We start from the raw sequence: 122493 nt of genomic DNA, 5'->3' as shown, positions 1-122493 counted from the left end.
AGGACAGAGGAGCCTCTTAAAGAAGAAGTTATAGGTCTGTGAGAGCCAGAAATCGTGCTTGTTTGTAGGTGACCAAATACTTATTTTCCACCATAATTTGCAAATAAATTCATTAAAAATCCTACAATGTGATTTTCTGGATTTTTTTTCTCATTTTGTCTGTCATAGTTGAAGTGTACTTATGATGAAAATTACAGGCCTCTCTCATCTTTTTAAGTGGGAGAACTTGCACAATTGGTGGCTGACTAAATACTTTTTTGCCCCACTGTACATGTGGACCTAACCTATTTCAGACTGACAAGGGGGAGTGGGGTTCAAAAATGGACTGGCTTATTGTTAATAGACAGGAATAAATCAAGCCTTTCAGAAATACATATTTCTACAAAGCAGTGAGCTGGCTGCTTGAACCACGATGTGAGACAGAAATTGCAAATGACAAAAGAGTGCGTGACAAAACAATTCAGAAGGTGGCGCCAATAGCACGGACTTCAATTATAACTCGCATCACTATAGTTTGAACAGGGAGGGTGAGGGTCAATGCAATCGAAAAAAAATTACATCAGTTAATTAAAATTAAAATATGGAAATGTAAGATTTGATGATGAACTGGAATCGTATTTAGGCCTTGGCTAATTGCACAGGAATTAAACATATCAAGCCTGTTAAATTTCAAATTGAGTCAGGTAACTGAATTTAACAAATTGATATGAAGAAGACTGCATTTGAGTGGAATTTGTTTAATGTATTAGTAATCGGTTGGATGGAATTTATCAAATGCTTTGTTTGGCCATGTCAAGGCTTTCATTGCGGCTGCGCTTCACGGGTACGCGCTTTCCACAACATCCAGCAAGGAGGAGGTGGCAAGGCACTCTATCAATTCTGAAGTTGGTTCGGTATGAAGGAATATTCCCTATTAAAACCAACCGGAAGAAAATGAAATGTTTAGAAATGGCCACACCATAAATGACTACCGTCTCGTGGAGCTTCAAGTCTGAGAAACTTAATTTCATTCTCGCGTTTATTTTTCCGTTCCTTGTGACGACAGAGGACTTGTATTAGATTGCGTGGTGGGCCGTAACTACGGGTTATAAGTATGTCTTTGAAGGGAGTTTTATGAAATCGCTACCGCTGAACTTCAAGAAGATGCTGCTAGTCTGTTGAGATCCATTTATTAAACCGGTTGTTACATAGTCTAAGAATGACCGTGTGTGTATTGGGGCAGTAACGTTAACCATCCCAAGACCACCCTTGTGAATTTGGTTGAGAATGATCAAATGTAGCCAACGTGTTATGTGAACTGTTTAATTTACAATAATAATAATGCGCGATTGATGTTTCAGCTCATGAGTAAATGCGGGTATTGAATTGTAGTTTATTATTATTGGGTTTATTTCAAGAATCGTCTGTCTACTTGTCTAGCGGCTAAATGGACACAGTGGCGCGAGCAAGCTGCCCTATTACAGCCTGATAGACACTTGGACGTTATTGGGAATTTTGGATTATTCTTCTTTCTTTGTGGGAATTTCTGGAAAGGCCACTCATACTAAACTCACAGAAGATGTCGTCGTTCTTCAATTTTCGTAAAATCTTCAAGTTGGGGTCTGATAAGAAGAAGAAACAGTATGAGCACGTACACAGAGACGAGAACCCGGAGGACATCTGGGAGATTATTGGGGAACTGGGAGATGGGGCCTTTGGGAAAGTATACAAGGTAAAACGAACGGATATATTATATTTCAATATAAAATCCATTAAGATCAAGTCTGTAACTCATGATACCTTCGTACAGGAAGTTCTACTGAGAGACATAACTCAACCCCTCCTATCATCAGCATGTCAAATATGCCTTTTTTGTCTCAAATTGAATTCATGGCCCATCTCATTTTGTCGTTTTTGTTCACCCTTGACATGTCAAATACTAGGCTACCTCAACATGAAATATTGCAGGACTCATTGCCTGCCTAAACAGTACTTTTTTTTTTTTACACAACCCAAGGGAACATGTCTCACAACTGTTCTATGAATGAATATTGAATATGGTAGTGGCATCCTTACTGAATTATATATTACTGGTAAACAATGACATTTTCAATACTTATCTGTGTCAAAAATTCAGTTTTCAAGGAGTGGCTCTCCTAGAAAGTCATGATATGGTGGGTGATAAGTGCAAATAAAAGGGTTCAAGTTCATACTCCCAGAACAGCAGTGCAGTGGTGTATGAAAGTCCTCATGGCCAGTTGGGAAGGGGAACTCTTTGGCTGCAAAACAAATCAGAATAGTTCACATTCAAGAAGAGCTTATTGTTGACTGTGAAGATGAGAGCAATATGGATTGCTTGAGGGTGTGAATTGCAGGCAGTAAACCTCATAGGAAACAGGATACAGTTGAATAGTTCCCTAGATAAGTGGGCCTTATCAGTCAGAAAGGTCCCAGCAGTGTAGACACATCATCATTAGTGAACAGGTACTTTGTTGGCATAGCTCATGGGGGAGCAGGATGTGCGTTAGTACCATATACTGTAGCAGGTTCTCATGTCGGAAGGTCTGTATGTGGGTGGAAATTTGTGATAATGTACATTGGCTATCTACAGGTAACTGCATAAATAATGGAAACATTTGAGTAATTTAGGAATACAAAGTATATTGAAAACAGGTGGCACCTGAGACAGCATTTTCCATCACCATCAACAAAACATAAAATTATGGAATTTATCGTAAAATAATGGTGTCACATCCCTCCAATAGAGTTCCAGACACTTGTAGAATCTATGCCAAGGTGCATTGAAGCTGTTCTCGCTCTTGGTCGCCCAATGCCCTATTACGACACTTTATGTTGATGTTTCCTTTATTTTGCCAATTAACAGTTGTATTAGTCTATTCTTGGTCTGCGGCTAGTAAGCTAAACCATTCAATAGTCGTCATGCTTAGTTATTAAGGCCTGAACATTACTCTGTCAGGGTTGAGACCAACACACTGAGAGATAGAACTGTTGATGATTTACCCCCTGCTGTACTTTCTTCTTTGTCATGTTTGGGACGGGTGTCATCTTTGACCGAGTCAGCAAGATGGAGCAGAGGGAATATCACTGTTTGTTGCTGACCTGTTCCTACATGGTATCTGCTAGCGGAGCTTTGATGACCAAAAGAAAAATATACATTTGAAATCGATTAGATTTTTTCCTCGTGTTTATTAATGTCTAATGTAAACAAATTGTTATCGCATGCACATGTTCATGTATTCTATAGGTCAGAAGTCTCTTATTCAGTCCTTGGAGCCTTCCGTGTCTGCTGATTCTCTCCTTTTCCTGGAACTTAACTGATCAAATAATGTCAGTGATTAGCCAGTGAGTCAATTTTCCCCAGTTACCCATGTCTTCATTAGCTGATTAGCAGGCAATGATGAAAGCCAGGACTGGAGACACTGCAGCCCTCAAACAGAGTTGGGGAAAACACCTACCTGTTGACAAGAAAAATAATTACAAAACAATGACATCTTCAGTCAAGCATTCTAATGTCTCTGTCAACATAAGAATATCTTTGGTGTGTCTAAACTGGATATCTTTTGTCTTTAGGAAACACATCATGTCAACTGTTTCAGTGAGCTCAGCTCTAATATTATCAGTCACAGATTGTACTTATAATTCCTATCCACTCCCAGTCATGGAATGTAGTAAGTTGAGTTTGCCCTAATTGGTAACAATATTTGGTATTTTATTAGGATCACCATTAGCTGTTGCAAAAGCAGCAGCTACTCTTCATGAGGTCCACATGAAACATGACATAATACAGAACATCAATAGACAAGAACAGCTCAAGGACAGAACTACATATATATTTTTTAAAGGCACACGGAGGCCTACATATCAATGCATACATACAAACTATCTAGGTCAAATAGGGGAGAGTCGTTGTGACACGAGGTGTTGCTTTATCTGTTTTTTGAACCCAGGTTTGCTGTTTATTTGAGCATTATGAGATGGAAGTTCCATGCAATAAGGGGTCTATATTATACTGTACGCTTTCTTGAATTTGTTCTGGATTTGGGGACTGTGAAAAGACCCCTGGTGGCATGTCTGGTGGGGTAAGTGTATGTGTCAGAGTAGTGTGCATAGCCGATCACTTGACCAAATCTGTTACCATGTAATAACAATATCATACCCTGTAGACTATTATCTTAGTCATCCCTTGTCCTACAGCCATTGTTCCACACTGCTGTACCTTAAAGGAGAATTTTGCTCTTTCACAAACAAATCTCTATTTTTGATGTAATTGCATGATATAAAAGGTTCCACACTCCTTTTTTCACTTGTTCACTTGTTTTTGAGAAACTTACCCCAACCAGCGATTTACTTCCTCATCCTCATTGTGTACTACAGGGGCTCTGAAAAAACATGGAACAAATGCTGCAAAAAACACCCAAATACGTCCTTTTAGAAACGCAAAAGCTCTTAGTATACTGGTGCATGTCTTTAGATGTTGTACACGTGAAATTGTCATTCTATACTTTATCCGCAACATTATATTCCATTTACTTGCAAATCAAGCTGTACTTGGGTGTTTTTGGACCATTTTTTCAGAGCCCCTGTACTGTACAACGAGGATGAGGAAGTGAATCACTGGTTTTGGTAAGTTTCTCAAAAACATGTGAAATCGACAAAAAAGTATCTGGACCTTTGTATATTACATGCCATGCCAATACGTGTATGTGACCAATAACATTTGATTTGATTTACATCAAATAGAGATTTGGTATAAATAAAAGTGATCCTTTTAATATCATATTCCATGTGTTATTTCACAGCCCTGTAGTGGGTGTGTCATGCTGAGGTGTGGTGGTGTTAGAGGTGGCAGCAGTGGGTGAATCAGCTGGCTGGGTCTGGGAGGAAGGGGATTCTTGGCATTCAGTCTGAGTCACAGCTCTGAGCTCACCCCATGACGGGCCGTGGAGCACAGCCGCTGAAGTGGGTGTGAGGACAAGCCAAAGCTCCCCGTCACAACGGCTAATAAAAACAACTGATAGCCCTCTATTCACATACTGTAGCTAGGTTACTTTCCCCTTCATCATTTGAGAGCGCATTACCTTCTCTTCTGTGTGCTTGGGGATGTGCCCATGCTTCTTTAATGTAAATCCCTGGACATGTTTTGATTTGGTGTTCTTGCCAGTTTCCTTGTTATGCTTTGCTAAAGGTCAGACTGTTTCTTGGATATGAACCATCAGAGTTCTTAATGGAATGTGAAGGCTCATGCCCAGTAGAACTGAGGTCATAGAGCCCTCTAAAATAGGAAGGCAAATATGCACAGTGTCACAGGTATGACCTCGTGTTGAATGTGTGACTGCTAAGGCTAGGGCAGGCGTTGCCTGGTACAGACAAAAGGGAGTGACTATGTGTAAATATAAATTCTGATGCAGTTCGCTACACTGACACACCCTCTTTCCCTCCTTAACTTTCCTTAACTCCACTAGGTTGGGTCTGTATCCATAAACATTACGGCCAAAGCTTAGCTCAAAATAGCAGCCCCGTCTGCATGAGCGAGAGGAAGGGGAGAATGGAACAACGTGTCATTCTCCCCTTTAAATGTCTTCATTTTCAACTAGGTCAAGCCTTTGCAAGTAGCCAAAGGAACATGCATGTATCTATATGCGTTTGACCATTACACATGGTTGCTTGTTTATGCTTCCTAAAGCCATAAGCTAATACCTTTTTCTATATATCTAATCAAACTTCCTCTTTTGTCAGACCTTGAGCTGGATCCTAAATCCCTTCTTTTTATTGTAATTTATTTGTCATGACAATTTTGTTGTTTTAAAAGCGGAAACATGCTTATATTGCTATAAAACAGTATATAAAATATGTTTCGGTAAATGTTTCTACTGTAGTTATCACCGAGGATAGATGGCATAGCTTGGGCATGTGGTATCCGTTGTTCCTGAAATGAAACACATAGGAACAGTTAACCTTGATAGACTAGTTAATACAGTTCAGCTAACAGATTATCAGTTTTCTCCAGAGACTCCACACTGTAATTGTGGCCTCTCCTCAAGCTGATTTTCCTGAAAATATAAAGACTCTTATGTTTTTGTGTCTGAATGATGAAATACATTTACAGAAAGATGTGACCTTTTTAGAAAATTGCCTTCAGCTGCTCTGCCATAAACCACTCCAATGCTAAATGCTCCAACTCCAAAATGGCAGTGGCCTTTTCATGTTATCGTTACCGTTCATAAATGTCTTTACATTAACCACTTTCCATTAGTACGGCTAATCTGTTGCTCTTTTTCTGCGGTATGAGTTTGATCGAATGGTGCTTGTTATCAGGGGAATATATTCACGAATTTCCTTTGTCGGTGTCTTTGTTTCAGGCCCAGAACAAGCAGACTGGGACCCTAGCTGCTGCCAAGGTGATCGATACCAAGACAGAGGAGGAGTTGGAGGATTACATGGTGGAGATAGACATTCTGGCCTCCTGTGATCACCGTTACATAGTCAAACTGCTGGATGCCTTCTATTATGAAAGCAAACTGTGGGTAAGTGGGCTCCCTCTGGAGGGATTGGGTTTCTCAGATGTGGAGAACAGGGCCACTGACGGTGTTCACAGTTCACACCACTCACACACTTGTGTGTATACTCATGATCCTGCTAAAGTGCGGGAGTTCACCGTCTAACACTTGAGAAACATCAATCTATATGCACCACACAAGTCAAACATGATGATATTCCTAATTTATTCACAAACCAGTGCTTGAGAGATAACCTTATGATTTAAATAAGGTCACCTCACCTTCTCTTATCAATGTCGCCCCTTATTCTCTCTCAAGCCCCAGACTTCACATGGGGATAGGGCTGAGCGACCATTTAGTTTTTATGCATTTTTTCGATAATTTTCGGTTCAATTACTTGAATTCCATTTAGTTTGTATTTCTGTGTGAGCCCATTGTGCTGTTTCTCTAGAGAGAAATCAGATAATTCACAAGAGGAGTCAAGAACTATGGGACACTGGGTTGAAGGGAGTTGAAGTTTTCACTAAGGAAATATTCAACCTAGTTCAGAGCAGAAACGTGGAAATTAACTACAATGACCAGAATCCACTGCGCTGATTCTTTCGGATACACTTTTACCCTGCTATGTAAGGTTAGATACACACAGAACGCATGAGAGAGGAATGTACACAACGACGAGAGGGATAGAGACAGTTTGTGAAAGTACCTTTTCTACTTTGAAGAACTAGTAAAAGGATTTTGTCAGAGAGCTCTGCAGCATCCTTAGGCAGTCTAGTGTATCTAAATAGGATGGCTAAAGACAGTACAGTATGGGGAGCACAGAGATAATGTTAGGTGGTCTGACTGGCTGGCTGCTACTGCCTTAGCAGAGATTAAATGATGATAAAGTCCTCAAATAAAATTAATATACTCAACATAAATTATTTCATAGTAATTTCCTATTTCTGTATTTTTTAAAATCTTTATTTAACTAGGCAAGTCAGTTAAGAACAAATTCTTATTTTCAATGACGGCCAAGGAACAGTGGGTTAACTGCTGTTCAGGGGCAGAATGACAGATTTGTACCTTTGTCAGCTCGGGGGTTTGAACTTGCAACCTTGCAGTTCCTAGTCCAACGCTATAACCACTAGGCTACCCTGTCGCCCCAGGTATTGATGTCTACCCAATGTGGACCTGACCTGAAATAATCATTGTCTTTATTTCATAATGCATTTACATTTTTGAAAAATAATCAAAACTGAATCAAAAACCGTGATTATTTTTTCATAAATGAACCAACCTCAAAAAGCACTAATCACCATTAACTGCTGTGTGAATGCTGTCAGAGGATCCTGTCACACTGTTGGTGTGTTTGGAGAGAACGACAGCGCATTTATGTCCAGGTGGTATCATGTGATCCCCCGCTGTGGGGCTGCAGCCATGGGAAGATAATGGACTGCTACTCTGGGCTTGAGAAAGTGCTAATGAATAATTTAGAGACATCAAACCTTGTAGTGTGTGCCACTGGTTGAGTCCTGAGAGAGATTAATGTGTAACGTATGCCTTTAAAACATGTCAGGCGTTTAGTTAATGTGTGTGAACATTCCATTCAGCCAAAAAAAGGACTCATTCATACCAAACCCTGTGCAACAGTAGGTGAATGTTGTGAAATATACATAAGGCAGGCACTGCCAGTAAAATGGTAGCTAGCGGCTGATGTCTTATGGCACTGTTAAGGCATAGTAATCAATGATGGAGATCTTTGCTGCTGTAAGGATAATTGTATCATATTTCATTCATGATAACATTAGTAAACCGTTTCAAATAGTTCATTATTGTAAAACGGTTAGCCCTCCATTGATGTGTATCATTACATAATGGATCACCAGTCTTTCCATCATCTTTGTTTAACTCACTGAATGGGCGTTGCTCAGCGAGGGTTTTTATTGATTTGTGCATCCGATACCTCAAGCTGCTGTTTGACACGTCCTGGCTATGCTCTCATAGATCAGGTGATATAGTATAGTTCACAATTGCTTTTATCACATCTCCAAAACTGCATTAGTTCATGACATCTGATAAACCAGACAGAACTTTACCAGTAGGTTAGTGCGCTTACCTAGTCCTGTGCAAGTCAAGAATTGCATTAGATCAGCTCGATGCGATGTCATTGAATTATCGCAATGCACACGATAGCGATGTTTAGCCATGTTGGGGATGTTCATTTCAACAGAGAAATAAGGGTTGCGTTCAGTAGGACTCGGTTGTGTTCAGCAGCAGCAAACGGACAAACTTTTTAAAATGGAAAATGAGTGTTCTTATGTGACATGTTCCTGTAGTACCTCCTCAAAGTATTTTTTCCATGGTGTGCCAACTGAACACACAGGTTTGAAGTTCTGTTCCTTCAATTTACAATTTGCTAAGCCCCACCCCCCTTGGTTACTGTTGCAACCTTGGACAACAAGCCCAATTCCCCATCCAACCACTGGCGAAATCCCCTCACAATGATCTCAAACTTTTAGCTAACAAATCAAATCAAATCAAACCAAATGTATTTATATAGCCCTTCGTACATCAGCTGATATCTCAAAGTGCTGTACAGAAACCCAGCCTAAAACCCCAAACAGCAAGCAATGCAGGTGTAGAAGCACGGTGGCTAGGAAAAACTCCCTAGAAAGGCCAATACCTAGGAAGAAACCTAGAGAGGAACCAGGCTATGTGGGGTGGCCAGTCCTCTTCTGGCTGTGCCGGGTGGAGATTATAACAGAACATGGCCAAGATGTTCAAATGTTCATAAATGACCAGCATGGTCGAATAATAATAAGGCAGAACAGTTGAAATTGGAGCAGCAGCATGGCCAGGTGGACTGGGGACAGCAAGGAGTCATCATGTCAGGTAGTCCTGGGGCATGGTCCTAGGGCTCAGGTCAGTTGAAACTGGAACAGCAGCATGGCCAGGTGGACTGGGGACAGCAAGGAGTCATCATGTCAGGTAGTCCTGGGGCATGGTCCTAGGGCTCAGGTCCTCCGAGAGAGAGAAAGAAAGAGAGAAGGAGAGAATTAGAGAACGCACACTTAGATTCACACAGGACACCGAATAGGACAGGAGAAGTACTCCAGATATAACAAACTGACCCCAGCCCCCCGACACATAAACTACTGCAGCATAAATACTGGAGGCTGAGACAGGAGGGGTCAGGAGACACTGTGGCCCCATCCGAGGACACCCCCGGACAGGGCCAAACAGGAAGGATATAACCACTGAAGGGCTCTGAATTCACTGTCAGCGCGCAGTCAAAGCTATATCCACTTTTGGAGATAACTAGTGCTCTCAAATCGTATCCTGATGTCGACAGCAGATTGGAGATGTATTCATAACGTTCCTAGCTTCGCTAGCTAACATATATTTTGAGGGGGAAAAAACGTTATATTAAGTGTCTAGCTAGCGTTAGAAACTTGGGGTGGTCAATAAGACAGAGCTAGCAAACAATATAACAAGTGTAATTTCAGATTTAAAAAAATTCTCCAACAGGTGCTGCATTTCAGGAACAACAAGTAGCAAGTACCTCTGGTGTACTGTTAAATTATTTAGCCATTTGAACATAAATTTTTTTAAACAGTTTTTGCCATATCCCTCACTGGCTTTCATGCAATACAAACGTGAGCTTGACAGAGTTGTCAGATTTTACACAGTTGCTATCTATTGGAGTGCTGCAATTGGTTGCCCAACATTCTGGGATGGGGCTTAGCAAAGTGTCAATTGATAAAGTTCTGTAATAGTTGTTGTAGAAAGTGTTGGAATGGTTCTAAGAGGTTATGTAGAGTAGACCTCTCATTCCTCTGCTGTGTGTGTGGACCATTGTATCTGAGGCAAGGGCTGCTACAATGACTCTTCCTCTTAGGAACAACACTGGAGCAGAGCTCAATAGAGTAGGCATTTGTTTTTCCTCACATCTTCCTGTAATACAAATAGTGTGGTCAGATTTGAATTGCTTGCAGTGACGTTGCTGTCTGAGGACTCCACACTTTCTTTGAAATAGAGCTGATGTAAAAACTTGATGTAGTTTCTGCTGCAGATTTATTGGCAGATTAACATCATCAAACATGTATGCCAAACTGAATCCCTTACAAAAAATGAGGAAGTCCCCTTCATGAAGTCTCACACTTGATAAATTATTGCACTGGTTAGCATTGATCACGAGAATTTGAAGATCTTTCACATGGTTGTTAAGAATTTCTGCTGTGAAGGATATCTGTAATTGAGTTGTCCCTTTTTTACATGTGAATTAAGCTCACAATTTACATAATAGAATGTGAATATATCCACTGTGAAACTCACTCATCTTATTAAATGACAAGTTTGTGCATGCAACAGAGTAGGTTGAATCAAACTGTCTCGCAAACGCCTTTTGCGAAGTGCTGTTTTCATCCAGCGCCAAAGAATTTGACCTCAAGGCTCCCTCAATTAAAACGTTGATGTCTCCTGCTTTGAGTGTTACTCTGAAACGCACATAACATTGGGGGGGACACATTGGTACAGTAACTGTGTATTTTTCTCTCCTCAGATTCTGATTGAGTTCTGTGCGGGAGGTGCTGTCGATGCAGTCATGTTGGGTGAGTATGGATTTTCAAAAAGAAATACATGGAAAATGTCACTCTGTCATGAGTCAGATCAAATGTTTTTTTCTATTTCAATACATTTCAGCCAGTGTAGAATGTTCCCTCCACTCAGTGGTGGAGTGTTGAAAGTGTATCATTATCATAGTTCCCATTTCTAGGAGTGGTTAGTCCAGTTTTAATGCCTCAGTACTTTCCTTTGTGTTCTTTGGAATTTAAGGAACCTCCCACCATTGGTTTAGAGTTGTATTTGGGACTTGCTGATTTGATATTTTAGTCATTTAGCAGACGCTAAGTCCAGAGTGACTTACAGGCGCATTTAGCTTTAAGTGCCTTGCTCAAGGGCACAGACAGATTTGACATAGTCTGCTCAAGGATTCAAACCAGCGGCCTTTTGGTTACTGGCCCAATGCTCTTAATAATCGCCAGGCTACAAAATTAAGCCTGCAGATGTAACTGGGTGTTACGAATCGCTTTGGCTCATAACTCATGCAAATTATAAACAGTGAAAAAGTGAGAATAACCACAGGCAACTTAAATCTACCGTCAAACACTCATGGTTTATTTGGTAAACACACGGTAAAGCAGGGCAGGAAAAGGGGCTGAGCTGGACCCAAGGAAAGAAACAAATCTCCCAAAAACACCCCTAAGTTAGTTAGCTGTATTGAAGTAGGCTAGTCTAACTAACCAAAAATACAGTGGGTGGTCCACCCAGTTCTAACTAGTGTTCTTAGACAAAGTATTCCTACGGGTAGTGTATGCCCATGGGCGACTTGTCTTGGTACCCCCTTTTCCCACCATCAAACAAACAGTCAAACACCATAACAAAACGATAATCACAGGATAACAGACAAAGTGACATGTAGTTGCTAAACCAAACAAGAGAGATCTACAGAGAGATTGAGCTCCAGAGAAAACAACTGAATGGGTTTTTAAACCAAGGGAAAGGGAATGTGATAGGGTAAGGGAAAAGGAGCAGGTGTCTTCTGATTGATGATTGATTGGTGACTGATTGGGGAATGATGATTGTCACCTGTGAGGGGAGAAGGAGAGAAAAGAAATACACACAGGATACCTGTATCTGTAACACTGGGTATCAGTCTTTACACTGTGATATGTAAGATATTAAATTAATCTGAGTCTTTGAGTTGAGACCACATGTCCTCCATTTTGTAACAACACCCTGTCATTATATTGTACCACACAGTTTATAGTGAGTAGATCACAATTTACCCAGGCTGGTAATGATAGCACAAATAGCCTGTTTTGTGTAATGAGTTGACATAGGCTGCTACCATTCTTCACTCTAAGCATGTAAGTCACAGGGGGTTGGTGGCACCTTAATTGGGGAGAACGGTCTCATTCTAATGACTGGAGCTGAATAAATGGAATGGTATCAAACACATGATTTCAGTTTGTAGGTGTGTCTCCTGACCGATTCCGCGTTTGGTTGATGATGTTTGTCCCCCGTGAGACATGGTCGACATTAAAGCCTATTTCACTTCTTCAAAATCCCCACAATGAATCTAAGATAAAACAAGACATCTGTAATTCATTTTTATGTTTTTGCTGAGAATGTTTGAGTTGCGCAATTTGACATCTTAAGGAGTTTGTTGCAGGATTTCGCAAGTAGAAAATGTGCGACATGTTCTACTATGTAGATAATGCCAGGCTGCTGGGCAGGTATGTCTCATCCTGTATGCTATTGGATAGAGCGCAATCACCACAGCTCTTCACCCCATGTTAGTGCGCAAATGGACATCATCAAATGAAATCATTTACCCGTTGTGACGCACGGATGGTCCAAACTCCGTTTTAGGTTAGACTGACTTAATCACCTAAATGATCCTATGTACACTTTGTAGTCAATTTTGACACTGGAATAACTGTTTCTGACTCATTGATGCCACAGGCTGTTTTTCAAAGGGATTTGTCACTCTTTAAACAGAGAGGAGATGTCATGGTTGAACCTCTTCTGTTGGATCAGGAGTGGTCCAGTGGTGTGACTCACTCTACCATGCTGTTGGTCCAGTTATGACTGCTGGCTGTGGGAAGAAGGGCATGGAACAGTGTTCTTTTTCAGTTGCTAAGGGTTTACAGCCCCATGTCTCCAAATTGTTATGTTTAGTGTGTGTTCACCATGTACTATGAAGGATACAGTACATAAAGCATTGGTAAAACCTTCATTAAATGTCAACATACGACACAGAAAGTTCCAGTGGATAGAGATTTTATGGTACACTAAATTCATGTGGATGCTTCCGTCTTTGCCTCTGCAGAGCTTGAGAGGCCTCTGACAGAGCCCCAGATCCGGGTGGTGTGTAGGCAGACGTTGGAGGCCCTGGCCTACCTTCATGAGATCAAGGTCATCCACAGAGACCTGAAGGCTGGGAACATCCTTTTCTCACAGGAGGGAGACATCAAATTGGGTAAGGCCTTGCCTCGCTGGACTTCTATTGGCTCTTTGTCTAAGAATATCTCCTACTGTATTTCATGAGTAATAGGCTGTCCTCTGTTGACTTGCGAATAGGTTTAACTGGTATCCTGAAAAGATATTGTTCAAACGTGACACTCCTAACAGGCTTTAGGCTGGAAAAGTGTAGTATTACTACCCCTTTGAGTGCTTTTGCATCCAGCCCAGTAGAGAATGTAGTGGACTGGACACTGGCCTGATATTTATTGTTAAAAATACAGGTTTCATGATGTGGGTGATTCATCATCATTATTGGCAACATGCAGGCTGCAAATGTATGCAAATGAAGCCTTGGATATGTAAATGATTGCAGTTGAGTTAAGTGATAGCATCCATAGCTACAGTTTCCATGATGATTCATATGATGTAGGCATACAGAGGGTCGTGACGGGGCTAGGCGTAGCCTTAATTAGCAGGCAGTCGCTAGCTACACAACGCTTCATTTGACCTCTCAGATGTACTCGAAGACTGCGTTGAGACGCACAGTAACATTCTGAAATAATCACAAGGTAGTGTAGCAATGACAGTAGAAGTAGTACTTTATTATTCATATAATGTGGATGTATATTAACCTATATTAACCTTTTCTTATAAAAACTGCATTAAGTCTCTGTCATTCTCCATCTCTACCCAACTGCCCAACTACTAAATTCTGAATCGATGTCTGTTTTCAGCTGACTTTGGCGTGTCCGCTAAGAATACCATGACGCTGCAGAGAAGAGATTCTTTCATTGGCACTCCATATTGGTGAGTCATGCTGTTCTGATTCTTCATGTATCCATTTTATAGAGCTTCTGATTTGAACTGAACAAAACTTGTGTGAGGGGTATTTCATTGCCACGGGGCAACCATTTGTTTCGCAGCGATGGTGTCAAGCTAATTACCAGTATATTACTGTAGGGGTGAATGAAAAAGCTCTTTCAGAGTGTCCAAAGCACTGACTCATGTTCCCAATAGTACATTATTTGAAACTAACACCAGAACGCACACTGGGTGTACACAAATGCACACCAGCTTTCACCACACACACACACACAAATAATGGTACTTGTGGGCACTCACTCACTCACTACACACACACACACACACACACACAGAGGGTTTCTGTTAGGAAAATGTGGTGCCGGACATTTGACCAGCAGCATTTTAATTTACTGGACATTTGATTCATTTACCAGACATGTATGTATTGGTGCGTAACCTGATTAGGGTGTCCACCCACGGTGCTCAGGATGACAGAAATCAATTTTAGATTATGGTCATTTATATTAACAGAAGATGCAACTCGAGAATGCAACGATGTGCGGTCTTTACATCATTCTGATGCGCACTTTGAAGGTGTTAGAATAACTGTCCACATTTACATTAGCCAGCAAGATGAGTAACGAACAGCAACATCACTAGCCTATGTCAATCTACTATTCCCCATTGTAGAAAAGTGTACCGAATCTATTGGTCAGTTTGTCGAGAAAGAAATTGCCTATTCCAAACAGACCCTGGCACAGTCGTGTGACAACAACCAGTAGACCTAAGCTACATTTAAAAAAATTGTCTGATGCCACAGATCAGAACATTCAGCTTAAAATGTTGATTAACTATTATTTCTTCACATTATAAGCTTAACAATGTGCACAAGTCAGTAGGCTACGGGTGAATGTTCGTTCCATAATGCAGTTATTGGGAAAACGCACTGCATATGCGAGCGGCGTCAATTGACAGAGATTCAAAATAGCTGTGCAGCGATGTTCCCCATCCAACCTGACAGAGCTTGAGAGGATCTGCAGAGCAAATTGGGAGAAACTCCCCAAATACAAGCTACAAGCTTGGCACACCAATAAGAATCGAGGCTGTAATTGCTGCCGAAGGTGCTTCAAGAAAGTACTGAGTAAAGGGTCTGAATACTTATGTAAATGTTATATTTCCTTTTTGCAAACATTTCTAATATCCTGTTTTTAATTTGTCATTATGGGGTATTTATTGTATGTAGATTGATCAGGGGGACAACGACAATTTAATCAATTTTAGAATTGTATTTATTTATTTATCCGTTATTTTACCAGGTAAGTTGACTGAGAACACGTTCTCATCTGCAGCAATGACCTGGGGAATAGTTACAGGGGATGAATTAGCCAATTGTAAACTGGGGATTATTAGGTGACCGTGATAGTTCAAGGGCCAGATTGAGAATTTAGCCAAGACACCGGGGTTAACACCCCTACGATAAGTGCCATGGGATCTTTAATGACCTCAGAGAGTCAGGACACCCTTTTAATGTCCCATCCGAAAGACTGCACCCTACACAGGGCAATCACTGCCCTGGGGCATTGGGATATTTCTTTCTTTTATTTTGACCAGGGGAAAGAGTGCCTCCTACTGGCCCTCCAGCACCACTTCCAGCAGCATCTGGTCTCCCATCCAGGTACTGACCAGGACCAACCCTGCTTAGCTTCAGAAGTAAACCAGCAGTGGTATGCAGGGTGGTATGCTGCTGGCGAGGCCTAACAAAATGTGTAAAAAGTTAAGGGGTCTGAATAATTTCCAAAGGCATTGTATTTACATTGACTGGTATTTCCATCAATGAATAGGCTAAAAAGTATGATTTCGCATTTGGGAATTGGTTTCTTCGTTTCCCGGACAACTGGCCGGAGCCAATTTTCTTCATCCTCTTTAAAAAAATTACAAAAATACTGTCCAAAAGCCAGCTATTACCGGCTAACTTAAACCCTGACACACACGTACACATACTAAAACAACCTCTCTTTCCTCTGGTTCTCCAGGATGGCTCCAGAGGTGGTGATGTGTGAGACATCTAAGGACCGTCCATACGACTACAAGGCTGACATCTGGTCCCTGGGGGTCACCCTGATTGAGCTGGCACAGATAGAACCTCCTAACCACGAGATGAACCCCATGAGAGTCCTGCTGAGAATAGCCAAGGCCGATCCGCCCACACTCATGCAGCCTTCACGCTGGTGAGAGTGTAGAATAATTTTGTAGGGGGAGCGGTGATGGAATGAGTCAGGACTAGTGTCGTAGAAACAGACCCTAGACCAGGTGACGAAAGAGTTTCATTGTATGGGGCGGCAGGTAGCCTAGTGGTTAGAGTGTTGGACTAGTAACCGAAAGGTTGCAAGATCGAATCCCCGAGCTGACAAGGTAAAAAAAAAAAAAATCTTCTGCCCCTGAACAAGGTAGTTGACCCACTGTTCCTAGGCTGTCATTGAAAATAAGAATTTGTTCTTAACTGACTTGCCTAGTTAAATAAAGGTAAAATAAAAAGTAGTCTTAAATATGTTTCCCCCTCTGTTTGGCAGGTCACCAGAGTTCAATGACTTTCTGAGGAAGGCACTGGATAAGAATGTGGACCGTAGGTGGTGCACAGCCCAGCTCTTGCAGGTGAACGACTCGGCATGTCCGTTAACCTGCATATGAAAAAAATTGTTTCCAAGCCTTCTTTCCCTCTATTGTCACATGCGAAGAACAAACATCTGGAATACCCCACCCTAACACCTAATTTAAATGATGTGCTGATGTCACACTCCTGTATTGACTACATATTGTGGGATAATTTACTACCTTGTATTGTTTCCCCACCACTCCATACAGCATCCCTTTGTTAGCAGTGTAGTTGACAACAAACCGCTGAGAGAACTGATTGCTGAGGCCAATGCTGACGTCTTAGAGGAGATAGAAGAAGGCAAAGAGGAAGATGAAGAAGAAGAGACGGATGCAACTCTGGTATGTAGTATAGCGCACTGTTTTCATAATCTGTTATGGAATAGTGTCGTACAATGTCATAAAAGGTCAAAAGGTCTCACAGCATTGATTGACCATGTGTTGTTTCTGTGAAGGTGGTGCCCGGACATAAGCGAGCGCCATCAGACACCAGCATGGCCAGCTCTGAGGATGAGAAGCTCTCTGAGATCACCTCTACACTGGACTCAGTCACAGAGAAGACAGAGCCTGAGACTGCAGAGGACAAGGCCAGTGATAAGCTGTCTGACGAGGGCCTTGGGACCAGCGTGGGCGACAGGGCAGAGGGTGAGAAACTGAACGAGGTGTCTGATGCCAGTAATGAGGACTTAGTCAATGGACATCTGAAGGCCATGGAGCCCAAACCAGAGGAAAGCCCTGCTGGAAGGCCTGAGGAGATTCCTGACCGTCAGATCACCATTGTGCCAGAAGCACCATCAGACACACAGGAGAGTGTGATTGTGAGTGAGGAGACAGGGGAAGAGGAGAAAGTAGAGGATGGACCTCCACAAGTATTCCTGAAGGAAAGAGTAGAAGTAGAGGAGAAGAAGACAGAGGAGGAGGTGAAGAAGGAACCAATCAAAGAGGAGCCAGAGGTGATTCTCCAGCCTCCCACCAAATTCGCAGATCCAGGGGACCAGCCTAGGAGTGCTTTAGAGGAGCCTGGCGCCGTATCGACCGAGGTCAATGCTAAACCAGAGGAGATTGAGAAGGAGACGCTCATTGAGGAGATGACAGAGGAGGTTAAACCAGAGGCTGATGGGGTCACAGACATAAACACAGACACCGACTTGAATGAAGACACAGACAACACAGAATCGGACGTCAACACAGACGCAGAGGTAGACGCAGCTGAGGGCTCCACAGAGGTCTCTGTAGACACAGAAGCCCAAAGAGACAATAATGTAATACCGGTGGTGATTCTTGAGGAGGGGACCACAGACGAGAGGGAGGAGAAGCCACCAGATGAGGAAGCTCCATCCCAGGATGCTGTTTCGGAGTCAAAGACCGACCAGGAAAGCACTCCTGTTAAGTCGGAGCCAGATGTGGAGAAGGATTCTGACTCGGGGAGCAGCTCTGCAGCAGATAGCAACAGCATGGACCTCAACCTATCCATCTCCAGTTTCCTGTCCAAAAAGGCTGAGGCGGGGTCTGTGTCCATACAGGTAACAAGGCATGACCAATGATGACAAATGTGTCCTATATACAGGATATACATAGTGTCATTCAAGTGAACATCCTATTTAAGGGGCCAACATATGCACTTCAATTCAGACATTACGTAAAACAAACTCCTTTTCTCCACAGGACACGAGACGGCAGAAGAAGACTCTGAAGAAGACCCGTAAGTTCATGGTAGACGGAGTGGAGGTCAGTGTGACCACGTCAAAGATAGTCACCGATAACGACACCAAGAACGAGGAGATGAGATTCCTGAGGTATTTCTCTCCTCTCTACCGTGACTAAATATGGCATGTGACCCATTTCGGAGCCCTGCCATAAATAGTTGTCATTCATTGCTCAGTTCCCTGGCTTTTACAACTCCAAGATTGATGAACAATGATGATGGGTAGACTTTTATGGTCTATTTTGGCCTCTGTATGTTTTAAAAAGCAGTGAAAAAAATACTCCATCTCAAATGTCGTCTGTTGTTCTTCTGTTGGTGTCTTGAGTTGAGAGCTGGTTTCATTCCATTTTGACTCCATTTCGAGTCAAATCAGGATATTAATCGGTCACCTTAATCACCTATGGACAGATTCCGTGCCCCTCCCGGGAGTGAAATATAATACGTTATTATTCATTAGTTGAAGGTGGAAATCTGTTGAGTCCAAATGTGAAGTGTTGTTGTTGTGTGCTGTCAGGCGCCAGGAGCTGAGAGAGCTGCGTCTGCTGCAGAAGGAGGAGCATAGAGCCCAGCAGGCACTCAGCGACAAGCTGCAGCAGCAGAGAGAACAGATCTACCGCCGCTTCGAGCAGGAGATGACTGTAAGTCACCCATCCTGGTACAGCTATCTGTGTATGCCGGTGTTGTTGTCTAGGGATGTCCCCTTGGAAACCAGATGATTCATATCAATGGGTTTTTATCCTGCACACGTATTTAGATAGAAATTAATAACAAAATGAGCAACTGTTATTCCTTTGGGACATGTTCGAATACTTTAATAATATACATCCCTCAGAGTCAGAATCTGTTGTGAATGTATTGTAATGTTTTAAAAATGGTATAAGAGCCTTCATTTTGCTGGACCCCTGCCTTGGCAGCAGCGAATGGGGATCCATAATAAATATAATCAAAAGAAGCATTTGCCATTCCACTAAGGATAGGCATTTGTCTTTGTGAAGGCCTGTTCTTACTAATCCCATGTGTGTTCCTTCAGGGTAAGAAGCGTCAGTACGACCAGGAGGTGGAGAATCTGGAGAAGAAACAGAAGCAGACCATCGAGCGACTGGAGCAGGACCATACCAACCGGCTGAGGGACGAGGCAAAACGCATCAAGGCCGAGCAGGACAAGGAGCTCTCCAAGTTCCAGAACATGCTCAAGAACCGCAAGAAGGAGGTAAGGGGCCGTGGGTCTGTGCATGTGCAATGCCTCAAACTCTTGTCATGAGTGGAAAGTGCATGAGACTGTTGGGGACTGGGGCTTACTTACCAGAGCTGGTGTGCTGATATCTAAATAAACTCCCATTTCCCTTGCTGTTGATACCTTCCTTACATTTGGGTATAATTTATAAAGGGTTTAAAAGTGGTTTATAAACTGTTTATTATAGTCTATAGCCATAATAAGCCCGTATCATGCCTTTTTCATGATTTTTGGGGATGCAACAGGGTGATTCTCTGCTCAACAGCTTTGGCATGCAACTCTTGCCTTATTTCTTCGTACTAGTCATGCATACAATGTGCTTTTAAAAAAATTCATGCCATACATCTGAAAATGATGTGGCTTCTTTTTCCAAGTTCTATAAATGATGCCTTCAGTACAGGCAATGTAGCTTAGCTTTACTGTGTCTCTAATTTATGCTGCTCTTATAGCTCCATTAGCTATCTGGGAAGCTTTAAGTATTCTGCCATGTTGGTTCTCAGGCAACTCTCATAGCCAAGCCTATCTAACTCTGTGATGGTGGTTATTTCATACATGCATGGCAATCCTACACACCTGATTAGACTGACCGTTCTCGCTGTTCAACTGAACATAGCAACTACTTCGAACCTATACAGGATCTGCACTGGCTCCTGGAATGAATCTTTAAAATCCATATTTCTTTCTGGCATAGTTGTTTTATATATTGTTAAATTTCATATTGTATTATATGGCTATTTATATTGTATTATAAGTTATATTAGTCCATAAATGTATTTGACTGTACTGTATTTATGTGTAAGTAACCATGTCGCTTGTGTGAGTGTGTGTGAGTTGGGCTTGGTGATGGGGTGGCAGGTTTTGGGAAACTCATTTTGTTAAAGGCTCATAGGATTACATCTTTGATGAAACACTTCAATGGCCTTGGGAAGTATTGTAGCAGTTTAGGCCTTTTCCTATTGGGGGTTTTCTTACTGACCAGTGATCCCAAGATTGATGCACATTCAAATACCAAGCTGTCTCAAGAGAATGTCTTGACAAAAGAATAACTGTGGTTAGGAGAAACCTCTGGAAATTATTTTGGTGCCATGTCTCAACAAAACTGCCTTAGCTGTCTGTGGTCAAAACTAAAAATTATATTTTACAGACTGGATTAGTAGTGTGCACCTTCTTTTGAGATCACTGTGGAAGCATTCTGTACTTAAGATTAAATCTCTCTAAAGGACTTGCATGGTGGGAAGGTAACACTAGGGAATTATTCCAGACAAGCTTGTTTTCCTATTTAACACTGCAAGCTGATTTAATCATGCAGGTATCAAGTCTGTCAACAGAAACTAATCAACTCTAATCCCTCAAACACTGGAAACATATCTTTGCGCTAAAGGTTTTGGACACTCTTCTAATCAAACAAAGCAAAACATTTCCTCATTAAATCGAACACCGACCCCTTGGAGATCTAGCGTGGAGACACTATCAATCAAACCAGGGTTTGTGAATATCTAAATTAATTCATCAGGTCCTTGCATGACTTTTCCCAAGTTATTATGGCTGCCGTACATAGCTGTCCAGGAAACTACAACTCCCAGTTTTCCCACACTATAGGTGAAACAGGAAGTTGAACAGTCACCCAAATTCATGAGGAGAGCGCTCATGAAACTCTTAAAGGAAGATCTATCTCTCATTCAGACTCCAAAGGTAAATGTTCACTCACTCACACACACACTTTCTCAAATCTTGTCCCACAAATACACCCCTCTTCAAATGTCTCTGACTATTGTTGAGGACAAGATCTCATCCCTCTTGTTCTTTTTCCCTCCATTTTTGAAATGATTGTTTTCAGGAGTTGGTTAGCTCTTTACCTGACCATCAAAGAAGGAGCTAATCAGAAAGGGAGCATGGAAGTTTAACACAGTTTTGTATTGATCGCTGGAATAGAAGTGTGACTAGTAGTTCCTACTGCACAGGCAACTCAATCTGACCACGCATGAATAGGACAACGACACTAACCCATCCTGTATTCTTTATGCATATGAATAACCTGAATTGAATTAACTTCGTCCTCCTACTGTGCCATGCGCCTCACTCCTGCTTTAGTCTACCCCTGAAGCAGAAAAAGGTTTAGAAACTCCGGGAGAGTGTGTCTGGTGTGTGCGTGTGGTTGTTCCTGTTGACTGGATTGTCTTTGTGTTTCTCGGCCTGTGTCGAGGCGAGTGTCTGTCTTTGGGTGTGCGGGTGTGTTTCTTAGCCTGTGTCTGTCGGTCTTTGTGTGTCTTTTGTGTGTGTTTTCCTCAGCCTGCTGTGTGTAGCGTGTGCTCTCCCTGATCTGGATGAGTGCGCTGTGTGCTCTCCTCCACAGGGTGTGGCCCAGATTATGATACAGTCTTTTCAGTTGTCCTCATGTGCTCTCTTCAACGCTCAGATGCAGGATGTAAGTTGTCACCCCCTCTCCGTCTCTACCGGGCCTCCTGCTCACATGTGTATGTCTTCGTCAAAGTGTAAACCTGATTGAGATGGAGACTGCACATGCGAGCATTGTGGTGTCAATGTATTGCAGTGTTGTCACTGTGTTGCCACACTGGTACTTCTCCTTCTGTTTGATATCTCTTCTGCCACGCACTGTAACTGTAAATGTGTCCTGTATGTTACGCCCCCACCTGTGACATCACACTCTGTTTGGGAGACTGCAACAGAGCTGAACCTTTTTTTGTGGTGTGATCCAATGGAGAGTATTTTATGGTAACTCTAGGTTATGCTAACACTCTTGGATTAAACCTAAGAAGTGAATAAGTATAATATTGTAAATGTTATAGTAGTGTAGCCTGCTGAGAAATATCAGAGAATTAATCATTGATAAATCTGCAATATGTCACTTTCTGGGCGACCCGAACAAATTCACACGGAAATGTCAGTTACAGATCTGTCATTCTCGTTGAAAGCTTGTCTAAGAAGCGGTAGATCGGTTCTATGTGCGTTATTTCTGTGCTTTCGGTTCTTAAGTTTAGTCTTACTTAAGTTGCGTCTTACTTTCGGTTTTGTACACCAGCTTCAAACAGCTCAAAATACTATTTTTTTTTGTTATGGAAAATATACTTCACTGTGGTTTAGATGGTACAATGATTCTCTACACTATACTGGCTTGTTTTGTCACAAACTGAAATGAGGTATTACTATTACATCCAGGAAATGGCAGAGCAATTTCTGCATAGTGAATCTTTAAACTTAATTTTCTATTGGAAAGCTTTTCCTCAATGATGGCTTCAAAAGGCATGACCAGGACAATAACGTTGGTTTCATGTTTAATAATCATGTAAAACATACCCCTCAGCAACAATAACCAGGCATATTATTTGACCGTAATGATGTTATGTATAATTTACTCTTTCTGTGAATGTCAATTTGGATGTCGTCATACATGGAAACTGTGGATCTCGACTGGGTTGTTAAATGTTTTTCTCTCTTTCCATCCATTCCTCAAATGTTGGATCATTCCCGTGACTTCTGACTGTCTCTTTGCCCCACTGACTGCAGTCAATGATGTGCTTCTTCTTTGGAGTGTAGTACTGTACTGTGTTGATCTATAGTAGTGGTTGGCATGGTATTTATAAGTTCCTTCATGTAGTCTGCACTGTTCTGGCTGTCCCTGGTGTGTGATGCACAATAAATAAAATCACTCATGTTTGCCTCTTTCCTTCTCTCTCCCCTCTCTGTCATCAACTCTTAACCCCCTGTCCTTTCTAAATGTTCCTTATCCCCATGCCTCATTTCTATACCTCACTCGCACCATTTGTCTGTTTTTTACCCCACCATCTCCTGCATCCCTCCTCCCCATGCCCATGTCTCATCCCTCCATCTTCTGTCAATGAACCCCCATCTACCCACGTATTGTCCTCTTATCACCCTCTGATACCTTTACCTTGCCCCACTTCCTCCCCTTATCCCTGCTCACTCCCTTTCTGTCCCCCATACCCCCTCTCTCTCTATCCCTTCTCTCCATCCTCAGGAGCAGGAGTTTCTGCAGAAGCAGCAGCAGGAGTTGGATGGAGCCCTGAAGAAGATCATCCAACAGCACAAACATGAGATCGCCACCATCGAGAGAGACTGCCTCAACCACAAGCAACAGCTTATGAGAGGTGAGAGAGAGATTTACAGTACCATAGAGCGCTATAATACAGCAAACTTAACCACATACAACAGCTCGTGAGAGAGAGATTTACAGTACCATAGAGAGCTATGAAATCAGTGGATTCAGAAAGTATTCAGACTTGTTGAATTTTTCCACATCTTGTTGCGTTACAGCCTTATTTTAAAATGGATTAAATTGTTTTTGCCCACATCAATCTACACACAATATCCCATAATGACAAAGAAAAAACAGAATTTTAGAAATTTTTGCACAACAAAAAAAAACAATCACATTTACAGAAGTATTCGGACCATTTACTCAGTACTTTTGTTGATGCACCTTTGGCAGAAATTACAACCTCAAGTATTTTTTGGTATGACGCTACAAGCTTGGCACACCTGTATTTTGGGAGTTTCTCCCATTCTTCTCTGCAGATCCTCTCATGCTCTGTCAGGTTGGATGGGGCAGCGTCGCTACCCAGATATTTTCAGGTCTCTCAAGAGGTGTTTGATTGGGTTCAGGTCCGGGCTCTGACTGGGCCACTCAAGGACATTCAGAGACTTGTCCCCGAAGCCACTTCTACGTTGTCTTGGCTGTGTGCTTAGAGTCGTTGTCCTGTTGGAAGGTGAACCGTTGCCCCAGTCTGAGGTCCTGAGTGCTCTGGAGCAGGATTTCATCAAGGATCTTTCTGTAATTTTCTCTGTTCGTCTTTCTCTCGATCCTGACTGAGTCCCAGCTGCTGAAAAACATCCCCACAGCATGATGCTTCCACCACCATGTTTCATCGTAGGGATGGTGCCAGGTTTCCTCCAGACAATACTTGGCATTTAGGCCAAAGAGCTCAATCTTGGTTTCATCTGACAAGAGAATCTTGTTTCTCATGGTCTTGAGAGTCCTTTAGGTGCCTTTTGGCAAACTCCAAGCGGTCTGTCATGTGCTTTTTACTGAGGAGTGTCTTTCATCTGGCCAGTCTACCATAAATGCCTGATTTGGTGGAGTGCTGCAGAGATGGTTGTGCTTCTGGAAGGTTCTCCCATCTCCACAGAGGAACTCTGGAGCTCTATCAGAGTGACCATTGGGTTCTTGGTCACCTCCCTGACCAAGGTCCTTCTCACCCGATTGCTCAGTTTGGCTGGGTGGCCAGCTCTAGGAAGAGTCTTGGTGGTTCCAAAGGTCTTCCATTTAAAAATGATGGAGGTCACTGTGTTCTTGGGTCCTTCAATGCTGCAGAAATGTTTTGGTACCCTTCCCCAGATCTGTGCCTCAACATTATCCTGTCTCGGAGCTCTACGGAGAATACCTTCAACCTCATGGCTTGGTTTTTGCTCTGACACAGTCAATTGTGGGACCTTATATAGACAGGTGTGTGCCTTTCCAAATCATGTCCAATCAATTGAATTTACCACAGGTGGACTCCAATCATCCCAGGGATGGTCAATGAAAACAGGATGCACCTTAGCTCAGTTTCGAGTCTCATAGCAAAGGGTCTGAATACTTATGTAAAGGGATTTCTTTTTTTAAATTAGCAAAAATGTCTAAAACCAGTTTTCAGGTTGTCGTTATGGTAGATTTGAAAAAATATATATATATTTTATGTAAAAGGAAATCGGGAATGAATTATTTCCGAATGCACTTTTCAAACTTAACCAGATACAACAGCTCATGAGAGGTGAGGGAGAAATGTACAGTACCACAGAGTCTTATGAACACAGCAAACCTAGCCACATACAACAGCTTTGTGAAAAAATACATATACTTACCACAGACTACCATAAAGAGACTGCCTAAGAGAGAGATCTCAATCATTTAACATGACTTCACGGGTAGCCAAGGATTTGATAGTGAAATAATACTATTGTAAATGGTGAAGTTCTCAGTGGAGTTTTGTGTTATAACTTTCCCACCACAGTGATGCAATTTCCTGAATGACTTATTTGTGACCAGCCTGTCTTGCCAGATGGTGCTCTTTACCGGAAATGCTGCTTGTGTGTGTGTGTGTTGCGTTACCACCCCGCCTGACGTGTCTCTGGCCTCCTCCCTCAGCTCGAGAGGCAGCCATGTGGGAGCTGGAAGAGCGCCACCTGCAGGAGAAGCACCAGCTGCTCAAGCAGCAGCTCAAAGACCAGTACTTCATGCAGAGACACCAGCTGCTCAAGAGACACGAGAAGGTAAGGGCTCTGGGACCTACTGAACAGCTCTGGTGAAGTACAATCCAGTATTGGTATTATCTACATCAGGTAATCTGGACTGAGGGTAGACTGTGAGGTGCATTACATTTTGACATTAATGGGTGATTTGAAAGTGTGCTGAAAGGTTAGAGCTCTCATTCCAATGCATTTTATTGTGGATCCGGATAAAGTATTGAATGGACACTCTTACTGACATTTGTGGCTGCTTCGCGTGATGTATTGTTGTCTCTAACTTCTTGCTGTTGTCTGTGCCCAATAATGTTTGTACCAGGTTTTGTGCTGCTACCATATTGTGCTGTTGTCATGTGGTGTTTCTGCCATGCTATGTTGTTGTCTTATGTCTCTCTTTATGTAGTGTTGTGGTGTCTCGTGTCGTGATGTGTGTTTTGTCCAATTGATTTATTTTTTTATCCTCGCAGGAGGCCTTTTGCCTTTTGGTAGGCCGCCATTGGATATAAGAATTTGTTCTTAACTGACTTCCCTAGTCAAATAAAGGTTAATAATTGAAATGTGTCGTGTAGGAAATGGAGCAGATGCAGCGCTACAACCAGCGTCTGATTGAGGAGATGAAGAACAGACAGGCCCAGGAGAGAGGTCGTCTGCCGAAGATCCAGCGGGGTGATGCCAAGACACGCATGGCCATGTTCAAGAAGAGCCTCCGCATAACCTCTGCACCTGGCACCCCGGAGCAGGAAAGGGAGAAGATCAAACAGGTATTTTATAGTGTGTACACACACAGTTATATATTTTTTTCAACAGAATAATGTGAGGTGTGTGTTTTTGTTCCAGTTTGCAGCCCAGGAGGAGAAGAGGCAGAAGAACGAGAGACTCCATCAACATCAGAAACATGAGAACCAGATGAGAGACCTGCAGCTGCAGTGTGACTCCAACATCAGAGAGCTGCAGCAGCTTCAGGTACACACACACACTTACCCCTAGCCCAGAATGTTCTTAGCATTATTACATACAGTGAAACGGAAACTCAACATCATTTTGACCAGGTATCACGACTTTCCTGAATTGGATCCTTTGTTCATACCTTCTAAGGCGATTGAACTTATCCCAGAGGCTAATCCAAGACGCCGCCGGTGAAGACGTTTTCGGAGGGGACTTTTAGTCCAACTCAGGAGGCGTACACACCTTCCACCGCTTCCGAGTATATTACTCGCTAATGTTCTGTCCCTGGACAATAAAGTTGACGAGCTCAGGGCGAGGGTCTCCTTCCAGAGAGACGTACTCTGTTTCATGGAATGATGGCTCTCTCCGGATGTACTGTCCCCATCCATACAGCCAGCTGGGTTTTCAATACATTTAGGATAGGAATAAAGAACTCTCAGGGAAGAAAAAAGGCAGAGGTGTATGTTTCATGATTAACTACTCATGGTGTGATTGAGGTAACGTGCAGGAACTCAGGTCCATTTGTTCAATCGACCTAGAATACCTCACAATCAGATGCAGACGGCATTACCTCTCTAGATAATTTTCTTCGATTATCGTCACAGCTATGTGTATTCCCCCTCAAGCCGATACCACGACAGCTCTCAAGGAACTACACTGGACCTTGTGCAAACTAGAAACTGCATATCTGAGGAAAACGCTACCGAAGTTCTATCAACACATCGCCTGTAGTACTCGCTCTTCAAAAACTCTCAACCATTGTTTCTCCCCCTTCCAGGATGGCTACAAGGCCCTCCCCCGACCCCCCTTCGGCAAATCCGATCACGACTCCATTTTGCTCCCCCCTCCCAGAAAATAAAACAGGAAGTTCCTGTGCTGAGGTATATTCAATGCTGGTCTGATCAAAACAGTCTTGAAGCATGGATCCATGCTTCAAGACTGTTTTGATCACGCGGACTGGGACATGTTCCGGGTTGCCTCTGAGAATAACATTGATGTATACACTGACACGGTGACTGAGTTCATCAGGAAGTGTACAGGCTATGTTGTTCCCATTGTGATGATTAAAACCTATCCAAACCAAAAAACGTGGATAGATGGCAGCAATCGCGCAAAACCTAAAGCGGGACCACCGCATTTCACCACAGCAAGGTGACTGGGAATATGATTGCATACAAACAGTCCTGATAGTCATTTAGTTCAGTTACCTTCGCTTTCTTGGGTACAGGAAATCAAACAGTTAGTACAGAAACAAAGTGGAATCGCAATTAAATGGCTCAGACACGATGTATGTGGCAGGGACTCCAGACAATCACGAGTTATAAAGGGAAAACCAGCCACGACACTGACGTCTTTATCCCTGACAAGCCAAACACCTTTGCCCGCTTCGAGGATAAAACAGTGCTGCTCACACTGGCCGTTACAGAGGACTGTGAGCTCTCGTTCTCCGTGGCCGATGTGAGTACAGGCCCAGACAGCACCCCGAGCCGGGACCTCCCGAGTGCGCAGACCGACCAGCTGGCTGGAGTGTTTACGAACATATTCAATCTCTCCCTATCCAAGTCTGCTGTCCTCACTTGATTCAAGATGTACACCATTGTTCCTGTACCCAAGAAAGCGAAGGTAACTGAACTAAATGACTATCACTTCTGTCATCGGTGCTTTGAGAGGCTAGTTAAGGATCATATCACGTCCACCTTACTCGACACCCTAGAACCACTGCAATTTGCATACCACCCCAATAGATCCATGGATGATGCCATCGCACTGCACACTGCCCTATCCTATCAGGACAAGAGGAATATTTATGTAAGGATTCTGTTCATTGACTATAGCTCAGCTTTCAACACCGTAATCACCTCCATTCTCATCATTAGGCTTGGGGCCCTCAGTCTGAACCTCAATCATGTGCAACTGGGTCCTGGACTTCCTGACTGGCCACCCCCAGGTGGTGAAGGTATGCAACAATACCTGCACTATGCTGATCCTCAAAACAGGGGCAACACAATGGCGCATGCTCAGCCCCCTCCTGTCCTCCCTGTTTACCCATGACTGCGTGGCCATGCATGCTTCCAAATCAAGTTTGCAGATAACTTTGTAGTCCACAATTATCTCCTTGGTCTTGATCACGTTGAGGGAGAGGTTGTAGTCCTGGCACCACACGGCCAGGTCTCTGACCTCCTCCCTATAGGCTGTCTCGTTGTTGTCAGCGATCAGGCCTTCCCACTCTTGTGTCATCGGCAAACTTATTGAAGGTGTTGAAGTCGTGCCTGGCTGTGCAGTCATGAGTGAACAGGGAGTATAGGAGGGGACTGAGCATACACCTCTGACGTGCCCCTGTTTTGAGGATCAGTGTGGCGGATGTGTTGTTACCTACTCTTACCACCTGGGGACGGCCCATCAGGAAGTCCAGGATCCAGTTGCAGAGGGAGGTGTTTAGTCCCAGGGTCTTTAGCTTAGTGATGAGCTTTGAGGGCACTATGGTGTTGAATGCTGAGCTGTAGTCAATGAATAGCGTTCTCACATAGGTGTTCCTTTTGTCCAGGAGGGCAGTGTGGAGTGCAATAGAGACTGCATCATCTGTGGATCTGTTAGGACTGTATGCAGATTGGAGTGGGTCTAGGGTTTCTGGGATAATGGTGTTTATGTGAGCCATGACCAGCCTTTCAAAGCACTTCATGGCTACAGATGTGAGTGCTACTGGCCGGAGTCATTTAGGCAGGTTACCTTAGTGTTCTTGGGCACAAGGACTATAGTGGTCTGCTTGAAACATGTTGAAAATGTCAGTGAAGACGCTTGCTAGTTGGTCAGCGCGTGCTTTGAGTACACGTCCTGGTAATCCGTCTGGCCCTGTGGCCTTGTGAATATTGACTTGTTTAAAGGCTGTGGAGAGCTTGATCACACAGCCGCCCAGGTCAGCTGATGCTCTAATGCATGTTTCAGTGTTACTTGCCTCGAAGCGAGCATAGAAGTCATTTAGCGTCACTGGGCAGCTCTCGGCTGTGCTTCCCTTTGTAGTCTGTAATAGTTTGCAAGCCCTGCCACATCCGACGAGCATCGGAGCCGGTGTGGTTCGTCAGAGGGCATAGCAGAATTTCCCTCTCCTTGAAAACGGCAGCTCTACCCTTTAGCTCAGTGCTGTAATCCGTAGCTTCTGGTTGGAGTATGTACGTACAGTCACTGTGGGGACGACGTCATCGATGCACTTATTGATGAAGACTGATGTGGTGTACTCCTCAATGCCATCAGAAGAATCCCGGAACATATTCCAGTCTGTGCTAGCAAAACCATCCTGTAGTTTAGCATCTGCGTCATCTGACTATTTTGTTTGTATTGACCAAGTCACTGGTGCTTCCTACTTTAATTTTTGCTTGTATGCAGGAATCAGGAGGATAGCGTTATGGTCAGATTTGCCAAATGGAGGGCGAGGGAGAGCTTTGTATGCGTCTCTGTGTGTGGAGTAAAGGTGGTCTCGAGTTCTTTTCCCCTCTGGTTGCACATTTAACATGCTGGTGGAAATTTGGTAAAATGGATTTAAGTTTCCCTGCATTAAAATCCCCAGCCACTAGGAAAGGTACAAATCCCCTAAGTTCTAGACCTCAACTGAATCTGGTAATGAATGGTGTGGCTGTTGAACAAGTTGAGGAGACTAAATTACTTGGTGTTACTTTAGATTGTAAACTGTCATGGTCAAAACATATAGATTCAATGGTTGTAAAGATGGGGAGAGGTCTGTCCGTAATAAAGACATGTTCTGCTTTTTTGACACCACACTCCACTAAGCAAGTCCTGCAGGCTCTAGTTTTATCTTATCTTGATTATTGTCCAGTTGTGTGGTCCAGTGCTGCAACGAAAAACCTAGTTAAGCTGCAGCTGGCCCAGAACAGAGCGGCACGTTTTGCTCTTAATTGTAATCAGAGGGCTGATATTAATACTATGCATGCCAGTCTCTCTTGGCTGATTTGAGGAAAGACTGACTGCATCACTTCTTGTTTTTATAAGAAATGTGTTGGAAATGCCATATTGTTTGCATAGTCAACTTACACACAGCTGTCTTGGTGTGTTTTGACCATGTTAGTTCGTTGGTGATGTGGACACCAAGGAACTTCAAGCTCTCAACCTGCTCCACTGCAGCCCCGTCGATGAGAAAGGGGGCGTGCTCGGTCGTCTTTTTCCTGTAGTCCACAATCATCTCCTTTGTCTTGATCACGTTGAGGGAGATGTTGTCATCATGAGCATCCATCAAATTGCTGCATCAAACCAACCTTTGCCCATCCACTCTGTTGCCTCAGCTCTTGTATCATGGACTATTCAGTCAGAAGAGAAATTGGTGAAAATATATATTATGACACTAACACGTTTTAATCAGTTTTAGAATAAAGCTGTAAGGTAACAAAATGTGGAAAAAGTCAAGGGGTCTCAATACTTTCTGAACGCACTGTTAAAATAAAGGAGCTTGTGATAACTCCAAAGTGTCATGCACTGGCGCACACACAAGCAATGTTTTAGCACCATGGACACCTACCACGGTCAAACGCTAGGTAAAACGGATAGCTGATCGTCGGTTTCAGCACCATGGCTGCTGAACAGCGCAGCTCACAGCTCAGAATGGGGCGAATCTTACATTCCACCAATGATGAAGGCCTGCGGATAGACATTCTGGCATGTTTTGCTATTGTCCTTTCCTTAAAACACGGATTGTGATACAATTCCTTTTAAGGTAGCCTAGCGGTTAAGAGCATTGGGTCGGTAACTGAAAGGTCGCAGGTTCGAATCCCTGAGCTAGCAAGGAGGAAAAATCTGCTGTTCTGCCCTTCAGCAGGGCAGGGAACCCCCAACAACTACTACTCCCCGGGCGCCGATGATGTTGATTAAGGCAGCTCCCCGCACTTCTCTGATTCAGAAGGGTTGGGTTAAATGCAGAAGACCCATTTCGGTTGAATGCATTGTTTTTTAACTGACTAGGCATCCCCATTATGTATGTAGGTAGCTCCAGTAGGTCACCCTGTTCCTGCTGTTGTGTGTTTCAGAATGAGAAGTGCCATCTCCTGATTGAACACGAGACTCAGAAGCTGAAGGAGCTCGATGAAGAGCACAGCCAGGAGCTGCAGGAGTGGAGGGAGAAACTACGGCCCAGGAAGAAGGTGAAACAAAGACCTATCCATGTGTTGCGATTCTCCTAAAATGCACTTGCATGGATGTAACAATGGTGGAAACTTCCTCTAGCCATTCATTACACCAATCCATTGCTTTTGACTCCATGACTGGGAGTTTGTAAGTGCACAGTGTGAAGAATCATGACATAGCCTCAGTGTAAGTTGTTGTTTTGGATGTTTGAGTCTGTTGTCTTTCTTCTTCTGGCACATGTAGGCCTTGGAGGAGGAATTCACACGCAAGCTACAGGAGCAGGAGGTCTTTTTCAAGATGAGCGGGGAGTCGGAATGCCTTAACCCCACGACCCAGAGCCGAGTGTCCAAGTTCTACGCCATCCCTAGTGTGCACAACTCTGGTTTATAGCCCTCCCCAGCACAGGAACATACTGGCTGGGCTCATAGACTGTGTCCCCGTGGTGGTGGGGAGGACCTCAGCCCTGTTGTTATCTGGAAACTAGCGTTGGTCTGTTGTGGATCATAGGCTAGTGTGATGTCTTCACACAAGCATGGACATACACTAATGTTCAAAAGTTTGGGGTCACTTAGAAATGTCCTTGTTTTTGAAAGAAAATATATAAAAAAATATCCATTAAAATAACATCAAATTGATCAGAAATACAGTGTAGACATTAATGTTTTAAATGACTGTTGTAGCTGGAAACTGCAGATTTTTTGGGGAATGGAATATCTACATAGTCATACATTGCCCATTATCAGCAACCATCAATCACTCCTGTGTTCCAATGGCACATTGTATTAGTTAATCCAAGTATATCATTTTAAAAGACGAATTGATAATAATGTTAGCACAGCTAAAAACTGTTGTACTGATTAAAGAATAAATAAAACTGGCCTTCTTTAGACTAGTTGAGTATCTTCAGCATCAGCATTTGTGGGTTCGATTACAGGCTCAAAATTGCCAGAAATTAACAATAATTACAAAGGGGTTTTCTAATGATCAATTAGCCTTTCAAAATGATAAACTTGGATTAGCTAACACAATGTGCCATTGGAACACTGGAGTGATGGTTGCTGATAATGGACCTCTGTACGACTATGTAGATACGTTTCCTGCTACAATAGTAATTTACAACATTAACAATGTCTACACTGTATTTCTGATCAATTTGATGTTATTTTAAAGGACAGAAAATGTGCTTTTCTTGAAAAAAACATGGACATTTCTAAGTGACCCCAAACTTTTGAACAGTAGTGTACATATGCAAGACCACACACTTATGTCTACACACACACACACACACACACACAGCAGTGTCAGCTGTCATATAGAGGGATGCAATCACAAAACTTTCTTTTTCAAGCCTTTATTTTCTCCTTCCCCCTTACAATTTCACCCTTCTCAGCTCCAAGGAAAATGTTGTCAAAAGTGACAATTGCACTTTTCTGAGCATGGTTATGTTTTACCACTTTTAAAATAGCTCAGGCAAATTTCAAACCAATTGCAAGTACCAAGTTTATAAAGAACCCAGTGCCTAAATGAATTGACATAATGATCGTGCTTTTCTCCAGACTTGCTCTCTTACCTGCAGCCCAGTGCTCCCCTGAGGCCTTTTGCACTAAAATGGCTGGAAATTTGTACAAACCATGAAATATCATCAAACCTTTATTTTTTAGTGATCCTTATAAGCTGGTGGTTGAGTTCATTCTAAGGTCGTTGATTGATGGATAACAAATAAAAGTAATTTTTTGGTAAATCGTGAAGTGCTCATTCATGTGATGTACTATGTATGGAGTTGTGATTTATTTTAGATACTGTGCTGTTGAATCAATCAAATCAAACTGTCCTGTATATTAGAACAAATGTTCCCACTTTCTCCCTATTGTAATCAGTAGATAGTTTTTGTTAGACTTCTGGGTTGTCGTCATGTCAGTCACCTTTCCTGTTAAAAATCGACACAGCTTATTGTCTTTTGGTTATACTTTGAACACATTATTTTGGATGTGGCAGACATACATATTATTACGCTGAAAGGAATGTAAGCCGCTGATCATAATTTTTCACTGTTTTATGTGAACTGAGAATATGCAGTAATGGACTGTTATGTATGTACAGTGAGCTCCAAAAGTATTGGGACAGTGACACATTTGTATTTTTTTGCTCTGTACTCCAGCACTTTGGATTTTAAATGATACTTTAACCTTATAGTCATTGTACTCTGTATTTGAAATGATACAGAGCTAAAACAACAAAACGTGTGTCACTGTCCCAATACTTTTGGAGCTCACTGTGTCTTACAGTCAGTAAAAAAACGAGGGTCCACTTGGATTAGTTCTATTTTCAAATGACTTTTTGCCGCCTCTACCCAAATCTATTTTATTTTCAAATGAACTGAATCATTCAAAGCTGTGGCGCCTTGCATTTTGTTCTGTATTTATACTTTTATTTTCTATTTGAAATATGTCCTTACTATTTTACTGGGTTGGGGTCAATTCTAATTTAATTTAAAATTCCAATAAATTGTTTGAATTCACTCATGAAGTGGAGACTTTAATTAAATTCTCATTTTTCTCAAAAGTCTTCAAGCTATGGAATTGAACTGGAATTAGATTGTTTGGACTTTTTGAATTGGAATTGTAAAACCAGTTAATAAAGTGAATGCACATAGCATCAAACATTGACTGTATGATTTGATTTGAATCATTTCAACTTGTATTTCTATATTTCAGGTATAGCTAGGCTGTCTGAACAGTGATATGGTCAGCCTCAAAGCCTGAGGGAACTGAATTAGAATTGGAATTTGTTGAATTGTTGCGATAATATTGAGTTGAATGGAATTATCTCTGAAATTAAAGATTGATCCGGAACTTGAATTTAATTAAATGGGATTTACAGGGAGAGCGATTTGAATTGAATTTCTGGAATTGATCTCATCCCTGCTATTTTATGATTACCAGTTTTCTAAATATGTATACATGTTGTATCAATGTACATCTCAATATAGTCTTTGGACATCTGTAAATGGAAGTCATTATACTGTCCTAATTAGTTGATTCAAATAAGAATGTATGTACTGTATGTATTTAGAATATGGACAAAGTACTGCTGACCCCTTCAAGTGAGTCCCCTTGACATGATGGCAAGCGCTCTATAACAAACATATTCTTATAGCATGTCATGGTTTGTGTATGACATCCTAATAAAACATAGATGGCATGCAAAGGTTGAATGCTGTTATTTTATTTCAATGACATCACGTCTTGAATTCTGGATTTGTATTGGGATTGTGGGTAATATTACCCATAATGCACATTAGGTTCAGGCCATAGCGCTAGATGGGGGTTTCATCTTTGTATCTGGACCATTATAGCATCTGTGACAGCATGGGCAGTGCCATTGAGGCAATCTCCATTTTGAAGTAGTCAATTTTCTTCTTGACCCGGGTTAGACATGACTCGAACAAGGCCACCAAGAGGGTTCAGCCACCCAGTTGACTACATTAAAATGGTGGAAGCCCTCAATGGCGCTGCACATGCTAATACAGCATTTTGACCACTAGAGGACTCTGTAATTCTATATGGTTCAGGCATTATCATATTTCTATTTTCTTTGTTTCACAAGCAGTTACTTTTTCAAATAGCTACAGGCACAAAACTATTGCAAGTAATTGGATATTGAAAATCAACAGGGGTTGATTTAATATATAGCACGTCATGAGCCTATTGTTGTTGCATTTAGATATAATGTGGGACATCTTATCATCCTGAATAAACATATGCATTTTTGAGGTCAGGTAAAGTGTATATAAGATGTTTGTTAATGGACATTTGTGCTGTAAATAAAAGAATAATTATGTTAAACTGTGTTCTTGTTTGTTCTTACTAATAGTATTTATTGTTATTTGTAGAATTTACTTCAAGGTACAAAAAGCTGGTCAACATCAACATGACAAGAGTCCATTTCAGTGCAGTTTTTTTTTCTCCACACAAAATACATTGCAATAATTTTCAATACATGGCTTGACAAGGAATAAACATTTATTGAAAATTAAGTTTTCTGAAGTTTTAATGAAAATAAAGAATAAATGACAATTGTTGTTTTGAGTGGTTCAAAAGTGCCCAAGTAACACTTAAATGTTTTGGGTGAAAAATACTTTAATGTTATCAATAAAGCTAAGATCCATAACTATCATTATCTTTTTGAAAAGTACATTTTCCCATGAGTTCCCTTGAGAAAAAGAACTAGAGCTTTATTAAGAAAGGTAAACACGATACACCCACATACTAACTAGAATATCAAAGAGTGCAACCACAACCATGACCAGCAGCCAATGTATCACTCTACTTCAGACTGTTAAACACATTCTTTAGTGCAGGGGTCTCCAACCTTTTCTAGCATGAGAGCTACTGTACTTCAAAACTATTTTTTACTTTCAAATAGGCACATTCTTCTCTTCCCCGGGTCCTTGTTGTACAATATATGTGTTTTCTAGTAGAATAATGGTTAATAAACAACTAAGGGGCCCCATAAAATTACTGTATTTTTGTATAATGTTTTTTACTCTTAATATTAGAATTATTCATAGAAAAATAACTAAAATTGATGTTTTGAGTCCATGTCAATGCTTAAATCACATCAGACGACCAATTTTGAGGTCTGGAAAAAAACCATACATTTAGATTTTTGAGTGTAATTACCCTTTAATTGCGCATTTAGAAAGAGAGGAATGTCTGAGTCTATCAATGTCTATGTTAGGCCTACTTCTGCAGCACCTCATGGCAGAGTAAAAAAAAAGGACACCCAATTGATACGAATAATCATTATATATTTCTGTCAGGTAGGCAGAAGGTTTTTGGGGAAAGTCTCTGTGTACCCACAAGACGGTTATCATTACTAGCATCGCTAACAGGTTACATACAAAGTGAGACACATTTGTGAACCATACAGACAGAAGTGCAATATTGCTTGAAATTAATTGCCAGATATTGTGTTATATTTGGCTTTTTAAGCCAATAGTGGCTAACCAGGGGTGGGATAATGTCAATGTGGCTTTGATTGGATGTTTGCCAGGAGCTTTATGTTTATGACAGTTTGCAATGGAACACATTTTTTAAAATCCATGTACTTTCAGAATTACTTGGCGACCTACTCATAGGTGGGCTGCGAGCTACTGCTAGCTCGCGACCTATAGTACCTGTCGGAGACCTCTGCTTTACTGCCATTATAACATTTCCATATCATCCATTGTATTCACACTCAAAAAAGAAACTGTAATTGAATAGGCAAGCAGGCATATTCTAACGTAATGTATGATTTTGACTATGCACAGGACAGAAGAGCTGAATAGAAATAAAGCTTTATCTGATAGATTTGGTTAAGCTTAAAACACCTTAAACACCGATGCTCCGACGCCGACGACCAACCCTAACTTCACCTGCACCTGGAAAGAAAACAAGGGAATGAAAAACAGTTGCTGAGCTGCACGTGATTTTGTTTCACAAAAATCCCAAATGGTGCAAGCAAAGTGAAATGTTTACCTTTCTCTCCCTTCTCTCCTCTGTATCCATCCTGACCATGCAGTCCCTGCAGTCCTGGAGGGCCTGGGCGACCTATCTCGCCTGCAGATAGATATACCATAGTCATGTTATGTCCTAGTGTCAATCCCTGCTGGAAATGTAATTCAACAGTATGACCCTGTAGTATGACTACCATACCTCTGTCTCCTTTGGGTCCGAGGTACCCCCTGTCTCCTTTCGGGCCAGTATTCCCTGGGGGGCCAACAATGGTGCCGTGGGCTAGAGCAGAGAGTACACGCCATGTCAGAGGACAGGAGGCAAGGCCACAAATATTTTCAGCAAGCATTTGCTTAGCAATTCTTCTGGGTACCACAATTCAATTCACAACTGTGGATTAGTTTAGTATTTAGAAAAAACTGAGAGTTTGCCCCAAATCTTACTTCTAAAGAAGTCCATGAGGTCAGCAGTCACGTTGCCGTAAGCGCCAATGACACGGCTATACCCGGGAGGTCCAGGAGGCCCAGGGGGTCCTGGGAGGCCTTGGGACTCCCAGGAGCCTCCTCGCTGGTGACTCTCAGACAGGATGTCCTGCAGTAAGCCCTGGTCTGGAGGATCAGAGGATAGACTGTTTATATACTGTCTGTTTTTACCTAAAAGGTCACAGCAGCGTCTAAGCCACTGTGCAAAGTCAATCAAAGCCTCAAACCCAATCAGGTCTCAGCACTTATACTGTAGAAGCACACAGTTACAGAGACACGCTATTGCTAGTCATTCACTCACTCTTGATGTAGTCTGTCACTCTCAAGGCAACGTTGGAGTAGTCTAGTGGCTCTGTCAATCTCCCAATGTCACTCTGGCGCCGCTCAAGGTCAGAAGAGTAACGTGGGTCACTCTGGGCATAACTCTGACGGTTAGTCTCAACCCCACCAGGTTCTCCAGGGTCTCCTTTGTGACCACGGGGACCCTGAGACCCAGGAGGACCTGGTTGGCCAATAAAGGAGTGCCGTATACTGTCACCTGGGAAATAACACAACAATAGTTAATGTGATGTAGAGTGTCAGGTTAATATCTATTCCAATGGATAGGGAAGAGGTCAACACACTGCTGAGGTACGCCTGGAGTTCTGTGCGGATGCTTTCTCGCTGGTAGTTTCCGATGTTTCTACTATCTCCATAGGAGACTACTCCGTGAGAGTTCCCTGGGGGCCCCTGAGGTCCTGGGGGGCCGGGTGGGCCTGGAGGACCACTGTACCCAGAACCTGAGATGAGACAGAGACAGATGTCAAGCCTTCATGGTCTTTGTCGAGTGAGCGCAGAAGGATGGAGAACCTCTTAACTGAACCAGACTCACTTTGTAGGTAATGCTGGACGTCCTCTATCCTTAAACCCCCTGAGGCTGAGCTCCTGTAAGATGGCCCTCCTGGGGTACCAGGGGTGCCTGGGGATCCCGGGATACCTGGAGTACCAGGAGGACCAGGGGCTCCAGCAGAGCGCCCAACCATCGCACGGAATTGTGAATCTTAGAAAGCGGGAAAGTAGGAAGAAGACAAAGAGTAAGCAGTAAATCAAACGTGTTTAGATGATCATAAACACAAGATACCTCTGTAAACCCCAGAAGGTGAGGTCTTACTTTGCAGGAGTGCGGAGATGTCACTAACACCGCTGAAGGAGCCAGGTAGCCCTGGAGGCCCGGTTGCACCCGGAGGTCCAGGCTGCCCACCACCGATCCCGCGTTCTATAATAATCATTTTAAAAATGCCATCCACAAGGTGAGAGATTGAAGCCTGGTCCATAAGAAACCCAAAGACATTCATGTTACCCATCCTGTGCGTGTGTTTTGCTCCAGTAGCCCCTACTTACCGTTCATGATTCTGAAGACGTAGGTAGCCACTTCCTGTGGGTCGTAGTTTGCCGTACTGCCTCCTCTGGCTAATGGTCCTGCTGGGCCTGGAGGTCCGGGTGGGCCCATTACATATCGCCGTACGTCATCCCCTGAACCAATCAGTCAATCAATCAATTGTAAGTATTTATACTTTTTTTTTATTTGCCCAAACAGCCCAAACATAGTTTTTACAAGTTTTTCTTTTTGTACATTCTAGACACATATTACATACATGGCACTTTTTTTCACAGTAGTTACAAAGTAGAAATTACATAGTATACATTATATATTGTGTTTTCAGTCATAACTATCAACAGTAAGTTGCTATGGATAAGAGTCTGCTGAATGTAAGTACTCACTCTGTAGCATAACAATGAGGTCATTGACAGACATTGAGCCAGAACCAGAGCCAGAGGACCCAGGAAGTCCTGGGGGGCCTGGAGGACCCTGAGCACCACCGCCGAAGCCTGATCCTGAACCTGAGACAAGACAGTACAATCATTAGGCTGCTTCCACTCTTCCACAGAACTACAAAATTGGACAGGAAAGGAACTTACGCTGCAGATAAGCAATGACACGAGAAGATATGTCCTCCACAGAACTAGAGGATCCAGAGGATCCAGGGGCTCCTGGGGGTCCAGGGAGGCCACGTGGGCCAGGAAGACCAGAGGACATACTCCTAGCATTAACTACAAAGGACAACCAGCACAGGTTAATCTAAGTAGAGTAAAAGGCAGCTCGTCACGATATTTAATGTGGGAATTATTACTTCATGACTTAGTGTTCAATGTGCCTTAGAAGAAGACTCTTACTTCGGAGATAGTCGTTGACATACTGACGCAGATCAGGAGGAGCAGAGGCTATGCCTGGAATGCCTGGGTGTCCGGGAGGACCCGGTGGACCAGGAGGACCTGGGAACCCTGTGCTGGCCGCCACAGTGCCTGTCAGAAATCAGATAATTAGATACAATAGTCTTTATTTAATGAGAAGTATCTGCATTCATGATATGGTCAGCTATTTAAAGTTGTGCACATTGCTTCAAAAATGGTTGTTAAACACAGTCGTGGCGAAAATTCCCATTAACTCCTCATGTCTAGTTTTAACCCAGCCTTAGTTGAACAAGTGGATGTTCGGCGTAATCAACGGACTTCCCTACTAACGGGCCTTTCGGAACGCTCCGAATCGGTGACGGAAAACGGGGTAAATTGGTACTTCAAGGGGTCCCTTGACCCAGCCGGTACTCCTTGGAGCTCACCGTGTTTGAAAATGATGTAAGGCGGCCAGTGGCAAAAACTAGTCGGGCCCAGCGGAGAAACCCTGGGAGGACCCTGGGAGGACCCAGCTCCTTGGAGTGGCCCTTCCTCTGAGGCTGTACTGGGTCAAGATAAGAAGATTTCACCAGTGGTACCCAACCCACTAGCGGCACCTTTTTTCGGCTATCAGGAGGTGCATCCTGCATTACTTAGCTCACTTCGCAACCTTTTTTCCCTGTGGTGTCCGCACGAGGTCGCGCCTGGTTTGGCATGTCCAGGTTTTTGATTTGTTCTCACTGCATTCGTCACCATTATTAGGTGTTGGGGTCCTGTCTACAGGCCCCTTTGTAAACACATTTGTACTCATCACCTTTATTAGGTGTTGATTAATTTATAGATTTCTTGCCCGCTATATATACATTTTTATTGCTTGCACGGGCCCCATAGCTTGGGCCTTAGACTTCTTTTTGCTCCTCACCACAATTGGGTGTTGGGGTCCTGTCCAAAGGCCCCTTTGTTCATAAATTTCTTGCCCGCTATATATGCATTTTAGTAGCTATATTATGTTGTGGCTCTCTGGTTGTCTGCCGATTTTATTTAGGTTTTTAGTTCCCATTTCTTGTGTAGTATTGTGTTCGCTTGCCCACGCTTCACTATTTTCTGGGGCTTTTCATTTTAAACAGTCGGATTCCCCTGGTCGGCACCAGTTCTAAGTCAGGCCGAGGCAACCCGCCAGAGACCCCACGTAAACGAGGCCAACGAGTACCGTAGCTGGGGAGATCCGCGAGAAGGGCCCAGCACGCGTCCAGAGTCGCCGCTGCCACAAACGAGAGCCCACAAGTTGGACCGCACAACGAACTTCCAGCAGTGGCGAGAGAAGGGAGGCGGAGCAACTGCTCCCCCAGCCACGGCTCGAGCGCAGCCCCGCTTCGCACCCCAGCCCCGACCGACCCAGCCCTTAGAGCCAATCCTTATCCTGACGTTACGGATCTGACTTGCCTACTTCCCTTACATACATTGTTCTAACATGCCAGAGGCTGTTCACCTTGGAGACCTTGATGATCTAAGTGTATCTAATGTTGTGGGTGGAATATTGACAGCAGGTCAAAGATGAGTGTTTACCTCTTGCAGAGCCAGGAAGACCAGGAGAACCGGGAATTCCAGGTTCGCCTTGGAAATGTGGAGAATAAGACAACTAGTTATTTCAAAGACTGAGTCTAGACCTGTTACTTTTACAGGCACCACAACCTTCAGAAGCTAAGTGTATTTGTTTCTAATTAAGATTCCCAAGTTTTGGTAGTTTACCTTTCCGTCCCTCTGGTCCAGGAATCCCTGGAGTCCCTGGGGGCCCAGGTGGCCCATGTGTTCCACCGTATGGTGATGCTGTGTGGAACAAAAGAGCAAAGCAATTAATCAGAAATATTTTGTCCTACTATACATACTTCTAGACTTCTGCCCGTTAACAATGTTTTGACTATGGTCTATAGCAGTGGTTATCAAACCTCTCCTCTGGGCCCCCCAGCCGTTCCATGTATTTGATCTATTCCAGAGCTAGCACACCCTGATTCAACTTGTCCACTTATTATCAAGCCCATGACTAGGTGAATTAGTTGAGCTAATTTAGAGATGAGCTAGTCTGTGGGTCCCAGAGGAGAGGTTTGAGAACCACTAGACCAGTGGTAGACTATGGTGGGCCACAATAAATTCTCATTACTGGGTCAATAACCTCCTGTATCAGAGTTGGTCATGTTTTTTTTCAATCGCTGTTGGTTTAGCCTTGAGTTTGACCAAGATAAGTTCACCTCTTTCAGAGCCTACTCCTGGTCTTCCTGGGCTCCCTGGTAGACCAGGCTGGCCTGAATCTCCTACAAGGGAACATGGGACACAGGGATGAAGGACAGAGGATTAGTGTTTCCAATGGGAACAACCAATGTGGATCTAGATAAGTAGTTCATTCTGTTATATGAATTGATTTCCACCAAATGTAGCTTTTTAGACCACATACCTTGGTTTCCTCTTGGTCCTGGTGTACCTGAAGTAAGAATATTTTTTAAATACTTTTAGATGAAGATCATAGGATTAGGAGATTACGTTTGTGATGATAAACAGAGCCAGTTTAGAGTATGCTGTCAGTACGCATCTGCAATGCCTCTGAAAGGCAGGTGAAAGGTTTCTGAAAGGCCTACCAGGTGATCCTTTTGGCCCAGATGGCCCGGGAGGTCCAGGGGGTCCAGAGAAGAATGTTCCTGAAAGAATTATAGTGACAAGCACAGCATTACAATGCAGCCAAAAAAAGATCTACAGAAATGTAGGGTCACTTCTTGAACTCGATTGCGTTATGGGTTTGGTCATGTAAGTCATGTTGTTACGCACCTGAATTGGGTACAAAGCTTCCTGACTCTCCTTTCTCTCCTCTAGGACCAGGTCTGCCATATCCTGAGAGGCAGAAGCAACAGGAAAATCATACGATGACATCAAGACTCAACATTTAGCCTAATCAACAAACAAAAAAAATCAGTAACTTGTGAATTGTTGATATTCATTCTTAACATGGACACTTCTCGCAGGCTTACCTGGCTCTCCTGGGGGACCAGCTGGTCCTGGGAGTCCTGATCTTGAGTCACCTGCACGTCCAGGGGCTCCAGGGGGTCCAGGGGGACCAGGGGGACCTGGTTGTGCAGGAAGACTGAACTGTCCTGGATGAGGATATCAAGAAGAACCATGAGGTTACACAAGCATCTGACTGTTTTATCCGCAACGTTATGTTTCACTGTGTTGGACTCGAGTGATACTTTTCAATGTGTGCATGCTTGGGCAATAAGGCATTAAGCATTGCTCGAGTCCACAGTGTCTTCTATAACATGCCATTTACATCAAAAATTTTGATTTGGTTGAAAAAATATGAACTTATCCTTTAATTAAATTATAAGCATCATTGTAATGAGTACTCACTCTCAGCTCTGGATGAGCTGACGGTTTCACTGGTTTTCACTGAGATACCTGCCTCTCCCTGGAGTCCCTGAATACCCATCTCACCCTTCAGCCCTCTCTCACCTTTAGGACCTGGGGAAATAAGCATACATACAGTACATACAGGACTCTTGGCCAGAAAATAGATAGCATGTATAAGACCAATACTTTAGCTATCCACAGATCCATAGGTTATCTGACTTACCAGACTGGCCAGGAAGACCAGCAGGGCCAATGGGGCCTGAGGAGAATGAAAAGTTCTATTAGAAAACACTGTTGTGTTATACATGTCATTCATATTGACCAAACCAACATAGGTTCACAGCTAGGTCAACTACGTACCGTAGAAACTACATGGTATCGCTATTACAACTTTGTTATGTTGTAGTTGTAACAAACCACAGTGCTACAAAGCTAAACAGGAAGTCTATGTCTGACCTGATAACCCTGGGGGTCCGGCTTGACCGGGTGCTCCGGGGCTTCCTGGGGGGCCGGGGATGGCCACAGAACTAGATCCCCCTGAGGAATCACCACAAGCAGTTTTAGGTACACACTGACAGTCATACAGATGTATAGCTACTGTAAACACATCGCCGCTGTTATGCAATAGTCAACCGGTTACCTGCATTGATGATTCTTCCTGGTTCTCCTGCCTCACCTAAAAGAAAGTTACACAGTCATCACAATATCAAAGTTTAGAGCCCTCCATTTTCTAAAAACAATGTCAGCTGTTTTACCCTTGGCTCCTGGTTGTCCAGGGTTCCCTGGTATTCCTACAGAGGGAAGAACACTTTAGAGGAAAACTGATGACAAGAGTGATGAAAAGACTTCACTTGAGCTTGTCGTCATAATTCTGTTATTACACTAAATCCCAACTGCAACAACATACCTGGTGGCCCTTGAAGCCCGGGTGTTCCTAAAGAGAGAAAGATCAATTAAGATGCATTTCAATCTTCTCTTTCAAGTGGATACAATGTGATCATTTTCTGTAGAAAAGCCAAGTCAGGATGAACAGGAGTGTAAATAATAGAGGTGTTCAGGGAATATTGAGCGTGACACAGTAGCTTACCTGGTAGGCCTGAGTCCCCTGCAGGCCCAGATGGACCTCTGATCCCTGGTAACCCAGTAGGACCGTGATCACCTGAGAATGACATCATCATTATATAGGCCTATTGTACATAACACTTGATGTATTGTTTCCTGTCTTTTTACATAGAACATATTATTCCCTCTACCTCTTTGGCCTTTGTCACCATCAATTCCAGGAGTTCCTGTTTAAGAATTAAATAAATGTATTAAACCACGTTAAGCTCTAGAATGAGTTTGGGGAGAATGGTAGAGATTCAAAGCGCAGCCAGCCACTCACCTGCAGATCCTTTGGGTCCTTTCTCTCCGGCTGGTCCTGGCAAGCCTGATAGTCCTGGGTCACCTGAGGGAAAAGACAGTTGATTGGAATACAGTACCTTCAATGCCAGATGCTGCATCATGGGTCATTTAAATACTGAATATGTTGCTTGGGATGAAAGTGCCTTTCGTATATCTATATCACGCCAGCTACGCACCTGCGGCACCACGAGGTCCTTTCTCACCATGGTCACCTATTATAAAAAATAAAGGTTACTACTTAGCTACTGTATATCATATGGGAAAAACACAGGCATGTTACTGACTCTCTTAGTGGCAGTGGAGGCTGGTGGGAGGAGCTATACGAGGACAGGCTCATTGTAATGGCTGAAATGGAGTGAATGGAATGGAGTCAAACATGTGGTTTCCATATGTTTGATGAAGTTGAAGTTTTTATTGAAGACTCATCAATTCAGTAGGTCCTATGATTGAGTGTAGTCTGGCCAAGGGGTGTGAAGGTGAACGGAAAGGCACTGGAGCAACGAACCATACTTGCTGTCTCTGCCTGGCCAGTTCCCCTCTCTCCACCGGGATTCTCTGCCTCTAACCCTATCACGGGGGCTGAGTCACTGGCGTACTGGTGCTCTTCCATGCCGTCCCTAGGAGGGGTGCATCACTTGAGTGGGTTGAGTCTTTGACGTGATCTTCCTGTCCGGGTTGACGCCCCCCTTGGGTTCGTGCCGTGGGGGAGATCTTCATGGGCTATACTCGGCCTTGTCTCAGGGTAGTAGGTTGGTGGTTGAAAATATCCCTCTAGTGGTGTGGGGACTGTGCTTTGGAAGATTGGGTGGGGTTATATCCTGCCTGGTTGGCCTTGTCCGGGGGTATTGTCGGACGGGGCCATAGTGTCTCCCAACCCCTTCTGTCTCAGCCTCCAGTAATTATGCCTTAATGGTTTATGTGTCGGGGGGCTAGGGTCAGTCTGTTATATTTTGAGTACTTCTCCTGTCTTATCCGGTGTCCTGTGTGAATTTAAGTATGCTCCCTCTAATTCTCTCTCTCTTTCTCTATCTCTTTCTTTCTCTTCTCTGAGGACCTGAGCCCTAGGACCATGCCTCAGGACTACCTGGCCTGATGACTCCTTGCTGTCCCCAGTCCACCTGGTCGTGCTGCTGCTCCAGTTTCAACTGTTCTGCCTGCAGATATGGAACCCTGACCTGTTCACCGGACGTGCTACCTTGTCCCGGTCCTGCTGTTTTCAACTCTCTCTCTACCGCAACTGCTGTCTCTAACTCTGAATGATCAGCATTGCTTGATGTTTGGGGTTTTAGGCTAGGTTTTAGGCTATAGCACTTCGTGACATCGGCTGATGTAAAAAAAGGCTTAATAAATACATTTGATTGATTGAAAATTTGATTGATTTGACACACCCTTTGACACGGTTTAATTTATCCCATTCCAGCCATTACAATGAGCCCGTCCACCTATAGCTCCTCCCAATAGCCTACACTGCTTAGCGGTCAATGAATAGATCAATGTTTTCCACTGCCAAAAGTAAAACCACACAATAGATTGTGTCTCTATGTTAACACATAATTCCTAAGACATACCTTTGATTCCCTGAAATCCAGCAGGACCCCTCTCCCCTGTAGCAGAGAAAATACATTATTGAACAGTTCAATACTAGTATTCATTAATTCAATCAATGATCTCTGGATCAATTAGCCCCACATAATGTAAGGTCATACTGTACCCTTCGGACCAGGTAGTCCTGATTCTCCACGGAAGCCTTGAGATCCTGGTTGGCCTAGAAGCATATACACAATAACAAGGTTTTAACCTTTCACTGAATGTGCTGTGGAATAATTCCAAAAGGTCAACGCACACTTAATTCAAACTTTTATGTAGGCTACTCAGAGTTTATATCTCAAGTTAGGATTTAGCCCTAAGTGAATGAAGGAGACTGACCTGGCGTACCAGGAGTACCCGGAGCACCCCCTGAGCCTGGAACAGACATTTAGAAAGGAGATTAGAAACCTGATGGAGTGTATGCAATACCCTTCACTTCAGAAGCACAATTTTTTATGGCCACCCTCAGTTTGACATTGGTAGTATACTGTAAAAAAGCCAACTTAACCAATTGCTTAATCAGAGTTATTCTGTGAGTTGAGGGGGACTTAAAAACAGTGGAGGTTGCTGAGGGGAGCGCGGCTCATAATAATGGCTGGAACGGAGCAAATGGAATGGCATTAAACACCTGGAAACCATGTGTTTGAAGTATTGGATACCATTCCACCTATTTCGCTCCAGTCATTACCACCAGCCTGTTCACCCCAATTAAGGTGCCACCAACCTCTTGTGCTTCAAAAGGACAAGAATCAAGCTAATGTGTTCAAGTTTGTTTACTCAAAAAACTCTGCTCGAAGTGAGCTGAATATGAAAAAGCTGATTGAGTAAAATGACAAATTCATGTTTGCCTTTGGAAGGGAACGCTGTAAAAAAGCCATTATTGACCCATGGCTTAATCAAGTTTATTATGTGAGTTGAGTGGACATCAAAAGGACAAGAATTTGAGCTAATATGTTAAAGTTTGTTTACTCATAAACAGATCGACGTGAGCTGAATTTGAACAAATTACAGGAATTACTAATTCATTTTTGCTCAAAACCACAAAAAAACATGCCCATCATTATCTTATTTCCCAGCATACTCTATTGCAGGTTGGTTTTCAGAATTGCTTGTTTCAATATCTGTGTTTTTGTATGTACATTGATTGGTTGATTAATCTTATGCTACAGAAACATACATTTTTCTAAACTAATCCAATCTGTTAGTAGTTGCAGTTTATATGAATCTTCTCAATGCAGGTTGAGGGTGATTAAAAGTTCCAGTTGTTGGATATCCTCACGCTGACTGGATTCCAATAGGAATAACCCATCACTTTGTAAACCAGCATAATGTGACTTGCAGGTTTGATGTGGACTGTAAAAGAGTTTCAGACCATTGTGTTAGGTGGGTCAATTCAACGTCTATTCCACGTTGGTTCAACGTAATTTCATTGAAATGATGTGGAAACAATGTTGATTCAACCAGTGTGTGCCCAGTGGATAGGATCTCAAAGAAAGACCTTATGATATACACTTACTATACCAAACATTAGGAACACCTTCCTAATATTAAGTGGCACCCCCCTACCCCACCTTTTGCCCTCAGAACAGCCTCCATTCGTCGGGGCAAGGACTCTACAAGGTGTTGAAAGTGTTCCACAGGGATGCTGGCCCATGTTGACTCAAATTCTTTCCACAGTTGTGTTAAGTTGGCTGGATGTCTTTTGGGTGGTGGACCATTCTTGATACACACAGGAAACTGTTGAGCATGAAAAACCCAGCATAGTTGCAGTTGACACAAACTGGTGCGTCTGGCAACTGCTACCATACCCCGTTCAAAGCCCCTTGCATGTTGTCTCTTGCCCATTCACCCTCTGAATGGCACACATACACATTCCATGTTTCAATTGTCTCAAGGCTGTAAAATCCTTCTTTAACCTGTCTCCTCCTCTTCATCTACACTGATTGAAGTGGATTTAACAAGTGACAACAATACGGGATCATAGCTTTCACCTGGATTCAACTGGTCATCTATGTCATGGACAGAGCAGGTGTTCTTAATGTTTTGTATAGTCAGTGTATGTAATGTATTGTCATAGATTTTGCACCGGGAAATATGCAAATAAGTTTGAATAAATTCTCAAGTTGAAATGTATGTTCACTCAACCTAAAATTTTAGGTTGTACTTGATTGATGAATTAAGGTCACAAATGACTAAAGAACTCCCATCACCTAGTTGTCTAGGTCTTAAATGAAAGTAAAAAGCAAAAACTCACAGACCCTACTGTAGGTCCTCCATGGAATGAGTTTGACACCCCTGGTCTAGAGTGAAGCGCTACTGTGTTTATGATCCTCTCTGAGACACACAGTCCCACTCATAGCCCTACCTTTGGGCCCAGCCGGGCCGACTGGACCAGCAGGACCAAGAGATCCTGATTCACCAGGAGAACCTGTGAGAACAAACCCAAATTGATGATCATTTAACTATTTTTTACCTGGAAAGTGAACCATGTGAGTATGCAGTCTATATAAATTAGGAAAATCTAAATTCACAACCTACCTTTCTCCCCCTTCTCTCCAAACCCTGAGGGTCCTGGCTCCCCTCTGGGCCCTCCAGGCCCCTCTCGGCCCCTGAGCCCTTGTGGCCCCTCAGCTCCATGGTCACCTACACACACATGCACACACACATGCACATGTATAAGCATACACATAGTTTGACTTGTAACCCACTTGTTTAAATGGGTCCACATTAGCTTTTTGATAAAAGCTGGTTACAATATGAATCAACACAAGTAATAATAAAAAAAAGGGTTAACATTATTGTACCTTGACTTCCTTTTTGTCCTTTGGGTCCTTCGTGTCCTGGGTGACCAATGGCACCTGGAGGACCTGAAGTCAAAGGTGAGAGGTCAAAAATGTGTGACATAAGTACCAAGTTATTCTTAAAAGTCATACTGTACTGTCAATTAAACTAGTACTGAACCAGCATAATGGTAACTTCCACATCATACCCATTGTCCTTACCTGGCAGTCCTGGGAAACCATTGTCACCTGAAACAAAGAAAATGACGGTAACACACTTGGTGAGAGCGAACTTCAAATTAAAGTACAATAAATACATTTATTTTTTAAGTCTTAAAAAAACAAACCTTTAGTTCCATGATTCCCTGCATCGCCTGAAGCAAAGTAAACAGAATACATGAAACATAGCAGAAAGAGCATTGAGACAGAATAACTCCTTAACCTCTTGAACCTCTGGGGGCAGTATTTCATTTTTGGATGAAAAACGTTCCCGTTTTAAACAAGATATTTTGTCACGAAAAGATGCTCGACTATGCAAATAATTGACAGCTTTGGAAAAACACTCTGACGTTTCTAAAACTGCAAAGATATTGTCTGTGAGTGCCACAGAACTAATGCTACAGGCGAAACCAAGATGAAATTTCATACAGGAAGTGAGACAGATTTTTGAGGCGCTGTGTTCCAATGTCTCCTTATATGGCTGTGAATGCGCAAGGAGAGAGCCTACACTTTCTGTCGTTTCCCCAAGGTGTTTGCAGCATTGTGACGTATTTGTAGGCATATCATTGGAAAATTGACCATAAGAGACTACATTTACCAGGTGTCCGCTCGGTGTCCTCCGTCGAAACTATTGCGTAATCTCCAGGTGCGTGCATGTTTCCATTTTGAACAGAGGAGAAACCAAACTGCCACCAGTGACTTATCATCGAATAGATATGTGAAAAACACCTTGAGGATTGATTCTAAACAACGTTTGCCATGTTTCTGTCGATATTATGGAGTTAATTTGGAAAAAAGTTTGCGTTGTAATGACTGAATTTTCGTTTTTTTTTCTCAGCTAAACGTGATGAACAAAACGGAGCGATTTCTCCTACCGAAATAATCTTTTTGGAAAAACTGAACATTTGCTATCTAACTGAGAGTCTCCTCATTGAAAACATCCGAAGTTCTTCAAAGGTAAATTATTTTATTTGAATGCTTTTCTTGTTTTTGTGAAAATGTTGCCTGCTGAATGCTAGGCTTAATGCTATGCTAGCTATCAATACTCTTACACAAATGCTTGTGTAGCTATGGTTGAAAAGCATTTTTTTTTTAATCTGAGATGACAGTGTTGTTAACAAAAGGCTAAGCTTGTGAGCCAATATATTTATTTCATTTCATTTACGATTTTCATGAATAGTTAACGTTGCGTTATGGTAATGAGCTTGAGGCTATAATTACGCTCCCGGATACGGGATTGCTCGTCGCAACAGGTTAAAGTATCGGTATAGAGACATAATTCTTTGAATATCCTTGGATTACACAATTGTCTCCATTGTTTGTACTCACAAAATACACAAACTGACAATATTTTCACAAGAGATCTTACCTTTAGTTCCCGGCTCTCCTCTGTCCCCTTTCATTGAAGAGGTAAGTAGGGCTATGAAACAAAATAACAAAATAAGCACAAATTTGGGAAAAGAAATTATGCTCAGTGAATTCAATAAATGTTTAATGTACATATACCATAAATGGTGAATGTATTTCTTATGTTCGAGTTCTAGTCATGTTCATGTGTGTACAATACCTTTGAATGACTTAGACTGCATTTCAGCTACTAGTAGTTCCTGGATGGTCCTCTGGAGGGCAGCATTGTCTGTGTGCCCGGCGATGCCAGTGCCCGTGCCAGTGCCCATCCCCATGCCCAGGCTGGTATCCTGGTTCAGGGTGTTGTCGGAGCGGGCCGCGCCTCCAGTGTCCATGTAGGGGCCAGACTGGGGGTTGCGGATGTCGTTCTTGGAGACTGACTGGCGGCTGGCATGAGCAGCGGTGGAGGTGGACTCCAGAGCTGCCACTTGAGACTTCAGATTCCTCACGTCCTCCGCTGTGGAGGGACACAGAATGTGTTTTGACTATATTGTGTGCATTGGTCCTAGTTAACTATACAGATGTAGGATCTTAATTTAATCCCTCTTTTGTTGCAGAGAGCTTCGTGATTTACATAAATTCACTGAAAACCCACACAAACACACGGTTTTATTACAGTTTCTTTCAATTTCTAATATGCGTTGGTCAAAACTGAAGTCACATTGTCAAAACTCATCACACAGTCAGCGAAAAAGAAGTGCATGTGGACCAAACTGTGAATCATTTTTCATTGCTTTCACACAAAATGCATTCAATGACCACATTCTCCGAAATCCATGAATCCATCCTCTTTTCACATTCATACTTTTCACATTCATTGCAGCACGTTTTCAAATGCTAACACACTGTTTCCAAAACTGTTAAAAACACATTCAAAACAGAATGATGGCAAATGTTGCGTAGTTCTGCAGTAAACATATAAACACATAGAAAATCTCAGCAGAATAGCTGATCATTCCAAACACAGCTGATTGTAATTTTAGCTGAAAGCCTACCCAAGTGTCCTGTTTTTAGACGCGTTACCAAACAGACAAAAGAGGACGGCTTCAAAATAATTTAATTTGTAAACATGGAGGAAGACAGGTTGATGGGGAAAGAAGAGTGGCAGGGAGAGGGAGAATATGTGGAGGACAAAGGAGAGGAAGACCAAGAGCGGTGGTCTCTGATGAGATAAGGGCCACAATTATTGACCATGTTGTAAACCATGGTCTCTCTTTGAGAGAGGCCGGTTTAAGGATGCAACCAAATCTGCAGCGTTCAACAGTTGCATCAATAGTATTAATTTTCCAGCAAAACAACAGGTGAGATGTGCATGCTTCAATGATAATTGAACTACATACTACAGTACAATACAGTATGTTCACATTTTTACATGTACTTACATTTAGAAATATATTGATTGTTTTGTGTTTTTCAGTAGGATCCAATGGTTGCCTCCCATTAGATGGGCAGGAAATTTTCATTGTTGACATGGTAATTGGCAACAATACAATAAAATTGCAGGAAATTCGGGACAGAGTGCTGGCAGACTAGATCATTTTTGGCAATGTGACTACGGTCAGCAAAATGACAATTGCCAGAGTCCTAGAGAAACAGAAAATAAGGATGAAGCAGTTGTTCACTGTACCCTTTGAGAGAAACGGTGAACCTGTGAAAGAACTCCGGTATCAATATATCCAGGTAAGATGTTGGTTCAATAACCAAACAGGGTACACAGCTATTCATAATGTCAAGTACTGTAAAACTGTGGATTTACTGTATTTTAGAGATTAATGGAGATGGAAGTCAGGCAAACTGCATATACATTCATCTTTGTGGATGAAGCTGGATTCAACCTGGCAAAAACACGCCGCAGGGAAAGAAGTTTGATTGCACTTAGAGAAACAGCGGATGTCCCAGGCCAGAGAGGCGCTAACATCACAATGTGTGCAGCACTGTCCAATGATGGTTTGTTTTTACACAAACCACTCATTGGCCCTTACGATACAGAGGCTCATGTGGTCTGGATGACCTGCATAATCGACTTGTGCCGGTGAAGGAGAGAGGGGCAAGAAACTCCCCTACCTTCGTTGTTGTGTGGGATAATGTGGCATTCCACCACTCTGCTGCACTACCTTCATTGTTGTGTGGGATAATGTGGCATTCCACCACTCTGCTGCACTACCTTCGTTGTTGTGTGGGATAATGTGGCACTCCACCACTCTGCTCCACTACCTTCGTTGTTGTGTGGGATAATGTGGCATTCCACCACTCTGCTCCACTACCTTCGTTGTTGTGTGGGATAATGTGGCATTCCACCACTCTGCTGCACTACCTTTGTTGTTGTGTGGGATAATGTGGCATTCCACCACTCTGCTCCACTACCTTCGTTGTTGTGTGGGATAATGTGGCATTCCACCACTCTGCTGCAGTCACAGACTGGTTTGCTGCACATCCCAGGATGTCAGTACTATTCCTGCCTCCATACTCCCCCTTCCTAAACCCCATAGAGGAGCTTTTCTCTGCTTGGAGGTGGAAGGTTTATGACCACCATCCACATGACCAGATGTCCTTACTGGATGCCATGAATGCAGGGTGTGGAGACACTTCTCCTGAAGTCTGCCAGGGTTGGATTAGACATTCCAGAAGATACCCAAGATGCATCGCCAGAGAAGACATAAGATGTGATGTTGATGAGAACTTGTGACCAAATGTAGGAGAGAGGGAGAACTAGAACCCTCACAGTACTGTACAGTATGAGTGATTATACTATACATGTTGTTCTTGTTTGTAATTATTATTGCAGCCCTGGAATTTCAAGAATTATTTTTTTGTATCAACTTTTTATTTTTCACCAGTAAATTACTATGTGCAAAGATATAGAAAAATAAAGGCTACTGAAGCAAATTGCTGCATTTCTGATTAATTCTTGTTACATATACTTTAGTACAGTCAATAAAGTGAAAAGATGCTATTCTTATTACATAATCAAATACTGATTTATGTGACAAATCATTCAAACTTCAAAGAGAAAAGTTCATAATTTACGCAATGGTCCCTGTTAGTGTTTTTAGGTCAGTGTGTTATGAGTGACAATGTATGCTTTCTGAGTGAGAATTGTTTTGAAAAAGTGGTTTCAGTATTGACAGATGCTTGTTAACAATTGAAAAAACTATAACAGTATTGCACTTTTAATGTAGCCTACTTTTGTTCTGCTAATAGCCTAACCAAACGTTCAAATCCTGTTGCTGCAGGATTATTTTACTATGACCATACTGGTCAAATTAGGATCCTACATCTATAGGTCATAAGGTCAGGGGAAACTCTTGTCCCTAAACATGACTGACCCAGGGCAATGAGCCCGAAGAGCAGGCCCAGGAGCAGCAGGGAGAGCAGGAGCAGTCCTAGCAGCCACTTCCACCAGGAACAGCAGGAGTCCTCACACCCACAGCAGCCCCCACCTCGTCCTCCGCTGCTGTAGTAGTCCCCCTCTTTTTGGATCTCTGACAGGGAGGGGGAACAGAGAATATGATGGGTGGGTTATGGATGAAGTGTGAGATACAAATGGCCAACTACTGATATATTTAAATCACAAATACCTGCATATGTTGCTTTGTCTTTTGTTGACACTAGGGGTGATCCATCTACGGGATAAAATGGTGATGTATCAGCAGCATTCTCTTCACTGTGTGCATGTGTGGACGTGTTTAACGAGCTATACTTGTGGGGACCAGAAGTTCCTACAAGAATAGTAAAGAAACAATTTGACCAACTGGGGACGTTTTTAAATTTCTAGGTGGTTTAGGGTTAAGGTTAGAATTAGTGTTAGGGTTAGAATTAGGTTGAAGGTTAAGAGCTAGAGTTAGTTTTAGGATTAGGGTTAGGAGCTTGGGTTAGGTTTAGGGTTAACGTTTTCAGGTGTGTGTGTGTGTGTGCGTGCCTGTGTGTGAGTGAGTGCACATATAAACATGGTGCTTACAGTATGAATTGGACTCAGACTTCAGAAGGACTGGTGCAGTCTCACTGTAGCTGGACACCATCTTCTCCTTCTTTAGAGAATCACCAGACAGTGAACCTGTGATAACATACACAGAAGTTAAAATCACATCAACATTAAAAAGCAGTGAATACTCTGATATTGAAGGAGCTGTCTTACCCCCAACACTGCGAACACTGCTAGTGAAGTGTTTTCCACTGTCTTTTGTGAGGGTGAGCACCTCAGTATCTCTCTTGACTGGAACATTCTCCTTCTGCAGCACAAGGTACTTTAAGTCTTTCCTGTATGCGTCATCAGTGTGAGACCTCAAAGCGGACACTATGGAGAAACACAAATAGTCCTTTAAAAACATAAGTTGCCATAAACATGGTTCTCTAATTCAGTATCACGAAATCTATACATTAAGTTCAGCAATCCTCTAAACTCTAGACTTACTTGCAGAGGTTGACACTCCGGTGCTGACGAGACCACCACCATTCGATATGTTCTTCTGCACTCCATATCCTGCTTGCACACACGCACGTACGCACGCACACGTACACGCACACACACACACACACACACACACACACACACACACACACACACACACACACACACACACACACACACACACACACACACACACACACACACACACACACACACACACACACACAGACACACACAGACAGACACACAGTGTTAATTTCATGAGTGTCTAAGTCTATTAAAATGTATACTCTCTGTAGGATGAGGAGGTTCTACTACCTGTCAAAGTGCCTGAATGTGCGTTAACTCCACTGGTGGTGAGGACACTACTGGACATGGGCGCCAAGTTATTCTGGAATCCATACACTGCAGCAGTCACAGACAACACACAGAATTGTACTCAAAGCTGTGAGCCTTTATGTCGAAACAGAACATTTGCTTTACATTTTCTGAAACATGAGAGAATGCACTAGAAGAGCACTTGCTAAACTGTGAGGTGAAGATATACACCCAAAACAATTTACTGAGTTCAGACGAACCAATAAGAATCATGAAAAACATACAGTATGTAGTACCCAATATAGCTAAGTGGGGGGTGCTTTTCTGAATGCAGCATCTGCCGTCTTATTGGATATAATTGAACTGGATCCAAATTTGGTTGCCCTAACATCATCGAGAGTGCTGCTCAGTGCTCTCATTGGTTGTCTCACCTGACAAGGAGGAGGGTGAGGTGGTGTTGAGCAGGGAGGACCCCAAGCCTGGAGACATGTTGTTTGTGTTACTATGGTAACCGTATGCGCTGCTGCTGTTGCAAGTGGCAGAGGAGATGGGCAGCGTAGAGCTAGTCCAGCAGTAGGAAGAAGGTAGGCCAGAGTCCAGGGTAGTGGTCTCATACTGCCCAGAGACTAGAGGGACCAGGGAAGAAAGAGTCTGTAAATTGAGGCTTTTTATATGCCCCAATAGGAGGAGGTAGGGGGACAGCAACAGCAAAAACCATCTCCAGCCATAAATCTATGGTAAACCATAAATAAATATAACCTAACCATCTCTTGACCGACTCTTGATCCTGCAGGTGTGTGTTCTTGTTTAGCATGCTGCAGGTGTGTACATGGTCTGTGTGTGAACTGCGTAGCTTACCTGACTGGGAGGCCTGGGTGACGATCTTGGCCTCGACGGTGGCCTTCCTGGGGACAGGCAGGGTGGAGGAAGCGGAGGAGCGGGTGGGGCTGACACTGTTGGAGCGTCCTCCCTTCACCAGCCTCTTCACATCATCCAGCTCAGTCCCTGTGTGGAAGTCAACTGAGTCAGTAATGCTATTACTGAAATGGTAACCTCACATCACATGGTGTCCAAATAGCTCTGTCAGATAAAAATAAAACTCCCCATGCTGCTATTCACTGCCACACAATATCTCAAAAACAACAGCATGACATATATTTGATGAATTGTGTCTAGAAACAATTTCCCTGAAGACATATCAACTCACATCTGCCAGCACTGGGAGAGGCACTCTGCAGTCTGGCTCTGATTTCACTCTCTGGAATATCAAACACATTATTATTATTAATAATGGTGTTTTATAGTCACCTTGTCATTATCAGTATGACAGGTAAGGGAGGAATAGAGGTGAGAAAGTAGAAATAAATTGAAGTATTGGTATACCTCTGCTCTGGCTCCTCCCTATTCTAGTGGCACCTGACCCTGCTGAAAAGAAATACATATATTGATATTATGTAGATTTTGACTAAATTGGATTTTATTGAAATGTCAGTATGATCTCTATAGTTACAATGTAGCTACAATAAATACTCCTATACATAATTCTAAAATGTATTGATATAAAACAGTTACCATAGTCTTTCCGTGTAAACTCGGGGGAGGAGTTGCCACTTGAGCTTCCTGAATGAAAACAGGTCAAGACAGATTAGTCATTTACACTAACACACATTTAGAAGCTGCACATACACGCACACACACACACACACACACACACACATACATATCAAAGGAGTCTGGTTGGAGGAGATATAGGAGAACGGGCTCATTTTAATGGCTGGAATGGAATCAATGGAACGGAGTCAAACACGTGTTTTATGTGTTCGGTGTCATTCCATGTCATTGATCATTGATCATTGATTTTATTCCAGTCATTACAATGAGCCCGCTCTCCTATAGCTCCTCCCACCAGCCTTCTCTGACACACACACACACACACAATCAACAGTGTGATTGGCTGGATCCTCCCTTACCGTCGTAGCCTCCTGAGCGACTGGCCATACTCTTCCTTTCCAGGAAGCCAGGGGAGAGACCCCCAGGCGAGGCAGAGCTCTGGGCCCTCCTGGAGCACCCTGACGAGCTGCTCTTTACTTTTGACCCGGGGCTTCCTCCATACACTCCTCCATAGCCTGAGCCACCCCCACCTCCGCCGCCTCCTCCACCTCCCCCACCTCCACCACCTCCCCCTCCACCACCTCCCCCTCCACAATCTCCACCACCCTCAGAGTAGTCCCCCATGTAGAACCCTGATGAGGAGCTGGATCCTCCGGCATTGACACCCACAGAAGCTGGAGGGGCAGAGAGCATGGGTTAATCCTCCTAAGTATTTATAGTCATAGCCTAATGTCCATGTTCCAGATTAAAAATGTACAAATTAACATTTTAACAGATCTATTCTCACATGAGGAAAAGTTAGTTCCACTGCTGTTCTGGGTTAAAATGTTCTTTTCCAACCACAGGCCTCCAGCATTGCTAGACATAGTCCTGTGGGTACTACTTTTTGATCCACTGCCACCCTCTGGTAGATAAAGAGATACATGGCCACATTCTTCAACAGTTCTTTCAATGTGTTAGAGCAGTCCAACTCTCAGAATATTCACAAAAACATAGTGTGAAATGATAATCAAATTATTACAAAACTGCATTACCAATACCTTTAATCAAACAATTTAACAGTTTGAGGGGAATTTTAAGAGTACAGAAAACTTACTTGGAGGTAAAGATACCAATCTACTTGTCGAGGTTGTAGTTTCTGTCACAACTGGAGACAAAGAGAAGAAAATCACTTACAAATATTATTCAATTTCTAAGATCCTATATCTGTGTTTGGTTATCACATTTTACAGTCACAAATAGACACTTGAAAAGGGTCGATTTGGGATTCAGCAGAGGATTTGCAATAACTTTAAGAAGCCACTGGGTGGCACCCTGTATCTACAATATCGACTGTCCAATTCAATCAATTCAAACAAGAACATTGCACTACACCTCCCTGGGCTACACCCTTCCCCTAGCAACAACCCCCTCTGTGTTCAGGATCTACCAAATAGGTGCAAGGAACATAGTGATGATGACTTCACCCAGCCCACTAATAGCCTGACTGGAGATAATTGCTTTCATCCAGACATTTCACATCTGTGTATTAAAGGTGGAATTAGAATGGTTTATTCAGACAGGAATGGAAATGGATATGCAACTGGAAACACAGTAAATCACATGACTAGCAGTTAATGACTATCATAGATCTCTACTATACAATAGACGTAATAATAAATATCTCAACAAGGTCGACATTAGAACTGCAAGAAGGCAATTCTCACCCTTTCCCCCGGAGCTTCCTCCTGAGTGGTTTCTCTTTCTTGTTGTTAAATCATCCATCCCATGTTATCTGGTGAAGTGAGACCACATTTAGGGAAAATAATATGTCAATAGCATTAGTGTATTAACTTGACTTCAACAACTGAACTAAAAAGCTTTTAGTTGTGTGGTCTAGCATTTTTTTTGTTACCATTGTATTTTTTTGCTAAAATTAAAGGTTAACAATGAGAATAAACAGCTTAATTTCTTAAACCAGTAACACTCTTAAAAATACAGCACACAAGCCAAGTATATGTCTGAACACATACTGTACTCATTCATTTCATTTTTATATTCCTGAGGGCAGAAAATCACCTCCCGCAGTCACTCCTTTCATGAAAGCACTTATAGATACAGCTCATTATAAACTAGATAACCTCAATTGATCTCAAATAACAACATCAGTGATAGTTTACCAGAGTATTAAGTGCAGATTAAACACAGACTGATAACATTTGTTTTGCTTTTCAAATAGTTATCAGCTAGCAACTGCAACTGATCATTTTACAGTAGATACTGAAAATTGGCCTATTTAAAGTTTCCTCTTAGTTTAGTTAACATGCACAGCACAGCATTATCTGTTGCTACAGTAGGTGTTGGGTTAAGGTCCCTACATTGTAGAGGACCTGGATTTTCAGATAGGCCTTCTCGTGCAGGCATTACATGTTACACAGAGATCATCCATAATTATTGTAGGGAGTAGCCTAGTTTGGTGTTTTACAAGCAGATTCATTAAGCTTTTTGAGATTCTACTATTATTTTGTTTGCTGTGTTCGTTAGAGGCATTTACACACTTACAGCCAGTGCATGAAATTGAATAGCATAACTACTTCGCCGACCCCAGGAAAAGCCCTCAATTCCCAAAAGGAGATTATGTACGCCTGAGCAAGCAGCTTTTGAATTGGCCTGAGGCCTGGGGTAAAATAACTTTGCAGTCTTCTTTGAAGATCCCATGGTAATCAAAGAACAAAAAACCCTGGTGCATTGTACTGTTCTGAGGACACAAAGGATCATCCTTTCTAACTGTGGCTCGTCTCTCTACCACACCCAGATCTATAGAATGCATCGGAGACTTTGGGCATTTTGAAAATCAGTTTCAGACCCCTATCTACAGACCTCCTATGATTGAATATAATTTCCATTTCATTAGGTTAGGCGTAGCTTCAGTTTCTGTGTCCGCACGCTCAACTCCACTTTCCATGGTCAAAACTGAACGTGCTAAAACAGGGACTAGAATACCTGCTATCATTCTAAAATAGGACATAAACACCACACAAACGGCACATCTCAGAACAAGTTTTTGGTCATTGAATAACTTAGCTACATCCCTGTTAGACTGTTAATAAAGCAATAGCATTCATTCTGTATGACTGCTTATTATTAGCCTATGCCCGTGAGATAAAAAGGCTTAGCCTATGTAAAAAAAAAGAATTTAAAAAAGAAAGAAATACAAAGCATTTGTTTAATTAAGCGAGTCTGTCACAATTTTTTAGCTCTTCAATTTCTTCAATAGAAAAGGTCCTAAGCCTCCCATAAATGTAGTTGCAACAATCAAAATACAGCAAACCCAGAATTGAGAAAACCTGCAGGTGCGGTCAAACAACAAAAACATTGATCATCATGAAGTGGACGTATACCTTTACATAGTGTCTCAACCAAGGAACTAGACAACAGACAAAATAGTCCTACAGAAGAAAGTGATACACCAATCTCTAAAATTATAGGTGTCCTAATGCCAAGGTATTTCAAGTTAGTGACGCCTAAAGCCACACAACCATAATTAACCTGCTGTCTTTGTGTCTTGGGGAACTAACTAGCCTACCACCTACCTTACAGTAATTTACAGCAACAAACAACAGCTAAATCAAAATTTTTCTCCCAAAAAGTATTTTTGAATTATCAGTGCAATATGCACTTTTAAAACCTGCAAGTTCATCAAACAATCAAACAACAAAAATATATCATCATCAAGTGGACCCGTGGCATACCTTTAGTGTGTGTCAATAGGAGAATCTTCAGTCAACTTCTGAAGAAGATAAATAAAAATCCACTAAGATAGTCCAACTGATATCCGTCAGGTAGTGAATGTTGTTGATGTTACTGTTGCAGGGTAGTGAAGTGGTTTGTCCTTATACCTGCCTCTTTTTTTATTTTCTCTCAACTTTCTCAGGCAAGTCATAACAGGGCAAAGGGCTTTTGTCCCAATCCAACCACACCCATCACCGTTGCTTGTCAGGTAACAGGTAGGCTACCCAGCACGGCTTGAAAGAAACAGTGCCCTCGGGAATGACCAATTAACTTTTCACACTCAAAACATGTGCATACTCGGAGATAGGAGTTTGAGTAGTGTCTAGATATTCTAGAGCCTTTAACTGTTAAAAAGAAAACCAATAATCTGCTTTTGGATAGTTATTCTCTTTTCTGGACTGACATTCTACCTATTTTACTTTATAATTCTAAATTAACTTTTTCAGATTTATATACATTTCACACGCACGTACGCACAAACACACACACACACACACACACACACACACACACACACACACACACACACACACACACACACACACACACACACACACACACACACACACACACACACACACACACACACACACACACACACACTAACCTCCCATGCCTGGACAAGACCTACTTTAATACTGATTTCTAAGTTACGGAAACATGCAGTTGAATTGAATGGTGCCGATTTATGATGGTGAAGTTGTTTCCCTACAGGGTCTTATAAATTGCCTTATATAGACCTACTGTGTGTATAAAGTTCCACAACCTAGATAGCTATGCTTTGTTGATGATTGAGAATAGGAAAAGGAACATTTGATAGCAACGGCTCATTGAATTGTGTGTTCTTCCAATGTCCATTGAGTCCAATATAACAAGATGGAGCATGTGCAAAATACTTTTAATTGATTCCTTATTGCTGTGAGGGGGAGGATGGAACAAATGAGGATGTTTCATTAGGAGGGCTGCCCAGGATCCCGGCAGTCACAAGTCTTCTCCTCTGCTGTCCTGAGGGGTTGGTTGGCTGCCACCCTGCTCTCGTCGGGTGGGTACCAGTCTCCACCCACCACACCCTCCAGAAACAACCACCCACCCTGCATGACTCACTCTGGGATACACCTCATAATATGCAATTATCACTGAAAACTCATTGTGCTATTCAGCTTTTGAATGATGAATGATTCACAGGCTTGAATGATGCATTGCTGAGAAATCTGTGTTTGCTCCGAATCGGCTATGTCAGAAAAAAAGTGTGGTAGAGGTTTTTAAGTGGTTATTCACATGCATTAGGTATTTGGATGCCATCAGCTTCTTCACTGATAGTTACCATAAAATGACACCGGTATTTTTATTATATTATACACAAAGAGGAACTAGTGATTGTGGATTCATCTTGCTTACACAGCATCTTAATCAATGAATTATAGAAAAAGATACAGGAGAAAGTGATAAACCCATCCCTAAAATTATAGGTGCCCTAATTCCAAGGTATTTTAAAGTTAGTGATGCCTAAAGTCACACAAACATAATACGCCTGCTGTCAACACCACCACTTACGTTACAGTAATTAAATGTTGCCTACCAGACTACTGTAACATGAGTGTCAGAAAATGTGTATGGGTAAATCCATTTGAATACATTACATTTTGTACAGCGTCCCTTTTGATTTAAAAAAAACTTTCCATACATGTTTGCCCATGTTGGTCAGAAAGTGACCTTTTGAACCTGAATGACAAAACATGTAGGAGATAAATGCGGTCAAAGTTGACCAATATTGCATACACCAACATACCATGAGACATGTATCTTCATGGAAAAGATAAATGGTTGAGTTTGATATATTTGAAAAGCTTACAAACAGGGTTGTCAAACTACTCCATAATTTAGTTTATAAAAATGTATTTAACCTTTAATGTCAATTACCTAAAAATGTGTGAACTCATTTTTTGTTTCATATTCGAATACAGTACCAGTCAAAAGTTTGGATACACCTACTCATTAAAAGGTTTTTCTTTATTTTTCCTATTATCTACTAGGGAAGACATCAGCACTATGAAATAACACATATGGAATCATGTAGTAACCAAAAAAGTGTTAAACAAATCAAAATATATTTTATATTTGAGATTCTTTAAAGTAGCCACCTTTGCCTTGATGACAGCTTTGCACACTTTTGACATTCCCTCAACTATTTTTTTGTGAAGAATCAACAACAAGTGGGACACAATCATGAAGTGGAACGACATATATTGGATATTTCAAACTTTTTTAACAAATCAAAAACTGAACAATTGGGCGTGCAAAATGATTCAGCCCCCTTAAGTTAATACTTTGTAGCGCCACCTTTTGCTGCGATTACAGCTGTAAGTCGCTTGGGGTATGTCTCTATCAGTTTTGCACATCGAGAGGCTGACATTTTTTCCCATTCCTCCTTGCAAAACAGCTCGAGCTCAGTGAGGTTGGATGGAGAGCATTTGTGAACAGCAGTTTTCAGTTCTTTCCACAGATTCTCGATTGGATTCAGGTCTGGACTTTGACTTGGCCATTCTAACACCTGGATATGTTTATTTTTGAACCATTCCATTGTAGATTTTGCTTTATGTTTTGGATCATTGTCTTGTTGGAAGACAAATCTCCGTCCCAGTCTCAGGTCTTTTGCAGACTCCATCAGGTTTTCTTCCAGAATGGTCCTGTATTTGGCTCCATCCATCTTCCCATCAATTTTAACCATCTTCCCTGTCCCTGCTGAAGAAAAGCAGGCCCAAACCATGATGCGGCCACCACCATGTTTGACAGTGGGGATGGTGTGTTCAGGGTGATGAGCTGTGTTGCTTTTACGCCAAACATAATGTTTTGCATTGTTGCCAAAAAGTTCAATTTTGGTTTCATCTGACCAGAGCACCTTCTTCCACATGTTTGGTGTGTCTCCCAGGTGGCTTGTGGCAAACTTTAAACAACACTTTTTATGGATATCTGTAAGAAATGGCTTTCTTCTTGCCACTCTTCCATAAAGGCCAGATTTGTGCAATATACGACTGATTGTTGTCCTATGGACAGAGTCTCCCACCTCAGCTGTAGATCTCTGCAGTTAATCCAGAGTGATCATGGGCCTCTTGGCTGCATCTCTGATCAGTCTTCTCCTTGTATGAGCTGAAAGTTTAGAGGGACGGCCAGGTCTTGGTAGATTTGCAGTGGTCTGATACTCCTTCCATTTCAATATTATCGCTTGCACAATGCTCCTTGGGATGTTTAAAGCTTGGGAAATCTTTTTGTATCCAAATCCGGCTTTAAACTTCTTTACAGCAGTATCTCGGACCTGCCTGGTGTGTTCCTTGTTCTTCATGATGCTCTCTGCGCTTTTAACGGACCTCTGAGACTATCACAGTGCAGGTGCATTTATACGGAGACTTGATTACACACAGGTGGATTGTATTTATCATCATTAGTCATTTAGGTCAACATTGGATCATTCAGAGATCCTCACTGAACTTCTGGAGAGAGTTTGCTGCACTGAAAGTAAAGGGGCTGAATAATTTTGCTCGCCCAATTTTTCAGTTTTTGATTTGTTAAAAAAGTTTGAAATATCCAATAAATGTCGTTCCACTTCATGATTGTGTCCCACTTGTTGTTGATTCTTCACAAAAAAATACAGTTTTATATCTATATGTGTGAAGCCTGAAATGTGGCAAAAAGTCGCAAAGTTCAAGGGGGCCGAATACTTTCGCAAGGCACTGTATGTCCCCTTTATTTATCCTACGGTTCTGACTTGGTGTACAGGGAAAACACTGTAAGAACAGCCAGTGTTCTGAATTATGTCGCTGTACATTTCAAAAGTGCTAAACAAATAGTTATATTGACCAACTGTTCTAGCTCGCTCATTAATGTGATCGAAATTATGGATTGCCTCTTATACGCTAGTCGTCTTCTTATGCCATAGTTTGTACATCTAAGGTGTCATTAGAAACCACATTTGTTTAAGCAAGTCAGTCATATCAGCTATGTTTCTTTAAAAGGCAGTAAATGAGACTGAATTAACTGTTTTGCTGCCAGATAAGTCTCCGATGATAGCCAGGTGTAGCAGTGGTAAGATGTTGGGACTGCTGTTGGGACAGCTTTATGTAGGCTCTAACAGTTTGTGGGCACCGTTTGTCACCGTTATAGCGCAATCAATGTATTATTTAGTGTTGTGTTGTGTAGTGGCTTTGCTGGCTGGCATGCATTACACTTTTATTTTACGCCACTGATTAAGAGTGACTTTTAATGCCCTTAAAGCATGAATAGAATGATGATTCACCACTCAATTAAATCATATGATTATGTAGGTGTTGCCAGGAGGATATCGCAAAGTTACCTCAGATACACCAGAAAACATCAGGGATGGTACACTGGTTAACTGACAGCAAAAAGGCTGGGTAGATTGGTTTAACATCACAGCCCATAGCAACAAAGACATCCCACCAGAGATACTGTTTGGCCTAAACACCCTATTTACATTCATTAATTATGTAAGGAACTTTGCCATTTGTTTTCTTAAATTATTGTGTGTTTTATCTATCAATCTCTCTTGGAAAGGGTCTAAAAGCAAATGTCCTATTTACAGATAAAATGCTAAATGTCCTTTATCATTAGCCATTTGGTTCCCCCCCAGAATCTTCTAGATCTTTCCTCTCCCTGACATTTCCATTCTTACAGAACCTCTGACAGAATGAATGCTACCATTTGAAATATATGCAGACCTGAAAGATGGACTTGGTCATACTGTTTTTTTATGCCCATGTCTGCAAATCCTTGACTAATAACAAGAGTATTCATATAGGTCGTTCCATGAAAATGAGTGCTTTTGCATCCCTTTGATATTTTAATGAAAAACTATGCACCAATAATGAATTTTAAAAGCATGATATATGAATAAGGACTTGCTAAAGTTGACAAAATTGTGCATTTTGACATGTTCCTCCGCACACCCTCAATCACTTCTAGGAAGATTTTAACCCACTTCACATCAACATTTCTCCAAATATTCACCATCATTGTAAAGCCCTAGTTATTTTGTTGCTTTGACAAAGTAATTTATGAAGATGATTATTTATTTCATGTGATTAGTGATTCATTTACGTCTGTCCCTCATTTTAAGCTCAACCCTGTTACATGAAATGAGCTCTCATTTTAATTATGGTGAACTTATTCCTTTTAAAATATTTTTTTCAAAAGAAACATTGAACAACTAATAGTCAAATCATAGTGTAAAGGCAGGTGAGCTGGTTATACTCGTTTTGGCCATTTTCTGAAGTTTTGTGGTGTAAAACTGAGCAGATTCAAGCATAACACGTCAACCCTGTTACCCATAGATAGACAGGCTAGAAATGTTTTAACAATTGTTATTTGTTTTTTAAGCTTGCATTCAATTTCCCATCCCTATTGTACGCAACAAGCTTTCATTCCCCCTGGCACAAGGATTTAGGGCTGATTTAAGATGAAATCGTCAACCCTGTTACGGTCAACCCTGTCACGGTCAACCCTGTTACAGTCAGCCCTGTTACTTTATTTGACACATAATAGGCACTTACTATGGTATTTTTATTTTATTTAAGCTCTTAAAATGGGAAGATGTGTTTTTTATGAAGTTGAACATGTGCTCTTTATGACAGAATGTTTAAATTATTAAAACAATTGTTTTACCAAGTAACCATGCTCAAAACTGCACGAATTGGTGGATGACCCATATACTGTAGAAACATGTTTATTTATCTAGCCCCACTTTGGAATGTCTGATGGTCTCTGAATGTCTATATTCTCTCAACAGTCCACAAAAAAATGAGTCATGCTCTTCTGTCAACAACTTCCAACGGTTTAATTCCCGAAGAAAAAATGTTCTGTCTGCTTACTCATTCAGACAGAGTAATCATCATCAACCTTCATCTCTAGGAGAATCAACCGCAGTATAAAAAGTAAAAAATTCCCTCCCCTAAGGTGTGTAATATAAGACAGCCAGATGCTGATGTGCAAGTCAAGACAGGATATAATTTCAATCCACACCTCTCTCCCCAAGGCTATACAGACCAGTAGTAATGGTGTCTTTTCATAAACACTAACTCCGCCATTTTTTTTTCCACCTTTATTTAACCAGGTAGGCTAGTTGAGAACAAGTTCTCATTTGCAACTGCGACCTGGCCAAGATAAAGCATAGCAGTGTGAACAGACAACACAGAGTTACACATGGAGTAAACAATTAACAAGTCAATAACACAGTAAAAAAAAGAGAGTCTATATACATTGTGTGCAAAACGCATGAGGAGGTAGGCGAATAATTACAATTTAGCAGATTAACACTGGAGTGATAAATGATCAGATGGTCATGTACAGGTAGAGATATTGGTGTGCAAAAGAGCAGAAAAGTAAATAAATAAAAACAGTATGGGGATGAGGTAGGTAGAAATGGGTGGGCTATTTACCGATAGACTATGTACAGCTGCAGCGATCGGTTAGCTGCTCAGATAGCAGATGTTTGAAGTTGGTGAGGGAGATAAAAGTCTCCAACTTCAGCGATTTTTGCAATTCGTTCCAGTCACAGGCAGCGGAGAACTGGAACGAAAGGCGGCCAAATGAGGTGTTGGCTTTAGGGATGATCAGTGAGATACACCTGCTGGAGCGCGTGCTACAGGTGGGTGTTGCCATCGTGACCAGTGAACTGAGATAAGGCGGAGCTTTACCTAGCATGGACTTGTAGATGACCTGGAGCCAGTGGGTCTGGCGACGAATATGTAGCGAGGGCCAGCCGGCTAGAGCATACAGGTCGCAGTGGTGGGTGGTATAAGGTGCTTTAGTGACAAAACGGATGGCACTGTGATAAACTGCATCCAGTTTGCTGAGTAGAGTGTTGGAAGCTATTTTGTAGATGACATCGCCGAAGTCGAGGATCGGTAGGATAGTCAGTTTTACTAGGGTAAGTTTGGCGGCGTGAGTGAAGGAGGCTTTGTTGCGGAATTGAAAGCCGACTCTAGATTTGATTTTCGATTGGAGATGTTTGATATGAGTCTGGAAGGAGAGTTTACAGTCTAGCCAGACACCTAGGTACTTATAGATGTCCACATATTCAAGGTCGGAACCATCCAGGGTGGTGATGCAGGTCAGGCGTGCGGGTGCATGCAGCGAACGGTTGAAAAGCATGCATTTGGTTTTACTAGCGTTTAAGAGCAGTTGGAGGCCACGGAAGGAGTGTTGTATGGCATTGAAGCTCGTTTGGAGGTTAGATAGCACAGTGTCCAAGGACGGGCCGGAAGTATATAGAATGGTGTCATCTGCGTAGAGGTGGATCAGGGAATCGCCCGCAGCAAGAGCAACATCATTGATATATACAGAGAAAAGAGTCGGCCTGAGAATTGAACCCTGTGGCACCCCCATAGAGACTGCCAGAGGACCGGACAGCATGCTCTCCGATTTGACACACTGAACTCTGTCTGCAAAGTAGTTGGTGAACCAGGCACAGCAGTCATCAGAAAAACCGAGGCTACTGAGTCTGTCGATAAGAATATGGTGATTGACAGAGTCGAAAGCTTTGGCAAGGTCGATGAAGACGGCTGCACAGTACTGTCTTTTATCGATGGCGGTTATGATATCGTTTAGTACCGTGGAGCGTGGCTGAGGTGCACCCGTGACCGGCTCGGAAACCAGATTGCACAGCGGAGAAGGTATGGTGGGATTCGAGATGGTCAGTGACCTGTTTGTTGACTTGGCTTTCAAAGACCTTAGATAGGCAGGGCAGGATTTGTTGGACAAAGCCTATGGGGAAATGTATTTTCTTTTTGTAGGGTTTTTGGATCAACTCCGAAAATAAGGTCTGTGGTAAACACAGGCTTAGGAGATCTTGTACGTTTTGTTCTTTGAGATAATTTTCATCACTTTTTATGGATTTTGAAGCATTTATGTAATCAGAAAAAGCACATAAAGTCTTCATAATCCATAAAGGTCATGTTAACTGACTGATATTATTTCATACAATAAAACATATAAGATCTCCAAAGCCTGTGTTAATAACCTCAGACCTAATTTCTTTCCAATTATGTGCATAAACCCTGGATGACTGGGTTCTGTATTGAAGCCAATGAGCGGCCATCTTGGTACTCATCCTCCGTTGTAAAAACAACTTTAGAAGCTATAAAAATGCATTTAGTATTTGACACGGTTATTTTATTATAAACACTTTAATGCATACTTTTAAACTACATTACATGAGCTAAACATAAAAAGTATGAAAAAATATATGAAAACATTTTCTTCAAGTATTTTTTTATATAGAGTACTAATGTTACTTAAATACATGTAATTTTGTCTTTGAAACATTTAATTGAAATACTGTAGAATTCCTATGGAGTACGAACGGTGGCTTCAAATACTTTCAATGGCCAACACATAGCATGAGCAATCCAGGGATTATACACATTGATTCTTTCACCATTTATTTTCCCCATATGAATGGTTGAACAAAGCAGTTAGCTCATTTCCGTTTTTAGGACTACAGACTGGCTAACTCTATTGAAAGACAATTAATACAATAAGGCATCGCAAAACTGTCACGAATTGAAAACCATATGTGGCCATATTTGAGATTAGGGAATAAATCCTTTAATAGGAAATTAAAATGTTTTTTGTTGAGTTTAACATAATTGCAACAAAATATTGAAGGCCTAGGCAACTAAAATAATCCGGGGAAAAAACAGACATGTTTTCAATTATTTTACTTCTTCAACACCACTGATTAAATAAAATAACGCAATATGGGTTGTTGATTTCTGTACTAAAACAAAATAGATTTTCCAGTTGAAATATTCATAAATACATTGCCCTGAAACGAATTAAATCTGCTTTAGGATTGATATACTACAACTCCCAGTTATTTTCTGTAAACAGGAAATATAGTCTAACTTTCAACCAATCAAAAGGTATCCCATTAGTTACCACAGCCACAAAGTCTAAATTGGCTATATCGTAAAAAATCATGGAAACAACAAGTGGCTTTTTGATGTTAATGTAAGGTTAGTGTTGTGTATAAATTAGCAGTGTGGTTAACGTTAGTTTTAAAATCAGATTTTAAGAAAATAAATTGTAGAAATGGGCGGGGTTTATGACTTTGTGACTGTAATAATGACCAATAAAAGCTTGGAGGTTTGCATGAGCTTGTTGTTAGCACGCTAACCCAGTGAAAAACTTTCGTGAGGCCAATTTGTAACCTACGCGTTGTGTTTATATGGATGTAGCTTGTTGTAATTAAAGAAATGGAGACCACACCGAAGACAACCAAATCAAAACCTGTGTACGGCACACCCTGTTATTTAAAATCAAGCCCAAGTGAATCCAGTAGTGTGCAAAAGGTAAGGTAAGGACGGTCTACAGTACCAGAACCAGGCATGTTGCAATGTAATTTACAGTGAAATCTAGCTAGCTAAGTAGCTAAAATTACCTAACTAATATATGTAGCAGCCAGTAGCTAATCTAATTTGTTTCAAACCCATCTAATTGTGCTGAATACACACACAAAGATAGCTACAGTATAGTTAGATACCATTTCTTAACTTTTGTCAAACCCCTCTAACATGCATATTTAACGTACTGATGTTTTTCTACATGGATTTTCGTATTAAATAATGGGCCTCTGGCATGATTCTAGCTGTTCATTGTCATTCACAAGTGTCAAACGTTTTCTCAGCCAAAACAGCAGATGAGTTCTTCTCTGAAGGAACGACTGAAAAGATCAAAACGTTCCTTCACCTCTCCTGTTTCCGTGGCCAAACGTCTTAACATCGATGATGACCAACTTCCCTCAACAGCAGACAAAGAGACCGAGCATGGTGCCGAAACAGACAGACCGAAGAATATTGACATCAACAGAAATGAGATCACGCCCAGTGAATGTCCAGAGACTAGAAGGGCTGGGATCCCTGGCCCCATACCTGAATTTGCTCAACCCACTCCTATAGACTTGTTACAACTACGAGACCAATTGAAGAGAGAGGTTAAAGAAAGGACCGAGAGACTACGGCGACTGAAGATGGTTAAAATGTACAGAAGCAAGGTAACCGCTCAATGAAAATGCTAAATGACATGGCTGTAAAAAAAAAAAAAGTGGTATAATTATTTGAATATTCAACCAGTTTATTGTATTCCCCATCTCTCACTTCTCTCTAGAATGACCTGACACAGTTGAGAGTTTTGATTGACAAGTGGCGAAGTTGTAGTCAGGCTGCATTGTATGAGCTCCAGTCAGATCTCCCCATAGATGGCAGGAAAGCCAGCATCTCCCAGCTAATTGACCTCTTTGGTGTAGAGGACAGCATACTGCACTTTAACCGCACAGAAGAGGACTTCACCAATGCATAGACCCACATGCCTTCTGTTCATATTGTCACAAATAATATTAATTGTTCATATCAGATTTATCATGCAGATTTCCTGCCTTTGTTGAATAATCTAGATTCAATCTTATGTACTGGATGTTTTTCACCCTAAATTTACTATGATCCACAAGTAATGAGTGAAAAAATAACATTAATTTGCCACTTCATCAGTTTAATTTCATACTGTTACCTACCATAGTAATTTATATTAGTTCTATATTTAAACATGAAAATCAGTTTGACGTTTTGTTAATTTTTAAAAAATAAAGTTTTTCCTAAATGTGTCAGTTATGTTTAAGCTGAGCGAGAGCGGGGAAGGACTTCATCCTCATGCGTTCCACCTCTGCCCTGAGGGTAGCCACCTCCTCAGCCTGGGCCCTGGCTAGCTCCACCAGCTTCTTCCTCTGGATGATCTCCTGGTACCTCTCCTCTGCATCACTCTCATGGTTCTCCTCCATGGCTGAGCAGAGCAGCAAATAGCATCACAGTTCATTAGATGATTCAGTGGAAGTGTTATAGGAAATGAGGCATCAAGGGGCAAGTTAGGGGTTAAAAACAACATCCACCACATGTACACAGTGATGCCAATAAAGATCCTGATAACATCACAGTTGAAGTAATGATGTACCTAAAATTGTGTAAACCTATACTGCAATGAAATGTGTAATTATTACAGTACCTATGGCTTCACAGATGTGTCTCCTCTCAGCCACAGTCACTTGCATGTTGGTCAGCTGCTCATCCAGAGCAGAATTCTTCGATGCCTTCATTGCTGACTGTCTGTTCAGCTGCTTGATCAACTTCTTACAGGTCAGCACATTCTTTTGGTGAGTCTGAAATACACAAGCATTTACAGCTTATATTTTAAGCACTTGAATAAATGTAATTGATATGAAATTATATTAACTCTGTTCACATTACCTTTTCCTGTAATGTTATGGTTTTCTCCAGAGTTGAAACCTGCTTTGATATGCGGTTGTCATGATCCGTCTCACTGAGATACTTGGGGCAAAAAAGCTTTGTTTAAAATAATGATCTCTTAGTTTGTGTGGAAAAACATGCATATTTCATTTGACAGATTGATTCTACATCCCCCGAATGATACAAGCTCTCACTGTCAAATGTCAGAACAAAAAAAGCAGGTTGATCATTTTATAGCTCAAAAATAGGTGGTGGTTCAGGGTATTTTTGATATGTCAATGGTTTTTGGCCATGTGGAAGAGGCAATGCAGGTATTTTACATTGTTACAGTGCAGACACTTTTTCAGCATAACCTATATTACAGCCAATGAGATGTCTTGTGGCCTATAGAGGGTTCATACTTGTACCTGCAACTTTGGTGTTGCTAGCATTTTGCTCAAACCAGCTGAGCTAACCAGACCACAGGCTTCTATCACATGTACACTACTGTTCAAAAGTTGGGTCACTTAAAAAAAGTTTGAAAGAAAAGTACTCTGTCCGTTTTGAGATAACATTGCTCAGAAATACAGTGTAGACATGGTTAATGTTGTAAATGACTATTGTAGCTGGAAACGGCAGATTTTTATTTATTTTTGTACGCATATGTAGATATTCCATGGAGGCCCATTATCAGCAACCATCACCCCTGTGTTCCAATGGTATGTTGTAAAAATGCTAAACCTGGATTAGCTAACACAAGGCTAATTGATCATTAGAAAATCCTTTTGCAATTGTTAGCACAGCTGAAAACTGTTGTACTGATTTTAAAGGCCCAATAAACTGGCCTCCTTTAGACTAGTTGAGTATCTTCAGCATCAGCATTTGGGGTTTTGATTACAGGCTGAAAATGGTCAGAAACAAAGACCTTCTGAAACTCGTCAGCCTATTCTTGTTCTGAGAAATGAGGGCTATTCCATGTGAGGAATTGCCAAGAAACTGAAGATCTCATACAACACTGTGTACTACTCCCTTCACCAAACAAAGCAAACTGGCCCTAACCAGAATAGAAAGAGTGGGAGGCCCTGGTGCACAAGAGGACAAGTAAATTAGTGTATAGTTTGAGAAACGGATGCCTCACAAGTCATCAACTGGCAGCTTCATTAAATAGTACCCACAAAACACCAGTCTCAACGTCAACAATGAAGAGGTGACTCCAGGATGCTGGCCTTCTAGGCAGAGTTCCTCTGGTCCAGTGTCTGTGTTATTTTGCCCATTTCCTTCATCTTTATTTTATTGGCCAGTCTGAGCTATGGCTTTTTATTTGCAACTCTGCCTAGAAGGCCAGCATTCCGGAGTCACCTCTTCATTGTTGACACTGGTGTTTTGCGGGTACTATTTAATGAAGCTGACAGTTGAGGACTTGTGAGGCATCTTTATCAAGTAGTACACAGCGTTGTATGATATCTTCAGTTTCTTGGCAATTTCTTGCATGGAATAGCCTTCATTCCTCAGAACAAGAATAGACTGACGAGTTTCAGAAGAAAGTTATTTGTTTCTGGCCATTTTGAGCCTGTATTCGAACCCACAAATGCTGATGCTCAACTAGTCTAAGCCCAATTTTATTGCTTTAATCAGAACAGTTTTCAGCTGTTCCAACAATTTCAAAAGTGTTTTCTGATGATCAATTAGCCTTTTTAAAATTATAAACTTGGATTAGCTAACACAATGTGCTATTGGAACACAGGAGTGATGGTTGCTGATAATGTAGATATTCCATAAATCTGTTTCCAGCTACAATAGTCATTTACAACATTAACAATGTTTACACTAATTCTGATCAATTTGATTGTTTTCATGGACAAAAAAAAAGAGCTTTTCTTAAAATAAAAATATATTTCTGTGGCAACTTTTGAACGGTAGTGTACTGTATGCCTTTGCAATTAACTATTGTCCCATGGTAAGCTTTAGTGTACCTCCTGCAGCTCCTGAGAGACGCGCAGCATCTGGATGTCCCTGGCTTTGTTGTTCAGGTCCTCCTTCTGCATCCTCATCCTCCTGTGCTCCCACTCCTGCTGGATGATGCCTTTACGGAAGTCCTTGCACTCCACCATGCTGGCTATCTTCTGCTCTCCCAGAGCCTGACAGAAGAGCACAGGTCAATACATAGCCTATGCATCTCATCGGTGGGAGTTCCTCATGACCCATTTTTGCCCTGTTTGTCCCCATATACAAATGTTTAACTTATGCTACAATGTTAGCATGATTCTGCTCACGTAAATGAATAAAGAATGTCTATGGGTCTCACTCTGATGGTCCCGTTGAGGTCCTCCACCACACTCTTATGGAGCAGCAGAGAGTCAGAGTAGTCCGCAATGAAGTCTCCGTTCTCCACCTCCACCTGGCCCTGCTTGATCAGGATCTGAACCATGATGTCCAGGCGGAAGCGCATCTTCTCCTCTCGTAGCCTGGAGACATCAAGAGTTTAAAGACCATGCGCTATCAATGAGTCACTCCTGAATTAGCCTTGCGTGCCAAGCTTATTCGTGCTCAGACAACTGTTAAGAAAGACTACACCTGTATAAAGTGTTCAAAAGAATCATGGGGTGGAAACATTTGTGTTTAGTGAAAAATGTACTGCGCTTTTAAGAATATAATTGATGTACTCTCACGGTATGACACTCTTACCCATTGATGTCATCCATGAGACTTTTCATTTCCAGTCTTGCACTCTCATCCTCATCGGTCCTCTTCTGCAGAAAGGCTTGCATTTCAGCCAGAGTCAAAGCCTTAACTTTCACCTGAGTAGGACAAGACACAAAAGATGACATTGAAATAACAAAGGGAAATGAACTAGAACTACTACAATGTTTAACAAAATGGGATAATTAACTGGATCCAATCTCTCATTCTCTGTTCCACATTCTTTGTGTCCTGTGTTACATAAAACTTTAATAAGGCAGACTTACCCTGTAAGTAAAGTAAGTTTATATATTCTATGAAATATACTGTAGGTTTCAAGGTGCTGGAGAACATCAATGACAAGGAAATGCATGTACTGCCACTAACATTTCCTCAGACTACCTCACTTGTTCCGTGGCTGGTTTTCCATTACCTGCTGCTCACTCTCAACTTTGGCTCTGCGGGCCAGGCAGAACCTCTCCCACACAGACACGTCTAGGCTTTCAGGTATGTTCTCTGGAGCGTCCAGCTCCTCCATGGCCTTCATCATCTGACAGAGACCCTCTGCTGCCACTGGGCCCGGTAGGGGCCGCTCTTTAAAGGGGCTGGTACTGTTGTCTGCCTGGGTCCTCATCCTCTGGACCCTGGGCAAGAGAGTACTGGGATGTTGCACCCTATTCTAAAAATCTGAATGGCAAAAACTATGTACAGTATGTATTGAAGATACTATGACCTCTTTCTCTTTTTTTATGCAGTACCTGGGTCTGCGCTTGTATAGCTTGTACAGCTGATCAACAACATGGCCTGGGACATCAAAGAACTCCTTCCTGAATCCCCTGTCGAGAAGCTAGGGATACACAATATGTCAGATAGTCCCCAGGAACAATAAGTGTCGGACAGTATCTGACATGAGATAGTAGACGTGCTACTGCCAGTCGTACTTTGTCCTCGGCCACAACATTGTCGTAGGTCTCCCGGAACATTTCTACATCCTCTTTGTGCTTCTTAAGCTCTTCTCCAATCTCATTCTGTCAGGAGAATAAGGCATGTTAAGTGATGGGAACGCAAAGTACAGGAAGTAACAAGAACAGTGTTGAAGGCAAACCAATTAAGATCCCACACATGTTGAAGCTTGTAAAACACAGTCTAAGACAGAGAAACAGGATAATATCTGACTGGAATGTGTAATAATATGGTTGTATATAATAGAGATAGGATAGCTAACATAAAATTATCTCTAACACAACCACAGGAGGATGCTGAGGGGAGGACGGCTCATTATATTGTCTGGAATGGAATGGCATCCAACACATGGAAACTCACTCCACTCCAGCCATTACCACAAACACCAACCTCCTGTGGACTCAACCATTGTAAATCCCTTCCCCATGAGAAAGATAGCCAATAGAGCATGAAGGCTGGTAGGAGGAGGTATAGGAGGATGTGCTCATTGTAAAGGCTGGATTACAATGAGCCCGTCCTCCTAAAGCTCCTCCCGCCAGCCTCCATTGGCATTAATATAACGACATCTCACCTTATAGACCCTGTTTTTTTCTAGCTTGAGGCTGAGTTCTCGCTCTCTATTGAGAACCTCCTCCTCTATCAGAATGGAGTGAACTAGATTTGTAATCTTCAGCTCTTCCTACAAAAGAACATAGCAAGAAAACAACAATGGCACATGGAATGTACTGTATATTTCTTTAATTAAATCTTGATCTGTGTGTGTGTGTGTGCTCTGTCTTACCTGGTATATAACCATCTCAGATTTCACCTTCCTCTCAAAGAGCTTGGTCAAGGTTTCATCAAACCCCTGAGTGGAGTCCATGATGGACGTCTGTAGTTTATTCATTTCAGCTTCCAGAGTCTGGAACAAGACAATGGCAACTGAACTTGTGAAGTAAATCAAGTCTGGGTCCTATTATGATGGTGTATTTATTTTGAATACAACATTGAAAAGCAGATGTTTTCACACAACAATCACACCTTTCTGTACTTCTCCTGTTCCTCGCTCAGTTCTTTGGCTTTCTTCTCATACTCTTTATAGATCTTTTTCTCTTCCTCTGTCCACTGAATGTCCGGTTTGGATACAATGAACTCAGGCTGAGGCACCTCCTGCATGTAGAAAAGTACAGGGTCAGAAAATACATTCAAACACATTCTCTACATTCTGTCATTCAAATACTTTTCTTCAGGACAATCACGTTTAATAAATGTTTATCATGTTAACGGTAGATGTATTAAATGTTAATTCATATTGGATATTAAATTCATATCCATATTTCAGATTTTTCATTTTTTGACCACCACCATACCACTCTCAAGATGTCCTCTTTTTTTAGCTCGAGTACTCCACCCATCATTTCATCCAGAGCTCGCTCTCTGATATTGTCACTCTAAGGAAAAGGAGAACCAGAATGTCTGTTTAAATGGGTACCCAAGCCAATAACATCAATTCACACTATTTTTACTAAGAAAACAGCTCAGTTTTCACAATTTATCAGTTAGTGATTAAGACCTTGCTTGGGTTAGTAATGGTTTATCGGCTGTTAGAATGACCCCTAAGAGTAAACATTTAATAAGTGGGAGATGGGAAAGTGATACAGTACCTTGGCCGTCTGCCGTCTTTGTTCCTCCTCTTTCTTCTTCTCCTCCTCTTTTTTTCTCTGCTCTGGGGTGAGGTACTTTTCAAAATGAATCTGGAGACGGAGTCATAAGTCATAAATTATCATTTGATGTGTAGTAACTTGTGTTTTGGTGGAAATCTAAACCATTAAAGTAGGTCAATAACAAAAAAAAAACAGCTTCAAGTCTAACCTCAGAGTCCTCCACAGACAGTGCCCTCTCTGGCCGCTCGTTGTCAGACAGACTGGGCTCCCACAGCTTCATCTTGTGGTCCAGCTCTGACATGATCTCCATGATGCGACGATTCTTATCTTTCACTCGGTTGATCTCCTGCTCCTTCTGCTTGTGCACCCCCTTAAAGTCTGTGTTAAAGGCTGTCTTCACTTTGTAGATGACATCCTAGTGTGTGAGTGAAGGTGAGAAGTCAAATGGAGAAGGAGGCTGTTATAGGCAATTAGGTGAAATACTTAGCTAAACTCAATTTGGTTATTTAATGCTAAACACTAATACTTTAATCATTAAAGGGCAATTCCACCACTTTTCAACCTCATATTCAGTATCTCAAGCACAATACCAGTGTCTACATATGTGAAAACGGTGTGTTTATGTTTTGTAGTAAAAAAATATATTAAATGATTTTCAAACACTGAGATTCACGGTGACACGAGGAGCAAGAAAATACCCTGTCTTTGGCAAAAACAACTTGTTACAGGTTTTGCAATTCATGGATTTTTTTATTATTTCAACCACAGATCATAGAAATGTGCTGTGTTCGCATATGTAGACACTTGTTATCGTGCTGGAGATAATGAATAAGAGGTTGAAAAGTGGTGGAATTGCCCTTTAAATGCTGAATATGTATACATTGGTTATTAAAATCCTAGTACATATTGTCAAACTGTTTGTTTACCTGTAGCAAAGTGATCTGGTTGATCTTCTGCTCTCTGATGTGCAGGTTGAACTGATTGTAGAGGTAGGGGTTTGAGCCTCCATACTGGGCACTGAGGCTACCTGTGAGGGAAGCACTCTCCATCTCACGGCCTTCCTCCTCCTCCTCTTCTTCCGTCGTGGTCTTGGTCTTCTTCTCTAGAATCTCCTGCTGGAGCTAGAGTGTTTTGGAAGAGGATGAGTGGTATGTAAAACAAAAAAAACATCGCTTGGCACTATTGCCAATGAAGGTGTATAAAATTGGCAAAATCTCTAGCAATTGCACTGTGACTTAAGGGACATACAGCACGTTCTAACTCACATTACTGTCAGCCCGTTCAATCTTCCTCATACTCTCCACTCTATGAAGTTCATCCAGCTCCTGCTGTGTCCGCTCCTTCATGGGGTAGTTCTTCACCTCGTGTTCAGTGTGGAAGGCCTAAGGTAAAGCCAACAAAACACACAGTCTCAAAACATATCTGTTGCTGCACCTTTGAAAACCAACTCCATTTTGGTTGTGACTCAACTTACCTTGATAGCTTGCCCTTTGACCTTCATGGAATCCCAGCATTCTCTCTTAAGGACGTCACGCAGGTAGCACTTGGCTAGGTTCTCCAACTCAATCTCATTTCGGACCTGTAAGGGAGTCAATAAGAATACTATCACACTGTGTGTGTGTGTGTGTGTGTGTGTGTGTGTGTGTGTGTTTTACCCTGGTGACCTCCTGCTCCCCCTCGGCTTGCAGTCTCTTTTGCTCATCTACATCCAGGTTGAACTCCTGCTGCTCCAGCTTCTCCATGTCAGGCAGCGTCTCGTTCTCACGCATCATTGCCTGGATCTGGGGCCGACGACATGGTCACATTAGCCATTAGCATTTTGATGATATTGTGTCTAATTTTACACTCACGCATTATTCATTAAGCAAAGTAAATAAAAAGAGGATTAGAGCTCTGCTTACTGTGTCACGCAATTGTTTGACATTTTTCCTCAGGCTTTTCTTTGTCTGTGAAAACTGCTGGATCTCCTCATTGATAACCTGTGGACAGTATAATGGTAGTAGCAGGATGTGTGTATTGTCTGATGACAATTTGTTGTTCTGTTTTGTATCCCCATACTCAAAGCACGTCAGTGGATACATTTATCTGGACTACCTGAAAAACAGTACATTGTTTTGCCAGCATATCTTTCAACACTGACTTTCACCAGAACTGTTGTCATATACAGTGCCTTGCGAAAGTATTCGGCCCCCTTGAACTTTGCAACCTTTTGCCACATTTCAGGCTTCAAACATAAAGATATAAAACTGTATTCTTTTGTGAAGAATCAACAACAAGTGGGACACAATCATGAAGTGGAACGACATTTATTGGATATTTCAAACTTTTTTAACAAATCAAAAACTGAAAAATTGGGCGTGCAAAATTATTATTATTGTAGCGCCACCTTTTGCTGCGATTACAGCTGTAAGTCGCTTGGGGTATGTCTCTATCAGTTTTGCACATCGAGAGACTGAAATTGTTTCCCATTCCTCCTTGCAAAACAGCTCGAGCTCAGTGAGGTTGGATGGAGAGCATTTGTGAACAGCAGTTTTCAGTTCTTTCCACAGATTCTCGATTGGATTCAGGTCTGGACTTTGACTTGGCCATTCTAACACCTGGATATGTTTATTTTTGAACCATTCCATTGTAGATGTTGCTTTATGTTTTGGATCATTGTCTTGTTGGAAGACAAATCTCCGTCCCAGTCTCAGGTCTTTTGCAGACTCCATCAGGTTTTCTTCCAGAATGGTCCTGTATTTGGCTCCATCCATCTTCCCATCAATTTTAACCATCTTCCCTGTCCCTGCTGAAGAAAAGCAGGCCCAAACCATGATGCTGCCACCACCATGTTTGACAGTGGGGATGGTGTGTTCAGGGTGATGGGCTGTGTTGCTTTTACGCCAAACATAACGTTTTGCATTGTTGCCAAAAAGTTCAATTTTGGTTTCATCTGACCAGAGCACCTTCTTCCACATGTTTGGTGTGTCTCCCAGGTGGCTTGTGGCAAACTTTAAACAACACTTTTTATGGATATCTTTAAGAAATGGCTTTCTTCTTGCCACTCTTCCATAAAGGCCAGATTTGTGCAATATACGACTGATTGTTGTCCTATGGACAGAGTCTCCCACCTCAGCTGTAGATCTCTGCAGTTCATCCAGAGTGATCATGGGCCTCTTGGCTGCATCTCTGATCAGTCTTCTCCTTGTATGAGCTGAAAGTTTAGAGGGACGGCCAGGTCTTGGTAGATTTGCAGTGGTCTGATACTCCTTCCATTTCAATATTATCGCTTGCACAGTGCTCCTTGGGATGTTTAAAGCTTGGGAAATCTTTTTGTATCCAAATCCGGCTTTAAACTTCTTCACACTGAAAGTAAAGGGGCTGAATAATTTTGCATGCCCAATTTTTCAGTTTTTGATTTGTTAAAAAAGTTTGAAATATCCAATAAATGTCGTTCCACTTCATGATTGTGTCCCACTTGTTGTTGATTCTTCACAAAAAAATACAGTTTTATATCTTTATGTTTGAAGCCTGAAATGTGGCAAAAGGTTGCAAAGTTCAAGGGGGCCGAATACTTTCGCAAAGGCACTGTATTTCACAATACATCAGCTATAACATTACACCCTACTAAATTCTTCTATACTCAACATGATGGGACTTGAATGGAATCAAACACATCACCACACAAATAATAAAGCAGGTAATGGCACAGTGGCTTAACGTTACCCAACTATGGCTGTTTCATGTTATCTAACTGTTATCTAACTGTGATCTACAATGTGCAAACCCACAACACAATGAATGCCACAGCTTTGATATCAGTTCAGTGTTGTTTACAATCTCTGAAATGTTTATCTGCCTTTCTCCCAATCTGCGCCTGATCTTTTCACCCAGGAAGAATGTGCCAACAGCAACACAGCTGTTTTGTGAATCAGGTATTGAAGTATTTGTCACGGGCAACATCAATATTTCTCCTATCAGTACTGGAGTGAAACTGAGTACCAAATCTATATTTAAATATGCAAGTCAGTAAAGAACAAATTCTTCTTGACAATGACGGCCTACAATGACGGACTAAAGCTCTTGTGCTGAAGTGACATCAGCAGTGTTACTGACCGCTTCCAGCTTGTTGTCCAGCCAGGTGGAGTCTGAGGCTGTGGCTGAGGGCAGGTTGGTGGAGCTCTCATCCTGTTCCGTCACATCAACTATCTGTCGCTTATCAATGGCCTAAAGACAGGAGGTGAGGACAAACAAATGAACTACATTTCATGTGTAAATATGAAACATCACATATCTGACTCCATAAGATTTGATGGATCTGAAATGATCTTCATTACACTGATGCAAAGGACAAACCCTGTGTGAATAGCGTCAACTAGGATGTATTTAGCTGGCGCAGTGAGGCGTAAGTTAAGATTGAGGATGTAAAATCTATATGAATCACAGGAGGCTGCTGTGGGGAGAATGACTCATAATAATGGCCGGAACGGTGCAAATAGAATGGCATCAAACACCTGGAAACCATGTGTTTGATGTATTTAACACCATTCCACTAACTCCGCTCCAGTTATTACCACCAGCCTGTTCTCCCCAATTAAGGTGCCAGCAACTTCCTGTGATGTGAATGGTAACCGTGGCTACCTCTTCTCTGTGTAGATCTGTTGACCCAGGAGGGGACAGGGCCTCTGGGTCCAAGTCAGCCATCCTACTGAGAATAGGGTTCTCTGATGTTATCACACTCTCCTGGTATTTGGCTATAGACTGGCTGTACTGTGTAGCTGCATTCGCTTTGCCAACACCTGCCATTTTCAGCCTTCATGGAAAACAGAAAAATACATAGACAGAATACAATGTCTTACAAATAAAAGTAGTCCAATGCATTATAATGAGAGAAAGGTTCTCCTTGTTATAGTAGAAATTGTGAAATGTTTTAGAATGATCTAATAATCTTTGAAATTCCACATCTACATGAACTACAGTGCTCTCTGGTGTTCAATGCTGCATTGCCTTCAGACTTGTCCCCGTTGACTTACCTTAGTCTTGTACAGACCATAGAGCCGTCTTTCAGGCCTGTAGTGATCATTGTCTGACTGTCTGAGGTAAAGGACACTGTCCTCACCCCTCCCAGCCAACACGAGTGGCACTGCATCTGAACATACCGGTCCTGTACATGACAATGACAACATACTCAGGTTAATAGCATTACGAGTGGTCATAACACAAAGATGATGTGTTTTCATCAATATTTTTTCTCACAGATTTCCTCTTTTGAGATTCACTCTTAAAAATGTTTTTTTTTTAAAGAACAATACTACATTTATAATACAATACAGTTTTTTTTCTTCAGTATATTTCAAATGAGCTCTATAAAGCTGCATGTTATGTTCAATGTAACATGCAAAGCCTGAAGTGAAACAAGGTCATACCAGACTGGAGATCTCCCGGATGCGCAGCAGTCCGTCTTGGCCCACTGAGGCCAGCCAAGACTGGTGGGGCGACAGGAGGACGGAGGCGGGGCCCATAGGGTGACCCTCCACCTCCTTCTCTGGGGTCAACTGGACCACGTCCTGGTCAGAGGACCTTTCTGTGCTCTAGGAGACAGACATGGATGGCTCAGTGGTCACGTGTATTGTGTTGTGTTTATGCAAATGTTATTGGTATTGTGTCAAATTTGGTCATACGTCATGACCAAATAAAAACTAAACAGCAAACCACCCATCATCAACAAATATTCAGATGTTAGATATAAGATTTTTGGGGTTGTCACGAGTCCGACCGAGGGTGGCTTCCCTTCCCGGTCGGATGGCGCTCGGCGGTCGTCGTCACCGGCCTATTAGCTGCCACTGATTGTCTTTCCTCCCCCTCCTTGTATGTTTATTGGTAGCACCTGTTCGTGAATCATTAGTTGGGCTTTATTAGACAGCCGGCCCGGCCAGCCTGTTTCTTTGTGCAGGATTAATTATTGTGACCTTCGGTTATGTAGTAGAGGAAAGTGTTTGTTCCTGGTCGTGTATTCTGTTGTACTATTTTCGTCCCCCGTGTTTGGGGCAGTTTGGTTTCGAGCACCCAGTGTTGCGTTAGTGCATTAAAGAGCACAGTATTGCACTCTCTGTTTCCTGCGTCTGACTCCACACCCACGACACCCGGAGCGTTACAGGGGTTTTAAACATAAGTCAGACTCGTAATGCATGGGACCTTACCTCAGGTAGCTGGAATCTCTGGAGAGCTTTCCTCTTTTGACAGTAGCCAAAGATCTTATTGGCTCCCAGGGCAGAGGAGCTGAGTGCGTGAGGGACCTCATATGTGCACCGCTGTAGGACATTATTGGAAAGACATCCTCTCAGGTCTGCACACACTCCTGCCCCTGCAAAGCAACAGCAGTACACAAATTCCATTCTATCTCAGTTCCAGCGTGTCAATATAGGAATTAAACAGAGACAGATGTGAAATAAAATGGAACAAATCCAAAGTCAGGCAGGATGATTAACAACAGCTTTTTTCTGTGGACACACACACACACACACACACACACACACACACACACACACACACACACACACACACACACAGCCCAGTCAGTACCCGTAAGCTCCTGCACAGGCAGAGTGAGCAGTGTAAGCAGACTTCCCTCCCCTCGGCCTATGTCCTTCTCTCCAGCACACAGAGCCAGCAGTTTGACCTGCTTAATGTCCCGGCTGTACTGGGTAGACAGGGACACGATGGCTCCTTTAGCACCTGGAGAGAACAACACTGCTTAAATCAAACATAATGGGTTGAAATGAGTTAAAGAAATACCAGGAGAAACATATATGGACTTTTGTGGAGCATTAATGTACCTGTGTATCCGATTACCTCAAATACTCTGGAAGCCCTTGCATTCAACACATATATATTTGCATCCGAGGCACCAGTGATAAGGAAGTTTCCTCCTTGATCAAAACTGTAAACCAAAAACAATATGAAATCCTATATTACTATTGAACATTGATAACTTTAAAAGGCTCCTTTTACAATAAGAACAACCAAAACGCAAATAACAACAGTAAACCCATTGGAGATACTTGCAGTAGGTGGTCCACAGGAGTGTAGTAGAGGTGAACCCTGTGCACCAGACGAGGCTGCTGCTCCCTGGTCAGCTCAATGAACAGGACATGCCCCGACACTGTTCCCACGGCAACGTATTGAGCAATCGGACAGCAGGCCAAACTGGTCACCTAGACACAATAGTAGTTGATTTATTATTTTTTTTTAATTATTGTTCTATTGTCCATGAAGTTTACATGAGACTTTCACTTAAATACTGTAACAAGCACAATTCACAATTGACTATGCCTACTGACTGTATTATTTAGCATAGCTGCCCTAATACTATAGTAATTGAATGACTATTAACCTTTACTTGAAGAGATATAGAGCCGATGCAGAAGCCAGCATCTAGAGACCACAGCTGCAACTCTCCCGAGTCTCTCACTGACTGCAACGAGTAGAGAAACGCCAACATCATTATGAATGAGGATCCATTACAAAACATTTACATCAGTTAAACATGACATCAATGATCTCTTACCACACATAAGTTATTATCAGTATACAGTGAAGCTGCTGCCACAAAGTCTCCACTGAGAACGTCCAGGACTTTCACCACCTTCTCGCACTGGGATTGTTTATACCTGTAGATGCGCCCCTGGAAAAAAGCAAAAGCATACTATAACAAGAGCCTAGAAATAATTAAAATATGTATCCATAATACAGTACAATGTATGCACTCACTGTACTGGAAGTTAAGAGCAGTGTTTCATAGTCTGGCGAATATATTATAGTTGTGGCTGGTTCCTCCAATGTCCAAGTTTGTGTAACCTCCACTTGGTTCCCCTTAATTTTTAAGCAGCGTAGCAAATTCTCCTGTAGAATAGAAAAGCCTATTTTAAACAATATAAATCTGGAATATGTTGTTGTTGGCTCTAAATAGGTGGATTAACAGACCAAATGGGAATGCATCTGGGTAAGTTGAACTCTAAGACCCAGACTTCATACTGCTGAATTCGCTGGATATCATGTATCCATCCTCCAATCAATGTGAAGAGCAGTTTGTTACCTTTCCTGACACAAATAGTCCATCCTTGTGCAGGGCTAAGCTCTGGAAGCTACCCTGCTGGAACCCAGGAATGTCATCTGCAGCTGAACAATAGTATAGTAAGCACACATACAAGCACACACTCATATTGATATGAACATGCAATATAACACTACACATATAATTGTGATCATTGACGTGATATGTCAGTGCACAATTTTTCTAACCAAGTAGATTCTTTTCGGCAATGTTTCTCAAATTGGTGACTGTCAGTACATTTTTGTTCCCCATGAACCTCAATATGAGTGTCTGACTGATACTCATCTGGAGTGAGAGCCAGTGCACAGCAGGTCCCCTAGGCCAGAGTAAAGAACGCTATGAGACAGCAGGGTGTACCTGAGGGGTTGAAGAGGACAGAGACAGCCAGAGAGTCTGGGTCAACCTGTAGCAGGTGGCCTTCCTGACAGCCCACATAGAGCTCTGATGAGGCTGTCCAGCAGATGGTGCTAGGTCTTAGCCTGGTCTTGATGCGCTCTTTGGGCTTTCAAAACAGGGATAGTGAACTTGTTTTGAGATTGAGAAGAGTACAATTGCACATTTTTTTACATTTTTTTTTACATAAGCTACTCACTACAGAGTGAGACAAAACCTGTGCAATTAGTTCCTGCAGTTGAGAGGTGTTAAGAAGACAGTACCACAAAGGTTTCTGCCTTGTCTTCTGCAAGCCCTGCGATGGCTGAGTTGGGCATCTGAGGTCCGAAGTAGGTGAGTATTCCAGTGGGGATATGAGAGGGGTTAATCTCCCTCTCAACCAGAGAGCCATCAGTCGCAGGGAGATCTATCACACTGACAATTGACAATGTAATGAATAATACATTAATAACACATGAAATGTACCCATGAAATGTAATTTATAGTGAAGACATGGATAACCTTTATTGTCGGTATCAATTGTGATTATTGAAATAACCAGCAACATGTATGTAGTTACAATTAACCTCAATTACCCTGGTTTCATTATATGAAAGCTGTCACTCTTCTCAATGGTCCAAACTGTAAGGGATGATGATGCACTCAAAGAGCAAATCTGGAGCCAGTTCATTGGGTTAAACACCAAAGAGGTGATGTCTTTTCCAGCTTGTGGTTGGTTACAAATTGGATCCCCAGTTTCCCAGTTCCTACAAAAAAGCATTGGTATTACCACAAATAGTGAGTGTACAAAACAGAGGTCATTTAAATGAATGTGGAAGGAGGATATCAAGTGGAGTGGTTTCAGTTACCATACTGTTATGGTGTGGTCTGGTATTGATGAGCAGCAGGCCAAATAAGGACCAGCATCACATAGTGCCAGAGATGTGTAGTCTACATGGGCTGTTCCTGTAAATGAGAAAACACTTTAGTAATATTGCTAACTGGAGGAAGTATCTGAATAGCTAAAGCAATGTATATAACTCTTTAATCATGTTAATAATGTCAGTGTTTCAGATAAAGACTTACCCTTCAGTTCATTCTTCAGAATAAGTTCAGGGTAGTTGTACACAAATATGGAGGGATTTAGTTTATGGTTGGAGAATGCAAGTGTCCTGCAATGTCCATTTGCTGTGAAGGCACCAATACCTCGACCAGGACACTGCAGCACACTTCTAATTTTCGTCTCTATATTCAGGAAAACGATGTAATTCCCACAAATGTAGCAGGCTGTTTTCTTGTCAACAAATTCAACATTTTGGCTTGTCAAACCCTGAGCCCACCTAAGAAACAAAACACACAGACGAAGAACCATTTTTTCTAAGAGTGCATTATAGTAGCTAACGTTAGCTAGTAACGTTAGTTACTGTAACGTTAACGTGAATATAGATACATAATTTATATAGTTTGCTAACTTACCATTTCGCTAACACACATCATTTTAGATGAACTAAGATACACCACGCATCACCAAATGAACAAACCAATGCATTTGAACTTACCTGACTTCTAAATTTCCCAATACATCCATTTCTGGAAATGTACTGAATAAACTGAGCTGTGCAAGACAACTAACAGCTAGCATGTAACACAGGAGCAAATGTTTGGTTTTGTTGTCTTGACAACTACAATGTCCCTTCCACACCCTCCACCTACATGCGTTTGAACCATTTGTTGATTTCCTAATCCGTCACACCCAGGAAAGTAGAATACATACAAATATTTTACCACTTGTTCTTTGAATGTAAATTCGTGTCAGAATTTGGGGAAAAGCTTGCAGAATACTTATTTACCATTATGAACACTACCCATGTTTTTTTACATGAAGGATATAATATGTTGCTCTTGCAATGATAACAAGACCACTGAAATTATTGTGATTTTTTAAAATTCTTGTTGCCAAATACTTTATACACAAACAAAAATCCCCAAATTCTATACCAAAATTACACATATTTTTGATTGAATTGAACTATCTTCTTAAAAGATTAACCCTAGTGAATAACAACAGGAATAACATTTTCCTGTATCATTATAATGATATTGTTTCAGAGGGATTACAATTGCACTATAATTGTTTATGTTTTTTATTATTTCATTGATCTTTTTTGTGTTTTAGTATTTTCTGGTTAATACTCTTTTTGTTTGATGTAGCAATGTAAGTTGTTGATCTGCATTATGACATTTTTTTAAAGACAAAAGAAAAGAAAATTACCAAAATACCGCGGCTATGGGCAGTTCTTAGTCACGACTCAACGCCTGGATACAGCTCTTATATTGGCCATATACCACAAACCCCAGAGGTGCCTTATTACTATTTGAAACTGGTTACCAATGTCATTAGAGCAGTAAAAAGAAAAGTGGTGTCATACCCATTGTATGTCAGCCAAGCAGTATTCAGGGCTCAAACCACCCAGTTTTAACTTTTTGTTAATATTTTTTTTAAATAAATAAATAAAATAAACAAATCTTTGACCATACCACAAAAAACATATTTGTCCATACTCTTGTTAAGACAGTAACTCTGTGTTAAATCCACAGACCTCGGAAACACGGTCAAAACAAAGAGGAGAATGTATCATTGCCAAGTATATTTATAATAACTAACACTATAACTAGCTCCTTGTTCTATCTGTGACTTTAGTAAAGAAAATAATGCTACCTTGGTATTAATTTAATTTACCAAAACATGTGCACAAGGAGTGTTTGCATTGTAATGTTTCTATACAAGTGTGCAACGTGTTCGTTTGTCACTTAGAGACTCGGAGTAACCACAACTGCTCATCTTCCATGACCTCTGAATTTCTTTTGCCAAAGGTAAGAAAGACAACTTCTAAAATGAATTTAACCCTTGTGTGGTGTTCGGGCCTGTGGGACCCATTTTCAATGTTTACTAAATTAAAAATTATACAATTAATTATTTTTTCAACCTAAGAATGGCTAATTTTCTGTGAAGAACATGTCAAATAACACATTTTCATTGAGTGCACACTGTGAACCCCCCTACACATTTATATTACATATGTGGTGTTCAGGTCTTCCTGGACCCGAGGGTAATAAAAGTGTGGAAAAGTGTGTGTGTCTTCCTCCTCCCTGGGCTGGCTGTTTCAACATAGCACCAAGCACCTGTCTGTCTCGCTGCCAGTCTGCCTGTCTCCCGCTTTTCTCATACTCTTTACCCTTTGTAGTGTGTGAAACTACACAATATCCTGCGGGAACTTGCACAATGGTATTACAATACATTATTTTGAAACATTGAAAAAAATGCAGTATTTTCCCACACTCTACCCCAGCCAGAGCTCCCACCTCAGCTGTTGAATACACGGAACAGGCCTATCAATTCCTCTAAGTTTGTGTTAACGACCGACACGTCCCTAGTGTCCTACGTGCCAAAGAATGGCAAAAATGTGGTACTCATGAGTACGCTGAATAGGGATGACCAGAAAAAACAGAAATCATAATGAATTATTACAATGCCATAAAAGGAGCGGTGGACAATTTTTAGATAAGCTGGTGACTGGCTACAGCTGCAAAAGAAGAACCCTACGCTGGCCACTTGGACATTTTGGCGTACAACGTGTTTGTCATCTTGACGAATCCATCGTGAAGAGGATTCAGGAGGAGGATGCTGGTGCCCCATCCGCATGACCCACAGAACTGACAATTCACACAAGTAAGTGTGAGTGATGTTGCATGTGTGTGTGTCTGACTCTCCTACCTTGGCCTGCTGCAGCTATATATGTGACTGAGTGAGTGAGATGTTCATAAAATTCCTGAACTAAGTGTTTTCATCATACTAGATTGCAGCCAGTAGCAACAAGAAGAAGCGCTGCGATGTGTGTGGACCCAAGAAAGACACAGTACACATGCATCAAGTGCAAGAAATGCTTTGCAACACACACACAGTAAAACTCTGTCCCTCATGTGGTGTATAGACCGGCCTTAATTTGTGTTCAATGGGGCTCATTTTATAATTTCCCTAAAATACTGTACAGTGGGGCAAAAAATGTATTTGGTCAGCCACCAATTGTGCAAGTTCTCCTACTTAAAAATATGAGAGAGGCCTGTAATTTTCATCAAAGTCCGTGTTGCCCAGCAACAGCCCCAAAACATCACTGCTCTAGAGGAGATCTGCATGGAAGAATGGGCCAAAATACCAGCAACAGTGTGTGAAAACCTTGTGAAGACTTACAGAAAACGTTTGACCTCTGTCATTGCCAACAAAGAGTATATCACAAAGTATTGAGATAAACTTTTGTTATTGACCAAATACCTATTTTCCGCCATAATTTGCAAATAAATTAATTTTAAATCCTACAATGTGATTTTCTGGATTTTATTTCTCATTTTGTCTGTCATAGTTGAAGTGTACCTATGATGAAAATTACAGGCCTCTCTCATCTTTTTAAGTGGGAGAACTTGCACAATTGGTGGCTGACTAAGTACTTTTTTGCCCCTCTGTATGTACCATTTGTTCTTCCAATTTGTTCAGTTCGAAGCAACAAACATCAATAGTTATGAAAACCTTATTTAATTTATATTTGTTCCAGATCAACATGATTTATTCTACCCATGTCTTGATTACAATAGATTTTTGTTGACAAAATCTTTTAATTTTATGAATAGAGCTTTTCTTGATAAATGTGATCTAGCAGAGGTAAATGGCAAATATTAACCATGTATGCTGTCTATATTGCTTATAATTGATATAAGTCAACATTTAAGTATTAAATATTTTAAGTAAATTGTTATTGCTGTATTGTTTTTAAAACACAATAATGTTGTGGGTCCATCAGACCCGCGAACATTGGGTTAATAACAAAAACATGAACACCACACAAGGGTTATGTAATGTGTTGGTTCGGGCCCATAGCTAGCTATAGTTCTTAAGCTGTATTTCCTCCAGCAGTATTTTCTACCTTGTCCTTGCCTCATTATATGTTTCAATTGTGGCGACAGGTAGCGTAGTGATTAGAGTGTTGGACCATTAACCAAAAGGTTGCTGGATCGAATCCTTGAGCTGACAAAGTAAAAATCTGTCGTTCTGCCCCATAACAAGGCAATTAACCCACTGTTCCCTGGTAGGCTGTCATTGTAAATAAGAATGTGTTCTTAACTGACTTGCCTAGTTAAATAAAGGTGGGGGGAAAAAAAGAAAAAAAATGGGACAATGGGATGTTTGTTATGAAGTTGAACGTATGCGCTATGACAGAATGTGCAACGATTGTCATTGGTGGAAGGAGAGGAGGACCAAAATGTAGCGTGGTAAGTGTTCGTCATACTTTATTTGACTGAACGCACAAAACAAAATAAGAAAGTGAAATGAAAGAAACGAACCCGTTCTGTAAGGTGACATACACTAAACAGAAAACAACCACCCACAACCAAAATGGGGAAAACAGGCTACTTAAGTATGATTCTCAATCAGAAACAACGAACGACACCTGCCTCTGATTGAGTACCATACTAGCCCAAAAACATAGAAATATAACAAAGAAAAAAGAACATGGACTACCCACCCCAACTCACGCCCTGACCAACCTAACACAAAGACATAAAAAAGGAACTAAGGTCAGAATGTGACAGAATGTTAAAAATGAAAATAAAAAGTTAGTTATTTTGGACAAAAAGAATACACTGCCAGACATTATATTCATATATTTCAAACCTTTATTTAACCAGGTAAGCTAGTTAAGAACAAGTTCTCATTTATGACTGTGACCTGGCCAAGATAAAGCAAAGCAGTGCGACACAACAACAACACAGAGTTACACATGGAATAAACAAGCGTAGAGTCAATTACACAATAGAAAAAAAAGAAAGTCTATATACAGTGTGTGCAAATGACGTGAGGAGGTAAGGCAATAAATAGGCCACCGTAGCGAAGTAATTACAGTTTAGCAAATTAACACTGGAGTGACAAATAGCAGATGATGATGTGCAAGTAGAAATACTGGTGTGCAAAAGAGCAAAAAGTAAATAAAAACACTATGGGGATGAGGTAGGTAGATTGGATGGGCAATTTACAGATGGGCTATGTACAGCTGCAGCGATCGGTTAGCTGCTCAGATAGCTGATGTTTAATGTTAGTGAGGGAAATATAAGTTTCCAGCTTCAGCGATTTTTGCAATTCGTTCCAGTCATTGGCAGCAGAGAACTGGAAGGAAAGGCAGCCAAAGGAGGTGTTGGCTTTGGGGATGACCAGTGAGATATACCTGCTGGAGCGTGTGCTACCGGTGGGTGTTGATATCGTGACCAGTGAGCTGAGATAAGGCAGAGCTTTACCTATCATAGACTTATAGATGACCCGGAGCCAGTGGGTCTGGCGACGAATATGTAACGAGGGCCAGCAGACTAGAGCATAAAGGTTGCAGTGGTGGGTGGTATAAGGGGCTTTGGTGACAAAACGGATGGCACTGTGATAGACTGCAACCAGTTTGCTGAGTAGAGTATTGGAAGCTATTTTGTAAATGACATCGCTGAAGTCGAGGATCGGTAGGATAGTCAGTTTTACGAGGGTATGTTTGGCGGCGTGAGTGAAGGAGGCTTTGTTGCGAAATAAGAAGCCGATTCTAGATTTAATTTTGGATTGGAGATGTTTAATATGAGTCTGGAAGGAGAGTTTACAGTCTAGCCAGACACCTAGGTATTTACTACATGATTCCATGTGTTATTTCATAGTTTTGATGTCGTCACTATTATTGTACAATGTAGAAAATAGTCAAAATAAAGAAAAACCCTAGAAGTAGAAGGTGTGTCAAAACATTTGGCTGGTACTGTACATATTCAACATATATTAGATATCTACTTCAGGATAAGGATGGGACATTTGTTTTACAAGATATCTTGACATATGACCTCGTTTGGACCTATTTTGCAAAGTCACCATGATCAAGATGTGATTACTGTATGTGTGACAGGTTAAAGGAAATATTCATAGCCTGTTAGACATTAAAAAGTATTAGTAAGTTCATAGTATGTGAGGATCTTAAAACATCTAAGGTTAAAAAGATGCATTCAGTATTAGTTCATAGAGATTGATAACATTCATATAATTGTGTTAAAGTTCAAATCTGTCAAAGGGTACGAATTGTGAGAGTAATGTGTAAACGTCATATTGATTACTTTATTGTGTGGTGCCTAAAAGTGTTAATCTGTGATCTACGAAATGCTCTTAATCTATGAGCCGGAGATCGATTGCTCTGGTCTCCACCCATATTCCTGGGGAAAATCGCTGTCTTTTCTCATTACACTAAACGTTGAATTGAGAATACAACACCGTATCACTCTCGTGATTATTTCTCCCCTGTTTTCAGGGGCGTAACATATGTAGCCTAGTACTCTTGAAATTCTGCAAACTCACTGTCACTGGATTATAAGGATCTTTGTTCAAGTTAAGGGAGGGTGGGATAAATTGTCCCAAAAGGTTAGTTGAGCCACCCCTTGTTTCTAGGAAGCCATACACAAAATTCATATTTTGGAAACAGTCATAAGTTTATGGAGTCTGTAAAGGAAGAAAGCTTTGCAGTTTTGGTCACGAACAGGTGCGACTGGCACCTACTACAATACCCTGTTCAGAGGCAATTCAATCTTTTGTCTTGCCCATTCACCCTCTGAATAGCACACATACACAATCCATGTCTGAATTGAAAATCCTTCTTGAACCTGTCTCCCCCCCATCATAAAAATTGTTGAAATTGTAGCATTTATATTTTTGTTCAGTATAAATTTCATCTCTTATTCCCAGCTGTCTGACAGGCCCTGGTCCCCCTGATCATAGGATTGCGTGATCATACTCGTTCTCTTAAATGCTTTGTGAATACTGGCCCTAGTGTATGAATAGCAGTCTACAAAATTCTTCACATTCTTATTGCGTCTCTCACAGGTTTTATGAGATGGTCCTATTGCTTGTGTGATTTATATAGTTTGGCTCAACCAAAGTCCACTGCGAGTGACAAGGACTCGTTAGTCTCATTTTCAAAACTCACATAAATGTAATCTCTCATTTCTGGTCACAACTTGCAGACTTGTTTACATGCTGCTGTGCGTTTTGTTGCTAACCTTACTTTGCTACCTAACAACGATTTTTACTTTTAATGACCGTTTCTATTTTAGTTTTTCCCTCCCTCACCCAATTTTTTTTTTGTTTTGCGTTTTGTTGCTAACCTTACTGGGGATACCTGACAACTTTACGGTTTTTACATTTTAATTACCGTTTATATTTTTTTGTTTTTCCCTCACTCAACTTTTTTTCATTCAACTTTTTCACTCCGGACGCTTTATCTTGACAGGGTTCGTCAGGACCTCCACCAGCCGAAGCTAAGTAGTAACAGTAACATGATGCCTTCTAATTGCAGTCACTGTACTCATAATATACAGGAGAAAGATCGCCTTACGGCGAGGATAGCTGTGCTGCAAGCCCAGCTTGTAGGAAAGGATGAAACGGCGTCTGTGCCACCAGTAAGTACAGATCGTAGTATAAATCCCCTCGCACGGTCCCCGCAGCCGGACAACTTTCTCATGGCTTCTGGAGGGAAATGCTGTAGGAATGCTCAACCTGTGTCACTCGTTCAGCCTACAGAAACTTTCGACCCGTTCTCCCCATTAAGCAGTGAGTCGGAGTCAAAGGCCGAGCCTTCTCGGGTCTCTTCTCCTCCCGTTACGGGGTCTGAGACGCCGAAGCCTCCCACCATTAGCTCTGACAAATTGAAAACCCTAGTCATTGGCGACTCCATTACCCGCAGTATTAGACTTAAAATGAATCATCCAGCGATCATACACTGTTTACCACTGGGCAGGGCTACTGACGTTAAGGCTAATCTGAAGATGGTGCTAGCTAAAGCTAAAACTGGTGAGTGTAGAGAGTATAGGGATATTGTTATCCACGTCGGCACCAACGTCAGAGGTCACCAAGCGCAACATAGCTTCAGCGTGTAAATCAGCTAGAAAGATGTGTCTGCATCGAGTAATTGTCTCTGGACCCCTCCCAGTTAGGGGGAGTGATGAGCACTACAGCAGAGTCTCACAACTCAATCGCTGGTTGAAACGGTTTTCTGCCCCTCCCAAAATATAGAATTTGTAGATAATTGGCCCTATTTCTCGGACTCACCCACAAACAGGACCAAGCCTGGCCTAGCTGGAGGGGTGCTCTCATCTTATCTACGAACATAGACAGGGCTCTAACTCCCCTTGCTCCACAATGAAATATGGTGCAGGCCAGGCAGCAGGCTGTTAGCCAGCCAGCCTGCCAGCTTAGTGGAGTCTGCCACTAGCACAGTCAGTGTAGTCAGGTCAGCTATCCCCATTGAGACCGTGTCTGTGCCTCAACCTAGGTTGGGCAAAACTAAACATGGCGGTGTTCGCCTTAGCAATCTCACTAGAATAAAGATCTCCTCCATTCCTGCCATTATTGAAAGAGATTGTGATACCTCACATCTCAAAATAGGGCTACTTAATGTTAGATCCCTCACTTCCAAGGCAGTTATAGTCAATGAACTAATCACTGATCATAATCTTGATGTGATTAGCATGACTGAAACATGGATTAAGCCTGATGAATTTACTGTGTTAAATGTGGCCTCACCTCCTGGTTACACTAGTGACCATATCCCCCGCGCATCCCGCAAAGGCGGAGGTGTTGCTGACATTTACGATAGCAAACAATGTTTTCGTCTTTTGAGCTTCCAGTCATGAAATCTATGCATCCTACTCAATCACTTTTTATAGCAACTGTTTACAGGCCTCCTGGGCCATATACAGGGTTCCTCACAGAGTTCCCTAAACTCCTATCGGACCTTGTAGTCATATCAGATAATATTGTAATTGTTGGTGACTTTAATATTCACATGCAAAAGTCCACAGACCCACTCCAAAAGGCTTTCGGAGCCATCATCGACTCAGTGGGTTTTGTCCAACATGTCTCCGGACCTACTCACTGCCACAGTCATACTCTGGACCTAGTTTTGTCCCATGGAATAAATGTTGTGGATCTTAATGTTTTTCCACATAAACCTAGACTATCGGACCACGATTTTATTACATTTGCAATCGCAACAAATAATCTGCTCAGACTCCAACCAAGGATCATCAAAGGTCGGTGCTATAAATTCTCAGACAACCCAAAGATTCCTTGATGCCCTTCCAGACTCCCTCTGCCTGCCCAAGGACGTCAGAGGACAAAAATCAGTTAACCACCAAACTGAAGAACTCAATTTTTCCTTGCGCAAAACCCTAGACGCAGTCGCACCCCTACAGAAAACATCTGAGCTCTGAAGCAAGCTTCCAGAAAATTGGAACAGAAATGGCGCCACACCAAACTGGAAGTCTTCTGACCAGCTTGGAAAGACAGTACCGTGCAGTATCGAAGAGCCCTCACTGCTGCTCGATCATCCTATTTTTCCAACTTAATTGAGGAAAATAAGAACAATCCTAAATTTATTTTTGATACTGTCGCAAAGCTAACTAAAAAGCAGCATTCCCCAAGAGAGGATTGCTTTCACTTCAGCAGTAATAAATTCATGAACTTCTTTGAGGAAAAGATCATGATCAATAGAAAGCAAATTACGGACTCCTCTTTAAATCTGCGTATTCCTCAAAAGCTCAGTTGTCCTGAGTCTGCACAACTCTGCTAAGACCTAGGATCAAGAGAGACACTCAAGTGTTTTAGTACTATATCTCTTGACACAATGATGAAAATAATCATGGCCTCTAAACCTTCAAGCTGCATACTGGACCCTATTTCAACTAAATTACTGAAAGAGCTGCTTCCTGTGCTTGGCCCTCCTATCTTGAACATAATAAATGGCTCTCTATCCACCGGATGTGTACCAAACTCACTAGAAGTGGCAGTAATAAAGCCTCTCTTGAAAAAGCCAATTAAATATAAAAAACTATTGGCCTATATCGAATCTCCCATTCCTCTCAAAAAAAAAATCTAATCTGTTGCGCAGCAACTCACTGCCTTCCTGAAGACAAACAAACAATGTATACGAATTGCATTTGTGAAGGTGGTAAATTACCTTTTAATGGCGTCAGACCGAAGCTCTGCATCTGTCCTCGTGCTCCAAGACCTTAGTGCTGCTTTTGATACTATCGATCACCACATTATTTTGGAGAGATTGGAAACCCAAATTGGTTTACACGGACAAGTTCTGGCCTGGTTTAGATCTTATCTGTCAGAAAGATATCAGTTTGTCTCTGTGGATGGTTTGTCCTCTGACAAATCAACTGTACATTTTGGTGTTCCTCAAGGTTCCATTTTAGGACCACTATTGTTTTCACTATATACTTTACCTCTTGGGGATGTTATTCGAAAACATAATGTTAACTTTCACTGTTATGTGGATGACACACAGCTGTTTTTGACATTTCAATGAAACATGGTGGAGCCCCAAAATTGCCCTTGCTGGAAGCCTCTGTTTCAGACATAAGGAAGTGGATGGCGGCAAACTTTCTACTTTTAAACTCGGACAAAACAGAGATGCTTGTTCTAGGTCCCAAGAAACAAAGAGATCTTCTGTTGAATCTGACAAATAACATTGCAAAAATCAGACATTTTCTGTCCAAAACTGATGCAGAAAAATTAATCCATGCTTTTGTTACTTCTAGGTTAGACTACTGCAATGCTCTACTTTCTGCCTACCCGGATAAAGCACTAAATAAACTTCAGTTAGTGCTAAATATGGCTGCTAGAATCCTGACTAGAACCCCAAAAATGTATCATATTACTCCAGTGCTAGCCTCCCGACACTGGCTTCCTGTTAAGGCAAGGGCTGATTTCAAGGTTTTACTGCTAACCCACAAAGCATTATATGGGCTTGCTCCTACCTATCTTTCCGATTTGGTTCTGCCGAACATACCTGCACGTATGCTACAGTCACAAGATGCAGGCCTCCTAATTGTCCCTAGAATTTCTAAGCAAACAGCTGGAGGCAGGGCTTTCTCCTATAGAGTTCCATTTTTATGGAATGGTCTGCCTACCCATGTGAGAGACGCAGACTCGGTCTCAAACTTTATGTTTTTATTGAAGACTCATCTCTTCAGTAGGTCCTATGATTGAGTGTAGTCTGGCCCAGGAGTGTGAAGGTGAACGGAAAGGTACAGGAGCAACAAACCGCCCTTGCTAACTCTGCCTGGCCGGTTCCCCTCTCGCCGCTGGGATTCTCTGCCTCTAACCCTATTACAGGGGCTGAGTCACTAGCTTACTGGTGCTCTTCCATGCCGTCCCTAGGAGGGGTGCATCACTTGAGTGTGTTGAGTCACTGACATGGTCTTCCTGTCTGGGTTGGCGTCCCCCCTTGGGTTGTGCCGTGGCGGAGATCTTTGTGGGCTATACTCGGCCTTGTCTCAGGATGGTAAGTTGGTGGTTGAAGATATCCCTCTAGTGGTGTGTGGCCTGTGCCATGGCAAAGTTTGTGTGGTTATATCCTGCCTGTTTGGCCCTGTCTGGGGGTATCATCGGATGGGGCCACAGTGTCTCCTGACCCCTCCTGTCTCAGCCTCCAGTATTTATGCTGCAGTAGTGTATGTGTCGGGGGGCTAGGGTCAGTCTGTTATATCTGGAGTATTTCACCTCGCCGCACTGGTCTGGCTACGGGGAGCATTCAACCAGGTAAGGTTGGGCAGGCTCGGTGCTCGAGACCTCCTGTGCGCTTTCGCGGTCCGGTCTATCCGGTGCCACCTCCACGTACCAGCCCTCCGGTGGCAGCCCCCCGCACCAGGCTCTCTCTCCGTCTTCTCCCTACAGGTGCTACCGCCTGTCCAGTGCTGTCAGAGCATTCCTCCTCTCCAGCGCTGCTAGAGTCTCCCGTCTGTCCTGAGCTGCCAGAGTCTCCCGTCTGTCCTGAGCTGCCCGAGTCTCCCGTCTGTCCTGAGCTGCCAGAGTCTCCCGTCTGTCCTGAGCTGCCCGAGTCTCCCGTCTGTCCTGAGCTGCCAGAGTCTCCCGTCCGTCCTGAGCTACCAGAGTCTCCCGTCTGTCCTGAGCTGCCAGAGCCGTCAGTCAGCAAGGAGCTGCCAGAGCCATCAGTCAGCTAGGAGCTGCCGGAATCGCCCTTCACTCCGGAGCTGCCAGAGTTTCCCGCCTGTCCGGCGCTGCCGGAGTCTCCCGCTTGTCCTGCACGGCCGGAGCCTCCCGCATGTCCGGCGCTGCCGGAGTTGTTCTTCACTCCAGCGCTGCCGGAGTCTCCCGCCTGTCAGTAGGTGGCTACTGCCCTGGTCAGTTTTTACTCATTAAAATGGACACTTACCACGCTGCAAATTGGTCCGATCTATCTTACTCCTCATCAGAGGAAGACGACGAACATTACACTGAGGTTAACACAAGTTTATGAGTTCTTTTACGTTTTGTTCTGTGAGATTATGTCATGACCTTTATGAATTATGAACCCTTTATGTGCTTTTTTAAATCATATAAATGCTTAAACATTCACAAAGGGAAGTTAGCTGATAGATTATCTCATAGAACAAAACGCATAAGATCTCCTAAACCTGTGTTTACTACAGACCTTATTTTCAGAGTTTATCCAAAAACACCATTCGTTTCCACATAGGCTTTGTCCATCAAGCCATGCCGGAGTGAGCGTGCCTAGAAAAAGATGGCATTAATATTTCTCTCTGTAAATATAATGGATAATCTGTGCTTCTGCCGAGTCCCCTAAGCAGATGTTCCCGTTTTCAGGAGAAATGGAAAGAGAGCCTGTGAGGTTGAATCCGCTTTTGGACGTTAACAAAGCGACACTCCATTTTAATGTCGAATCGTCCGCATTTACTGGATTGGTTGAACAGTGCAGAAGAGAACCCTGCAAGTTTTATTTAATTTTTGTCAAGACCAGCATATTGGGGGAATCTAGTTTCAGGCCTTTCTGTTAGGCCTGCTACATTAGTTTAGGAGAGAGATAACCAAATAGAGAAAGAAGATAAATGATCTAAGAGTACAGGACATAATGTAAATAAACAACCCCAGGGTTCACATATTCTTGGAATGAGAATGTTTAAGGCCAAGAGTTTTACCTGACTACTTGACCAGACCAGGAAAAACTCTGAGCCTGTATTTCAGCCTTCTGTATGTCAGTTAATCAATGACTAAAATAGAGACATGGGCAAATTTATGGATACTGAACTGGTGTGGCATGAGACATTGGAGAAGTGATGCGTTGTCTTTCTTAAAACAGTAGGTGGCTACTTACACAGATAAAATCATGTTTTTTGTCAAACCATTGCAAGGGAAGTAGTGTTGTCTGACTAAAACTGAAGGGGTAGCATACTGTACAAAGTCAAGGAGCTCAATGGGTGTGTCGTGTAATGTGTACTTCAATAATGTAATGTACTTTAAGGATTTTTGAAATACTGCACAGTACTGGCAATAGATTGACCAATCTTTCACAGCAGCAATGATACGGGGCGGCAGTGTAGCCTAGTGGTTAGAGCATTGGACTAGTAACCGAAAGGTTGCAAGTTCAAATCCCCGAGCTGACAAGGTACAATCCTTGAACAGGCAGTTAACCCACTGTTCCTAGGCCGTCATTGAAAATAAGAATGTGTTCTTAACTGACTTGCCTAGTAAAATAAAGGTAAAAAAATATATATAAAAAATACTGTGATTTCTGGAACAACTTCAGAGAAGGTGATGGATGTATTGTAACGTCTATTGATACTTGTCACCCTTCATTCCCCCATTGCTTCCCATTGAAACATTCTGTGCTATATTGTGGTGTTCTCTGCCTCTGACTGTGTACGCTGACCATGTACTGTATCCATGACCTTATAACCAGTCAAACTCAGCCCATAGCTGATGATAGTCAATGTATTTTGTTGTACAATTTCACCTGGATATCCACAGCTATGCATTAAGACATTGTAGTAACCTACTGGGATAGTGGTTTATAATTATAAAATAACTTGTTGTTTGCTGTTACTGTATTTCTTTAATGAATTATCTCTTAATAGAACAGAATACCTTTATTTTCACAAGAACTTACAAGATATTAGACAGTATAATATTAGACATGAAATACATTTACCTGAAACAGAATCTATTGTGCCAGGTCCGCAATAAAATTTTTTTAAAAAGCAATAAGATCCTATCTGGATAGACAGTCTGTAAGGCTAAACAGGGCCTTTCTACTCTATAATGCAATATTGAAGAACAAAATATTAGTTTGTCTACACTACATTAGTGTGCAGCAAACCTTTACAGATACAATTGAAACTGTGGATTTGAGACAGATGTTTGTCATGTTAGGCCTACATATTTATAGGATTTACAATCAGCCTTGAATTTTTACTTTCTAGTTTTAGTATTGTTGATCATGCAAATAAATCCTTGTAGCCAAATTAAGCGCAGACATTTTTAATACTAAAGTATTCAATTGTTACTGAATAAAATCTTGTCCTAGATTTGTCCTAGTGGTATAGTGAATATATTTTCCACATTAATCAATCATAAACAGGTGATGCAAAGTTGAGTTATTCGGCAGGCAGTTCTGGTTAATTCAAGCCTTTATTGTTAAAAAAGGTCTAGAACTGGCTGACAGCACCATCTCTATCAAGTCCATCCAGAAAGTCAACAATTTCCTCAGCTCTGTCTCCTCCATTATGGACAACGGACAACAAAACACGAACACTGCTGTCACGTTGGCCAGTGGGTAGCATAATCTCTACTGCCTTCTTGTGGATATCAATTGACCTGGAAGCATCTTGTTTGGCATAAAACAAATACTGGGCATACCAGTTGTAGAATTTTTGTAAATCCTGTGGTTCCATTCCTTCTATTTCAAGAAGCAGGTCCTCAAATATCTTATCTGCTCTATCAAATCTGCCAGATTCTTTGTACATGGCAGTCAGTTCCAGTTTTACAGCAAGGGATTTGGGGTAGAGTGCGACCACCTCTTCATAAAGGTTGACTGCATTTTCAATCAGAATATGCCTCATTGGGTTCCTTTTCTCTTCCAGAGAGAAAATCTTCCATTTGTAACACTTCCCAAGATGTCTCTTCAGCTGGCGTGAATTGGGGTGTCTCTCCAGGGTCCTTCTTGCCAGGTCAATGCTTGAATCATGAGAGACGTATTCTTTGAAAAAATCTAGCAAGATTCCAAATCCACCAAAGCAGTCCAAAGCCTTCTCTTTCACTTCCTTTGCAAGTGTACATGCTTCCTCAACCTGGCCACTCTCTGCAAGCCTCTGAAGGTACATCACTGTGATGTACAAATCTTCTGGATCCAATTCTCTAGCAATCCGTAGGTGCTCCAACATCTCAGATCGCAGCTTCGGGGTAATGTCTTTCCTGTCAACAGATTTATTAAATGCCATGGCGTAGCCACAGCGCAGCACCTTGTTCTCAGGGTCCTCTTTCAAGGCCATCCGGAAACAATATACCGCTGCCTTCCTCTTGCTTACATCAAACTTATTCAAAGTCCAGGCCCTTTCGCCCCATACTACACCTGGGCAGGGCGAGGGGTTGTCCCGCAATAGTCTCCCCACCTTCTCCACATAGGTCTGGCTCTCTGTTAGCTCCCCTTGGTGATAGTGTACCCAAGCCAGGTTCCCATAGTGGACCACCAGACTTAGCTCCACACCATCTTGGCTGCTTTGGCGAATGGCCTCTTCAGCCTTCTTCAGGCAATGAAGAGCGTCCTCTGTGAAGCCCAGAGCATAGTGTAGGTAAGCCAGGAAGTTGTACAGATAACCCTCCCAGGAATATTGAACCCCCTCTCTGTTGCTGATATCTATCATCATTTCTCTGAGGCTTTCTAGTTTAGATCTGCTGTAGTCCAGCTTCCAGGTGAAGTGGCATTCCAAACCCTGCAGCCTAATTTTCAAGGAGGTCTGAGCCATTCTGGTTAAAAAAAGACAACATTTGAATTGTATACATTTTTTTCATGAACAATACCTAAGAGAGATATTTAAGACCTGGATGGTGAACCAAGGACTAATTTCAGTCATGAGAGAGAGAGAGAGAGAGAGAGAGAGAGAGAGAGAGTGCTAGAGAGATATCACTTACCTCATAGTTGGACAAGAGAAAGCCATCTTGTGGTCTCTGAGTTTCAACACAGAGCAAATGAGTGTCTGATTAGATACCTCACAGACTCTATCCTGATTTTATACCACATTATCTTCCAATGGGCAAGTTATGCTGATATTACCTCACTTTACAAACAACTATCATAATTTTGTTTCTAGCAAATAGAGACTAAGGCAAATTAGTGTTTGCCAAGGGCTGTTACGATAACCATATTACCGTCACATCAGCAGTTATGAGTCATGAAGGCAGTCAAATTCCACTTGACCGTTTAGTCACGGTAATTAGTCTCATTCAAGCTCTGATGCTAATGATGGTCATTAGTAGCTTACCAAACACGCTAACTGCCTGGTACTCAGCACTCTATTGTCCCTCTAATCACTCTGCCGTCAATGCAAATGTCATCGAAAATCTAATCTAACACTTCATGAGAGCCCATGAGCTCATGTTGTGCAACATTTCTATAGTCTATGCAATTGCGTGAGAAAACAGAGTGGTGGCCTCTATTAAAAAGAGGAGGATTCCATCAGCTTTCTAAAGGCTTACAATATTCATTTCTCAACTTTCCTAATATTAAGCAAATTGCTTCTCTTTACAGCAGGAGTATAGCCTACCTGGCTGGCATTAAACAATGAACCTCCATTTGCTATTTAAGTGCATGGATGACATGTCTTTTTTTTCCCCTGCCCCTGTTTTGAGACAGGTGCATGACAATGGTCCATGTTAAAGTATGATATGTTCGGTAAAAATAATAAAGACAGACACAAATGTCAAGTTCAAGCATTGTACATGTCCCTACATACGGGGTCTAGGGAATAGCCCAGCTATCAATTACCTATCTACTAGACTCCGTAACATCATCCTTTTCAATAGAAAGTGCAAACATAACAGAACAACATTAAGTTCTTAATAACAGTCAAGTCATAACAATTGAAAAATAATTACATTTTCTATTTACGTCAGTTGTCATTTTCCTCTTTGTTTTTACATTTGATATTTTTATATAAACAGAGGACACGTTACCACAGTCTCTTGCTTACAGAGTAAGCCTGTCCGGTGGCTTACACAGTTGACCCACCCGTGAGCAAGTATGGGCTCTGACAGGGGTAGGTTTAGGGCCACGAGCTGGAGAGCTTGGTGTGCTAGAATCGTCACCTTCAGTTGGCTCCTGTCTCAATTCTGTGCCCCTTGCCTTTAGGCCTGGACTGAGATCCAACTCATCTAGGTGCATGAATGGCGTGTTCTCGTTAGTTGTCTGCTCTGCTACGTGCAGATCCACCCGATTGCGACGATAGAGGGAGCCACCAGGTAAGAATGTGGTGCAACACTCTGTAGGCATGTATCCAGACTCCAAAGTCCTGGGTGGTCTCCCGGCAGTGGTTTCATCCTTATTGTTTCACCCACCTCCAGCTCTGGTAAGTCTCCAGCAGTCCGGTCGTAGAAGCACTTAGTGAGCTGCTTTCTGTGCCACAGTTTGTCCGTGACCCCAACCATGACGCATGGCTCAAGTAGCTTGTTAGCTACGGGGATGGTAGTCTTCAGAGGTCTGGACAGCAGGCGTTGCACTGGGCTTCTGTCCATGTTTCGGTGAGTGTGTTCCCCCACTGTAAGATGGCTTTCCAGGGGTCATTGCTGTCACGCAAGGCCCTCCGTCACAGGTTTTTTGCAATCTTGACAGCTGACTCTGCCTTGCTATTTGCCTTTGGGCGTGGAGGTCACAAGGTCAAACTCCCATTCTGAGGCGAAACGCTTGAACTGTGCAGTTGTCCGTGATGACCTTGTCAGGCTGGCCTTACCTTGCACTGTGCCTTGAAGCACTTTATGACTGTCTCTGCAGACAAGTCAGGGAGCCGTTCAATTTCTCAAAAGTCAGTGTAGTGCTCAAAAATGAGAAGATAGTGCTTTTGTCTGTGGCTGAATAAGTCCATGCTGATGATTTGCCAAGCCCTTGTGGGCAGTTCGTGCGACATCATGGTTTCCTTTTGCTGTTTAAGAGTGTACTCGCTGCATGTGGTACAGCTGCTGACAAAGTCTTTAATTTCTGCTTGCATTTTTGGTCAGTATAATGTTTCACGTGCCTGGCAGTAGCATGCGTCACCTCCAATGTGACTCGAGTGTATGCGAGTAAGCATCTCTGGACTTAGTGATTTGGGAATAATGACATTCTGACCTCTGAACAAGATGCCATTTTGCACGCTGATCTCATCTCGAAAGATCCAGTATTCTCTCACTGTGAAAGGTGTCTCCTCTTTCAGGTATGGCCAACATGTGAGAGCCATGGACTTCAGTGACTGTTACGTTTAAGTAGTCTGCTTGATTGCTCTGTTGAACATATTGTTGTTCCTGCTGTAGCGAACAGATGGCATGCTGCCGATAGGCAGTGCCTCTGCCTGTATATTGTGCTGTTGCCCTGCTCATTGTGTCGCTGATGTACATCTCTGGCCTTTTCTTGTAGACAACCTTCAGGCTGTAGTTTTGCATAGTTATGAGCATGCTTTGAAGCCTCTTGAGTGCGTTGAGGAGAGGTTTGCTGAATATGGCAATGAGTGGTTTGTGGTCCGTTTCATTGGTGACCAGCTCTCGGCCATATAAGTAGTGATGGAAGCACTGGCAGGAGAAGACTATGCTGAGGCACTCTTTCTCAATTTGTGCATGTTAGGTGGGGGTGAGCGATCTCAAAGCGAACCCAATGGGCTGGCCTTCCTGTATATAGCCATGTTCATGTTATTTTATTGTGTTACTTTTAATAGTTTTTTACTGTAGTTTATTTGGTAAATATTTCCTTAACTCTTCTTGAACTGCACTGTTGGTTAAGGGCTTGTATGTAAGCATTTCACGGTAAGGTCTACACTTGTTGTATTCGGCGCACGTGACAAATAAAGTTTGATTTGATTCCTGCATAAGGCAGCATCCAAGTTCACTTTGGCTGGAGTCCCACAAAACTGGCATGGATGAAGCCAAAGATTTAATCTCCTGCACTATGGCCTCATGTTTGGTTAGCCAGTGCCATGGTGTGTCTTTGTCCAGCAACCAGCGCAGAGGCTCACAGACTGCTGATAGGTGTGGCATGACCTTTGCAAGATAGTTTGCAAAGCTGATGAGACACTGCACTCCATTTGCATCAGACAGATTTGACATGACGAGGATCGCTCTGACTTTGTCTGGGTCTGGTTTCAGGCCTTTGACCGAGAGAATGTGGCCATGGAAGTGGACGTCTTTCACCTTGAACTGCAGGCCAAGGCATAGCTTAATTTATAGCCAACATCCGGTGAAATTGCAGAGCGCTAAAAGTCTAAATACAACATTTGTAATATTAAACATTCATGTAAATACATCATTTAAAAGCTTAACTTCTTGTTAATCCAGCCGCTTTGTCAGATTTCAAAAAGGCTTTATGGCGAAAGCATACTATGCGATTATCTGAGGACAGCGCCCAGCACACAAAAGTATTACTAGCATTTTCCAACCAAGCATTAGCGTCACGAAAGTCAGAAATATCAATAAAATAAATCGCTTACCTTTAAAGATATTCCTCTGGTGGCAATGCCAAGTATCCCGGCGATACAGTGAATGTTCAATTTGTTTGATAAAATCCATTTTTATAGCCTAACATGAAACATTTATAAACCGCTTGTGTCGTGAATTCCGTCTCATTCAACTTTTGACGAAACATTTGATGTAATTACACACACTAAACATACGTTTATCCAGTCATGGTTGGTTTCATTGCAATCCTCTGGTTGACCGAAACAAACCGATTTGAAGACACCAATCAATGACCTCATTGCGCACCAATGATAGGACCAGTCTTTCGTCGAATGACTATATTTTGGCCCAATGACCACTGATCATCTTGAAATCTTGCTTGGAAGATGAGCTGCGGTAAAAGGCAATATGTAATGGTTATACGTTCGAAGACCAGCCTTTGTCGTAAACTCAGGCGTAAAAGAGGTTCATTCGCCATTGCAAATCATACTTGACGATGCCACGAGTGTTACACATAGCAGTACATGGTAAACAGCATTTTCAGCAATTTTATATATTTAAATTGTGGCGAATAAATCTGAAAAAGCAAAAACAAAGTCTAGGCATACAGATTTTACCCAAATTATAGATGAAATTGATAGTGAAAGCGAGACAGAGTTGCTTCAGAAAGATGAGTCAGTCAACGATGATAGTTTTGACTCACAGGAAGAAGACATGTTTCTGCTTGGAGAGGATGCCATTTTGGACTGGTAAGTACTTGTCATGCTAATGCTGTTGTTTGAAATTAATAACATCAAATATCATTAATATGAGATTTTTTTTAGATTTTCTTATTTTATTAGCAATATATATAATCAGTAATGAAATGTGTAAAGTAACATTGGCTATACATTGTGGATGTGTGTGTGTGTGTGTATATTAAATATTTTTTAAATTTATTTTATATAAACATGGAATGGAGTAGAATGGAACAGCACTTCACCATAGTGATTATGTTCCCTGTACTCTATAAACCCTACCCTGTTTACAGACCTGAGGAAGCAGGTTGTGTGGGCTTGTAGCACCATTCGGACCAACAGAGTGGGCTTTCCAAAAACAAACGTGAACGACATGCCTAAGCGGGCTGATCGGGGTACCATGCGATGGATTCGTGAAGATGGCCTGCTCTTTGTAAAGTGAATGGATACCAGAGAGGTGGTCATGTGCACAACTATCCACAAGTCCTTCAGTGGTGATCACATTGTCAGGCGTGTAGGTCGCTACTGGGGCATGGACCACAAAAAATGTCCCCATTCCAGCTGCTGTAAAGGACTACAACAAGGGCATGGGAGGTGTGGACCTGTCAGACGCGCTGATAGGCTACTACAATGTTCTCCACAAGACAATGAAATGGTACAAGACATTGTTCAATCATTTCATCGACATTGCTGTGGTGAATACCTTCATCCTCCAGAAGGAAATGGCTAAGAGCTGTGGACAGCCCCCCATCTCACAGCTAGCCTTCAGGGAGCTGCTCATCCAGGAGCTTGCTAGCTACAGCAAGTCCACTGTAGCACCTTCTGTCCCCTCCACCTCTGTCCCTTCTGCTCCAACCAGTGGTGTTCACCTGCCCAGATTCATCTCTGCAGGCATGAATGTGTCACAGGGCAAAAAGGGCACAGTAGGGAGGTTATCGTTGTGCGCTTTGTCACAGGAAATGACCCATCACCTGCACCACTTGTTCAGTAACCCTCTGCTTTACAGCATAAAGAGACTGCTATGGGCCATGGCATCAGCAGCACAATATTGTGTAGAGGACTGAGGGTCTTCACAATATTGTAAATTGAAAGTGTGTAAATAGTTACCCTTGTTATTCTTTATTTTTTATTTTTTATTTTAGGGGGTGTGTTAGAATAGCATTTATGTATTTTGTATATAGTTATTTGCTTCCAAATGTATCACTGTACCAATTCGTCCACTTAGGTACATTTGGGTACATGTGTGTGGGACACCTGGGTGACTTCATGCTCAATGTCATGTAGCTCGCTCATTCCTGAAGTTATCTGTCTGACACTTTGCTCAACTATTGTTGTCTTCTTATGTTCTTCATTGAAATTATCCCCAGCATCCTATCTGAATGTTTGGCTGTTGTTATTAATTTGAAAGATGATGCAATAATAATAAAATTAAAAACGTTTTTTTCCTTGTGTTATCTTCTACCAGATCTATTGTGTTATATTCTCCTACATTCAATTCACATTTCCACAACATTCAGAGTGTTTTCTTTCAAATGATACCAAGAATTGTCATATGATATGTCTATGTGAAACGGGTAATGCGGAGTCAGGCACAGGACACAGAGATGAGTAATAACCGTTACTTTACTCAAAAACAATATTCCCAAAACGAGACAACTTGACAATAACAAACACGCACAAAACCAAGGTGGAAACCAGAGGGTTAAATAGGGAACAATGATTCTGGAATGGAAACCAGGTGTGTATAATGAAGACAAAACAAATCGAAAATGAAACATGGATCGGTGGTGACTAGAAAACCGGTGACGTCGACCGCCGAACGCCACCCGAACAAGGAGAGGGACCAACTTCGGCAGAAGTTGTGAAAAGAATATGCATAACCTTGCTTCTGGGCCTGAGCTACAGGCAGTTAGATTAGGGTATGTTTTCAGGCAAAAATTGAGAAGAAGGGGGGGCTACCCCGAAGAAGTTAACTGATCTACAGCGCTCCCTCAGTGCCAGGAGCTTCACATCGTGGTCACGTTCTGCCTCTTTATCTGTGTCAACACAGCCAACAATCAGCACCTCTTCAGCGATGGGTTCAATGCCCTTGAGCCCAGCCAATAACTTGTGCTGCTTACGTTGGTATACCTCAGGCACCACTGAGACACCAAACGGGAGCTTGAGTCAGCGTCTCCGACCCTAGGAGGTCCAGAAGGTAGTCATGAAGCTGCTTTCTTCGTCCAGCTTGCATGGAAGGAATGCATCTCGGGCGTCCACCAAGTTGAAAATCCTGGCCTTGGGTAGCTTGTAGAGGAAGTCCTTCAGTGTCATCATGATGTAGTGGGAGCTTGTTGCTTGGTTCAGATGCTTTGGGTCGATGCAGACCCTCAGCTTCTCAGTTTTTTTCCACTACGACCATATTGCTGATCCGGTCAGTTGGTTCAGTCACAGATGTCATGTGGCCATCGGCCTCATACTTGTCCAGCTGGGCCTTCACATCCAGTTTCATTGCAATGGACACATTGCGAGGAGCACACTGGACTGGAGGGAAGCTCTCATCCAATTTTTTAAGTGTACCTTAAAAAATAGTGAATCTTGCCCTCACTCACCCATTTTTCGCTTTTGAGACACTTTTGCAAAGGGATAATTAGTTCCACAAGCAATGCAGGTTTTCCGTTGGCAGAGCAGTGCACTTTGCCTTGTGCGTGGGGTTTCAATTTCTATTGCTCTCATTCTCATGTCAGTGACTTCGGCAGTGCGGCACATTTCAATGGCAGTTACTAATGTTAAGCCTATCTCTCTTAGTAGTCACCCCCGGCTCGTGTTCTCATTTGCAATTCCCAGTACTATTTTGTCACGAATCAATTCATCTTTCAATCCCCCGCATTCACAAGTAGCTGATCTTTCTCTCAAACGGGTTACGAAGTTGTGTACTGACTCACCCTCTTCCTGTTTGCAGTTTCCAAAAATGAACCACTCGTAAATTACGTTCCTGGCGGGTTTGAAGTAATTCCCTAATGTATCCAGTATGGCCTTTGCATTACCCTGTTGTCCTGCTGTGAGGGTGAGATTGTGCCGGTAAATATGCCTGCATTCTCTCTCCATTAAGCTCCTCAGAGTTGCCGCTTAGACCTCTTTGGGTTTCTATTGTAGACCGGTTGCCAGTGCATAGTCTTTAAATTCATCCCTGAAGTTGTCCCAATTAGTATTCCAGTCCCCTGTGAGAACCACGGGATTTGGTGGCAGAATGCTCACTGCCATAGCTATGGAATAGGAGATCTCTTTGCCTTCAGCCATCGAGGTAGGTAGTGATGCTAGCTAGCCAGCTAACAACGAGTTGATCAGTGGTGTGACTAACATTGGCAGTAGGAAACGGTGTATGTTAACATATGGAACGTAACTGCGCCTAAACTGTACTTAGCTACAAAAATAACAAACATGGTTTTTGAGCCTCTTCTGATACCATGTTTCAGTATGATATATTGGATAAACGAATAAAGACAGACACAAATGTGAAGTTCAATAGCCTTGTTCAAGCATTGTAGTAGTCCCTACATACGGGGTCCGGGGAAAAGCCCAGCTAGTCGATTACCTATCAACCAGACTCCGTAACAGTCCATTCTAAATCAAAACAAATTTCACACATATTATTTAGTGTATGTAAATGTAACGGATGTGAAACGGCTAGCTTAGTTAGCGGTGCGCGCTAAATAGTGTTTCAATCGGTGACGTCACTTGCTCTGAGACCTTGAAGTAGTAGTTCCCCTTGCTCTGCAAGGGCCGCGGCTTTTGTGGAGCGATGGGTAACGATGCTTCGAGGGGTGACTGTTGTTGATGCCCATACCCTGGTTCGCACCCGGGTATGGGCGAGGGGATGGTCTAAAGTTATACTGTTACATTGATGCTGTTGACCCGGATCACTGGTTGCTGCGGAAAAAGGAGGAGGTCAAAAGGGGGGTGAGTGTAACGGATGTGAAACAGTTAGCGGTGCACGCTAAATAGCGTTTCAATCGGTGACATCACTTGCTCTGAGACCTTGAAGTAGTAGTTCCCCTTGCTCTGCAAGGTCCGCGGCTTTTGTGGAGCGATGGGTAACGATGCTTCGAGGGGTGACTGTTGTTGATGTGTGCAGAGGGTCCCTGGTTCACGCCCGGGTATGGGCGAGGGGACGGTCTAAAGTTATACTGTTACATAAAGACAAGATTAAATCAAGAATAGTCTGATTGGGGACAATTAGGGATGCACCGATATTACATTTTTAGCTGATACCAAAATCCAATATTTTCTTGCCAGAAAACCCGATACGATGACCAATATTTAAAATTTTAGAGGCCTTTTAAGCGCTCTAGTACAGTTAAATAGTTGAAACACACACACTGACCAAAAAGTTATTTTGTTGGCATTTACTTATGTCCCCATTCCCAGTAAAACATAATCAAAACCAATTTTTTTCACTTACTTGCTGGCTGTTTCGCTGTTCATTTGCTCAGTCGTTTCATTCTCAACCAGGATTTCATCATACATGTCAAGTAGTGAAGTTTCAGCTCTGCGTGTCCTTGGCTTCTCTTCCTCTGTGCGCACTGTCACTGTGTCCGTTTCCAACTTGTACAGCTGTGTCTGTAACATTTCACGTAAACCCTGTTTCTTGTCTGCATTGAAGTAGCGGTCCTTGTACCTAGCATCGAGCATGGTGGTGACACAGTAAAGAGGCTCAGAGAGAATGCCACCGAATCGCTTGTTCACAGCCTCTAGTAGAATACCTTTGCAAGGCTTTTATGGCTGCTGTCCCTGTACAGGGATCAACATCAGCGGAAATTTCAGAGTGACAACTAATAGTACTCGATACAACTCAAACTTTCATTAAAACACACATGCAGGGTACTCAATTAAAGCTACACTCGTTGTGAATCTAGCCAACATGTCAGATTTTTTAAATGCTTTTCGGCGAAAGCATGAGAAGCTATTATCTGATAGCATGCAACCCCCCGAAATACCTAAAGGGGACGTAAACAAAATAATTAGCGTAGCCGGCGCTACACAAAACGCAGAAATAAAATATAAAACATTCATTACCTTTGATGAGCTGCTTTGTTGGCACTCCTATATGTCCCATAAACATCACAATTGGGTCTTTTTTTCGATTAAATCCGTCCATGTATACCCAAAATGTCCATTTATGAAGCCCGTCTGATCCAGGAAAAAGCACCTTTCCAAAACGCAATGTCATTTTTTAAAATAAAAAAAGTTGCCTATAAACTTTGACAAAACACTTCAAACTACTTTTGTAATCCAACTTTAGGTATTAGTAAACATTAATAATCGATCAAATTGATCACGGGGCGATCTGTATTCAATAGCAGCAAGTCTTGAAATCATGGTCCATATTCTCTCTTTCATAACTTCCCCCGGTGTACTCGATGACAGGAAGTGCCTATTTCTCATTTCACCAAGGATTAACTTCAACCCAATTGCCAAGACTGGCGACATCGTGTGGAAGCTGTAGGAACTGTAAACTGGGCCCTATCTATTTTCCCTTGCCATAGACAATACAGAGACTGGCGGAGGGATATTTTGTTTTTGTTTTTTGTGAACAGTTTTCCTTGGGATTTTTCGTGCTACACACGTTCTGTTATAGTCACATACATGATTTAACCAGTTATAGAAACTTCAGAGTGTTTTCTATCCACACATACTAATCATATGCATATACTATATTCCTGGCATGAGTAGCAGGACGTTGAAATTTTGCGCGATTTTTAACAAAAAGCTGAAAAAATTCACAGCCTCTTTAAGAGGTTTTAACCTCACGGTCTGTCTGAAGTTTTGTTGAGCAGGCATTTCAATGCCATGACAGAGGGTATTTTACGTCTGCTGCAGAAGCAGTTGATGAGCTTATTTCTCGAGCCAGTTGTTCGAATGGAGCTAGGAGTGTGTTCATGTTTCCAAGTTTCAAACATGTTCTCAAATGCCATTGAAATGGCAGCAGCGGTATGGGTGCCAGCACATTCTTGAGCATGCAATACGGCATTCCTCAGTACGAAATCCTTGTCGACCCACTGTGCTGTCAGACTCAGCATGCTCATGGGGCTGACATCGCTGGTCTAAATGTCAGTTATCAAGCTAATAGCAGTGACGCCCATAGCAAGTAGTTCATGGATGTGAGTTTCAACAATACTGTGTAACTCCGGTAGGGCAACATCTGAAAAATAGCGCCTACTTGGTCGTGTGTACCGGGGCTCGGGGTGCTTGACCAATCGGCGAAAGCCAACATCATCCCCGACAGAGAACCGTTGATTGTCAAGGGCAATCAATTTCATTGTCTTGGCATTAATGGATTTCGCCTTTGAGTTGTCTTGCTGAAATGTTCTTACTCTTTCAAATGACTGCTCGACTTGAACTTGTTCAGTTGTTGGAAGTGTGCTCTTAATATTTTTCTGCTTTTGTTCTAAGTAGTTGCTGAACGTCTGGGGGTCATGCACTTTCAAATTAGGTTTGTGGTATTAAATGATGTCACTTTCTTTCCTCCTCGGGAAATAATAGCAGCACAAATGTTGCATAGGGCCTTTTTGTTATCTTCCTTTGAAACTTAAAAATAGATCCACACAGTAGACATTGTGGGCTAGGTTAGGATTGCTGTGTTGCACGTGTAGAGCTATATTTTTCATGGCATCATTAAGTCATCGTAGTATTCAACCCCTTGGCATTTTTCCTATTTTGTTGTCTTACAACCTGGAATTAAAATAGATGAATTCTTTGGGGGGGGGGGGGGGGGTTCATTTGATTTACACAACATGCCTATAAATTTGAAGATGAAACATATTTTTTATTGTGAAACTTACAAGAAATAAGACAAAAAAAACTATACACTTGAGGGTGCATAACTATTCACCCCCCCCAAAGTCAATACTTTGTAGAGCCACCTTTGCAGCAATTACAGCTGCAAGTCTCTTGGGGTATGTCTCTATTAACTTGGCAAATCTAGCCACTGCGATTTTTGCCCATTCTTCAAGGCAAAACTGCTCCAGCTCCTTCAAGTTGGATGGGTTCCGCTGGTGTACAGCAATCTTTAAGTCATACCACAGACTCTCAATTGGATTGAGGTCTGGGCTTTGCCTAGGCCATTCCAAGACATTTAAATGTTTCCCCTTAACCCACTTGAGTGTTGCTTTAGCAGTGTGCTTAGGGTCATTGTCCTGATGGAAGGTGAACCTCCGTCCCAGTCTCAAATCTTTTGAAGACTGAAACAGGTTTCCCTCAAGAATTTCCCTGTATTTAGCACCATCATTTCTTCAATTCTGAGCAGTTTCCCAGTCCCTGCTGATGAAAAACATCCCAACAGCATGATGCTGCCACCACCATGCTTCACTGTGGTGATAGTGTTCTCGGGGTGATGAGAGGTGTTGGGTTTGCACCAGATATAGCATTTTCCATGATGGCCAAAAAGCTCAATATTAGTCTCATCTGACCAGAGTACCTTCTTCCATATATTTGGGGAGTCTCCCCAAACACACCAAATGTGTTTGCTTATTTTGTTATTTATTAAGCAATGTCTTTTTTCTGGCACTCTTCCATAAAGCCCAGCTCGGTGGAGTGTACGGCTTAAAGTGGTCCAATGTACAGATACTCCAATCTCCGCTGTGGAGCTTTGCAGCTCCTTCAAGGTTATCTTTGGTCTCTTTGTTGCCTCGCTGATTAATGCCCTGCTTGCCTGGTCCATGAGTTTTGGTGGACAGCTCTCTCTTGGCACGTGCCGTCATCATTGCTTTGCACAAAAAGGTTTGTTGTGGTGCCATAAGGTTTGTTTTACAACTAAAGTGGCCAAATAACTTCTTAAAATTAAGCACATTAATCCGCTTTACAAGGGGTGTACAGCCTAACTGGCATACATAAGCAGTGCGTGAGTTTCAAATTTGGGGAAGATCATTTTCACAATAAAAATGCACCTTTATAATAAAAGCATTACTTGAGTAATCGCATTTGCAGTCACTTGATAATGGTGTTTTCCCGCTAATGGACCATTCACACTTATAGCCTACTGCTGTGTGTGCATTGCTGCATTTATAATGTGAAGAAATAGCCTAATAGTTTATCAACATTTTAAGCTAAATGTTCGGATCTGTTGAGTCAGCCTGAATCTGTTGAGTCAGCCTCATTGAGTAATGATGGTAGTAGTTATATTAATTTGGGATCTATAGCTTCCCATAACTGTCCCAGACTATGTTTGGAATATTTTTTCTCACACAGAATAGAATAGGTCAACTTTTGTATTATGGGGGATAGTGGATTGACATAGACTAGTGCTTTTGCTGTTTGTCAGGCCTACTTATCATGTTGGCTGACAAAATTGTAAATGTGGACAGATCTTCCAATACCTTCAATATGCACCTCGGAATAGGATAAGGACGCACGTAGTTGAGTCCCCAATGTGTCTGTCTTCACTTATAACCCGTGAGAAAGTAGGCCTAACAACACCCGATCAGATGATGGAGAGCCATGTGAGTGATAGGTGCTTCGGAACATGCAGCACTCAGGGAGAAGGGAATAGTAATTTATTATATTCAGCGCAAAGGCATGGATTTTGTTAGGAGGCATTACGGACTCACAAAGGGGAAAGTCGAGGCATTATCATGTGCTTGTTAAATTGTGAATGAGAGACTGATGAAGTGTGTACAGCCTGTGCAAAAAAACAAAGCACAGCTCATGCAACTTTTTTAAAATCATCATTAATCGCATTCTGCAGCCTTACAATGTATTCAAAAACAAAACATATAGCCCAGTGTTTGTAGAACAACTAAATTAAGCATATAGTAGTACCTACAATGCATTCAGAAAGTATTCAGACCCCATACCTTTTTCCACATTTTTGTTACATTACAGCCTTATTCTAAAGTTTATTAAATAAATACAAATCCTCATCAATCGACACACAATATCCATAATGACAGTGAAAACAGATTTTTTTTTAAGAAATTGCCAATTTATATATATACACACACAGTCATGGCCAAAAGCTTTGAGAATGACACAAATATTCATTTTCACAAAGTCTGCTGCATCAGTTTGCATGATGGCAATTTGCATATACTCCAGATTGTTATGAAGAGTGGTCAGATGAATTGCAATTAATTGCAAAGTCTCTCTTTGCCATGCCAATGAACTGAATCCAAAAATAACATTTCCACTGCATTTCAGCCCTGCCACAAAAGGACCAGCTGACATCATGTCAGTGATTCGCTCGTTAACACAGGTGTGAGTGTTGATGAGGACAAGGCTGGAGATCACTCTGTCATGCTGATTGAGTTTGAATAACAGACTGGAAGCTTCAAAAGAAGGGAGGTGCTTGGAATCATTGTTCATTCTTTGTCAATCATGGTTACCTGCAAGGAAACATGTGCCGTCATCATTGCTTTGCACAAAAAGGGCTTCACAGGCAAGGATATTGCTGCCAGTAAGATTGCACCTAAATCAACCCTTTATCGTATCATCAAGAACTTCAAGGAGAGAGGTTCAATTGTTATGAATGAAGAAGGCTTCAGGGCACCCAAAAAAGTCCCGAGCTGCGGGATCGGGGCACCACCAGTACAGAGCTTGCTCAGGAATGGCAGCAGGCAGGTGTGAGGCGAGTGGACAAACAAAAACCCACACATTCTGACAAACTCCAAGCATTGATTATGCAAGAATGGGCTGCCATCAGTCAGGATGTGGCCCAGAAGTTAATTGACAGCATGCCAGGGCGGATTTGCAGAAGTCTTGAAAAATAAATGTCAACACTGCAAATATTGACTCTTTGCATCAACTTCATGTAATTTTCAATAAAAGCCTTTGACACTTATGAAATGCTTATGATTATACTTCAGTATTCCATAGTAACATCTGACAAAAATATCTAAAGACACTGAAGCAGCAAACTTTGTGAAAATGTATATTTGTGTTATTCTCAAAACTTTTGATCACGACTGTATATATGTAAAAACTTATTCACATAGGTATTCAGACCCTTTTCTATGAGACTCAAAAGTGAGAAATTGAGCTCCGGTATATCCTGTTTCCATTGATCATCCTTGAGATGTTTCTACAACTTGATTGGAGTCCACCTGTGGTAAATTCAATTGATTGGACATGATTTGGAAATAGCACACACCTGTCTATATAAAATCCTACAGTTGACAGTGCAAGTCAGAGCAAAAACCAAGCCATGAGGTGGAAGAAATTGTCCGTAGAACTCCAAGACAGGATTGTGTCTAGGGACAGATCTGGGAAAGAGTACCAAAACATTTCTGCAGCATTGAGGGTCCCAAGAACAAAGTGGCCTTCATCATTCTTAAATGGAAGAAGTTTAAAACCAACTCCACCAATCTGGCCTTTATGGTAGAGTGGCCAGATGGAAGACACTCTTCAGTAAAAGGCACATGACAGCCTGCTTGGAGTTTGCCAAAATGCACCAAAAGGATCATGAGAAACAAGATGCTCTGGTCTGATGAAACCAAGATTAAACTCTTTGGCCTGAATGTCAAGTGTCACGTTTGGAAGAAACCTTGGACCATCCCTACGATGAAGCATGGTGGTGGCAGCATCATGCTTCAGGGATGTTTTTCAGCGGCAGGGACTGGAAGACTAATAATCAGGATTTAGGGGAAGATGAACGGAGCAAAGTACAGAGTGATCCTTGATGCAAACCTGCTCCAGAGTGCTCAGGACCTCAGACTAGGGTGGCCCAGCCTTGAACCCGATCAATCTCTGGAGAGACCTGAAATAACTGTGCAGCGACGCTTCCCATCCAACCTGACAGAGCTTGAGAGGATCTGCACAGAAGAATGGGAGAAATTCCTCAAATACGAGTGTGCCAAGCTTGTAGTGTCATACCAAAGAAGGCTTGAGGCTGTAGTTGCTTCCAAAGGGGCTTCAACAAAGTACTGAGTAAAGGGTCTGAATACTTTGCGATTTTTTAATACATTTGCAAAAAAAATGAGGACCTGCTTTTGCTTTGACATTATTGGGTATTGTGTGTAGATTGATGAGGGAAAAAAACAATAAGGCTATAACTTAACCAAATGTGGAAAAAGTCAAGGGATTTGAATACTTTCCAAATTGACTGTATTTCTACAGTGTGTTAACAACTCAACACAGAATAGGAATAGGTGTGTGCGCACTCCCTCAAATCATTTGGAGAAAATATCCTTTCTATTTAATTCTGCTTAGTTCAATTGTATTTTTCATACTATAAAATAATGCCACGGAATTCTAAGCAAATCTTGTCTGCTAAATTAACTAGCGTAGCCCACAGACAAATGGCATGGCCAGATCAGGACCTAATATAAGGACAACTCAGAGTATGCTATTCTGTTCTTCTGAAATAGACTACATTTTCTTCATATCATGTTTCTTTAGACTTATCCAAAATAAATAATGGATTTATTGTGAAGATGTAGGCTATATCACATGGGTTTATTTGACTTTTTAAAATGTAGATGTTCCAAAGGTCTGCATCAGTAGCTTGTGTGGAAGCCTGGATATGCTAAATGTGTTTGTTAATTAACTGTCAACTACCGTGAGACCGGCAGTTATTTGCTTGACAATCCCCAGCTGACGAATTTTCGTGACCGCCACAGTCCTATGTGTGCCACTTTTAAGAGTGCACAATATTCGTGCTGAAACAGGAAAGGGCCTTACCCAAACTGTTGCCACAAAGTTGGAAGCACGGTATCGTCTTCTAGAATGTCATTCTATGCTGTAGTATTAAGATGTCACTTCACTGGGGAACTAAGGTGCCTAGCCCGAACCATGAAAAACAGCCCCAGACCATTATTCCTCCTCCAACAAATAAAAAATGTTTCACTATGCATTCAGGCAAGTAGAGTTCTCCTGGCATCTGCCAAATCCAGATTTGTCCGTTCAGAAAATGTGTTTCCAATGGCTGCGAGCTTTAGAACACTCTAGCCGACGCTTGGCATTATGCATTGTGCGGCTGCTTGTGCAATGTTGTATGCAACATTACCAGCAAGTGACTTGATCTTGATTCCTGTGTGCCAAAACTATTTAAAGATGTAGAACGAGAATGAGGAGTGTGTTGATATAACGGTGATATTGTCAAAATTCTGCTTTTAACAACCATCAGCATTAGTATAAACGTTTAAAATAATTTTTGCCTGACATGATCACTTTGCATATTCTTAATTATGGATGACTATGTTGGCATGAATAACTTTTTTTAAAGCAATTCTGATGGTTGTTAAAGCGGAATTTTTATAATATTACCGTTCTATCAACACACTCGTAACTCCAGTTTTACAACTCTAAATCGTTTTGGCTGACAGGCATCAAGATTAAGTCACTTCCTGATAATGTTGCATACAACATTGCATACGTTTGAAACGGTCTATTATTTCCATCGAACACAATCAAAGTTAATAAGCCCTAGATGCCTTCAATTGCCCAACTTTAGGCATGCACAATTGTGTCACGGCCTGACCGTAGATTGCTTTGTATGTTTCTATTTTTAGTTTGGTCAGGGTGTGATGTGGGTGGGTATTCTATGTTGTATGTCTAGGTGTTGTGTTTCTATGTTTAGGCCTGGTATGGTTCCCAATCAGAGGCAGCTGGTTATCGTTGTCTCTGATTGAGAACCATACTTAGGCAGCCTGTTTTCCTACTGTGGGTAGTTGTTTTCTGTCTTTGTGTGTCTGCACCAGACAGAACTGTTTCGGTTGTTCCGCTTTGTTGTGTTTTTGTTCTAGTGTTCAGTTTCTTTATTAAATTTACCATGAACACGTACCACGCTGCACATTGGTCCTCTTCACCTTCTTCCACCTACGACAACCATTACAAATTGTAGAAATATTTGTTTTACGATGTGATGTTGCGCTCCAAAGGGATAACTTGAAACAACATGATGCAGGTAATTAAATGATCGAAATAGTCAAAAGCGCAAATACTGTTGCATGTACTTCTAGATTATTTATGGATGAAAATATCAAAACATTTTAACAACTCCAAAGCAATTGCATGTGGTGCAGAAACCACTGACTCAATGCATTGTTCTATTATCAAGACACCTGCTATTAAAACATAACTGGTTAGGACAGCTCATGAGGTTCCCTAAAAATCTATTTTTACCCATAAGAGTAGGAGTAAAATGTCTCTATTCTCAGAACTTGCAACCAATTTTCCCCTCTGGGGTGCTTTGTGGATATGGGCCCTGGGCCCCCCTGATCATATGATTGTGTGATCATACTCCTACTCTGAAAAGCTTTGTGAATACTGGCCCTAGTGTATGAATATAATTTACATAATCATTCACATTCTTATTGCGTCTCTCACAGGAATTATGAGAAGGTCCTATTGCTTGTGTGATTTATATAGTTTGGCTCAACCAAAATGCACTGCGAGCGACAAGATCTCATTTTCAAAACTCAAATAAATGTAATCTCTTATTCCAAGCTGTCTGAATGGTACCACTGAGCTCAAGAAGTGGACAGAGTGCATGAGTGTTTGAGGATCCAACAGTGAAAGCCACCATGTTCCCCAGTGAGACCAACAAGGGAGCTATGTTGGAGGGAAACCCAATTTTGACCATGGCCTGTGGTACAGTGGCAGTTCACCCTTGACCGTCCAGTTTTCCCATTTTAAATGTATTTTATATTCCTGCTATGGTAATTAGGGCATCAGTTGTACATGTCAACTTAGTTGTGCAGTTGTTGATCTCATAGGAAACTTTTCTGAAGGTTCATTTCTGTACTCCTTTCCTTTGTTTACATTTCATTGCATGCATCAAACATGGTTTGATTACTAGATGTTCAATGAACTCATAACAATGATTATTTAGTTTAGTTTCATAAGTGCTAGATCAGAAATACCGATGGAACTATGTGAATCATGTCTGTTGTAGATAAATTCTATCATGCTTTGTCGACACCTGGCAGATATTTATTTTTACATTTACAAAGCATATAAATATTGTTATGCAATACAGACTGCACAACAAGAGTTCCGGTGTTTTTTTATTGTTGTCCTGAAATCTGGAAGTGAAATAGAGTGATAGTCATCTGCATTACCTTATTTTCACCACCAGTCCTGACATAACCCTACACTGTACTTGGACAGGTCTGTGAATAGAGGGTGGAGCACTGCCACTGGTTATGCCACTATCTTGCCTGTCACATTGTCAAATCCTATCTTTTATGTCCATGTGTAGAAAAATCAATGGCATTACTCACAACACAAGGAATAGATAGTCCTTCAACATTTATGAATAAAATTACTGCGAAAGAACATACGCTGTTAAAAGTACATTCTGTGGTAAAACAGGCAAGTTACAATGGGTATGAGAGATGCAGGTAATGCTACAAAATATACATTTTCTTTTAATAAATAGTGTATTTCGGCTTACAAAATATGTATATGTGTAAATACATATACACACACCTATGTGTGTATATATACACACACACACCTATGTGTATATATATACACACACACACACACACACACACACACACACACACACACACACACACACACACCTATATGTGTGTATATATATATACACACACACACCTATATGTGTGTATATATATATATACACACACACACACACACACACCTATATGTGTGTATATATATACACACACACACACACACACACACACACACACACACACACACACACACACACACACACACACACCTATATGTGTGTATATATATATACACACACACACACACACACACACACACACACACACACACACACACACACACACCTATATGTGTGTATATATATATACACACACACACACACACACATACAAATAACATTTTTACGAGTGCATTCCACTATCTCAAACGATACATTGTCT

General features: G+C 41.9%; 6 protein-coding genes and 1 long non-coding RNA gene across 14 annotated transcripts in view; 2 read left to right on the top strand and 5 right to left on the bottom strand.

The window, feature by feature from the left end:
* Positions 1-807: 807 nt before the first annotated feature.
* Positions 808-36078, top strand: slka (STE20-like kinase a). Of its 3 annotated transcripts, none has more exons than XM_020481815.2 (19): positions 808-1711; positions 6360-6524; positions 11041-11089; positions 13372-13521; positions 14240-14312; positions 16343-16537; positions 16880-16961; positions 17172-17303; positions 17417-18484; positions 18627-18757; positions 19181-19304; positions 19697-19876; positions 21500-21592; positions 23898-24027; positions 26064-26188; positions 26731-26922; positions 26999-27124; positions 32137-32250; positions 32477-36078. In XM_020481815.2, the coding sequence occupies exons 1-19, from the start codon at positions 1559-1561 to the stop codon at positions 32621-32623; spliced, it is 3429 nt and encodes a 1142-aa protein (XP_020337404.1). In that variant the 5' UTR covers positions 808-1558; the 3' UTR covers positions 32624-36078. The 3 variants fall into 3 exon arrangements, with proteins under 3 accessions (XP_020337404.1, XP_020337407.1, XP_020337406.1); XM_020481817.2 differs by lacking the exon at positions 21500-21592 and adding an exon at positions 22254-22325 and having other exon boundaries at positions 941-1711; positions 32477-32842; XM_020481818.2 differs by lacking the exon at positions 21500-21592.
* Positions 3163-4575, bottom strand: LOC116374024 (uncharacterized). The gene is made up of 2 exons (XR_004209837.1): positions 4332-4575; positions 3163-3455 (listed from the first exon to the last, which is right to left on the bottom strand). It is a non-coding gene; the product is annotated as an uncharacterized LOC116374024 (long non-coding RNA).
* A 5-nt stretch (positions 36079-36083) lies between the features above and the next one.
* On the bottom strand, positions 36084-61419 carry col17a1b (collagen, type XVII, alpha 1b). Of its 3 annotated transcripts, none has more exons than XM_020481813.2 (55): positions 61286-61419; positions 59261-59328; positions 58651-58701; positions 58342-58458; positions 57914-58228; positions 57516-57563; positions 57327-57368; positions 57151-57201; positions 56802-56948; positions 56375-56569; positions 55944-56030; positions 55629-55700; positions 55353-55511; positions 55176-55271; positions 54796-54840; positions 54544-54699; positions 51378-51674; positions 51180-51230; positions 49939-49965; positions 49814-49840; positions 49616-49678; positions 49350-49454; positions 49177-49239; positions 47151-47186; positions 46936-46989; positions 46793-46828; positions 45401-45436; positions 45205-45267; positions 45074-45109; positions 44908-44979; positions 44728-44754; positions 44576-44611; positions 44461-44496; positions 44277-44357; positions 44044-44079; positions 43821-43931; positions 43442-43564; positions 43242-43304; positions 43055-43114; positions 42874-42900; positions 42671-42733; positions 42174-42251; positions 41991-42038; positions 40428-40556; positions 40173-40304; positions 39975-40094; positions 39594-39725; positions 39364-39468; positions 39085-39252; positions 38837-38992; positions 38515-38751; positions 38175-38339; positions 37933-38013; positions 37756-37836; positions 36084-37658 (listed from the first exon to the last, which is right to left on the bottom strand). In XM_020481813.2, exons 2-55 carry the CDS (start codon positions 59316-59318, stop codon positions 37609-37611), a joined length of 4950 nt encoding a protein of 1649 aa, XP_020337402.2. In that variant the 5' UTR covers positions 59319-59328; positions 61286-61419; the 3' UTR covers positions 36084-37608. The 3 variants fall into 3 exon arrangements, with proteins under 3 accessions (XP_020337402.2, XP_031679435.1, XP_031679436.1); XM_031823575.1 differs by having other exon boundaries at positions 55629-55697; XM_031823576.1 differs by having other exon boundaries at positions 57327-57365.
* Positions 61420-70322: 8903 nt separating this feature from the next.
* On the top strand, positions 70323-72613 carry sfr1 (SWI5-dependent homologous recombination repair protein 1). Of its 2 annotated transcripts, none has more exons than XM_020481811.2 (3): positions 70323-70690; positions 71026-71391; positions 71505-72613. In XM_020481811.2, the coding sequence occupies exons 1-3, from the start codon at positions 70595-70597 to the stop codon at positions 71694-71696; spliced, it is 654 nt and encodes a 217-aa protein (XP_020337400.1). In that variant the 5' UTR covers positions 70323-70594; the 3' UTR covers positions 71697-72613. The 2 variants fall into 2 exon arrangements, with proteins under 2 accessions (XP_020337400.1, XP_020337401.1); XM_020481812.2 differs by having other exon boundaries at positions 70481-70695; positions 71505-72337.
* Positions 71869-88041, bottom strand: cfap43 (cilia and flagella associated protein 43). 2 transcript variants are annotated; one of them, XM_020481807.2, is made up of 38 exons: positions 87922-88041; positions 87449-87702; positions 87232-87328; positions 86959-87129; positions 86647-86797; positions 86348-86492; positions 85973-86055; positions 85648-85779; positions 85445-85561; positions 85271-85351; positions 84943-85091; positions 84714-84817; positions 84460-84612; positions 84078-84241; positions 83304-83468; positions 82911-83041; positions 82519-82690; positions 81994-82104; positions 79800-79877; positions 79554-79679; positions 79373-79477; positions 79164-79280; positions 78825-79019; positions 78107-78313; positions 77899-77988; positions 77605-77685; positions 77276-77404; positions 77037-77156; positions 76827-76934; positions 76234-76320; positions 76051-76139; positions 75726-75936; positions 75299-75411; positions 74919-75078; positions 74587-74751; positions 72635-72715; positions 72393-72546; positions 71869-72173 (listed from the first exon to the last, which is right to left on the bottom strand). In XM_020481807.2, the coding sequence occupies exons 1-38, from the start codon at positions 88002-88004 to the stop codon at positions 71998-72000; spliced, it is 5055 nt and encodes a 1684-aa protein (XP_020337396.1). In that variant the 5' UTR covers positions 88005-88041; the 3' UTR covers positions 71869-71997. The 2 variants fall into 2 exon arrangements, with proteins under 2 accessions (XP_020337396.1, XP_020337397.1); XM_020481808.2 differs by having other exon boundaries at positions 85973-86049.
* A 13318-nt stretch (positions 88042-101359) lies between these two features.
* On the bottom strand, positions 101360-103522 carry LOC109888981 (interferon-induced protein with tetratricopeptide repeats 1-like). Its single transcript, XM_020480127.2, has 2 exons — positions 103416-103522; positions 101360-103250 (listed from the first exon to the last, which is right to left on the bottom strand). Exons 1-2 carry the CDS (start codon positions 103439-103441, stop codon positions 101933-101935), a joined length of 1344 nt encoding a protein of 447 aa, XP_020335716.2. The 5' UTR covers positions 103442-103522; the 3' UTR covers positions 101360-101932.
* Positions 103523-121622: 18100 nt separating this feature from the next.
* The window catches only part of itprip (inositol 1,4,5-trisphosphate receptor interacting protein), a 9561-nt gene continuing 8690 nt past the window's right edge, over positions 121623-122493 (bottom strand). For both annotated transcript variants that reach the window (XM_020481805.2, XM_020481806.2), the window contains exon 2: positions 121623-122493. This exon is cut by the window's right edge and continues 2465 nt beyond it. The gene's annotated coding sequence lies outside the window, so the exon portion shown is untranslated.

This window comes from Oncorhynchus kisutch, linkage group LG4, assembly GCF_002021735.2.
Source record: "Oncorhynchus kisutch isolate 150728-3 linkage group LG4, Okis_V2, whole genome shotgun sequence".
Classification (NCBI taxonomy): Eukaryota; Metazoa; Chordata; class Actinopteri; order Salmoniformes; family Salmonidae; genus Oncorhynchus; species Oncorhynchus kisutch.
This window is presented reverse-complemented; position numbering and strand designations above follow the sequence as displayed.

Bases quoted from the DNA above. Each gene is read 5' to 3' on its own strand.
- slka (XM_020481815.2), top strand. From the start codon at position 1,559: ATGTCGTCGTTCTTCAATTTTCGTAAAATCTTCAAGTTGGGGTCTGAT. The intron at 14,313-16,342 runs GTGAGTCATGCT...CTGGTTCTCCAG, and splicing joins TTCATTGGCACTCCATATTG to GATGGCTCCAGAGGTGGTGA. The intron at 19,305-19,696 runs GTAAGTCACCCA...GTGTTCCTTCAG, and splicing joins GCTTCGAGCAGGAGATGACT to GGTAAGAAGCGTCAGTACGA.
- col17a1b (XM_020481813.2), bottom strand. From the start codon at position 59,318: ATGGATGATTTAACAACAAGAAAGAGAAACCACTCAGGAGGAAGCTCC. The intron at 58,702-59,260 runs GTGAGAATTGCC...CTTTGTCTCCAG, and splicing joins AGGAAGCTCCGGGGGAAAGG to TTGTGACAGAAACTACAACC. The intron at 38,752-38,836 runs GTGTGTTGACCT...GTTATTTCCCAG, and splicing joins ACTCCAGGCGTACCTCAGCA to GTGACAGTATACGGCACTCC.
- sfr1 (XM_020481811.2), top strand. From the start codon at position 70,595: ATGGAGACCACACCGAAGACAACCAAATCAAAACCTGTGTACGGCACA. The intron at 70,691-71,025 runs GTAAGGTAAGGA...ACGTTTTCTCAG, and splicing joins AATCCAGTAGTGTGCAAAAG to CCAAAACAGCAGATGAGTTC. The intron at 71,392-71,504 runs GTAACCGCTCAA...ACTTCTCTCTAG, and splicing joins TTAAAATGTACAGAAGCAAG to AATGACCTGACACAGTTGAG.
- cfap43 (XM_020481807.2), bottom strand. From the start codon at position 88,004: ATGCTAGCTGTTAGTTGTCTTGCACAGCTCAGTTTATTCAGTACATTT. The intron at 82,691-82,910 runs GTAAGTCAACGG...TTTTCCATGAAG, and splicing joins ATGGTCTGTACAAGACTAAG to GCTGAAAATGGCAGGTGTTG. The intron at 77,157-77,275 runs GTGTGATTGTTG...GTCTTGTTCCAG, and splicing joins AACAGGAGAAGTACAGAAAG to ACTCTGGAAGCTGAAATGAA.
- LOC109888981 (XM_020480127.2), bottom strand. From the start codon at position 103,441: ATGGCTTTCTCTTGTCCAACTATGAG. The intron at 103,251-103,415 runs GTAAGTGATATC...TTTTTTAACCAG, and splicing joins TTCTCTTGTCCAACTATGAG to AATGGCTCAGACCTCCTTGA.